General features: G+C 42.3%; 3 protein-coding genes across 7 annotated transcripts in view; all 3 read left to right on the plus strand.

Annotated features, from left to right (window-relative positions):
- Positions 1-10861, plus strand: part of stard10 (StAR related lipid transfer domain containing 10) — a 17030-nt gene extending 6169 nt beyond the window's left edge. For both annotated transcript variants that reach the window (XM_071516824.1, XM_071516825.1), the window contains 5 exons: positions 4144-4291; positions 4518-4621; positions 7094-7211; positions 8048-8100; positions 9519-10861. In XM_071516824.1, coding sequence (XP_071372925.1) covers positions 4144-4291; positions 4518-4621; positions 7094-7211; positions 8048-8100; positions 9519-9728 — 633 coding nt within the window. In that variant the 3' untranslated portion in view covers positions 9729-10861. The remainder of the gene's footprint in view (positions 1-4143; positions 4292-4517; positions 4622-7093; positions 7212-8047; positions 8101-9518) is intronic.
- Positions 10862-14921: 4060 nt separating this feature from the next.
- LOC139642098 (arf-GAP with Rho-GAP domain, ANK repeat and PH domain-containing protein 1-like) lies at positions 14922-26443 on the plus strand. The gene is made up of 2 exons (XM_071516816.1): positions 14922-14999; positions 25225-26443. The coding sequence occupies exon 2, from the start codon at positions 25286-25288 to the stop codon at positions 26441-26443; it is 1158 nt and encodes a 385-aa protein (XP_071372917.1). The 5' UTR covers positions 14922-14999; positions 25225-25285.
- Positions 26444-27896: 1453 nt separating this feature from the next.
- On the plus strand, positions 27897-71013 carry LOC139642099 (arf-GAP with Rho-GAP domain, ANK repeat and PH domain-containing protein 1). Of its 4 annotated transcripts, none has more exons than XM_071516820.1 (33): positions 27897-27972; positions 31341-31540; positions 34551-34639; positions 34741-34838; positions 36689-36838; positions 38662-38731; positions 38843-38963; positions 39158-39342; positions 39883-39989; positions 41086-41285; positions 41704-41789; positions 42101-42283; positions 50007-50181; positions 50828-50962; positions 51246-51381; positions 51903-52005; positions 52901-53093; positions 53363-53408; positions 54134-54297; positions 55859-56071; positions 57222-57327; positions 57459-57606; positions 58408-58491; positions 58900-58974; positions 59272-59389; positions 60722-60835; positions 60942-61087; positions 61359-61441; positions 62327-62386; positions 65414-65477; positions 66611-66772; positions 68603-68640; positions 69203-71013. In XM_071516820.1, the coding sequence occupies exons 2-32, from the start codon at positions 31396-31398 to the stop codon at positions 68621-68623; spliced, it is 3780 nt and encodes a 1259-aa protein (XP_071372921.1). In that variant the 5' UTR covers positions 27897-27972; positions 31341-31395; the 3' UTR covers positions 68624-68640; positions 69203-71013. The 4 variants fall into 4 exon arrangements, with proteins under 4 accessions (XP_071372921.1, XP_071372920.1, XP_071372919.1 ...); XM_071516819.1 differs by lacking the exon at positions 27897-27972 and adding an exon at positions 30768-30964; XM_071516818.1 differs by lacking the exon at positions 27897-27972 and having other exon boundaries at positions 30987-31540; positions 66611-66689.
- Positions 71014-125000: the final 53987 nt, after the last annotated feature.

A 125000-nucleotide genomic window follows, 5' to 3' on the forward strand; every position in this document is an offset into this window, starting at 1 on the left:
CTCACCCGTCGCCTCCCTCTCTCCCTGTACGTCTCCCAGCCTCATCAGCTGAGTTTACTGAGTTAGCTCGTAATAGAATTACACACACACACACACACACACACACACACACAAACACACACACACACACACACACACACACACGTGGACTTGTCTGCATGTCTCTTATCTCATACTGCATATCTTTCTCTCTCTCTCTAGTTTTCTTTCTCTTTCTTTCTCTTTCTTCTTCCTCCCACTCTTGTTTCATTTTGCCTACAGACACAAGAGATCCATTATTCTCCCTGCGCTTTTGTGACCTACAAGTTCTCAGCCGATCTGTTCCCACACACACACACGCACACACACACACACACACACACACACACACACACACACACACACACACACAAATATCAAGCTTAACACCATACTGATATATTGTTGCACCGATATTACTAGCCTATCTTAGCCTTTCGCGGATATAGTGAAAACAGTGTTTACAGTGTCAATAGAAAAAAAATATTCTGACACATTGATTTATTGTAATTGTGTAATTGTTAAGATGTTCACATTTACTGTACACTTGACCTTTGAGAAGAGAGGCCAGTTTTAAACAAAGTCCCATCATAAATGTCTGTTCAGAGTCCTGGTCCAGGAGAAAGGGATTATACTGATGAATTATATTTAGTAGTGGAAGAGTCAGAAATTTGCCTGTTGCTATAATTTCATAATGAACAAGCCTTATCTTCACTACTGTCAGCTGTAGTCATCATGCTTTCTCTCTTTGTCCTTTATTATTTAATTTCCCAGCCACACCCCCTCCCACCCTCTCCTGCCCCATCCTTCACAAACTTTATCTTAAGCACACATCCGTTGCTTGAATTAACACTCACACAAACACCTCCAGGTCGTAACGGGTACTTGTAACGGCATTACATAGTCTAAATACAAGAAATGTAACTATATTCCGCTACATTAACTGAAAAAACAATGTAATTGTGATTACATATACTGGTGAAAAAATAGGAGATTACTTCTGGGTGTGTTTGCATTGTCAAGAAATCAATTTAACTTAAATTTTCAAGCAAATAAAAATATACATTACAAAAATTGTAAGAGATAGGAATGATGTCTTTAGGTGTAACAACAAGTTGGAAAATTGTTTGGTCTGAGTGCCTCCTTGATCTTATCTGTACCGATACCTTTACACCTCAAATATACAGTATAGTGATCTGAAAGTAACTGGAAGTAGTCAGAATGCATTACTGATTACAAATTTTGATGAGGTAACTGTAATGAAATACATTTTTAAAGTAAACTACTCAACTCTGCTCACACTCACCCACTGACTCTTGCAAACACACATGCACACACTAAGCACACAAAGCTCACACAAAGCTCCCCTGTCTCTGCTCATAAAGCCTGCACACGCAGTCATAATCTGTATCTGCTCTTCTGCTGGAGCTAACCCGGACAGACATACAGTACATACACCGGCTCACATGTCATTGCCTGTATTCATTCTTCACCCAATGATGTGAACACACACACATATACATTAAGTGTCCTCAATAAATTTGGTCTACTTGACTTGCTGCCTGTCTCTCTTCAAGCTGTTTTTTACTCCAGTTGCATTCTTGACTGCAGTCCAACTGACCCTGCAAGGCATCTTCCTTATCAGAACAGAGTGTGATAAACCAAAAATGAATAATTATAGTTACATCAGATATCATCAATTTTCTCTCCCAGTTATCTGTATCAGCATCAGATTAAGGGCTTTACAAATAAACTTGACTTGAGTTCTTAAAAGGCTGATTTAGCAAGATGTTAACATAGCTGACACGTATGTACACACACATTTGTGTTCACTTACAATTTGGTTTCACTGGTGAGGAGTAACATTTCTTGAACAAATGGGTCGGGACCCAAAATGGGACACCATATGACAAAAGTAGTAGAAAGTTATAACGATACATATAACCCAGGACAATACTAAATTGATGTAATCTGGGTCATTGGCTGATAAAGTTCAAGGGTTCCTGACTTGGAGTCTTAGTTGTGAGTTCCCTTTCCTCTTCTTTTCGCTCCTTGCTTTTCTCCTTTTTCCTTGTTATACATCATGTGTCATTCCCTCTTTACTGGAACTCCACTGGGGCTTCATTTATGAAAAGTGTTTTGGGTTTTTTTGCACAAGATTTTGTTCTTACCAGAAAAGAAAAAAAAATCTTAAATTTTTCTTGTTCATATCCAAAATTAGTACTTGACCGTGGTCTTTTGAACTGTTGAGCTGGTGTATCAATGACAAAAACTTTGCACTTCTTCATGATGAATGTGTGCATTTAATAGATATCTATCTATCCATTTTATTCTTTCATATGATGAAGGTTGTTTCCAGCGATGGAAATTTCTAATCAGCGATCAGTCCTAGAGTTTGTTGATCATTTGAAGTCCAACTAAATAAATGCAGTCCTTGAACCACTTCACATCTTGCGTTTTTCAAAGGATATTCTGTACTGTTATACCAGAGGTGAGCTTATAATATTTCAGGTGTTGACTTATTGACTGAGAGGAGAAATACAAATGGCTGTACAGCCAAATTTAGAATGAAATTGAACATTTTCCTAAATGAGGCCCTCGGGGAACAAGGGAAAGAAGAGAGTGCAGATTAAATGATGAACCTTCTGGGCTGATTTATAATGAGAAGTAAAATCATCTGGGCCAGACAACCACTCTCTCTCACTTTCTCTCCCCTTCACTCCCTTTCTGTTTTTCTCTGTTTCTCTCAGTCTTTCTTGGCCTCCCCCTCTCACTCGCTCTTTGTGTTTCTCTCTCTGTCCCTCCATCTCTCTGTGACTCTCACTTTCTCTCCCTCCTTGTTATCATTAAGACCATTTCCCCCTGGTAGTGGTAACTGTAGTAACAGCGTTACTCTAGGGCTGCAGACCTCTCTTTGCAGAAGAGTGTGTATGTGCTATGCATATGTGTGTGTGTGTGAGTGTGTTTGTATGTACTATAATGTCGTCTAATGTAAACTTGACACAGGCAAAAGTCTGTCCCCATGGTTTTATTAATAAACTGGGACACACCTACACAGTTGCCATGCAAAACGTGTTCCAATTCAACAAGGAGGGATGGTAAACAGCTGATTCCTCTTACATTTTGCTATGAAATATATTGCTAGCTAAGGGAATCTATGATTTATTTTCTGGTTTCTTTAACTATGTTTCAGGATCCAATATGGGACCTGGGCCTACTTCTGTTGCATCATCACATTTTAAGTGTATTTTAATGAGCGTGGGTTGCAGGGTGAGACAATTGATCTCATATGGGCTCCTGGTTTAAAAGTGTAATTATCCTTCTTGCATTTTGTCCAAACAAAAGGGAACCTATGGCCGTGTAAGCCTCTGCAAATCACCTCTTGCACTCCGACTCCCTCTACTCTCTCAGAGCATTTGACAGTCTGCGTGCGTGTGTGTGTGCGTGCCTGGGTGTGTGTGTGTGTCCTGTACTGAATGTGCTGTTTTCCATTCAAGAGCTCAGGTCTAGTAGTGACTCATCTGTGCCCAGTGGCCTGTCTCTTGATTTTCTCTCTCTCTCTCTCTCTCTCTCTCTCTCTCTCTCTCTCTCTCTCTCTCTGTCCATCTCTGTCTGCGACCATCTGATGCCTAATCATTTACACATCAGTTACTGTATCTGTGTGTGTATGTGTGTGTGTGTGTGTGCAAGTGTGTGTGTGTTTATTCTTTCAGACTACACAGTATCTCTCAACACCTACGTTTGCGTATGTCTTCTGGGTGTCTATTTGTGTGTGCATGTCAAATTCAGTATGTGGATGTTGAAATGTGTCTGTGTGTCTGTGATGTTGTCACTGGGAGCTTGAAAATAAATTTCAAACAATTTTTGTGGAACTTATTTTGGTTTTTGGACCTATTTTAGCATGAGAGGTACTCTTCTCAATAATGGTACAGCAGTGTACGGTGAAACTAACTATTGGATGCAAAATCTGAAAACTAAAGTATTTTCCGATTACTACTTCTTTATACTGACTGACTTAAAATGTCTCTCTCTCCCTCTCTCTCTCTCTCTCTCTCTCTCCTCTCTCTCTCTCTCTCTCTCTCCTGTCTGTCTGTCTGTCTGGTTGTCTGTCTGTCTCTCCCTCAGTGTCGGATGGTGAGTAAGGATGTGTCGGCAGAGACCATGTATGACGTTCTACATGACATCGAGTACAGACGGAAATGGGACACAAACGTCATTGAGACCTTCGATATCGGAAAACTCACTGTCAACGCAGACGTTGGGTACTACTCATGTATGTTACACACACACACACACACACACACACACACACACGTAAATGTATGCTCGCTCCAATACACACAGACAGTAGCCTGCATTCTGTTGTCACTAATATGATTCACATGTGTGAAATGATGCCCACACACACACACACACACACACACACACACATACAAACACTTACACATGCATACACAGTATTGTTGTGTTTACCAGATTTCTCTTCTTCTCTGTAACAGGGAAATGTCCACAACCTCTTCGGAACCGTGATGTCATCACGCTTCGCTCCTGGCTGCCAATGGGAAAAGATTACATCATCATGAACTATTCTGTCAAACATGCCGTGAGTGTATACATACGTACACACAAGCACACACACACACACACACACACACAAACACACACACACACACACAAAACAAACACACACATGCTCAGCTGAGACCCTAATCATTCACCCTACAGTAACTCTGAATGTGTGTGTGTGTGTGCGTGCGTGCTCAAAGTTTCAGTGGAATGCTAATGCAGCGTTGTGAAACAAATGGCCCATTTTGAAATGAGTTTGAACTTAGGGTGAGCCGACTTGAATGTTGATCCAGTTTAGCAAGCTTATGGGTGTAGTGCAGTACGAAAAGTAATCCTCAAATGTTTGACGAAAGGCGGTATCACAAAGCTGTGTGTGTGTGTGTGTGTGTGTGAGAGGGAGAGAGAGGGGGTGAGTGATAATACCTAGGTCATATTACTCAGTTGTGTAAAAATCCTCTTCCCCTATAAAGAACCAAAGCATCCAGGAAGTGAATAGAGTTTGGCACCATTCCAAATTGAAAGAGCACTCACTTTCCTCCTGCCCTTGATATCTTGACCTGAAAAGAACAGAGTTATTGATAGGGAAATTCAACTCAGCTTTTCTCGGGATTAGAGCCATCACCTACTTCAGGTTTAGTTCAGTTTACTTGATTCAGTTCAACATGCTTTTTAGGAACTTGAGGACGTTACAGTGCGAAACGCCAATAAAACAAAATGTACAATTAGCAAAGACTGAGACAAGTTTCAGTTTGGAATCTGGCCCAAAATTTCACCCTTTGCTTTGGCACTATTTCCATGTTTTTTTGCCAACTGGAGGAAGAGGGCAAGAATTATCCTGTGTAAAAGGATACACTCATCACCTCTTTGTGTTTTCCTGGCTGTCTCCCTTTCTCTTTGTCTCTCCCTCTTTTCACATCTCTCCATTGCTCTCTTTCTTTCTGTCTTTCTCTCTTGTCTGTCTCTCACCCATTCTCTCTTTCTCTCTCTGTTTCTCCCTCTCCGTTTCTAATGCAATGTTTACAGAAGGATAAGACTTCTCATGTGACTGCTAGCTGTTGACTTCCGCCTTTGCCTTCCGCATTCCTGCATCAATAAGTGGTTAGGAACAAGTTAGAGTGTGTGTTTCTGTGTGTACACGTGTGCGTGTGTGTGTGTGTGTGTGTGTGTGTGTGATTAGACAAGGTCACTCTTGATAATAAGTAGAATTTGAGAGTCTGAGTCAAAGCTGTAGAGGATACCTAGTGAAGTCAGTGCACTTACTTTACACATTCATCTCCACTCTTGTCCAGAATCAGTGACAACTGTATTTTAAGTGATAAGTTTGCCTCACCAAAATCTGAAAGACACCGGAAATCCAAATAACTACATAGTCAAACTTTGTCAAAGTTTTCAGCAAAGGGCTTTTGAAATCCACCTGCCACAGTCCAGTACTAACTGTAGTTTACTGTACTTTAAACAATATGTATTCACCACTCAAAAGAGTCAAATTCACAGAGAGAGGCCTGTGCCATAATAAATTAAATTAAGTAAATATTTGCGTATCCAAGTTATAAAAGTTTCCTGGCTCCCAAATTGTGGATCGCATCAGTCAGGACTCCAGAGCGGCACCCATTGGTGACTGAAAAATGCATTTGATTATGCTCTAAATTTCCTTTACTTCACCCCAGAAAATACCCCCCTAGCTTTATCTGACCCCTAACATTATAATGCTGTCCCTTGCAGAGTTGCACTTAATTCCCTGGCAGCTTCCAAATATGATGATTCATGAATGCTTTTATTTTACTGTTTATACTTAAGTTTCTCTCGATAAGACTGTCAGCAGAATCCCTGCAATGTAACCTGTAAACGGAGAAGTGCAAGCACCAAAAAGACGAGGCAAATAGCAGGGAAAAGCATAAAGCAGTTATCTGCAGGTCTCCTCTGATCAGGCTTCTTAAGTTGAGTGCTGCTCAGTGTGCTTCTTAAGTGCCCCGCAGTTTCCCTGTCCCAATTAGCACTGGCTAACCAATACTCTTCTTGAAATCATGAATAATTAAAATTACATATATAGTCAAAGCAGTAAGCTTTGGGATAGTGAGCTAAATTTGGCCCTTTATCTGCAGTGTGTGGATTAGTGTGGATTTCACATCAGAGAGATGAGTACGAAGCAGAAAACCAGGCTATACCCGCTCACTTTTGATTGTTAGCTTTGACACCAGCAAAAAACAACTTGATCTCAGAGTCCCAGCACTTACCCTTCGGACTTTATACACATGCACCTGATACAGAACAATGACTTCTGTGTGTCTCTGCATGTCTCTGTACGTGGGTGCATGTATGTTTGCAGGTGAGTGCATATGGTGATAAGGGTTTATTTTAGTAGGAATGAATGCAAGTCATTTACATTGACACATTTATTATCCAGAACAACTTACAATGAGTGAGTTGTTGGTGGACACACATAGAGTAATGATGATGATAACAAGAATGTGTGTGTGTGTGTGTGTGTGTATGTGTGTTCTCCTTGCAGAAATACCCTCCTAAGAAGGACATGGTGCGAGCTGTGTCCATTCAGACTGGCTACATGATCCAGAGCCAGGGACCCAACCACTGTACCCTCACCTACTTGGCCCAGGTAGACCCACGAGGTAACTAATACACACTCACTCACACACACACACACACACACACACACACACACACACACAGACGTCACGCACATGCCCTCATGGTAGGCCCATAATGGCGTGCGTACTCACAGGCACAGGCAGTAATGCAAACACTAACGCACAAGGACATACGCATGAAGTAACATATGAATAAAAGTACACACACACACGCACACACACACACACGCACACACACACACACACACACACACACACACACACACAGGTGGTTAATGTGTGCTGAAAATTAATGATTCATTCTCCTGGCTTTATTTCAAAAGGAGTCGCCATAGTAACTATATGAAGGACAGAGTGTATTTATCTCCCCCTGACTCTCTCTCTGTCCCTCAATCTCTGTTCCTCTTCTTTTGCTCCCCTCTCTTTCTTACTTTTTTCTTCCTTTCTTTTTCTGTCCATTAATCCTTTCCTCTCATTCTCTCTATATCCCCCCCCTCTCTCTCTCACCCCTCTTTACTGTCAATCTCTTGCATGGAAGTGCTGATTTGTGTTAATCTGTTACATCACCCCTTTTGATGTGTGTGCGCGTGCGCGTGTGCACGTACGTATGAGACAGATGTTTGCAAAGAGCAGCAAGTTACAAAGCTTGACTTTGATCCTGGATGACATGACATGCAATAAAGGCGATTCTAAATCCCTCTCTTTTGCATCCTCTTCCTCTTTCTCTTTCTCTTTCTCTCTGTTCCCCCCCCCTCTCTCTCTCTCTCTCTCTCTCTCTCACTCTATCTCACTCTATTTCTGTCATGCTCGTTCCCTCTCTGTCTCGCTCTGCTCTCTCTATCTCTCTCTCTTTGCAGGTTCACTGCCCAAGTGGGTTGTCAACAAGTCTTCCCAATTTCTTGCTCCTAAAGTAAGTCAATTGCAGACTGTTAACACAGACAGTCTGACGGACCCACTTTTGTGAAGAAGTGTTGTGTTAGAGAGTGTGTGTGTGTTAGTTAGTGTTTCATGCATCAAGGTCACAGCCAGCACAGTGCCTGTCAAGATGGGGAATATGCAGAGCTTATACCAATGTATAATGTATGATCTCTCCTACACATTCCAGAAACGTAGATTTGTGTGTGTGTGTGTGTGTGTGTGTGTGTGTGTGTGTGTGTGTGTGTGTGTGTGTGTGTGTGTGTGTGTGTCTGTCTGTCTGTGTGTTGAAATAGGGCAAAAAATCTCTGAGGAGCACCCTGGGATGGAGGAATCCCTTGATGATTGTGTCTAAAAATAGCAGCTTAGAGACACACAAAGACACACAGACACATGCAATAACATTTTGTCTAACACAGAGATGATTTAATTGCACCGTGTCTGTACTTTAATGCCAAGTCTTTCATGCACTTAACTCTCTCCAGATGGCATTAGTAATATCATCAGACATACCACTGATAGTAGTATTTATTATCTGATTGAAAACGACCGTGCCAATGATTTCCCTCAGCTAATAAATCCAGGAAATACTACATCCAAGTTTTTCTGAGATGTTTTATTTCCAGTTGTTCATAATTGAAGCTACACTATACCTTGAGGTATAACAGTTTGATTTAACTTTGTGAATCAGTAATCATATTTTTGAATAAGGGGTTTGTGTAATTATATACACAAATGATTGATGAGTTAATTTAATTGCCCTGGCACCCCTGGTACAGTGAAAACCGTTTGAAGGACCTCTACAATGACAGGCATTGGGAAATTGCTGGCATTTCACTGACAACCCAAGTAAAACTTCTGACATCTGGAGAGGGCTTTAATTTCTCTGTTCACTAGTTTTCACACAGAATTAGTTCACAGTATCTCCCTCTCTACCTCCATCTCTCTCTCTCTCTCTGGCCGTCTCCTGTGTGCCTATCTGTCTCTCTATCTCCGTCTCTCACTCTCTTTCTTTCCCTGTTTCCCTCTTGCTCGTTCCCTCCCGTCTGCTCTTCCATCCTCATCTCTCCTTATCTTGTCTGTATTGCTATTTCCCTCTGACTCCCACCTCGCTCTACATCTATATGCTGTTGTTTCTCTCATTCTATCTTTTTTCTCTCCTTCTCTCTCTCTGTCATTCTTGATTCAGTTCAACTCTGTGTGCTTCATTTGCATGAATGTTTACAAAGAATAAATATTGGCAAAGCATTCAAGTACAAATAATATTATCTTTGACAATCGATCCCATCCCCTCATTTGTGTTAGAGTGACGAAGTTGATTAAGTTAATGAGGATCAATACCGATCTATAAAAATGAATGGATATGTTGTCTTTCTCATTTGTTCTCTCTCCCCTCCCTTTCTCTCTCTCTAGGCGATGAAGAAGATCAACAAAGCGTGTGTGAAGTATTCAGAGTGGAAGCAGAGACACAACCCCGGCTTAAAGCCCTGGCTCTACCCTGAACAGACTACATTACCCAGCATCCCGCTGTCTGATCTCAGCATCCAGCATGCAGAGAGCCTGGAGAATATTGATGAGAGCTGCCTGGCCGAGGCCCAGGAGAGAGAGAGAGACAGTGACTAGCGTTCACACAGACACACACACACACATGCAAACAGTCACGTGTCCATACACACACACATACACATACAGTAATGCAGGGATACATGCATGCCTGATACACATCCATATCCACACATAGGCGTGTACACATACACACATACATACACACACAGAGAGATGCACATACACATGCAGGCACACTAACAGGCACATGTTTCCGTGCACATTCATGCACACAGACAAACTCATACTTGACACGTCCACACAGATGTATTCAGAGATCACAAGGGGCTGCATGACTACTGAATTTTACAACACAATAAAATATTCAAAGTAGTCGATGAAATGTTGACTAGTCACAGGAGCTGTAATGTTTTGTAAATACAGTTTTTCATGTTGATAGATGGAATACAATGTAGTGAAGTTTCATAATGTGGGCCTATGCAGGATTGAATGGTGCCACTGTTTTCATTGTTTCTGTCTTCAAATGAATATCTCAAAATTCAGTTTATTGACTTGATAAGTACAGCATTTTACAGGAGAGAGTTGAATAAACAAATTCCCTGCAAAATATCCTTTCAGTAACTACAGATTTGTTTAAATGTTTACAGGCTAAGGTGATGCTGAAAGTAAAACCTCGGACAGCGCCCATCCCGCTGTCCGAAACTTATGCCAAAATGTGAACGTTGGATCTCAAAATTATACAATAGTCATGTAGCTGAAAGTTATTCGAATTCTGAACAGTGTCGCCAAGTGGTTTAACTAGTGGGAGCATTGACTAGTCAACTTCTCATTGTAACCCCACATACAGTATATGCACAGATACAGATACGTACCTGTGTACACATACAGACACACACGATGCATACAGACATGCATACAAACACACACACACACACACACAGTCTCATTGTGTCTTTCTGCCCCTGTTGTTTCTCTGTCGTTCATTATGTGTCTGGATCACGTTTCCCTTTGTTAGCACATAATAAATATGCAGGTGTGCAGAAGGCAGCTGGAACACACACACACACACACACACACATTTCATACACTCACATTCACACGTACTGTCTGCTCCTCTACTCTAGAGATGTATGAATGTATGTAGAGTTTGAAAATTAAATACAGATTCCTACAAAGGTTTTCAAATTTCACCAGTGATCCGAGTCATTTTTTATTTCTGTGTGTGTTGGTGCCTTTGCGTGTGTGTGTGTGTGTGTGTGTCTGTGACATTTCCTGCAGATCCGTGTGCTTGTGCTGCTGCTGAAAAAGGTTTAACAAATCATTGACCTGATTAACTGGTTGATCTGGTCTCATTCACACATTCTTTCAGTCAAAAACACACACACACACACACACACACACACACACACACACACACACACACACACACACACAACCATAAAATCTAAACCTGCACTACCATGATCAGAGCAGAGACACACCCTTGGGATATAAACTATTGATAAACTATTTTTCAGACACAGGCAAGCGTGTGTGCATGCATATATGCACTCACACGCTTGTGTATATATGTGTGCGCTGTGGCCTAGATCAGAACTAGGATTCCCCCCAATCTGTTGGCATGGCAACTCTAGGATCGACTCAGCACCAAAGAGAGACACAGAGAGATGAGAGCCTGCATGTCACAGAGGAAGTGACTTATTGCAGGGTGTCCGCCCCCATCTTCCCCATGTAGGATTAGATTGTGTGTGCACTGTACATGTGTACATGCACCATATGTACAAGGGCTACAATTTCTGTTGACATGACACCGTGTTGCATGACACAGACACACACACACACACACACACACACACACACACACACACATAACAGAAACAGTAATATGGCATGCTGTGTGGCTGAGGACTTTAAACTTACAGCATGTTGGACACATGAGCTGAAAAAATGTTTCTATTGCCCATGAAGGTATTTTGTAGTATGTGTGTGTAGTTGCATGTGTGTGTGTGTGTGTGTGTGTGTGTGTGGCTAGACACATCTATGCCTGAGTAAATACAAGCAGTACGGGCAACCTCATGGTTTGCGATCTTTCTTGCATGTCATCCCCTCTCTCTGTCCCATCTTTTTACATCATCTGCATCTGCATATGTGCTATCTAATAAAGTATAAATGATATGAATACAATATTAAAGGAAAGAACATGTGTGTGTGAGAGAGATAGAAGAAGACATGAGGTATCCAGCTCCGGTGTCCTCTCCCTTTCTCCCTCCTTCCCTCCAGCCTTATTGACTGTTTATCCCTCTGCCCTTGTATGTAGTCAGCCATCCATCCTCAGCTTCTTAATGAGGCTTCTCGCTCACACACTCGGCCATCATCCTGATGTGTTTGTGTTTGTGTGTGTGTGTGTGTGTGTGTGTGTGTGTGTAAGAGGGAGGGTTGAATGTGCGTAAGTGGGTGTGCTGTGAACTGTGTATCCCGGTGGCATCCCTGCATTGTTTTCCACCCGCCTCCACAGCAGGAGGAGACATAGAAGCAGCGTGACGGCGAGCTTCCCTGTTTGTGCGTGTGTGTGTGCACATGTGTCACACTGCTGCCCCCACAGCAACCCGGCCCACCAGGGCTGATAGACTGGTGATGACTCATCACCACCCCTCCTCCTCTCTTCTCCCTCTCCCTCCATCTCTTGTGTTTCCCCCCCTCCTCTGTTTCTGTCCCATTATCATCTGCTGTCTCCCTCTTCTCTGTTCCCATCCCTTCATCTCCCACTCTCTCTCCTCTCCTCTTTCTCTTTCCCTTTCTCATGTCCTATCCTCCACTCTTCTCGTCTCAATCCTCTCCTCTCCTCCCATTCCCCTCTTCTCTGTCTCTCCTCTCCCTCCGCCACTCTTCTCTGTTCCTCTCCTCCTTGTTTCTGTAATCTCCATCCATTTGTTCTCCTTCGTGGTTTTCCCATCTCATCGCTTCTCCCCCTCCTTGCCCCCCCGTTGTCTCTAGCTTCTCCATCTAATGCTCTTGCTCTCCTTTTCTACTCAATTTCCTCTCTTTCAGTCCTCTCCTCCTCCCCCTCTCCTGCATCTTTCTCCATCTTTTCCTCTCCTCTCCCCACCACTCCCTGCTCCTTTCACCACCTTTCTTCTCCACATTCCTCTCTCTGCCACCTCTCATCTCCTCTCCTTTTTCACTCTCTTCATCCCTCTTCCTTTCCTCCTGCTAATCTTCTTGGTCTGTTCATTCCCCCTATTCTTGCCCCAGGTTAGTCGAACACTGAGTAACACGCTGCAGAGTCACTGAGTTGTCAGTGTGTCAATGTATTGTTCATTCAGGCTCCTGCAGGCTGAAATATTGTGCGTTTGGTCCTTTGGGCCCCTGTGTACATCATGAGGGAACATTACGCACACATACACACACGCACACACCGTGAAAACACACATGCACACAGGCAAAAAATAATGACAGTATTTCCCCTTTGGCCTTCTGAGCACATAGTGAATGAACAACAAAGGGCTGAAAGAGAGCACAGTAATAAAGATGACCTTCTTATCCATGCAAAACAGATGTGTCACATGAGCTGGATATCTTTAGCTCTCAAACGTTTTTGTTACGTTTGGGATCTCCTGGCAGACTGTGGCATGTGCCGTGTGCTTGTGAAGATGTGGGTTTGAATTTGGTGTTGCTCACAACTTTTCATACACGCCAACTTCCTTCTCTCTCACTTGCTCTCATCGTTCCTGCCTCTCTCCACAGCAGCTGAAATGCAATAAAACTGATCTTTTTAAGGTATTTTTAAGGTATTTTTGGATGCAGCACTCCCATGCTACTCTAATGAAGACTTGTGTGTTGCTGTTTTCCCTCCATAATTTCTCCATGCTTTTTTTTTTGCATTGTTGCTCTCTCTCTCTCTCTCTCTCTCTCTCTCTCTCTCTCTTTCTCTCTTGCTTGCTCGCTCCCTCTCTCTTTCTCTCCTTCATACTCCCCCCATAAGGCTCTTCATGGTCATTGGTTGCCCTCTTGTGGTTCCCATGGGACCTTACAGCTGGGTTTTATACCTATTTGCATGCACATCAATACACACATACACATATATATATATATATATATATATATATATACACACACACACATATATATATATATACATATATACATATATATGTATTTGAAATTATTTCTATTCATGGTCACACAGTGCTCGCTATAGATTGTTTCCAAGATTATTATTTATAATTCCAGGTATTAATGGTATAGAGCAGGTTTCCACACTTTTTCATTCTATGGCCGCCCAGATGGGTTCACATTAGGCCACAGACCTCTGTTTGATATGTTTGGATATGAATTAGTACAGACAACTGTACTGTAGGTGGAGAGTTTACAGTGGGGAGAATGAAACCTCTGATCAGAATAGACATGCTTATATCACTGGCCTAACTTCAAATGAATTAAGTACTAGTAAAATTAACCTTTTCCTCCCTGGAAGCCCCGCAAGGACCCCTGATGGTCCCTGGAAACCCACTTTGGGAAGCACTGCCATGTCTGAATTGCTAGCTGGTTTCCCAATAAGCTTATTTGCTTACTAGTTCAGTATAGTAAGATAACGTTTCTGAGTGAGTGATCTGTGTAGTGATTTGACTCTAACGAAAAACTACTTTAGTAGGCATATTCTTATAATATCCATATAGTGACTTATAGTGTGTTTGTGGTACTGAGTTTCTTACTTGTTTATTACTTTTTCTGGTATTTTTTTATTTATTTTTTTTATCTCCTTTTGTAGTACTATAATATTCCTATAATCTTCCTTTAAAGACTTGTAATTGTGATAGTTGTGTAACATCATTTACTAAATTTACTGTAGGATTAGGCTACTAGGCTATAGCCAAATCTCCTTTTGGTAAGAAGTAAGAAATGAGTGAATAGTTAAGTAACTGGTGAGTGATCATGAAACCAGACTGGACTCTTCGCTATTGCAGTGGTCACATGACGGACGGCCGTACGGAAGTTTTTTAGAGGATTTGTGTGTATTTAGCTGCGTCAAGTCATCCTGAGACAGCCAGAGCAAGGCCGGGAATAAGGTGGTTCCAGCCTTCAAAATAAAACGCTGCAACAGATGAACGTCGATTTATTTTGAAAGTTGTGGCAGGAAGTAATATGTTTACTCTGTTTGGCATGACACTGGTTGTTGTGTATATGTAGCCTACCGACTTCTTGCTGCTGCTTTTCAGGCGTGAGAAAAATGTTATCCGCCAGCTCGCGTCGGAGTTGTCAACAGTAATTCCAATTCAAACACAAAACTGCGCTACCCGGTGACTCGGACAGCTGCAAAGAATCGAAAAGGTAAGGAAACTGAAAGATTTTGAAGCTCTTTTCGAGAGAAACCTCATTAAACCTGAGCAACTAATAAGAATGACTAAAAACTAATACCATAACAAACACAGTTTAGTTTAGAGAAATTTAGAGAAAGTTTATAGAAAGTTGTTGCCTAGGTTACATAACGTTAACTTTCATGCAACGACCGTTACTTTGACCTGTTGCGTTGAGAATAAAAAAACTCACCAGCGTTGTTCACAAAATAGGAAATATTTTTCGGAATCAACCGTCGAGTCCGGTTCTGCTTTTAGTAAACTAATGTAGCATAAATGAGGAGGAGGATATCATTATCGGCTTTCAATCGGTTAAATGTTGTGTTTCGTTGTTTTTCTCAGCTGCTACAGGCTGCTCTTTCTTTCTCCGCTGACTAGCTAAAGGAGAATGGAAATGGACTGCCGACGGGGTTGTTTATCCCCACAGGAATTCAGTGTTTTTAATCGGGTGTCACGGATGATTTGACCATTAAATTGTGATTTTTCTGAACTGAATTGATTACTTTACTCGTCCCCGCCTGTCTGAAGAAACCTAAGAGATTATTCTCACATCATGATTTGTGAACTGGCTGTTAGCAGGTGGACTTTTGACAGGTGGTCATTTTTAAGGAGATAATTTTTCGAGATTGCCTACTTCAGGAAGCCTAACAAAGACCATGTCGATCACACAAACCCACAAATTTATAATGAAGGTTGTTGTTTTCACCCACATTACTCTCTCCTTTTGCCCTGACCGTTTAACCAATCCATGGCTATACTTACTGATGGGCTACGTTCATAGAAGGTGATAGGGATGAGTGATGGGTAGTGATCAATAATGAATCCCCTGAATGATGCTGTGTGTGTGTGTGTGTGTGTGTGAGAGAGAGAGAGATCAGCATCAGTGGAAACTGTGATAGTGTGAATGTTTTTTTCTTTTCTGCAGTTGTTTCCTCTTTTAGCAGGCTACTAATGTAACTAGTATGTGTGGAGTAGAGCTGTAGAGTAACATTTTGGGCTTGTAGGTTAGACCCCTAAAAATAGGGTACATTTTGCTTGATTAGTCTGCTCAGCAGACCCTAAAAGTTATTCTGGTAGAAGCAAGATTTAGTCAAGAGTTGCGTCAGTAAACGAGTCAATGGGCTGGCATAGTAGCAGCGCTCAAGAACAATAAAAATAATGTGGCTGGTCTGAGCAAACAGAAATTCTTCAGCTGCACAGCACAGGTCCCACGGTCACAAAAACTCTGTAACGTTGTCAAGGAAACTTGATGGTTTTATCATCATTGTCTTTACCAGAGATCTTGAGCAGGGTGTAGGACTTGGCAGGGCCAAGTGAATGCTTTTAGAGCATGGATCAAAAACCCTGTTTGTTTATTTGAAGAGCTACCAACTCATCACTGCTGGCAGCAAGACAAAAAAGTACCACAGAAATGTTCTGGGTGAAAGGGAGTTACATAAATAGGACTATTAAGGAGTTCGCGCCTACTGGCCCTGTTTTGTGCTGTAGTGGAAACAACTAATGAGTAAGGCCCCGACTGAACCCTTAAGTGGACACTGGGCTGCTACATACTCTTGTGTTACAGGATGCCAGTCATCCTGGCAAGTACTATAGCCTCCTCTCTCTAGTCTTGAAACCACGGTTCTTGTGTCTACCAGTATAATAGACAACCACGCTACCTGTTGAGCCAATTCAGATTCACACTGCTGAGTAAGATTAAGGATGGTATTTCCACCAGGGATGTGAGCTTATCTGACTTCTTCATCCCTGTTGACTCCTTGGACGGACTGACACAGGAGATTTTTGTCAAGTTATAACCAAAGTTCTTTGTCCTTGCTTCAGGCCTTAAACATTATACTGCCTATTGACCTCTCTTTTCTATCCTCTCTCTCTCTCTCTCTCCCTCTCTCTCTCTCTGTCTCCCTCTCTTTTTCTCATACACTCACATGATTACTCGCCACTGAGTCACTCCATAATGAGCTGAGAGGAGGAGGAACTCACTGATTCAGAGGACACATGGAGCAGTCTGGACTGCAGTCATGATAAAGCTTATAAATCACGGAGCCCAATGACGAGCGCAGTTGTGGGAGAAATCCTAACCAGAGGCTGTGACTATATTGACTTATGTTGTAGTCATAAATTCTGCATCAAGATCCTCTAAATTTTCATGAGAGTATGAGAGAGAATGTAGTTTGGTGATGAGTTTGTGCTTCTTGTCAAAATGAGATTGGATTGATGACGAGGACTCAAAGGAAAAAAAAAATCTTTCAGTGGAGTGGGCAGCCCTCCCTCTTCTAGCTTATAGATTAGTCTTTGGCACATTATATTTTTCAACCTTTTCAGCCAAAACAAGTGCATGTAGCATTACCCTGATTCCATGCGTGCACAGATCCACAGGAAAAATGTCAGTGACCCATTTTGGGTCCCGACCCATAGCTTAAGACACATTGGTGCAGAGAGGCAGCAAATGAGAAGGAGACAGAAAACACAGCATGGGCAGGGCCAAACCTATTCTCTTATATGTGGTGTGAACAGTTTGGACGTACAGTAATGACAGCTGACGTTGTCCACCGCCATGTGAAGAAAATATCGTGACCCTGGGAGACCTAAAGAAGTTCCATACCCATCAGTGTCAAAAGATTGTTTTTTGATGTAGGCCTAGGGGTTCACCCATAGGTTCAGCTCTATTTGTAGACTTATTATGGGATGTGTCCTAGGTTAAATGTGATAGTTTGTAGTGGGTTGCCATGGTAAACGTAGAAACATCCTCCTGTGAAATATTGCACCCTGAATGGGGGGATTCGAGTGCACACACACTAGAGGAGATTGTCAGTACACATTTCTTTACTGGCAGGTCTGAGTCACTATTCACTTCTAATTGAAAGTGGGCTGAAAGCAGCAGTGTGTATGGTGGTGGGCGTATGAGTCATGTCCCTCGTGGGTGTGCTGGTGTGTGTGTTTTTTTGTGCAGCTATTCTTATGAAGACAACACCTTGATAGAAATCTGAGGAAAATCCCTCAAAAGCAGGGTGTTTTATAGGTGACTTTGAAAAGGTTAAGGGATTAGGTTGATGATAAGGTAAGGGTATTCTGTAGTTAGGGGTAGCGGCGAGAATGAATGGAAGTCAGTGGAATGTCCTCTGACGGAGAATTTCACTTCTTGCTTATTGTACTGACATTTTGACATGATATGAGAGTTAGGCTAGTCTTCCTGTGCGCACTCTCTCTCTCTGCCTCTTAATGTAAATGCTAACTATAGAAGAATATACTATAGATAGTATAGTAGAATAGAAAATGCAGTAAAAGATGCACAAGAAATTGTAGTAGTGGAGTTATGCTGATGCAAAATTATTATTATTTATTTTTTTAACTCATCATCTCAGGCAGTGCCACACAAAGACGTACTGGGTGGCATTAACTGCTTCACACACCGTCAAGATTCTCAATTTATTCTGTTCATCTAGAAATGAGAAAATCTCTATTGGAAAACTTGTAGTCAAGGAGGAAGTCTAGTTAAGGAGGAAGTCTCTCAGTTTCAGTTTAACCTCTGTGTGAGGTGTGTAAAAGGAAAATTGTAACTTGTTGTAGATGTCTGAGCTTTGCCCAAGACTGCAGAGTATGGAGAATAGAGATCTTTAATATTGAGCATTTGTCACATAGACAGACAAAAAAAACATATGAGAGAGGTTAGTACATACCATTAGGTGCAATAAATAAGGGTAAACTTAGCTTGCAAGGGTCCTTTAATTACAGTAGCTTGTACCATAGCGGCCTTGTAGTGTTACGTACAGCTAGGACACATCAGTATAATCCGCATCATCAAAATCACCATCCTAACAATCATCACAACATCTGCAGGCCAGTAAACCCAGTTAAAGGTCATCATCGTCATTCTCATCACCACCCTGTATTTGACAAATATAAGTTTAACATAAATTAAATAATCCAGGACCCCAAGTTAAAGTCAGAGACTTATTTCCCCTTTCCTTTTTCTTCGTCGTGATGTAAAGATGGCAAGCCTGATTGGCATAGTATGTTCGGTAATGTCAGAAACACTTCACAGTCATGATCGTACAATTCAGACAATTCATGTCTCAATTATCTTAAGGCTTAAGAACCAAACTTGTGCTCATCTACACCTCCTGATATTTTGTACAGTCAGTGTAGTTTATATTATCACGTACACACTCCTGGTCATCCAGCAATATCTGCATTTAGGTGATATATCCTCCACAAGAAAGTAGCTGAAGACTCCTGCAGACAGTAGAATTAGAGTAAAGTTCACAATCATGAATCCCCATGGTAACAAATAACCTAGTAATGAGTAAGGGACAAAAAACAAGGCTAATAACTACAAGGATCAGGGTTTTTCTGGTCCAAAAAAAGTACAAATGTGGTAACAAACACAGTGGCATAACATGGCTGGATAAAGCCACATTATCACATTAGCATGAACTATACTGTTGTCCCTAATGTTATGAATTTTATTTTTCAGACCACGACCTGACAATATAGCTTTATCGTAACTTTTTAGCCTGGTGACTTATATTCTTACGTGATGATCCATATGTTGCTGCATATTCACTAACGGAAGTCTCTCTTTCACACACACACGTAGACATATTCTTTTTGTCATGTATCAGACATGGTGTCATAATGTGTGAGTGTATGCAAGAGGGAGAGCAGGAGGCGAGGCTGGCCATACGTCTCTGGTGTGAATAATGTGCTGAACTGTTGCTTTGGTGTCACAACAATGTGTTACATGTGGTGAGAGACAGAAAGAGAGACTATGCAGTGGTCTTTAGGCATGTGCTGGAAACAAACACATAGTGTTTGATAGTAGCCTAAATATTTCCTGTTGCATTTTGGTACTGTGGTAGTGTTCATCTTAGCAGTCACTGAACTTAATTGGAGAGGTAGGGAGACAGAAAGAGAGAGATGGAGACAGACAGAGAGACAGATGCAGAGAGACAAAGAGAAGAAAGTGAGTGAAAAGACACAGGGTGAGAGAGAAGGGTAATGGTGGACTTTGAGAGTGAGGGCATTGACATTAGGTAGAGTTGAGTCTGACTGCAGCCAGCACTGATCAGTGTAAACAAAATGCAACATCCTGGCTCTGTGTGTGTGTGTGTGTGTGTGTGTGTGTGTATGTGTGTAATTGAAAGGGGATATAAGGCCTGAAATACCTACACCTCTGAGAACAATATCCTTAGGTGAATACTTGTATTAGAGTGTGTGACCAGACTCGAAGAGCTGGCCCCCACCATGCGTTTCCTTCCCTCTTGTCAGTGTGTGTGTGTGTGTGTGTGTGTGTGTGTGTGTGTGTGTGCTCGCCTAGGCAACAGAATGCTCCATTGTTAAGGCAACACAGAGACCCTGTTATTGGCAGCCTTCTGAGAGGAGGGGGGATGGAGGAGGGAGGGAGAGCGAGAGTTAGAGATGGAGAGAGTGGGGAGATAAATGAATCGAAACGACTAGAGAGCAAAATGCTGGTCTGACACTGCAGAAAATGGAAAAAAAGGGCTGGAAAAAAGGGAGTCAGCAGTTGCAGAACGACTACACCGAGCGTATAAAATGTGCGGAACACCTGCTCTCTCCATGAAATAGACTTACAAGGTGAATATCCAGGTGAAAACTACGATTCCTTTGTTGATTTCACCTGTTACATCCAACTTCAGTCACTGGGGAGAGATATAGATGAAAAGGGAGGAAACGAAGATTGCGCAAAAGGGGGTATTAGTGGGGTGTGACATCAGTGTGTTTAATGTTTTGTACACTGAGTGTATTTCAAACGGAACTGTTTTTTTCCATTTGTTACACACTCTTACCCTGTGTCTTTTATGTTCTCCATTACCTTGCCACACTCTTTTAGTTCTCAATGTTTCTCTCTCTTTCCTCCTCTGTCTTATTATCTTTCTGTAGCGCACTTGCACACATATTAAAAGACACTCACAGCAACACACACACACGCACACACACAGAGTCAACTGACAGGCCTCAGCATCTTTGACCAAGAACAAATTTTTACTTCAGCACTTTGGAATAGAAAAAAACCCTTAATCAGCCTTGTGTGTGTGTGTGTGTGTGTGTGTGTGTGTGTGTGTGTGTGTGTGTGTGTGTGTGTGTGTGTGTGTGTGTGTGTGTGTGTGTGTGTGTGTGTGTGTGTGTGTGTGTGTGTGTGTGTGTGTGTGTGTGTGTGTGTGTGTGTGTGTGTGTGTGTGTGTGTATTTTTATCAATTCAGATGTCATTTTTTCCACTCTGTGTGCGTGCAGTCTGCGAGTAACTGTCCAATGATGACTGAACAGCAATCAGACTATATTTCATCTAGTAAAGCGTTTGCTGTTGCTGTATTAAAAAATAGGAACTGCATTTGATCAGAGAGAGAGAGAGAGAGAGAGAGAGATTCAGACTGTCCTTGTGCCCTGTGGTCTCTGACCTGTTAGAGGAAACATTTGACAGGAAATGAATTGCACTTATTTCAACACACACACACACACACACACACGTGCATATTATTTCTTGGGGTATTGTTTCGTGGAATAGAGAGTGGGTGCTCGAACTCCACAACTTCTAATTTCCAGTCCCCTAATGAATCCAGATTAAAGTACGGTTTCTAAAAATACTTTTTTGTTCCTAAGCAGACAACTAATGTGGCAGTGTAGCCTACTATAGATTTAATTGAAAGAAGATTATGAATATGAAGTGAAATAACAGACAGTCTGCTTTTGTTGTTATATTGTAATGAAGTCTTTATTTGCCTGCATGCTAACCATGTTAACACAATGACAATAGTTTCATGAAAACTTTAACTCATTGCAACAGTGCACTTTAAACTGTTTTGTATGACATTTAAAGATCAGACAGTATAGTGGGGGTCTTGATAACCAGATGCTCAAAGTAAGCCAACTAATATCATTGCCAATGCCATTAATAGGATTAGTTAGACTATTTTAACCAGCCTTAAACAGACCAATTACCTTAACTTGAATAGTGGCTGTCAATCTGTCTTTATGAAGAAAAATAACTTAATTCAAGCAAATGACTTAATTTTGTGTCTTGATGTGCCTCTGTTAAATTACAGTTTCCCATTAGTTGAAATTCGGCCCCAATGAAGCAGATCTGTAGAGGGCAATGAGTGTGACATTTAGTGGTTGTGATCATAGTGTAAACTGTGTCAGCAGTTTTCAGGTAAAAGTATCTAGCTGTAGCAGTAGTTTCAAGCAGTGTGGTGAGGAATATTAGTGTAATATATTTGGCTAAATTGTTGCCAAACAAAGTTTTTCATTTAGTCATTTCCCTAGCATCCATAGTTAATAAAATAACCAAGTTGAAGAAATGTGAAGTTTCTTCATGAGTAGATAACTGGTAAAGTAAGTGTGTGTGTGTGTGTTGGGGAAAGACCAAGTATGTGATCAGTGTTGGTGGCACTGTGTTGGAAACCAGCAGCTCTTCCTGTGGCCAAATGTATGAGGCAAATTGAGCAAAGTTAAGAGGGCTGTATTATAGGAATTCAAATTTTCCTTTTTGTATATAGCCTATATGCAGTGAGTATATGACTAATAATTTTTACAGTAATTAGCTCACTTTCAACACTTTCAGATACAAATTTAATGCAAAATTATTAATATATAATATATATATAATATATATATAATATATATATAGAAAATATAATTTTTACAGACATTTTCGTAATAGCTCCAGTTTATGCGTTACAACTGGACTTGTGTCCTTGTTCGGCACGCTTTCCTAAGCTATTGCCTACAATCAGGCAGGTTTGCATCATGTAAATCAGGGGAGCTGGTACTGTCCTATGACTGCTAATCAGAGCCCAATGTGTGACTGTTCAGCATGTGAGAACTTCATTTCACAACACATAGCCTACTGCATTAGAAAACTAATAGCCTACACGTAAAGTGTATAATATGGGACCTTTTTAAATGCTAAGAGATGACTAAAAGTAGGAGATGGGGAAATTGTGAGGGAAGCTGATTTTGAATCCACCCTTACCCCACATTCAAGTGTGTGTGATAATTGAGTCAGTGTGAACAAGCATGTGTGTGCTAATGCTTGTTGTGTCAGTTACACTTCCTTACATAGTTTCGTGACAGTGTTACAGTAGTGAGTGTGTGCTCAATACTCCTGAAGTTATATGTACTACATATGTATTAATAACACTGTGTATATCTGACATGTTTTCATGTTTATTCAGCACTGAGATACTAGTCATATAGAGCTGAAAATCAACATATCTTAGAATAGTAGTGCAGATCTGACTTAAATTATACTGAAATTTAACGTGGTCGTCTGACCTGAGCAGTGATCTTAGCTCAGTATTCTCTATAAGCACCAGTCTTACGTTTGTGAACACAGGTCCAGATTGTTTTTTTGTTCTTGTTGTGTGTGTTCAAGCTGTGTATAAAGCCAAGATGGAGTACAAGCTCTGTTGAAAAGGGCTGTGCTGATCAAAATGACCAAACTGTCAAGAGATCTTGCTGTCAAGTCATTTACAGAACTTCCTCTTTTACAGAGGGGAGAGTCCTCCCTAACAGTGCATCTTATCACACATAATTTACTGTAGGCAGGGAGAAGCAGAGAGATAGACACATAAAGACAGATAAAGCACATGCACCCTGCTGGTGAGAGTCAGTGGGCCAAGTGCATAAAGATGGCCACCACTTGGACTCATACCATTCCAGCAATTGGCTAATGTCACCATCCAACACACAAACAGTAGCCTATTTATTATGGTCTCTAAACCATAAGAATGAATAGAGTAGGTAACTTGCATGGCAAAATACCAATTATTTAACTAGCCTAAATATTTTGATCCCAATTATTAATCCCAATTATTTGTCTCAGGAAAATACCAATACCATTTTTAGGAACTAAAACAATGTTTTCACGTTCAGAGAAGGATTTCCCTCTCCACCTTTGGGCTGATCCATACTTTTCCACTTCGCTCATCGCTCCGTTTTTCCAAAGATTGTCTATGTAAGGTTTCTCTCTTTGTCTCCCACCGGAGCTACCTGGTTCTTCATCTAAACTTTCATTTTGGTCACATGGGTGCATGATGGACATTCAAAGGTTGTGATTGGTTACGCATTATGGAAGTGCTGGATATACCACACTGAAACTTTCAGGGGAATTGAAAACATAACAGACAGTATGGCTGAATTACTTTGGCTGAATTGAAAACATAAAATCGCACTATACGAATATCTATGATTAATTTAGGTGCCATCTTTTAGCATTTGGTCCAGTTACAGTAACAGAAAGACATGGGGTAGACTAGTATGATTGCCAGGGAAAGTAGTCATGTAATGTGACTGCATGGCTTTGAATCCCAGTTTAGGGGCTGAAGGGTGGCATAGTGAGTAGGGAGGACCTGGGTTCACTCCCCACTGTTGGCAAGCATCTGCCCTGCTGAAGTGTCCTTGAGCACGACACTCAGTCCCCACCAGCTCCAGGGGCGCTGCACTGTAGCCGAACCTGCGCTCTGTACTCCCATGGAGGAGGGCAATCGAAAAGAGAATTTTCAATTGGGGATCAATAGAATCGCACACAATTAGGGATACAGTGATTTATAGCTGTAAGCATTTTAGAAGCTTTGACATTGACATTGTGCCTGTCGAACTTCTCATGAGAATGAATCATATTGTTTGTGTGGGGGTTACATTAGCTCACAGAGATGAGACAACATCCCAGCCTTATATCCACCAAAAAGCGCCTTAATTCAGCAATATGTTTTCAATATAGTAGTACATGTTTTCTTTGCAGAACCAAACGATATTTTATGACAATAAAATACAGTAAAAATGTATAGAATTCTCTTTTGATTTTCCCCATCCATAGTTTTGTAAAAATGAAATCACCACATAATAATCTTTATCTTTTTTTTTTTTTATCAAAATCTCACACTGTTGCATCCCTACACACAATCACTGACGTTGTTAGTCTGTCACACAATTTTCTCCTATTTAGCCTACTATATAGCATCACTGAACTATTAAACTATTAAGGTAGTAAATAGCCCATATGTAAAAAAAAAAAAAAAAAATTAAAATCCAGGTCACAAATGCAGAAAGTATCCTAGAATAGGAATTCTAATCTGAGAGAATGAAGTTTAATATGGTAATGATATCTGATCAATAACATCCTTCTCCTTCATTGGTTCCCAGCATTACTTATGTACGTATTCATGTTCTCTCTTCCACAGGTTGTGTGAGCCATGATCTGAAGTCTGAATTCTCTCTGCGCACGTGGACATACACTCACACATGCTGCACTCACACACACAAATCATGTCGCAGTCCGACTTATGTGTATCTGTGTGGGACTGGCTGTGTGTACTTCGTCTAGAACAGTATTCCGAGGCGTTCCGAGATGCCGGGCTGGCCACGTTACGAGAATGTCGGAATCTGACGCCAGATCAGCTGGAGAGGATGGGAATCACCCTGCCAGGACACCGGAGACGCATCCTGGCCAGCCTGCACAAAACGCACCTCGGGCACCCCGACACACACGCCCCGACACAATCCGACGCACACTCTGAGAGAGCAGAGGGAGAGCAAGGAGAGGGAGAGGCGGTCTATTCCAAACCGTTGAAGAGAGAGAGACCTGTGCCTGTCCCAGTGGGAGAGCGACCCATCCCGAAGGAAAGGGAGAAAAGAGAAGCAGACGGAGAGGCAGCGAGACCTACACCCAGAGAGAGGGAAAAACCGGTCCCCAGGGAGAGGATAGTGTCCAGGATGAAGGAGGAAAGGGGAGAAGGAGGAGAGAGGATGCCAGTCCCTAAAGAAAGACCAGCAGCACCCGGAGGGGGAAAAGAGGGAGAGCGGGATGGAGGGATGGATGGAGAGAGGGAGAGGCCGGTGCCTAAAGAGAGGACTAAGTATCGCTCTACTCCCCCTGCTGATTCTCACCCCAACCCCCTCTTCCCTCCCACCTCCGACCCCCCCTTACCCCCGATCCCCCCGCGGAGCACCCCGAACTGCCCCCCGCAGCGCTTCACCTCCGCCCTCAGCCCCTCGTCCCCCATTCGCACTCCTACCTCACCCAAACTGGGCAGCCGTGCGGCTCAGACCCCAGTCGTACAGAGTAGATCCCCGCCCCAGAGCTCCACCCCTACCCACACCCCCACACACACACCTCTCCAGCCTCCCAGTTTCCCCTCCTCCCAAACTCGGCCCGAGACGCTAGCTTTTCAACAGGGGGGTAGTGATGGAGGGAGAAAAACTTCACCCATCTCCCCTACCGCCTCCCTCTCTTCCTCTTCCTCCTTCTCTTCCTCCTCTTCCTCCTCCTCAGCTGAGACCAACGAAGACAGAAGTGCCCCACCTCTGCCCCCAAAAGTAGGGGCGGGACCTAAAGGCCCTCCACCAATCCCACGACGGCTTCCCATACAGCCTGCCAGGACTACAACCTCTCACAGGTAAGATTGGTTATTAAATGGACATTGACACCGCCCCAGTTATTATCTGTAGTTACTAATTAGAGCATTGTTTGTTTGTAGCTTGCTATAGGGTTCTCTTTCAGAATCCACTGTGTAAAGTGTGTTTGTCTGTGTGTGTGTGTGTGTGTCTGTGTATGAGTGTGAACGTGTAGAAAGAGAGTGAGAAGAGTGTGTGAAGAGTGTGTGAAGGGTGTGTCATTGCGAGTTTTATCTCAGAGTAATATGCTGTTTCTCTGAGTGTGATGATATTGCATTGATGGCAAAATGACTCACTGTCAATGATGTTTGTGTGAGAGAGAAACAATTTATTTAATGGAAAGTAGTCAAGAATCTCAACCCTCTGGAATTGTATTATTAGTTTTTAGTGGATAATGCTGCCATCTATTGGACAAAATTGTAAAATGCATCCCCAATCGATTTGACTAGTAGCTGAGATATAAAAAAAGTGTGATTGGTGACTCTTTAAGACTTCCTGGATTTAAAAAGCAGTCCCACAGCTCATTGGCCTGCGGAACACTGCAACACTTGTACAAAACCTGTTGAGCTTACATAGACACATCTGTGACCTAAAATGTACAAGGATTATAATGGCATGCTCCACCCTTTTTCGTCTCTCTGCAAAGGTGCAATCACTTTTGTGGTTGTTCATACCTGGCCACTGGGTGGTGTAGTATGCTGCTGTTTGCAGTTTTTAAATGTTTTGCATCTTCAGGAGAGTATTATTTATGCATGCATTTTTGCATAACCACTTGCACACATTGATGTATTGACAAAAATATGGATGTGTAAAAAATATCTTCCGAGAGGCTACATATTTTCTCGATAACAGCTGACTGTCCTACTTGAACTAGTTTCACTGATGTGTATATTCAAACTGTGGCAATCCTTTATCATATGTGTGCATGTTTGTGTGTGTAGTTCCTTGTGATAGCACACAGCTCTAAAGCACACAGGGTTTCTGTGCTACCCTGTGATAGCACATAGGGTTTCTGTTTCCTCTGAGTATGTATGCTTGCTTGTGTTGTCACTGACGAAGGAAGGGAAACAAGAGCCCCGCGTCAGATTGTGGACTAGGGCCATTATGGTTAAAACATTTACATTCGCTGTCTCTCCGTGGTTTATATGGAGACTAACTGTAGAGAGAGGGAGGAAGTCACAATGGAGAACAATAAAGAGCTGTAAATTTATCACTCCTCATGAGAGAGAGGCAGAGACAGAGAGAGAGAGAGAGAGAGAGGTTATAGACGAAAGTGATTTGTTACCAGGAACTACCTTCAGATATTTTGTGGTATCTGTCAACAAACACATACACACACACACAAACACACATACACACGTGTGTCTCTTACTGCTCTCAGTTTCCTCCTCTGTGCTCTTTGTTGCCTCCTCCCCTCTTCTACTTAGCCGGCCATTTCCTCTTCATTATTTCCCCTCCTCTGCTGTGTGTGTGTGTGTACTGTAACACTGTTGTTCCACAGTGCAAGAGGAGTCCTTTGGAACATGTCAGGACAGGTAAGAGGGATACTGATCATATCCTTACATATCTCACCCACCACTCTTTCTCTCTACCTCTCTTTCTCATGCGCTCTCTCCCTCCTCCCTCATCTTTCTCTGTTGTGAGTTGATGTTTCAAACAAGGAAGACTTTCTTTATAGTTGTGTTCATGTTTTCTTCTGTGTTGTAGCTATGATACACCCATTGTCAATGAATAGAAAATGAGGTACTGTTTATGTGACTTTTACTTTGTGTACTTAACTTGTTTGACTTTAATGTTTGACTATGACAAGAGTAAGATGCATTTTTATGAACCTGGCTCTGAGACTAGATAACCTATCTGGGTCCTGAGGCTGTGAAAGTTTAGGGAACTGCTTTGGTGTTGTGTTACCTGCGTGTCTCTAGAGCGTTGTTAATCAGTTGGATGGGATTTTGTTAAGGGGTGCCTTGTGTCGGTAGCTGTCATTGAAATAAGATATTCTCTACATTAGTGATAAACTCCTCTCCTAGTTTTAATGTCAGCAGTCCCTGTCAGCCATGACAGACTGGCAACTTTTAAGGTAGCAATGATGGGTAATGTGTAATGATGAAGAATAATGAAAAGAAGTACTGGAAAAACTGCTTTTCTACATTGCCTTGAAATGATGTGTGTATGTACGTATCATGTACATTGCTGTGTTTCACTGCAAGGACCTAGATTGCTGCTGGTCCTACGGACAAAAGCACTGCAAAAGAAATGTGCTCACTTACCTTGCCTATCATCAGTGAATACCATATGACTAATAGGTCCATTAGCTATTGTCAGCTGCTCTTACTGTGTGTCTTAGGTTAAAACACAGAAATATGCACACACAGGCACACACACACACACACAGGAGAAAGGAAGAGCGATTGTTTCTTCAGCCTAGTGACGTCTGTGAGCTAGCAGAGAGCAGGTTAAATATAGTGTCTAGCTAGCAGTCCTCTCTCAGCACTCTTCCTCTGAGAAAAAGGAGGAACTGTCAACAGGTCAATTTCCCTTCATTGTGGGACTTTTTTTGGTTTATTGTCAAAGAACTAATGAATAGCTTATATCATATTATCCAAGGACTCATGTTTAATTTAAAGCATGGGTGCTTCAACTTTTTTCAGAAAAAGATTAGTTTCTCATGATGGAACCTAGGCTTGTGAAAAATATCAGAACTTCAGAATCCTGAAGAACCACTTAAATTAAAATTAATACTAGAGTCTATACTACAGTCTGTTTCTGTCCCCTTTCACACATGCAGCCTGTTCCGTAAATGTAACGGCACGCCGTCAAGTGTGAGAAGGAACCGGTGTCGAAATGCCAGTAAATCAGTTCTGACAATTTCACTGCTCAAGATGTTGTAACGTTACTAGTAAAGTTATTCTAAAGCTAATTTCCGGGAATGACAACAGTGGAATTTAACGGTATTGCCAGTATGGTGTGAATGGTGGCATTGTCTTGTGTGAACAAGAGAAACTGCTATCTTTACCGGAAAAATGTAAATGGAGAATCATTTGCTTATAGCATAGGCCTACTCTTCAAATCGTCAGGTATAGCTCATAGCCTACATGACAAAGTTAGGACGTAGTTTTAAGTGAGGTGCACAGCTTAGCATCCCTAACAATGTTCAATATTCTGAATGGTGTAGACCAGGCCTGGGTCAAATAGTATTTGTAAGTAATTCTGAGGGTTTGTTCTTAGATTACCATCTTGGAAAACCAACTAGGTAGAGGTTTACTGCAACATGACAATCCAGATAGGATCGAGCAAGTTGCAGTAACAGAAAAGTACATTTAAATTGCCTTTCAGATACTTTTCTGTGATTGCTTAAGCTTTCTGAAACTTGTCTTATTGCCCTATGTGGCAAGCCCCTTCCATCTGGCACCTAAGTAGGCTAAAACAATCCATTAAAAAGTGTTTGCAAATACTATTTGACCCAGGTCTGGTACAGATAATTAATTATTTATACATTTTTAGAGATATATTGAAGATTTGTTGGTAAGCAAAGTAGCATGTTCCATGGCATATTGTGTACAGTGTGTTAGTCTGTTTTGGATTTCGTCTCAAGCTAAGAGAGCCATGTGGTGCGTATAACATCCCTTAATTCCTGTTGTCCTTGCAAGTATAAATAGCAATCATTGTGGCTGAAAAGAGAAGGAAATTGACAGAAGAGGAGGGAAAAAAAGAGGAACTTTCACAACACTGGAAAGCAGGCTTGTGTTCACTTTAGACTTTCCCACAAACATAATATATATAAATGTATAAGCTTTATAATATTGTATGTATGTGTCGGTTGCACATACATATGCGTGTATATATGTGTGTCTGTCAGATGAGAGATGAAACTTTATTGATCCCTATGGGGAAATTTATGTATGTGTGTGTCTGAGAGCGAAATGGATAGTTGAGTCGATGGACAAATGGTGTGCTACATGTGTGTTTGTTGGGTGGGATAGATGGACAGATGAGGAAGTAAGTGCTGAGTAAATGAGACTTGGATGTGGTAATGGTTTGTGTACCAGTGTGTGTGATTCCCGTCTAATGTCTAGCCCACTGACTGTGTGCGTGCATGCACGTGTGTGTTTGTTAGGGTTGTACAATATGGGGGAAAAAATCATACTGCAATATTTCAGTCGTGTGTGTGGGCTCACTGTGTGTATGTGTGGGTAATGCACTGTGTGTGTGTATGGCTGTGTTTAGAAGGGATCCAGAGGTATGCCGTGTGTTTACATGGTAATGGTATCTCCCAGTGCGAGGCAGGTTTAGACTTGCTGCTGATAAGCAAAGTTAGAGGGAGAAAGAGAGAGGCAGAGGCAGCAGCAGGAGAACAGACGGACTTCAGCTTTGGCGGTTCTAGAATGAATTCTGGAACTGTTCTGGAAGGACTAGGGCTCTAGAACAGAACGGCTGAGCTGTTGGCACACGGGCAGCGATGTGGACCAAGTGAGGTCACCGGAGTTGTAGCCAGCACAGATAGCCACCGCCGTCTCAACATTCTTGAGGGTACAGACTCCTGATTCTATGTACAAAGAATAGAATCTGTTTTTGTTGAGCAAATCCAGATTTTTCTTTTTCTTCATGCAGTTCTTAGGGAGTTCTGCACAGCTTCGACGACTTGACTTTGTCCATCGTAGTAGCTGCCTGGAGTAAAAACCTAAGTTTAGCTTTTTAGTATTTACTATGGAGTGAGAGGAGAAGAGAAGACAGGAGTGAGAAAAGGAGGAGAGGAGAAAGGCATTTGTCCCAAGCAAAGAATGTATAGAATCAGCCGTCTGTTTGGGATTTTCACTCGACCTCTTGTTACCGTGGTGACTGAGGACTCCTCTCCTGCTCTCCATCCTTCCTCTGTTCAGCTGTCCTCTACCCCTCCTTCCCTCAGCCCTCCTTGCAGCAAGACCGTTGATGTAGCAAGACCGGCCGTTGATGAGACACAGATGGAGCGAACTCCGCACGTCCCGCCCCGCATCAGGACGTCCCAAACACTGGAGAACACGCAAGAAAATGCGCAACAGCCAGCACACTCCGACACGCAGCTGGCTCTGCCTGCTAGGAGGGTCCCCCAGCCTCCTGTCGAGATCAGTGAGTACACACTGAGGAATTTACCTCTAAATCATCATAACCTTCCTCTGCTTTCTGTGGTTCAAAGAACTGTGGGTATTTTTCTTTTTTGGAGGGGGGAGTGGATGCGTTAAAGCTTTGTCAAAATATATAGAGGATAGAGAGAGGGGATGACATGTAACATACAGTATGTTATGATGAGTTAGACTTGGACCCATGACATTGTGATCATCAGAATAAATTTTGCTCTGATTTGCCAAGTACAACTGGTGCACACGGAATGGGACCTGATTAATTAGTGCTGACACAAGAAAGTTACACAGTACAGGACTGACACGCTCTGCGCAGGATCAAAACTTAATGGGACCTCACGTATTGTTCAAACAAGCCTGCTGTATAGGCATATGGTGCATGCCCCAGTGTGCTGATCAACTTGTGTACCTGCTCTGTTTAGGAAGGCTAAAAGGGTTATATGGAGGGGGAAACACATTGGGAAGGTTAATGCTGGGACTTCCTATTCGTGCGGTGCTATTTTCCACAGGTACTAGAGAGCAAGGCGTTAATATCTACACCAGGGCAATTCAACTGTGTGCCTTGGAGGCCCGAGTGGATGCAGGTTTTCATTCCAACAAAAGGCTACACCAGTTGATTTCACTGATTGCTGTCGTCTTTGGTTGGAATGAAAACCTGCATACACTCAGCCCTCCATGGCACGTGGTTGAATACTCCTGATCTGCACCATCTCCACCTTCTCTGTGCTAATAAGGAAGTCTTCAGTCCCATCCTTGGATCAGTAAGTTCACACTGATACACTAAATCTTAAAACTAGTCTATCCTGTCTGTTGTATTAATACCTAAAGTAGCACATGGACAAATATATTACAACGTGATTTCATAATCTGTGTCCTGTAAGGTAAATCGAGGTGCCGGGGTGGTTTGACCAGTTGTTGCACATGCCATGGACTTGAGACTGAATTAACTAAAATCCATGCTGATGCTTGACCTAAATTTGTCTGCACATTCAGTCCCTGCTCCCAATAGAGTCTCAATAGCTTAGCCGTGATAGTTTCACCAGGAGAATTTGTTATATAATGCTTTTCAGAAGGAAGCCAAACCAACTGTTTTCCTTCTGGTAGTGTCACTGATGTTTTCCATGCTATCAAGGATGACTGCAGTCACTCAACAGTAGCCTTTGCCCGAATGTGCTTAATAGCATAAAAACAGCCTCTCTACATGTCATGCAAAAGCTGACTATTAAATTAGATGAAACAGAGTCCATCCTCAGCTCTGTTATAATGGGAATGCATTTGATTGTATCATTCTGTTTTTGTCTTTTTGCTCGACTGAACATACAGTAGCCTATCTGTCGGTGTCTGTGGGTGTGAACACGTACACAGTATCTTTCTCTCCCAAACCCAACAGTTTCCACGTAATATTGTTCAACCTGTCCTACATTGCCTGAGGGAATATGGCTCTGACTCTACCTTAGACTTAATACTTGTTATTTAGAGGCACAACCTGAAGGACTAGTTGCTGTGGGAGTCCTACACACTGACACACTAAGTTGTTTTCTCCGGACCATTCTGTTACTATGTTTACATGCACAAAGTAACCTGGCTATTGACCATACTCTGGTTAAGATTTGGCTTAAGCTGTTTACTTGCACCATTGATAACCTGCGATTGAGTAGCCATGTAGCCATGAATAAACCAAACCCACAGAGAGAACAAACCGCCAGCAAACCCTCCCTCTTTGACTGAGCAATAGGTTTCTTCTAATACAAGAGAAAAATGAAAGAAATAAGATGACATAAATATGATGTTTACATACACCGACTTATGTAAAACCAGGTTAATTGACTAACCAAGGTTAAGAGTGGAATTCTCCATGCATGTAAACAAGGCCAATGATTCAAAATCTTTTGTTGTTATAGGAAAGGAATTTCCTACTTGGAGATTGAGAATGTACTACTACTACTGTTGTTCTACATAAAGGAAAATTCCACCCTTAGATACTCTTACACTGTTATATATCATCAATCTGTGATGTTCAATACGTTCCTGGACTTATTTTGTCATGACGTGTTGTAATTTACTTTTGTGTTGTACACTTTTTGTGTTTTGTGTTTCCCTCAACCTGCCTTGTCTACTTCAATTAGTGGTTTTCTAAATTTCCCAGAATGCCTTCCAACAACCCCAGGGAACAGGTGTGCACTTGTTCCATTAGCTGTGGGTTGCATGTGACTGGAGTAAAGTTAGCTTGATATTGAATATTGGCTATTCTGTGGATATATTTTCTCAAATATTGAAGCCAGTGTTTGTAAATTGTTATTCCTCTTCCAGTAATTACAAATATATTCATCAATATGGTTTATTTGTTTACTTTATTTATTGAAGGTGGAATATCCACTGAATATCCAATATTAAGTTAACTCCAGTTTTTGCGTGTAGGTGGAGAGAGCAATAATATAGTGCTAGCTGTTGAAGAAAAAGTGAGAGCAAAACACAACATGTCCTGTGGCTGTGGTGCATTCTGGTCTATTGAGGCTACTGTGGGTGGAGAAATTGGTCTCTCTGCCTCTTCTATGATGGATTTTTCCTGTATGGTTGTTGAACGTCAGTACAAATGAAAGAAGAAAGAAAGAAGCCCCTGCTCTTAGATTCTGAGGGACTTACACCAAAACCTAACGTTAACCATTGAAGGTTTAGAAAATTTTCTCCTAAAATTTCTCCTGTTGAATTCCATTGTAGCTGTGCTGGAAATATCTTGATGTGACATCATGGCATCTACATTTGGCCAGTTATCCACAGAATAAGAAAAATGCATCACCAAACAACAAAATGGACCCAGGATTGCATGGTTCATTGGCAGTGTCTGTTTTTTATAGTGTTAAAGTGTTTCAGGGTGGATTCTTCCTTTAAACCTGGCTTTCTTCTTTCTTTCTCTGTTCTCACCTGCTAACCCTAACCCGTCTCTCTCGCTCTCTCGCTCTCGCTCTCCCTCTCCCTCTCTCTCTCTCTCTGTCTTTCAGGGTCAGACTCAGTCGATGATAATTCTGATGACTATGAGGATCCAGACTTGTTTTGCCCTACTGTCCATCCAGTGAATGCACCAGACAGGGTAAGTGTGTAGAGTGAATGAGTGAATCTTTGTTTAAATGTCTGCTACTTTTTTATTCCTGCCTCCTGCATACAGTGAGTGACAGCTGTCTCATCCAACAGGATATGTTCCTGCCTGTGCCCGGGCAGCCAAAGGGGCGGTACAGCTCTTTATGCAGCGATGATGAGCTGCTGGATGATGATGAGCCAAACGCCAACTAGTGAGTCACACATGACCACACATACCCAGAAACACACTCTTAAGACAAGCTGTAGAATAATGACGAACCAATTAGCAACCATTTAGTCACACTTGACTCTGGTGACCTTCATTATTATTCATTACATTGCTCCAGGGTCAAGCTGTGTTTTTGAGTGTTCACTAGTGATCAGACATCTTTCTTGACCTTAAACCAGAAGAATTGTTTTTTTTTCACATGGAACTAAACATTTTGACACAAAACCCAAGCCCAAGCCTCCTTTTTTCCAGGGCCTTGTGCAAGCTAATATAATGTATAATTATGCTGCATTTAGTATTTTTTTCATGTTAACATACATTACTTATGCTTTAGTAGTCTTTGGCATTTATCTGTAAATAAATCTGTAAATATCTATCTTGCTAGTGTAGGTTTTTCATTGCACTTGTGTATACAGTTGTTTGTATCTCCAGACAAACGTATTTATCATACAATTTCCAGATCTACTTTAATCCAGTCGATGAAACTAGATGGTGAAGTACATCTGGGCTTTCCACATGAGACAGTAGCGGCCCAGCGTCCAGACTCTGGACTTGCAGACTGAGCTCTCATGGACTTTGGCCGATGTCACCGACATGTTCAGCACAGTGCGTGATAACGAGAGGGTGAGCGGGTCTGAAATAGTATCAAAAGGAGAAACGAGACAGGCCTGATGACATCATATGTTGCCTTGGATACAGTGATGCTGCTGTCTCATATGGAAAGCCCAGATGTACTTGACCATCTATTTTCATCGATCAAATGATAACAAATCTGGAAATCTGTATACACACATGCAATAAAACACTACACTAGCAAGATAGATATTTACATTTACAGATAAACATTTTCTTGATAAAGTAAAATTATTAACATGGTTAGAATCTGTTTTTCGGCTTGGTTGGCAGAAAACAATTGTATAAGGTAAATACTGTAGATATGCAGTGCAAACTGGAGTGCACTCCTATAGTGTCTCATGTTACAATTAACATTGTAAGAAAACAGTCTTTTGCAACCATTGTACAATGTCAAATTTGATCCCAGAAGAATCTTGATTTGAATGGGAATGCCCCGTTCTGTATCTGCTCCAGTTCTGTGCTGCTAGTCCATGTTGATTTGAATAGGAATGCCTGTTCTACTGTATTGTGTGCTGAGTTGAATTCCAGAAATTGGCAGAGTGACACATCTTGCTTCTGGCTCTATTTTAATCATTTGTGGGTAAATTGTGAAACTAATCCCATATTATTATCTAGAGGCAACTTCCCCTTATTTTTATAAAGAGGTAACATGTGACCAGCTGATGATGAAGCATTGACTAGAACCTCTAGGCTCAGAATGGCTTATAACAAGACTTTTTATTACGGCAAGTGACTGTCTGACTGAAAAATGACTAATCTGACTGAAACTTCAAAGTGACGGCTGTGTTCGTACCCATGTAGACGGTAAATCCAACACAAATTTCAACTATTTTTGTTACAGCCTTATAGTAAATCTAGTCAACAACTGGCCTCTTGTTTCATATTACTGTCGCTAGATCAACTACCTAAAATTAGATGAAAACTACCACTGAAACAGAAACTCATCGTTGGTGTTGTGCTGAAACCTCGAGTTAATAAATCTGGGATCCATGGAGACACTAAATTTATGCAGCTTGGTTCCTTGGCTATAGTTTGAAATCAATAGCCACAATCTGAAATATATGGCATATTACAATAGTAGATGGGCATCTAGTTTGTTTTAGAAAGACATTATTGTCTTTGTGTGGAGTACTATAGCAAACATTGCTTACTGTGTGTGTGCTTGCGTGCCTTTGTATTTATTTCTGTGTATCCCAGTGAGTCATGGCAGGACTATGGGCTCAGCACGCTGCAGGGCAGTGTCTACCTGCCAGCCACGGGCAGACTGGCTTCGCCCACCAAAGATGAAGACTCCAATCACTCCACTGTCATCAAGATGGGCTGGCTGGACAAGAACCCACCACAGGGGTACGGATGGAAACACACACACACACACACACAGGCTGGGGATAACCATCATTACACATTAAAAGACATCGCACACGTTGTTTCTGTACCTGCACCTGATTTACTGATATCTGTCATGTATATGACATCAGCAATATCTGACGTTTTGACAACACATGGAACATGGCACCAGGTCAAAAACAAAATCTGAAAGTAGACTATTTAATAGAGATGCACCGATTGCAATTTTCTTGGCCGATTCCAATTTCCGATTTTTTAAAAGTCTGACCTGCCGATTCCGATTTTGTCCGATTCCGATTTTCTTTCTAAGAACTATAGCCTAATTGACAGCATACAGAAACATTTTTGTAACTTTTCTTTAATGGAAAATAAAAATTCAATTGTATGTTCATGATAAAACATTGACTATTAATAACTTACGTTTTCTCCAAAACTGCACCAGGTTACTGGACCTTCTCTCAGTCTCACTCAAACAAATCTCAAAATAAAAAAGTGCTCCAGGTTACTGGACAGAGCTTTTTTGTACAAATAAAATCCAAATGAAAATTTGGATCCCAAAAGAAAACTGGTGCAACAGATCTATATAACAACACACCTAATGTCATTTATTTACATCAAAAGGTTATCCATGGAGCCCAGCCCAATGTAATGGAGATTTAAAGAGTCATAGTGCCATCTTGTGGTGAAAAAAAATGACTTTTTGTTTTGACTCCACTGAGATCGGGTGGTAGCTCTTTTCTCCCACACAGTAAGCAGGCTGACCAATATCATGCATGTGATAAACTGAAGCTTGTAAAGTAAAATCGCCGTTTATTTCCATGCATATGCACGAGCTCAGTCCACCTGACAGCCCTCTGTTCTGTCGGCGGAGAGAGAGACACACAGAGTGTGGTGGTTTCGGCGCATCGGCCGACGCTCCCGGCTGCATGTTGCCGGCCAAGGCTGTTAGCTTGGCGCTGATTTGTTCCCGGTGATCCGACCGAGATTTTGGTGGGGGTCACGACGCTGATTGGTCACCGGGTGCCCGGCGAACGGGTTTTTCGGCAGGATCGGGTGGATCAATGCGGCCCGTGAGCGCGGTGGAGAGGACAGTGGCGGAGAAAGCAGATGGGACACGCTGGAACGGAGATCAGTATGGATGTATGGACTATTACAGCGGAGTTTTTACTGTTGTCTCAAATTTGACCGGCACAGAATCGGATATATGAGACTGATATGCCGGTCACCGGTCATGGCCGATCAGCTGAAAACCGGTGCATCTCTACTATTTAATTGCATTCCTAGAGTAACAGTACACCAAGAGCTGTCTCCCCATTTCCCTGTTCATACATTGGTTTATTTTTTTCAAATAATTTTGTCCAGTAGGCCAAGGTATTGTTTGATTGTGTTTGCTTTTTTTACCTGAGAAACAACAAACTATTTCATAAGTTTCATGATTTGGCTGACTCGACTATTTCATGTAATGATATTTTGTTCCAAAAAAAAAAAAAAAAGATGGAACATTCAGTTTCACTGGCTGAAGTGGTAAATATGTGCCTGACTCGCCTGACTTATTTATGCTTTGGAAATAAAAGAAACATTTATTTTCTATCATTGTATTTTCTCACTTCAATTTAGTTTTTTTTCACTAGATAAATTGTGATCTCTATTTGATCAAAATATATATTTGTTTCTATTTCAATGCACATCACAATTGATACTTTTGTATTTATAAGCAGATACTGTCTAGCTCTTATACACTCTTTGACACTACCTCTGTGTGTGTGTGTGTGCTTGTGTGCGTGTGTTTGTGTGTGTGTGTGTGTGTGTGTGTGTGTACACAGGGCTCTCTATTACCAGAGACGATGGGTAAAGCTAGATGTTGACTACCTGAGATACTTTGACAATGACAAGGTAACAACGCACACATAACTAACTAATAACTCACTCCGACAAACACACACTCATTCATCCACATACATTACATATGTATCTGTTTAACTAAGTTGTGTGTGTGTGTTCCAGGAGTTGTACTCTAAGCGGATCATCTCAACAGCCTTCATCACTAATGTGACCAGTGTGGGAGAGCTGAAGTTTGAGGTCGTCACACACAACCGCATCTTTCTCTTCAGGGCTGAGAGTGAAGGTCTATTTTGTGTGTGTGTGTGTGTTTGTGTGTGTGTGTGTGAATGTGAAGCTCATCTGTGTGTGCATAAAAATTTGTACATACATTTGTGTATATAATCATATATGTTGGTACATGCATATATTTTGGATGTGCATGCACGCGCTCATGGCCTGTGTATGCATACATGTGTGTCTCACTGCATATACATCCAGCTGAGAGAAACGACTGGGTGGCGGCGCTGCTGGACTGCACCAGGGGGCGCCAGCGGAGCAGCACACTGACCCCTGGTTCACCTTTGACCCGGGACTATCAGGGCTATTTGGAGCTCAGAGGGTTGCGCTCCAAGCTCTATACTGTTGTCGCGGCAGATAAGGTCCTCCTCTACAAAAACATAGAGGTAGGGGCTGTGTATGTGTGTGTGTGTGTGTGTATTTCCACTAAACATATAAAAAAAACAAAAAAACAATTTGATTGTGCATTTTGTAATTTGTATTTGGCAAAACACTATGTTGAAGAGATTTTGAAGAGACTTTTCATTTCCCTTTTTAAAACTGTACGAAAAGCTATATTCAGTGATGAAAAAGCATTTGCTGATCTTGTGGATACTTTACACTTTTCCAAGCTAAAAGACATTGTGGTTTCTCTCAGTTTTGTCAACCTTATTTATTAAAACTTTGCATAAAGCAATAGATACGATTTGGTTTGCCTGTAAGTATTCAGCTCAGTCAGTGCACCTTGCTGCGTAAATTTACATGTTAATGAGGAAAAACAGATTTTCTTGAAACTACTATATAGTCCTTAATTCTTTAAGATATGGAGTTCATATTAATAACATCCATGTTATGTGAGAAGCCACATAACCAGAATAATTTTAATAATCATGTGACCAAAGTTCAGACACTTTGAATCACTGAGTTAATGGCTGCTGTTTCTCCAGGACTTCCGTATAGGAGTGGGCATCACGTCCATCGAGATGAACGTAGGAAATGTTAAAGACACTGACAGACGCAGCTTCGACCTCACCACACCCTACCGCATATTCAGGTATGCACACACATGTATACATACACACACTCTCTGTCTCTCTTTCATGCACACACACCCACATATACACACTTAAACTCACACTTGTGTTGGTTGTGGAGCCATGTACTGTAAGTGTCCTGCACATACACATGCATTCATATACACACAGTCTGGCACATATTCAAGCTTGATTATGACTTTTCTCTCCTCAGCAATGGGTCCTGTTTTACAAAATAATGTAAGTGCTTGGATAATCATTGTTCCATTGTAATTCAATGGAGGAGTTGATCTTAGTGCTAAGATGCTCATGGGAAACTGGGTCCTGCCGTTTTACAGAGAACTCCATCATCCATCTGACTGAGAGACCTCAGCTGGATACCATTGGAGAATGTGAAAAGGCCATTGTGCGTGTGTGTGTGTGCGCACGCGGGTGAAGAAGAGTGAGAGAGATGTGTGTGCGGGAGTGCGTGTGTTTGTGTGGTGTGTGTGGTCTTTTGGCTGACACTCCACAGCCTGCAGTGAGAGAGCTCAGCTTGACAGGATGGGAAAGTCTGAAAAGACTTGTGTATTTGTATAAGAGTTGGACTGTGTGTGTGTGTGTGTTTCTATGCCTGTATCTGTATTCAGGTTTGTCTCTATGGTGTATCTGCGTCTAGAATTTGAGAAAGGAGGTAAAGAGTTTGTGTGTGTGTGTGTGTGTGTGTGCATGCGTATGTATAGAAGAGTTTGAGGCTGTTATGTGTGTAGAGTCATCTGAGAAGTGTGTGTGTGTGTGTATTTGAAAGAGAGAAAGAGCCCACATGTTGTGTGACGGATTAGAAGAGGAAGGATCTAGACACGAGGGTCTGCGTCAAGCCACAAGTGTGTCTGTCTGTGTGTATGTGTGTGTTCTGTATTTGTGGTTTCCAGTGTGTGACTGTTCCGCTTTTAGCAAAAAGAGAGCAGAGTAAGAGTCATTTCTCAGTGTGTTTATGAGAGCACACACATACACACACATACACACACACACACACACACACTAGCTCCATCTTTCTCAGTTCTGTCACTCTGTAGTTGGCAATGACAGCGTCATGTCGGCGTTAACTCTGGGCCGTGTGTGTGTCTCTGTCCGCAGTTTCATAGCAGAGTCAGAGCAGCTCAAGGAGCAGTGGGTGGAAGCGATGCGCGATGCCATAGGTGAGGCCCTGTCCAATAGTGAGGTGGCAGAGCAGATCTGGGCGGAGCCGAGCAACGGTTGCTGTGCCGACTGCGGGGCTGCCAAGCCGGAATGGGCTACCATCAATTTGTGTGTGGTGGTCTGCAAACGATGTGCAGGTTTGTATCTGTGTGTGTGTGTACTCACATTATGTCTGGGTGTTTGTGGTGTGTGTATCTTTGTGAATGTTTTCTGCTTGAATTTTGACATTCACTGTATTGTCATTAGCACTTTTATGAGTATCAACAATGTCATATGTGATTCTCTGTCGTGTCATGAACGTTCAGCAGCCATGTAAATTTTACTGCTTGCTATGGCTTGGCTGGTAATTAAAAGTCTGGGCTACTGCAAAGTTGCATAGTGAAAGTGAATGAATGGATTTAAATAAACATTGGAAACATCTAGCTGCTAGACCCGCAGGGGCACATTTGTGGGCCACTTAACTATCTCTGGGTGTAGGGATATGTGATTTTAATGATTTGTTGCTTGTGTGTGTGTGGGTGTGTGGGTGGGTATGTGTGTGTATGTGTGTTTCAGGAGAACACAGAGGTCTGGGGCCCAGCATCTCTAAGGTTCGCAGTCTGAAGATGGACAGGAAAGTCTGGACAGAGGAACTCATACAGGTAAACACACACACACACACACAGTTTCCCCTGAATTTTGAAGAGACCTAGGTGGTTATTGCATTGGTGGGGTGTTTTTTATGTAGTGACAGGAATAAACATAAGGCTATTGAAACCCATTCTGCAGCCCAAAGAGAAGATGAGCTACTTTTGGAAATTATTCAGCTGCCTAAAGCCAGGGAAAGATGCACATTTATGTTGACAGAAAAAAACACATAGGTGGACCACCTTAAGAGTTTTATAATACGTGGTATGCACACACAATCCTACCCTCCTTAATATAGAAACATTTCCCTTTACCTGTGATGCAGGTGTTCCTGTTGCTAGGCAACGAACGGGTCAACAGTTTCTGGGCAGCTAACGTTCCGCCCAGCGAGGCTCTGACGCCCTCTAGCTGCAGCGAGGAGAGACGGCGCTTCATCACCAACAAATACCGTCAGGGCAAATACAGGAAGTACCACCCACTCTACGGTAACCAGAGAGAACTCAACAACGTAAGGAGAAACTGCTCTTCTGTTTTATTTATGCTATCCTCAGTTTTGGCTTGGAGCCTTCACATCATGTGTATTTTCTTTAGTTTATTAAAGAAAGGCCTGTCATACACAGGCAGCATGTAGAGGCAGTGGAGATGGGCAGTTTTGCCAACCATTATGAACAAATCATTTTTAATACGTTTTTCCTTTTAGTCGATTGTGTTAACTTCATTCATTTATTTCCCATTTTCTAACACCTATAGCTGCTGAATGTAACATTGCCCATCACCACTGCCACACAATGCAGTTCCCCAAGGATTTTTTCAAGCTGTGGTGCACATGTGTTTTGCAGGGGTTCTCAGGTTTACCTATGACTTCTGCACACACACACACACACACACACACACACACACACACACACACACACACACTTGTATACTAAGACCATGAGTAAGATCCAAAACTTAAAAAACTGGCTACAAATATGTATTTTAGTGTTATCAGTGTCGATTCTTGTACTGACATCCAAAATAAATACATGAATTGCACTTAGGAAGTGAACATTTAATCTTTTGGGGTTTTTGAGCAAGCACTTATACAAGCTCATCTAAAAATGATGAATACATTGTTTCACATTACCCCTATCAATGAAAATGACCTAGCAAGTTACTTCTGCTGTTCTGTAGCAGGCTGTTTCAGGCGAGCTACCTCGTAACTTAACCTCATAGCGGGGCATCCAAGACATTGATTTGTATGTATGATCCCACCGAATTTGCAATGTAAGGTACAAGCTAGTGTATGAACAGCTCAGTACGCTAATCACAATAATAACAACAATTCCATTGTTTGATGTCTTTTTTTTTATATATATATTTATTTTAAAGCTTTTCTTTATACAATGGGAAGAACAAACAGAAACAACCAACGAGCAAAACAGATACACAATGTTTGATTAAACGGCCAAAAAGGTTTCAGTTTTGTCAGCAGGAGTTGATGTTCAAAGCGAAAGTAAATGAATCGGGCAGCATGAACCCAGCTGTTATTCAGTTTCATGTCCTGATATGAACAACGGCTTTCAAAAGAACAATGTTCTGCTGAGTCTAGGGTAGAGGAATTGATCAATTTGGCCTAGCAATTACTGTGGGTTTTTAGTAATGTAGATTTCAAACTTCTGTGAACTAATGGGCCGTTTGCCTCTGAGTAGCTTATGTTTGCAAAACTCATGTCACAGCAGCAGAGCAAGGGATTCGGCTGCAGCCTCTATGTAGGGAAAACGCTGTGTCCAGGCATTACATTTAGACAGAGGCACTCTTAGGGTGGACAACCAGGCCGGCTGTCCTTGGTTCTGGTCCTAGGAGGAGCCCAAAGTTATAGATCACAAGTAGGACCCATGTGGACATTTTTTGGGAATAGCTAGGATTGAAGGTCACACATTGTGTCCTTGCTGTGCTCCAGTGTGCGAGAGGTGAATGTCTCAGTGTTGCAGGGTCTGGTTGTGTCACTCATTAGCTACTTAACCCACTTACTGCAAACAATGCAGGCTGCTCACACACACACTCTCTGTGTGTGTGACTGACTCACAGCTAGCACCTGACTATGAGTGCTATTTTTCCTCCCTCAAGTAGTTAAGCTTGCCAGATGCATGTGTGTATATGGTGAGTGTTAGTCACTGTTTTTGGGATGTGCAGCAAGAAATACAGGAAGTTTTCTTATTGTACACACACACACACATACACACACACACACACACACACACACACAGCATGTTTCGGCCTATAAACAGTCTTTGTTCTGCTACTGGCCTCTCTTCTTTATTCAGTCCTCCTCCACACTGTCCATCTCTTTCCCCCGGTGCACTCTCTCTCCTCTCTCTCTCTTCTATCTCTCCTCACTCTCTCAAACTCTCTCTCAGGAATGTGATCTTTCAGTTTTTTTTTTCATGATTTTGGGTCTATTTGAGCATACGGCTCCTCTTCATGTCAAACAGGAGATTACTGTTGTGCTGCTTTTCCCGCTTTTCTGTGTTCCTGATCAAATCCTCTTAAGCTCTGACTCACTCTCTCTCCACTTGGGTGTACCATAAGACATATAGGCTCTGCTGTGTGTTTGCGTTAACTATGCAGTTATGTAAAGAGGCAAGAAAAATGGCCTAGGAGACTGACAGTGTGGCAGTGTAAGTGTGAGAGGGAGAGAGAAACAGTGAGACAATATGTGCTTATGAGACAAAAGTTTGTCTATAAGCAAAAGAGAGAGGAAAAAAGTGTCTTCGGGGCACATGTAGGTTTGTTTATCTAGTTCTGCCTTTTCTCCCTCTCCTTCTCTGTCTCCCTCTCTCTGCATGTGACATCATTACTCGCTGCTTTGGCTGGAATGTGCTGTAACCCCGCCCCTCCTCCTCTCCCCTCCTCCTCTCCTCCTCCTCTTCTCCTCCTCCTCCTTCTCATTGTTTGGCTGGGACTACCGGAGAAAGTTGCTCTCTCTTTACTTCTGTCTCTTTTCTTTATGTGTGCTGGCATTGCCTTAACTTTCTGTCAGGATCAAAGACTCTCTTCTCTGTACTCGGAACTGTTACTCAGTGTGTGTGTGCATTTGAGTGTATGTGACACAAATTCAAACACGGGAGTGATTGAAGAGAACTGAAAGAGCACAGGTAAGTGTGTGTGTATGTGTGTGTGTGTGTGTGTGTGCGTGAATAGGACTGTGTGTTGGTGTGGGAGCTGTGGGATAGGGTAGTGAAAGTGTGTTGTATCTCTGTATCTGCGAGTTCATGTGTTAATGTGGATAAGCCCTGGAAACAATATGAGTGTATATGTGTGTTTTAATGAGTCAGGGTTAGTGCTTATATAAAAATGTGTGCCAATGAACTTTGGATGTCTAACAGTATTCCATCACAGCTCAGTTGACATATTTGAATGTGTGTGTGTGTGTACGTGTGTGTGTGTGTGTGTCTGTCAGTGGGGCGATTCTTTTGTAGGCAGGGTTGTGGTGTATGTGTACAGTATGTTGTTCACTGGAGTGGAATGGGATATGTGTTAACATGCAATGTGTGTGTGGGCATGTTTGTGCGCCTCTTTTGCATTTTTGCTCTGTATTGCTCTGTGTGTGCGTGTGCATGGCCATGTGTTCTCTGTGTGTTCAGAGTAGATGATAGGCTCACCTCTGTCAATGGACAGCATTGTTTGTCTTTCTCTCTCCCTCTGTCTCTCTCTGTCTCTCGCTCTCTGCCTTGCTGCCTCTCTCTCTCTATCTCTTTCAGTTTGCCTTTCTGGACATTGTGTATCTCTTTTCTCTTTGCCCCCCCTCCTAGTTTTAAATGAACTATGCAAGCCTCCCATGATATTTCTCCTATTAGCATTTAATCACTATGCTTGCATTCCATAGTCTTTCACTCATTTAATGCAGCATCACATTCTCTTCCAACACATCAACATTATTTTAGGAATTAAGAACACCAAATCCCCACATAGGCTACACATAGATCATCCTATTATTTTATCACATATTCCCCTGTGGGACAACTAGTTTTGGTGTCTTGCAGAACCTTTGTCATGTTGAATTGAAAATCAACCTGGTTTTCTCAATTCCGTTTGGAGAATACAAGGTTTCAGCAGGACACATAAGCGTCAGAATCAAATGACAGCCAGAAACCAGATTCACTGTCTTCCTTGAGCGTACCTTATGTTACACTAATATTTGAAACTATGTTCAGAGGCTTTTGATTGACAAGTCAGAATGTCTTGTTATGTGTTTGTTTGCATAATGTGTGTGTGCGTGTGTGTGTGTGTGTGAGAGAGAGAGAGAGAGAGAAGAGAGTGAGACATAGAAGGTTGGCTTGAGCAAAAAAGAGGTGGGACGGAGAGATAGATGGCAATGAGTGATAGTGTTGAGTGGCATTTGGCATGCTGCTGGTTCTGTGTGTGTGTGTGTGTGTGTGTGTGTGTGTGTGTGTGTGTGTGTGTATGTGTGTGTTTCGAGTGTGACTTAGGGACAATTATCATGGCACTGTCCTGGTAAATGCTATTATCATGTACATTTTGTTGAATTTGTTGAAAATATGCCATCCTTGGTAAAAGATTGTAAAATTAATTCACTGTTATGAATGCATTAAGTTTTTTTTTCTTGTCACATGCAGCATGAAATTACATGTCACATTATATTATAAGTATAAAAGTATCTCCCCACCTGGTCAACCATGTTGCCCGCCACTATCAAGCACAAATCCAACTTTGGCCTGTTTGGTGCTCTATCTTTTTGGGCCTGTGTTTGTTTGTGTGCATGTTGAATGTGCTGGTGACCGTCAGCATGTTATTGGTGGTTATTACAGCATGCTGGCGTAGCTGAGAGGCAGCAGTAAAAAAGCTTTATGGGCCTGTTTTTGTACATTTATAGTTTTGGAAAATGGCTTCCATAGAGGAAAGCTCAGTTCCACTGTTTTATACCATCTGTTTTTCTCCTCCCTCGCTCTCGATCTGTCTCTCTCCATTTCCCCCCGTCTCTTCTGTCCCTCCTCTCGTCTTGTCCATTTGTTTGTCTCACCTTTTCTTCCCTGCTCCGTCTGAGTCTTCTCATTCCCTCATTCCCATTGTAGGATTTCAGGATTTTGGGACATATAACTCGCCCCTTCTTTTCTGTTTTTCTGGTCACACTCCACCCTTCCTTTCTCTCTCTCTCTGTGTGTCTGGCTTTCTTTTTTCTTTCCTCCCTGTCATATTCATTCATCTGTCTCCTCTTTTTCTCCCCCTCCTTCATCTGTCTGGATTTTCATCTCAATTGGTCTCTCTCTCCATCTCTCTCTCTCTCTCTCTCTCTCTCTCTCTCTCTCTCTCTCTCTCTCTCTCTCTCTCTCTCTCTCTCTCTCTCTCTCTCTCTCAACTCTTTCTGGTGAGGTAATGGTGGAGCCTATGTGGATAACTGGTCTTTTTCATCTGGATCTGATATAGATGTGTATATACATGTGGGTGTGTCTGTACATTCAGTATACAATAGAATGGACAGAGCAGAGGTGTGTGTGTGTGTGTGAGTGAGAGAGAGAGTCTGTCTGTGTATGTTGAAAGTGTAGCCTACTGTAATCAGTCTCTAATTGCTGTGGCTTACTGGAAGACTTTCATCTCCCCTCTCCCCTATTTTTCTTTCCTCTCTTTCTCTCATTTCTTTCTCCCCCCCACCCCCCATTCTGTTCCATATAACTGCAGAGGCCAGACTGAGGCCTGTGATTCAAGACACACCCAGATTAGATCTCTCTCTCTCTCTCTCTCTCTCTCTCTCTCTCTCTCTCTCTCTCTCTCTCTCTCTCTCTCTCTCTCTCTCTCTCTCTCTGGGGATATTGTGTAAGAATCTTGAATTCCCTTCCCTCGTGTGTGTGTGTGTGTGTGTGTGTGTGTGTGTGTGTGTGCACGTGTGTGTTATTACATTACTCCCTGTTTCATAGGCAGCAGATGTTGGAGGGCGTGAGGTCTCGAAACACTCAAACAACCCATTTCCTTGTCATACTTTGTTCTGATTGGTTCTCCTTTCTTGGTCGGATGGCACATGGTCGGCCATCAGTACATTACAGTACATGACCTACATGCATCACCTTTTATATGCCCATATGGGACAGAGGGCTGGTTTCATACAACTCTACTGGGAACACACGCCCTCACACACACCTTCTTATATACCAGCCCTATCATGGCGATCTTATGATCCATATGATGAGACTGTAGTGTGTGTGTGTGTGTGTGTGTGTGTGTGTATGTGAGAGAAAGAGTGAGAGAGAGCTGCAATTTGTCTCTGTGTGTTTTGGGTGTGTGTTGGGGTGTCTTATGCAATTTTAATCTTTGTTAATTGTTTTGTTTGTATGTGTGTATGTGTGTGTGGTCTCAGTAGTGGTGAAATAGAGGAGGGGTTCTATATATGTGTGTGTGTGTGTGTGTGTGTGACAGAGCACTGTGGAATTTCCCAGTCAGATCCAAATGAGCTTGTTGGTTTAGAGAAACCAGACCGTGTCTGTGTGTGTGTGTGTGTGTATTTGCGTGAGTCTGAGTTGAGTTCCTCAGCTGTAAAAACACTGCGTCCTCCTCCTCTCCATCATACCATCTTTCCTATTTTGTCCCTCCTCCTTTCCCCTCCCGCCTCTTTCTTTTCTGCCTTGTTTAACAGTATTTGAAGTCCCTCAGTCCACTCACCATGTCTCATCTAGCAGCTTGCTCTGTTAAACCTACAGTCTACATGCTCTCATATCTGCTGCTCCCTTCCTCAGATGGGATTTAGCCCCAAAAGGCTGATGTTCAGCCTAAGTGGCTGTGCACTGCAAAATATGTCCATCTTAACAATTTACTTGACTAAATTCTTCCTATGGTGTGAGATAATTTCACTAGTTTTATAGAAACAAATGTCAAGAAAAATATTTTAAGGCTCAATACTACATTAAATAAAATGGATTAAAATTGATATTTTTTGCACTATATTATAAACACTTTCCAAAGTGACACCAATGGTTAACATGGCATTTTCATAAAATATGGTGATTATCATGTTTTCTTGGGTTTTTAATTTTTTCAGCGCAGTATTGCTAGAAGTAGCTGCAGCTACAAAGTCTTGTTTTCCCTCTTCCTGTCTTACTCTTATTGTGATCCTTTATCAAATAGTAAATAATTACTACTTCACTACTTTAGGGTGCAGCTATAACCCTAAGGCAAACTTTGCACAGAAATCTGTATTTGTTTGTTGTCATCTGGTTTAAACGCAAAGTATCTCCAAATGACAGACGGTAATCCACTTTAAGGAACTAAAACAATGTTTTCACATTCAGACTCGGGAGAAGGATTTTCCTCTCTAATGTTTGGCCGATCATTTCCACTTTGCTTGTCTCTGCAAAGATTAGTATGTAAGGATTCTCTCTTTCTTTCCCACCAGAGCTGCCTTTTTCTCTATCTATCTATCAGTACAGTTTACAGCTAACGGTCTTATCGTAATAATCCACAGCCCCCTAAAACCCCAAAGAATTACTTTTCATTGTTTATTGACCATAAGAAAATGTTTCAACTAATTTTCAACAATAATAGATAGGACTAGGTGTTAGGGTTAGACATACTCTCCACATAGAGAAGGCATGACAATGTTGACAGATAGTGGCCCTAGTAAAGCAATCAAAATGCTGATTATGCTTTTTGTGGTGCTGAAATTCCAGTGGTAAGAGTAGGGGTCAGAAGAAGGCCACAGCAGGTTTTGAAGCCTGCCCCCATGCTCACACAGTCATCACTGTTTTGGTTATTTCATTGATTTGAGTTTGTCCTCAGCTGTTTCCTTCAGTGTGAAAAGCTCTGACAAAGCATCACATGATGTGATTAAAGCCAGCTCAGCAGCAACTGGACAATAGCGCAGAAGTCAACAGTTTATTATCGTTTTAAAAGTATCATCCTTTGACTTTTTATTATCTCTCTCCCTCCCTCTCTGTCTGTTTCTCTCTCCATGCCTCCCTCCCTTGTGCCATCCCTCCTTCCTGTGTTCTCTTGTTTCTCTCTCCCTTGCTCCCTTCCCTTTGTGTCCTTTCAGTGTCTCACTTGAATGTGCTACTCTCCCTCTTTTTCTTCTCTTTCTCTCCCTATCTCTCTCTCGCCATATCTCTCTCCCTCATTTGGTGTTGTGTATGTCCCTCCTTCTCTTATCATTGTGCATAAACATGTACTGAAGTGATGTGCGTGAGAGCTTGAATCTGCTTTTTGCTGGTGTTAATTGTCCCTTCTTCTTCGTCTCTCCCCAGGCGTTGTGTATAAATGTGCAGTGCAGTGATGTGCTGGAGACGCTGAGCCTGGTTTTCTGTGGTGCCGATGTGAATTGTTCTACTGGTATGGCCGATTGCCCCTCCCCTCTCTCCCTGGCCAACGCCCACTCTCAACCCCTGCAGGCTGAGTTCATCAGCCACAATCTCAACACAGGTACCACTGGACACACACAAGGACACACACACATCTCTGTTTTTAATGATGTCTGCATGTTATACAGTAGTCTGCACCTGGTCTTTTTTAAGTGCTTTGCAAACTTTTTTGTGATTTTCTGTCTATAATTTACCTGTTTCTCTGATCTTCCTATTACTGCAGTGATCACACACTTGTATGCATGTGACCACACATACACACACACACACACACACACAAAGCACACACGCAGACACAACTCAACAGACATACACAGACACACACATACGTACATGCTGATATTCATCAGTCTGTTGTGCGTGGAAATCTGTGTATATTCCGTATGTGTGTATATCAGATGTGCCATTATCATACCAGTGAGAATGTCTATTTCCCAGCATGGTAACACACACACACACACACACACGCACACATCTCAAACACACATGCCTTGTAAGTATGCTCAACAACACACAGAAGAATGTACTTCCTTGTCTTTTTTCCTTGAAAATCCTGCCACACAGGAATGTTTTGAGCCTTGACTATTTCCCAGCACTGTTTGCCATGCACTTCTTCTTTTATTTTAGACTTCCAGTAGATAGTAACATAGCCAGTGTGATTGGTTTTACACAGTAAGTATTTATTTGACTGTGTGTTTTTCCTGCAGAGCTGCCACGGTCAGAGGTGGGCGGGGCGATGGAGGCGGTGCACTACTCCGCTCCGCCCTCTGTCTCCTACAATGGCTTCCTGTTCAAGACTGCATCCATGGCTCGGGCTATCACAGAGCGCAAGGCCCGAGAGGGTAGGCTGATTACACACATCCATACAATGCACCTTCCAATAATGAACAGCAGTAATAATAACTATATTTGTATAGCCATTTCTAAACAAAGTTACATAGTACTTTTCAAAAAAACATAATCAAGACCCATCAGCTACAGTATAAGTAAGGGACAAATTTCACTGCTGGCTTCATTATGTGCAACATACAGTATGCATACAAAATACAATCCCTATAGTTCCCAATCCATTTGTATTCTCATTATTTTTAAGCTGAGTAAATCTTTATCTGTTCTTCTATTCAGAATTCAGCCGTCGCTGGTGTACGCTGAACGACGGCTGCTTCAGCTACTATGAGAGTGACAAGAACTCGAACCCTAATGGAGCGCTGAAGGCTGCTGAGATAGTCTGTTTGGCTGTCAACACACCTGAGAAACATGGGTACACACTAGATAATTAATCCTCGCTCAGTGAAGTGAATTAGTGAATGAATTTACATCTGAATGACAAAGGCATCACATGTTATTGACATCAATGACATGGCTATGCTTTTGTGCAGGGTCAGCAACACTACTACGATACAATGAAGAAATTAGTTAATGAATATACAGTTATATTTATAGTTTTCATCTCACCCTCTTTTTTACTGATTGCATTATCCTAGTTAAATAAAGTGAACAAAGAAATAAATGAATGAATTAACATGTAGATACAAAATGTAAATACTCGTTATGTCATTATTCAAAGTGGGCTGTCCAAGTGATGCAAACCAAATGAGTGTTGTGAGTGTAAGTGGATTATCTTGGATTGAATGAATGAATTAATACACAGCTGCATCACTCAGGTCTATTGCTCATAGCTGTATCTCACAAAACTGCTTTCTTTCTCTCTTTGTCTCCTGTCCTCTTTGTCTGTTTCTCTTCCTCCCCACTTCTACCCTCCCGTCTCTTTCTCACCCCCAGGTATGACAATACCTTCGAACTGTACTCAGACTCAGAGCGTCTCTATTTGTTTGGCACTGATGACCCAGACAGCCACAAGGAATGGGTCAAGTCCATCGCCAAGGTAAGCACCAACATGTGTAATGTGGTTGATGCAGCAGCAGGCAGCCCCTTGGTCTAGAAACTCTTCTGAACAGAAATTCCCCCACTTCACCACTCCAGATGGACACTTCCTGAGGGCAGATTTGATAAGTTAATTCAATTTCTGTAGTCAACTTTTGGAGTGCTGATGAGTGGAAAGTTTGTGATTCAAGCTACACTCAGGGCAGAGTGCTTTGTTTTTATGTCACTCAATTTCCCTCAGAACAATATTCTTGTTCATCCTTACAACTGAGATATCAGATATCAGCTGGCTAATAGTTTCAGATTAACTAATAGTGCTTTTGGCCTTGTGCTAGCAACTGCTGAATGCTAGTTCATGCTTTATGTGGATGTGACGGAGTGTGTGTTGTCAAAATCATGCAATTGTGACCAAAACGACTTTGTGCGTTGGAGTCGCTCTTAAGGTCGTGCACCACTGCAAATTTGAAACAATGTGGAAGATGCCACAGCCCTTCTGTCCAGGATTGGTTGAACAAAGAGAGACTGGGACCACTGGCCAGGGTTCTTTTTTGGTTGTTGAATGGGCAGAGCTGCATTTTCCTGCAGTACTGGAGTTTAGAGGCGTGCTGTCACCACGAGAAATGTGAGAAGCATGAAGGCCAAAGTATGCGGATGACAGGTTTGTGGCTTCCACACGTCTAACCACACAGGAAGTATGAACTGAGCATGAGGTGAATTGGTTGCACACTCACTGATTCCGCCTCTCAGTTAGTCCATTTTCAGCTGCCTGTGTTCCTGCTATGTGTCAAGTGTTTCCCCTACCGCTGAACTACTAAATGCAGTTTGAGAGGCTTCATCAAACTATTGATTAACACTGAATGTATCACAGAGCCTCAATGCACCCCATTTCTTTGCAGACCTTCATCCCGGCCAATGCGGAGCCTTTACTGAGGCTGGGTTTTGAGCGGATTGGGCGGCTGAAGTATAAAGATGGCTTGAACCTACAAACGCCCAAGGTTGGCTGGTTTGCTTTGGTGGGCTCCACACTTCATGCCTACCTGGAGGACAGCCAAGGAGAGGAGATTCACCTCCGCAAACTGCTGGAGCTCTGTGAGTTAGAGACATGTAGATGAACATACATACATGCATACACAAACATGAAAGACACACACACAACTGATACATGTGTGCTGCAAACATGCTGTACACATGCAGTGATAGCGTACTCACAGTAATGATTCAGAGAATAATCATTTGGAAATCACAGTTCCAAAAATAAACTGTTTCGAAGCAGTTTGAAACCGAGTCATACTGTGAACCTTTTTTGAAGAGTGTGCTTCTCTGGAATAATATGATTACCATGTATTTTTGTGCCACAGCGATCCAACAAGACAACGAGGTTCTGGTTCTGGTAGAGAGAGGCAGGTAAGACGAGGGAAGATTGCTTGGTATATTTGTGACATTAAAGGGAAGAAGGGGTGTCTGCCTCTTGGTTTGACTTGATAACCTTTCCCACAGTTCAAAGCTAGTTCACACTTCCTCTCTTGACATTGGAAATGCTGGTTGTATCTGAAAGTTCATAGTGCATGCTACCTGCTTAATAGTTTCTATTTATTTGTATTGTGTATGTACTATCAACTTATTTAATTTAATAATTTTTCTGGTATTTCACTGGTATTAAATAACAAAAAAACATGATGTGCTTTTAGGGCCGCACAATTATGGCTATAATGATAATCCTGATTATTTGTCTACATAATGTAATCCCAATTATGAGTCTCAAGGAACAAAAATATTTTCCAGCATTTGTGCATTGTCAGTATGCTAAAATTACTAATCCTACAGTCCTACCTAAAATACTCAAAATGCCTGACACACACAGGACAGGACATAGGACACTCAAAGTTTAAGTCAAACTGAGTAAATAACATTCTGTAAAACTTTTCTTTTCTTCCCTCCCTTTTTTTCCTCCCTTGCTCCCCCGCTCTCTGCCCTTTTCTTCTTCAATTTTTTACTGTTATGGTCTCTCTCTTCTCTCTCTCTCTCTCTCTCTCTCTCTCTCTATCTCTCTCTCTCTCTCTCTCTCTCTCTCTCTCTCTCTCTCTCTCTCTCTCTCTCTCTCTCTCTCTCTCTCTCTCTCTCTCTCTCAGGACTCTATACATGGAGGGAGAGAGGAAGTTGGATTTTACAGGCTGGTGTGGGGCCATCCAGAGGGCAGCAGGGAGCGGAGGGGACACACTGAGCCAGCAACAGCTCACAGACACAGACATACCGGTCTTAGTGCATAGCTGCATCGACTACATCACACAGTGCGGTGAGAGACACACAGAAACTGACAGAGATGGATAAAGACAGTGGAAAAAAAAGGTCACAGAAACAGCATTCACTGCTGACCGCTGTATTGCCTACACTGGGTTGACACACACACACACACATATATATAAATACAAATAGGCATGCTCTTCTCGCTCGCATACACATACATAAACATTACTGGTGCACTTCAATACTGTCTGCGTTTCTTTATGTGATTTCTGTCTGGGTGTTGCACTGCATACTTACTAGGCATGTGTGTTATAGTGTGAGATAGAGTGTGTGTGTGTGTGTGTGTGAGACCTCATGTGACTGTAATAGCAGGAGTTCTGGCTGTGGGAGAGACCAACGGACCGCAAGACAACAAAACAACTCTGTTCCACCTCCATTCCTCTCCTCCTCTCTCTTTGTCCCTTTTCTTTCCCTCTCCTTTGCCTTCTCACCTCTCCTTCATCTCATACTGCTCTCGCTCTTGTAACCTCACTTCTTTCTCTCCAACCCACCATCTCTCCTTCCTTTTCTTTGATCTTTCTCTCCCTTGTCCTCCTCTCACCCCTAAATCTCCATCCATTTATGCACTTGTGTTTGCATATGTGTGTAAATGTGTGTGTATTTTTGTGTGTGGGCTGCTTTATGCTGATATCCTACAGTTCCCTGTCTGGAATGTTAATCCCTCTGGTCAGTTTTCCTGGAAACCAGGGCAGAACTTTCCTTGTTCTCACCTCCATGTACTGGCAGTGGGCATTTACCATTACACAAGATCTGATGTAATTATCCGTTACACTGTGATCTAGGACAGGGGATTTTAAACCTTTTGACCCTGGGTCCATATGAGAAGAACTGTCACTTGCTCTGGCCTCTTGAAAACACTGCTACAGACCTGCAAGGAGTAGGCCCTTGACCTGGGATTTTTGGCCCCTGCCCACTGTCAGAATCATAGTTTCAAGTCACAAGCAAACAGCATTTTGATGATGTCTTGCTTCTGTAATTCAATATATTTCTGGTCGAATCAGGTTGAAATAATCCAGGGTTCAATAAACGAACAAGAAAAATACCAAATGCCCGAAAACTCACTGAAAACTCCAATCTCAGTTTTTCTTTTTTTCTTCCTTTCTTTTTTAATTCTCTCCCATCACTCGCAAGCTTCCCGGTCATCACCCACTCCCTCTTTTTTCACTCCCACCAATCTCACTACCTCTCGGGCACAGTTTGACTAGCACATGCAGCAGTAGCAGAAAACTAGACAGGCCTATTTTAGGGCTACAGTTGTCTTGCTTGTTTGGCTAGGTGTTTCTTTACTTGCACAAATATCTGGATGCTTTAGAGATGATTCACCCTTGTTACCGTGAAGCCATTGAATGACAAGTCTGCTCCACATACCTCACACTGAAGACCGTACTTCCTTGATGCTTACCCACACTGAGCTTTTGTGTGGTTTTTATTCTTGACTCGATGCTACCAAAAGCAGCTAACAGAGGAAGAGCACAAGTCAGCTTGTATTTGCTACACTATCTGCTCATTTGTGTGCTTGTTAAAGTATGTGTGTGCTTGTGTTTGTCTAGGTCTGACGTCAGAGGGGATCTATCGTAAGAGCGGGGTGAACTCGCGCGTGGCGGCGCTGTGCGAGGCGTTCCGTCGCGATGCTCGGAGCGTTCGTCTGAGGGAGGGAGAGCACCAGGTGGACGACGTCTCCAACACACTCAAGCGCTTCTTCAGGGAGTCAGGAGAGGGTCTGTTCACGTCAGAGGCCTCCAGCACCTGGCTCAGTACTGCTGGTAACATTCACAGGATTATTATTGCACTACACAATACAGTCAGGTGGTTAGCTATTTCTTCATATGTTTTTGACAGGTGTCATCAAAGATGGTAAATTACAGCATCATGATCCATCATCAGTCCATCATGATCAAAGATACAGGGACTGGAATCATATTTGTTTTGACTGCCACTACTCTCAAATTGTCTAATCTTGCAGGATGACAGGTTGTCCAATAAACAAGCTTCTTGTAAGCTATGTGTGAACCTAAACAAACCAAATACACAAATGCAACAAAGTAAACTTTTCAACTATGGTCCAGACTAAAGAAAAAAACCTAGGGAAAACTCATATATTAGCAGATATTGGCCTTTTATTAAATATATGGGCCATGAAGATATGGGTCAGTCCTTGTCGTCCATCTCTGACATGATGGACATGATGCAGTTTGTTTGTTTACATATTTATTGTATAATTGATCAATACTACACTGGTTGTGTATGGGAAGCTCTCAACCTGAATTGATTCTAATTTTGATCAGATTCCACACAAGTATGCATGAATATGATTATAAGGGAAACACCTAACATTTGAAAGATGGTGAATATCCGCAGGCTCAATCCAAAAATGTTGTTATTGGTATCAACCATCAAAAACCCATATTAGTTGAACCCTAGAGACAGCCAGCAGCTCATTGTCCACACTGTTAAGTTTCAATTTCTACTGTTTTATATGTTACACCTGAAATAACACCCTGCACTCACAAATGACTGGGAGTCAGGAGAGGACTTTTTCACATCACAGCCTACAAGTAAATCTGGCCTTTGTTGCAGAGCGCTACAGTAAATCCCTCTGATCTCTCTAACTAGGCTTTAAATCTCACTCTCATCCTCTTATCTATTCCCAATTGCTCTCTCTGTTTTTTCCCCACGTCTCTCTCACTCTTTTTCTTCCTCTCTCTGCCTCTCTCCCTTTCTTTCACTGTCCCTTTCTTCTCCATCCATCTCTCTCTGCCCCTCGCTTTCTCTTCTCCCTCACTCTCTCTTCTGTTCTTTCCTTCTTTCTGTCTCTCACGCTCTCTCTCACTCATTGTGCTCCTGGATTTCTCTTTTTTCTCTCTCTTCATCCTTCTCTCCTCACTCACTCACTCACTCACACTCTCCCTCCAGCCCTCCAGGAGGAAAGTATGAAAATCTCCCAGTACCAGTTGCTGTTGAGCAGACTGCCCCGTGTGAACAAGGCTACACTACGAGCCCTGGTCAACCATCTCTACTGGTGAGACACACACACACACACACACACACACACAGACACAGACACACACAGACTGCCTCTTGTGTTTTTCTTTGTGTTTGCATGCATATGCCCATGTGTGTGTGTCCCTGTGTTTCCATTGTGTGTGTCAGTGTGCAGCGTTTTTCTGAGCTGAACCAGATGAATCTCCATAACCTGGCCATAGTGTTCGGTCCCACACTGTTCCAGACCGATGGGAAGGACTACACAGCTGGCCGCGTCATCGAGGACCTCATACAGCACTACACACACATCTTCGAGGTTAGACTCACTGCTTGACAAGGGGGATGATGGTTGACCCTGTATTCAGCTCAATGTATTTTCTTTCTTTTAGTGTATGTGAAAGGCACCTGTTTTGTTTTGTTTTGTTTTGTTTTGTTTTGTTTTGTTTTGTTTTGTTTTGTTTTGTTTTGTTTTGTTTTGTTTTGTTTTGTTTTGTTTTGTTTTTCAGAAAATTGACAGTAGGGGGCGCCCTGGTGACCTCACCGAGTAGGGCGCGTACCATAAGGCTCAGTCCTTCCTGCAGCGACCCGGGTTCGAATCCGGCCCGTGGTCCTCATACCTTCCTGTCTCTCTCTCACTATATCTCTCAAATAAAGCATAAAATGCCAAAAATAAATCTTAAAAAAAAAAAAAGAAAATTGACAGTAGAGGGACAGGAAAGGACGAGGGAAGAGAGGGAGCTAATGTTAGAGTGAGGATTAGGACAGTTTATCATGAGCTTACAATTGAATCCCTGCAGTCATACCTACTATTTTGTTCTCACGCAAGATAACCAGCCCACTATAGAAAGCTTTATTTTAATTGCATGATTTCATTTTTAGAAGAGATTAAAATGCAGTGACATGCTATGTCATGTGCTCAAACATCGTGTATAGGAAGTCCTAGTTTCCTGTGGCTTAAAAAAATAACAATGAGTTAATTTGGTGGTTAGAAAAAGCAGGTGGAGATTTCAGCTGAAGATCTAAACATTGATATGATGCAGCAATTCATGTATTATGGCAATTGACGATGGATTAATTTTTTGTGTGTGTGTATGCGTGCGTGCATGCTTATTTCCAGGTGGATGAGCAGCAGCTGAAGAGGCAGCTGGATGAGATCACCGTTATCATCCAAGTGCGAGAGAAACTCAACACGAAAGTTCCTGTGAGTCACACACTACTCTCACTATACAATTTTAATAGTTTTATGTAACCCAAAAGGAAGTTGTAATGAACTTAGCTACTGTTCTGTCAACACTTTGCATGAATGTGGCCACTTTCAAAGTGATGCTTTGTATACTATGGCACATATGTTCCTTATGCCTTCGTGACGTGTTTCATTTATGTTCCCCATTTATGTCAGAGTACATGACTTTCAAGTATTCACCATTTAAATCCACATACATACCTATATGAGTCATATATATATGACTTATAATTTACATATTAAGTATTGTACTGTATTTGTAAAACCGGTGTTGCAGTACTTATTGTTTGCTGTTGTGTGGCTCTCTCTACTTTGTGTGTGTGTGTGTGTGTGTGTGTGTGTGTGTGTGTGTGTATGTGTGTGTAGGCCACTGGTTCAGGGCATTTTATCTGCACAGTGTACCTGGAGGAGAAGAAGGACACAGCAGAGCAACATGTCAAGGTGACCTCTGACCCCTGGACTTACAACCATGTGGCCTCACCTTGAGCCCATCTAATGTCACCTAACAGCCTTTACATTTTACAGTTTTGACATTTAGCTGATGCCCTCTTGTGTAGATTAGTGCTACAGCAGAAATATCAGTATATAAATCTCTTAATAGTTAGGTTAGTAGTTGGATTAGGTTAGATTAACTTGGTCACCCCTGAGCTTCACAAAATAAGCATGCAGCCAATCTTAGCCTATCACTGAGGAAAGGATAATAACCCTGTAGCATTAAAGTGTGACTCCTATCCTCAGATCCCCGGATCTATGACAGCGGCAGAGCTGACCTGTGAGATTCTGGACCGCCGCAACATACCGGTTAAAGACAAAGACTACTGGAGCTGCTGGGAGATCAGCGAGAAGGAGGAAATAGGTGAGAGGGGGGGAGAGTGTATGGAGTGTTCAATTTTAATAAAAATATAAAAACATTTACATAGTGTCTACATAATGAATGCTAATTGGCAGAATTTAATCTAAGATTTGAATTCTGCCCTTGGTGGTTCTCAGTTCTGCTGGTTTTCATTTTAGCTGTCTAATCAGGAACTGATTTACACCTGGGAGAACCACAGCAAAGTCACAATTGTGCCCCTAGTGGCTGCATTTGTAAACTTTTGACAACATTCACTTTTGGTCATAGTGTCAAACAGCCAGTAATCCAGCCACTCCTCAGCTGGCTCAATGAATTCATGACTTGCCATTGTCACCAAAGCTTGTGAAATTGAATCAATGTGACTTGTCCAAAAGGACTTCAATGCCTGGACCTCCACAGTGGCTGCTGGTAACTATAATTCATGAGACCAAATACGAAGTGTCAAATGAGCATGCAAGATGAAAAGACCCACAGCAAAACAAAAACAACGAAACAAAGCTTGTAAAATGCTCTGCTCTCAACCTGCAGCCTGAGGATAGTGCACCTACTCAAAGTGGCACACAAACTCCACAGAGGCAAAAAGGTTATTCTGAGCACTGCACATATCTGTCATTGTTTGTTTTGATCCTGGTATGTGGGCCATCTGGCTCCCCACCAGGAAGCCTGAAGGTTGTTTTACCAATGCCAGTCACACTGAACTGACTCTGGCAGGTTTCCTGTCATTGGTCAGAGACCCTACCCGCTGTTTCCAGGCCAGAGGGAGGATGACAGATAGTGAGGAAGGAAGGTAGACAGAGAAAGACTGATGGGAATACTTTGAGAAAATTCTGTCAGTCAGTTGTTTACTGCAGACTGTACTTTTGCACTACAACAACAGCAAAAGTTGCAGACTTAAACAATATTTTTGAGTATGGAATATACACGTAAAATCACAAATTGTTGAAGGATAAAAAGTAATGCTATTGTAATTCAAACCACAGGAAGACTATATTTCATTGTTTGCAAACATAAAAACACCTTTAAAACTTCAAATCTTATCAAGACTGATGTTTTCCCATTGTAAACTATCAGTTCTGGTATCAGGAGCTCAGTCTATTAATTTGAGAATGACAAATCCCATATCTCAGATCCCATGTTTGGTCTTACTTCACTGATACTAAAATACATAATTGCCATGTAAACAAGTGATTTGCCTGCAAGGCTTATTTTAAAATGTTCAAATTGTGTGTGAGGTTACTGAAGGTTTGTTTTTTACCAACCTGTCTTGCCATAAGATAAGATAAGATAGCACTTCATTGATCCCCTTGGGGAAATCCATATCCTTCCCTCCTCCAGAACGTCCGCTGCAACATCAGGAGCGCGTCTTGCCCATCCTTCACTCCCTCGGCACCGACTCTCATCTGCTCATCAAGAAACACCTTGCCATGGAGGCAATGATCGTCTACCTGGGTACACACACACACACAAACATGCAAACAAAACTAATATTCTCTCTCTAAATCAGTGTGTTGTTGTACCTTTACATCATTGTATTCTTGCTGATTCTGTCCTCCAGCCAGTAAAGTGGATATGTCCAAACACGGGATGATGAAATTCCGAGAGGAGCGGAGCATCCTGGGATTGGGACTGTCCTCTGGAAGCTTCCATGATCGATACTTCATCCTCAATGCCACCTCTCTCAGAATGTACAAGGAAGTCAGGGTAAGACGGGCAGAGACACACTACACACACACACACACACACACACCCAGACTCATTCATACAATACACTCTGTCTCTCTCTTTCTCCCTTACACACACATACACGCACAAACTTAATCACATGCTAATTCAGTCGCTCATTCAATCACATGCCACACACAAACCCACACACACAACAGTCTTTCTCTCTCTTTCTCTTTCTGTTTTGCTCTCTCTCTTTCTCTCTGTCACAGAGCCATTTATTCTCTTTCTGTCTCTCTCTGTCTGTCAGAGTAACCGTCCAGAGCGTGACTGGCCAGTGAAGAACCTAAAGGTCTATCTGGGTATCAAGAAGAAACTCCGTCCTCCCACCTGGTGAGCACCTGTAGTCTAGTCAAGAGTATAGAATATATACATGGGATATATCCACATCTTTTCCAAGGGTATAGTGTCTATACACACCTCATTCTCTGGGCAAAAAGAATAATACCAGCTTTTTCCCTGGAGCATACAGTGTATTCCCATCTGTGAATACAGAGAATACTCACCTTTTTCCCTGGAAGAGGATACGCACCTATCAGTCTTATTTAACATTCATAGAAAGGTTGTGCCACACTGTGCCACACTGTTTTTAATCTCACCATAAAAAGATGATTTTGTTATGAGGGGATTTACACTACCTTAGCAAGCTAGGCCTCCTTTATGGTGAGGTCTCGCAGGAAGGATTTAATCCATCATTTCACTCAGTCACATACCTCTGAAGCGTTGAGCTGTGTGATGAATTTTGTTGCTAAATATATTGAATAAAAACATTGGCAAGTGGTGACTAGCTCAGGCATTCCTCAGCCTACTCTACTGCACACCAGTTATATGATCAAATTAATCAAGCATTGGTTAAATAATGCAAATAAATGCTGGACAAAATCCATTTAGCCGGAGAATACATGAATTTTAATGAACTTAATCAAATATTTTTGTTCGACTCTCATGTTCTTTACATTTGAACCAAATCCCTAGGTGCACCTGAGCTTTACTTCACACACTGCACACAGGTTGAGAACCACTCCTTTAAACTAGTGGAACCCACTGATCAATTCACGTTCTATTAAAAATAATTTGAAACAGTAATTTAGGGCTGAAAAAAAATAATCATCATGATCAGTGTGTCCACGAGGGGGCAGACTAAGCCAAATAATGAGCACTACTGCTGTTGTTGATACCATTTTGTTTTTCTGTCTTTCTCTCTCCCTCTGTCTCTAGTTGGGGACTGACAGTGGTGTATGAGAATAAGAAACAAGACAAGCCAGAGAGGCAGCAGTGGTGAGTATCTGTGCAGTGCTGTATGCACAGTGTATGGTCCATTTATATACAACAGCAGCGGTCTAATGCCAGCCCAGAGCAATCCTGTCCATGGTGTCTCCTCAACACAGCTTTCACACAAGCATTCATGGTTTGGTGGACCTTTTGATCCCAGTACATACGTTTTTACATTGGTGGCCCTGTTGGCAATCAAACCCCTAGCCTGGTACCGTGGTCTATTTATTGAGCTTCACAATTACCAGACAGAGACAGTATAGCCTTGTTTATCCAAACCTCTTTTAGAGGAGGCTGTCTGGAAGAATGAAATGTTTGGAGAAATAAAATGCAGACTCTGTCCAGGTCGGGCTGAATTTCTTGTCTTGTAATTAATGTTGGACATAAGTCAGTTTTTGGCTCACAAAAAGCTGTAGTCCTTGTGAAAAGTGTGTGTGTGTGTGTGTGTGTGTGTGAGTGTGTGCTAACTGTAGCATGCAAGATGTACTGAGGCCACACTAGCTACATTTATATGCGCACAATAATGCGACCATTATCAAAACTGTGCGTAAGGTAATAGTTAGACTAATGCATCTTATCATTAAGATTCCATGATTTGACAACTCCCCATAATAATCTAATTTACAGGAGTTCAAGTATCCAGAGAGAATTGTGGGAATCAGAGGTTTGTTTTTTTTTCCTAAAAAAAATAACAGGCAGACAGATTCCTGTCCCACCACTATCAGATTTTACCAAAACAATTACAGCCATGATTCTACACAGCTTTTTAGCTCTGTAGCATGCAGCCTTTAGTGCTTTAGTGGCTTTCCAGTGGATGTGAACGTGTTCAGATGTTCTGGAAAATCAACCAAAAAACCTTACGTTTTTCTGACACTGACAAAGCAACAGAAAGTGTTGACTCCTTCCGTCCGCCATTTTGGTCCAGCCCAGTACAGACTGCGCAGCTTGACCACAGTTCAAGAAATGCGACTAAGTCCTAACTGGTGTCAATTAATGTGAATAAAATCAGAGTACTCCACATATGGAACTGTGATTATCCTCTTAGTTGAAGTAAGCATAAATGGAATCAGAGTATGCTGTGTCCTGACTTTCTCGCATCACTGCCTTAATCACATTATCATCACATTTTTGATGTGCATGTAAACACTGTTGGAGAAAGCTAGCGAGTTCTCCGGAAAACGGGTCAGATCCCTGCATGAGTGTGTAGAGACGGAGGCATATGAAAGGTCAGCTCCACCCAGGAGGGAAACGCACATGAAGTACACCTGTAACGATGCCTTTATTCTAAACTGGGTCTGTTCACCTATACATCCTTCTGGGTGTGTGTGCATCAGTCTATACATGTAGTTGCATATGTATGCATCTGTGTGCATGCATTTTGAGGTCTGTGTGTTTGTATATGTGTGTGAGTGTGTGTGTGTGTGTATGTGTCTTCACGTTACAGTAGGCTCTTCACTGTCAACAGCAGCAGGCTCCGGAGCTGTTGTAATGGGAGTGCTGTTCTCGTCACGCTGTAGGCAGTAACATCTCTCCGTCACGCTCCATCATCACATGTCCCTCACAGCACAAAACACACCTGAGAGGAAGAGATGGAAAGAGGGGGGAGGGAGGGAAGAAGTAGAGAGAGAGTGGAGGAAAGATAAAGCGGAATGAAGGGGAGATGGAGGAAGGGAGAGAGGGAGAGGGAAGGTGTCATGCAGAGAGGGAGATATAAGTGAGGAATTTTGTATTTACGCAAAAGAAAACTTGGAGAGGGCAAGAGTGGATGGAGATGAGGTGAGAAAGAAAGTGGAAAAAGTATGTGTGTGTATGCAGTAGATGGGCCAGTGCCTGTGGGTCATCATTTGCTGATCTTCTCCCAGTCTTCCTTCCCCACCCGCACTTGATTATGTTAATTAGTTTTACCCTGTTGCTGCTACTGTCAGACCTACTACTAAACTCTCTACTGCTACTTTTAGCATATTGGCAGTCTCTGCAGTGTAGCTTAAGGGGATACTGATAAACCTTCTGAAATTATCCAACTTTTGTTCTGTGGCTTCCTAATGCCCTGGAAACCCATAATGATAATAATAAATTAACATTTGCTTATACTTCTGCACATTTTGGATATTGCTCCGGATGAGAGGCCCAGCTAATTGCCTAAAAAAATTAAATGGAATGTAAAAGATTACAGGTGTGTGTGTGTGTGCGCGCGTGCTAGAGTAGGGTGGCAGTCCTCTTGACATAATGATTCCTAACAAGCACTAATGAGCTCTGTTAACCCTGCTAATGATGCAACCCCTACAGTGAGCGGGAGGAACTCTCTGTACGCGATGTGTGTTAGCACGTGTGTTAACTCCCCTGATTGTAGCTACATTTACGCCTGTGTGTGTGCACCTATGTATGCACAGCATGCATTTGCCCATTTATGTGTGTGTGGGTGTGTGCGTGGGTGGATTGGTGTTTGAGTTTGTATACTGTTCTGTTCTAAAGGCTGTATGGGTGTGATTCATATATCAATGTTTTGTTTTTGTTGTGTCTCAGTGGAGAGCAGCACTTGAATAATTGTTTGGTCCAAGCCTGCGCTCATAATAATGACTGCATAAATAAAGGCTCCCTATTCAGCAACACGGCGCGGCTGATGACTCAGAGGGCTATCTGACGGCAAGCTGAGTGGCATAGAAATACACAGACGCACGCGCACAGACAGACATAACACAGACGCACGCACACCCCGCACACACACAGCGCAGCACACACACACGCAGACACATGCTGAGGGTCCTAATCAGTGTTTCTCTTTGTCGGGAGTTTAAATTAGGAATCACACTTGGTGTTTACGCTCTCAGCGCTACCACCAGGCGCTGTGAGAGAGAATATGTCAATTTCAGTTAATCTCTGCTGCTGCTGCTGCTCTCTCTCTCTCTTTTCTGGTTTGTTTCGCAGTTTTTGTTGTTTCTCCCAATGCCTTCCTGCCTCTCTCTCCCTTGCTGCTGCCCTCCCCACACTCTGATTGTCTCACACACTCCGTCACTTCATCCTCTCTCTTTGCAGGTGTCTCTGCTGTGACACTCAGTCAGAGATGAGGGAGTGGTTAGCTACTTTTCTCAGTATCCAGGTGAGATCACACACACACACTCCACTATTCTGACTCTCCTTAAAGGATAAGGCCGGTGTTTTTTAATGCATTGCTTACCGTCAACCAATCCTATGAAAATAACAAAATCAGCAATGATTTTGTTTTGCTAGCAAGTCTCGTCCATGTAGCCGGTGCCCAATGAAGCCATGTCCCAGCAGCCATAGAACTCCATTGTATTAAAAAAACAATTAAAAACACATCAAAGAGCCATGCCGTTGCTCTGGGCAGCATATTTCATCATCACGATGCACCAGGCCAGCTGACTTTTTCTGTAGCACCGAAAATAGTCCCCGGCGTGATGAAGAATTTGTTCCCATTTGAATTTGATTTGGTAATAACTACAATAGCTTGACTTTTCGTGGTAACAGTTAGCGATTTTTAAAATTGAAACTATGTCTTTGTGAGCCGTATTTAAAGGTTTTTAGCTTACAGTTGGAGCCAATGTCTTCCGGGTTGACGGCTAAAAACGATACGTGGGAAGTCAGAAAGTAACGGGAGTAGAGCAAACGCATTGTTGATTTTATTATTTTCATAGGATTTGTTGACGGTAAGCAATGCATTAAAAAACACCGGCCTTATCCTTTAACAGACATAATTGATCATTTGCAACTCCACTATTTGCAAGCATGAAAATTAATGAAGATTAATGATGATTATTGAATACTGACTTTGTTTTTTCCACTGCCCAATAATCCTTTAGGCCAGACTTTGATCAAGTAGTATTGGGATTGTTTTAACTAGCAGGGAGTGCCAGTGGGTGGTGTTTAAAGCAGCAGGGCAATTAAGATGGTGTCACGTAAGTTGTCAATCACAGAAAAGTATACAAAATTTGGTTTCCAATAGTTGTACCTGTGATTGTCTAAACTTGCTGGTACTCATTGTATTTTCATATTTGACAGGCTCCACCCATCTGGTCCTCTAAGCACGTTAAATCAAACACTGTTTAACCCAGGTCTGATACATGCTGTGTATAACAAGATGTGCCCATCAAACACTTTTGGGTGTTGGATTTGATTGAAAATCCATGTCACAGGCTTTTTAGTGCAACATACTGATATAGTATAAACCCACACTTTTATAAACTTTTGTTCTCTTTCTACTCTTCATTACAGTATGATGGTGATGTGTGGCCTGTAGATGGGGTGCAGCAGTCACGCGTAAGCCGTGTGTTGCCGTTGGATACTCGTCACGGTAACGTGTCATTGATACCGCTGCGCGGCAGTGAGAATGAGATGCGGAACAGCGTAGCAGCTTTCAGCCAAGACGCACTTTCTGTGAGTCGATCTACCAATCAGAGGGACTGATCTAGGTTAACTGTGCAGCTCGATCTAAAGCTGCTGGCTAATCAGAGACATTCATGCTGAACAGGCGGTCCAACCCCCAGCCTCACTCCCCCAGTAAAGAGCAGAACAAATTTCCACTCATCTTGTGGCAGTTGTGCAGTTTCTTTTAATAGTTTAGGTCAGGATTTGGGAATGGGGAAACTGATCTCTAATCAGAATTAAGAGTTTTAATTGTGACGCAAGATCAATAAAGGAGAACGTGGGCAATCAGGAATGTTTTACAATGCAAAGCTTCACTGCTGCCGACAGAACAGCGGGGGCGGGGTTGCACCTGGGCAGGATGAATGATCTCTGTCTCATGATTCACCTTTGATTTACTCATCACGACAGGATCTGGATTCTTAAACTATGGGTTGGGACCCAAAATGGGCTGTGGGCCCAAGACTTTCGCAAGACTAAAACACTGTGTTTTTGTGAGCCTGGGTTCCAGGACAAGAGACTTAGCTTACTCATTTGGGTCCTGCTCTGAAAATGTTTAAGAACTCAGACCATAATAGCATGTGAGAAGGAGTAGACAACAGCATCTTCATATCGCAGAAGGTTTGGACTTGGAACCAGCATTGGAACAAGAGTTATTCTGCCAAAGCATGCTTTGTCAAAAGAGAGAATAACACGTTTGAAGAGCTGCATACTAAAATTTGACCAACGTCCACCTTGAAAGCCCTCCTCCAATTCACTTGTCCCCTTAGGCTTGCTGGGGCGTATTTTGAGAAACTAAATCAGTGGGCTGACATTGGATCAGACCCATCCAACAACACCAATATCATCCTCTCCATCTGTTCTGTTCTGTAGTGTTTGTATAGAAAATAGATTGTCTGGACCCAGTCAAAATCATTCTGACCTCAGTGTCGGTGCTGCGGGACCAAATGTCCACGATGATGATGATGATGCAGTTGTCTTATCCTACTGGTTCTAGCCATCCCATACCTCTCCTCACTTTACTGCACATTATAGGAACATTGTAGTCCCCATTATTACTTTCCCAGGCAGTAACATGATTGCACATTTGCCACGTTGTTGCCTTCCAGATACTTTCTATTGATTCTTTTCTTTCAGTCTATTGACTCTATGAAATGTTTGACAGCAGGAGAGGAAGTGTGGTGGCTCTGAGATTGCCTTGGTGTTGGGATAGCAGCAGAAGCTGGGTTGATGGATGTGAGTGTGTGTGTGTGTGGGGGGCTTCTGCTTGGTGTATATGCTGTGTGTGAGCGTGTGTGTGTGAGTGAGAGAGAGATTGACTGCACATGGATATGTTCGATGTTCAACGTAACAACACTGACCTTGTGTGTGTTTGTGTGTGTATGTATGAATGAGACTGGCCGCCTGACTGACCGGTTCTTATGCAAGTTTGACGTGTGTGTGTGTGTGTGTGTGTGTGTGTGTGAGAGAGAGAGACAGACAGATAGACAGAGAGAGAAAGAGAATGACTGCTGCTGTTCTCAATGCAAATGCAGTGACAACGTTTGGCATGACTGTTGACTGTTAATATCACACTCGACAGGTTCACAGGATCACTCCAGTACACCTCTCTTTCTCTTTCACTCTCACACTCAAACACACTTCTTCTGTTACTTCCCTCGCAGTTTGCATGTCATTATCAGTCGGGCTGTTTATCTCTTTTCCCTCAATTTTTCTCTCTTGTCCATGGCTCATCACTCTGTGTATTCATCTCTCTCTCTATTTCTCTCTTTCTGCACTTCCCAGTTTCTCCATCTGTCCATCTCTCTGCCTGTGATAACCCCTCTATTGTTTATCTTTCAGCTCTTTAGAGATGTCCGATAATGAACTCTGAGCAGAAGGTAAGACACACAGATTAGTGGATGACACACACTAGATATACCATTTTATATCTAGTGTGCTTGATGTAAACATGTCAACCTTTTAATGATAACACGAATGCTTACGGATATGCGTAGTTTTGATGGGAATTAATTTCCTCATCAAGCAAAGGTGTTCAAACTGACATGTCAGACATGACCATTGTCTTTCAGTGTGCTGAGTGTGTATTTATCTGTTCTCTCCACCGCTCCTTATTGAGCCCACATCTTGTCAGCAGTCTCTTATCTGGCTGCTGTGACACAGAGATCCTCAGACAGGATGAAAACCTTAAAGCTTGACCTCTCAGGGGACTTTGAACTGCTGTGAGACTGACTTAAGGGTTAGGGATAAAGGCCATACATTAAAGTTTCATAGTTTCAGCATGATCATTAGAGTCAAGTGATTTATGCTACTTCTGATGTTAAAATGGGTTAAAAATACAAACTGTTCTACAAAAGTTGCTGAAAATGGGCTGAAGTTCAGCATGTGAACTTGAATTTTGATGTTGCATCCCTAACCTTCTGTATGTCTGTCCTTCACCAGGGGGGGATGGCCGGCCTCATCAGATGCCCTCTGAACATTCCAGTGACATCATCATTCTGCGACTGTAGGACCAGGACGACAGACAGACACTCAGAAAGCATAGACACTGACATGTGGAGTGTGACCTACACTGCCGTCTGCTCTTATGAATATTAACTGGACACAATACATAGACAACAGGATCGTATTTAAAATGGACCTACACTGGGTTGCTTTGACCTGCATCACTTTTAAGAACAAACAAATTAAATCTGATCCTTACTTGATGTGATGCACAATGGCTGGGAGCTGTGGCATTAAAGGACGGAATGGTAGAGACCAGTTTCACGGACCACAGTCGCCCCTCAAGATGTCCTAAATCGTCCCCAACTCAATGTGCACCAAGTCTGGTCCCCACCCTTAAACAGTCCACTGTTTCCTTTGGTCAATGGCATATGACATCACCACTGTATTGCATGATGGGACAGAAGCATGAAAGACATGCTGAGAGAAACCTCTACTGTATTTTTCCAGAGAAGATGTAGTCAGGTTATCAAGGCACTAGCTTAGTGTGCATAGCAACTGCCCTTTCTAAGTTTCAAGGCTACACATTTTTTATTGTTTTTATAGAAAATAGAAACATTTATTTACATACAGTTGTAGCTGATTCAGATTGACAATTTTTTGACATGCCTGTAGCGCTCTTTCTGCACTGTTGCTCCAAGAAGATTTGTTGGGATAATCCTGCAGCTCAGAATTTTGATAGCTGCCATGCAAAGCTCAAGTCATAGAAGGTTGTAACCTGATTTTGTCCAGAAACCGTTCTACTGGGACCAAGACGGGGACCGAGAAAAAGACTGAGGTAGTGACAGATATTAGATTGGTGTCTATTGCTCTGTAGGCCCTTTAATTTGCCTTCATGCTCCGTACAGTGCATAGACCATAGTCAGGTGGTCAGAATCGCATGTGTGCATGTTTGCATACGTGTCTGTGTGTGTGTGTGTGTGTGTGTGTGTGGGCGAACAGGTGTATGTGTGTGTCTTTTGAGGAGTGGAGGAGAAAGGGGGTGTCCTGAAAAGTGGATATTTGGTTTGAGAAAAGAAGAGTTAGTCACAGACCAGGGCAAAATGGATGTTGAAAATATTTTTGGAATATTTGACAAAATAAGAGAAGCACTTGATTTATTGTTGTCTCTTATGATGTGCCCAGTTTTCAGGATGTTTCTGTGTCAAAATAAATCAAGTGCACCTCAAGTAGTTCACATTTGAAACCATATTCAGTTATTCAAAACCATATTCTGCCATTTTTGCCCTGGCCTGATCAATAACCGTCCAAGGCTATAGACTGACAATCTGTCCCACTGTTCCCTGTTACAGCTCAGTCTCCCCTGTCATTACACATTCCTCAATGTTGTCTCCTGTCTGTAGGTCATTTGCTAAAGCCTGTGATACACACGTAATATTTTGAGGCAATATACATGGGCGGTTTTGCTAATCATTATAACTAGTGGTATTTAAAGAGTTTCAAATTGTGGATGACTCACTTTGGAGTAACCCAATGTCTCTTTTGTTCCTCATGTATAACCCACGTTTATTTTGTCCCAACAAAATGGTATAATCCCAACAATGACACCAATGTAGTTTCCTTATAACCCATTTTGTTTGTTAATTAGAACTCAAAGCGGGGCTCAACAGTCGCATTAAAAAAAATTGTGAGCACAGGAAACCAATTTAGCAGCATAATCTGTGAATATAATTAAGAATTCTTGTTTTTATTTTAAATCTGAATTTAAACATGTTTTGTCAAAAGCAGAACCCCGATCCAAAGTATTTTCCACATTAACTCTGTACCTGTCAACAACTGCCATGCCATCTGCACTGAATATTGTCCATCTTCACTAACTTGTAGTGTTGCCTGTGTGCCACCCAGGTTTTCCGCTGTTGTAAAGTATACTTATTTATTTGGACAGCAGAGGGCGTTAGGTGCTGGGATCGGGATGTGGAACGCGTCTGCTCCACCTCCACTGGGGTGACGACATTATGTTCAGCTCAATGTTAGCCATAGTGTTTAAACACCGTTACACGTGTTTGAAAGTGTGTGTATGTGTGTGTGTGTGTCTAGCTGCCCTCCAGCCGAGACCTCAGCAGGAGTCGAGAAAAGACTCCGCTCTGTGTAGTAATGTAATTATATTTTCTCTCTCTCTCGCTTATGTTTCTCTTCGTTTTACTGATCTGTGCCTCTCTGAAACTCTAATAAACACATTCAGCCAGTTCTCTGAGTGCATTTGTATGTGTGTTGTGCTGTGTGTCACTGACCATGCGTATAACTATGGAGCATAATTCCTTTAACTCTCACAAACTTTATGTGTGTGTGTTTTCCAAAAGGTTGATGTCCTGCAGTGCTGCATTGCCCTCATGGTAACCCACTTATTTTTCAGACTTCATTCCTTCTTTACTTCTAAGAAACTAATGTACAAACGCACACAAGCAAGCTACCCTGCAGGGTAGCTGTGAAAAGATTAGTTGTGCTACATACACACACAAACACACGTCACATATACATAGTGTATGTATATAACACACACACGTACATACATAAATGTGGGCAGAAACTTTTTCTTGGCCTGCGGATTTCATGACAATGTCATGCAACAACCATAAAATGGAAGCCTACAGATGTGCTTCGAGGAAAAATGTCAGGTCTGTGTGTGTGTGGGTGTATGTGTGTGAGTGGGTGGGTGGGGTACAGTGATCATAGGGAGTGCCCCGAGGAGGCGTCCTGTATGTGTGTGTGTGTGTGTGTGTGAGTGAGTCACAGTGGTCCACCAGCTCTCAGTTCATTCTTCTAAGCAGAGCTGACACATCAGGGTCACTCTGAACCTCGAGATACACACCGGAGAGACCCGCAAGGGACGCACACATAGGAGACCTTCACTCTCACACACACACACACACACACACACACACACACACACACACAGGGACAGGAGACCCACCAGGGAACACACATCCGCACAAGGCCATGCTTAAATACACACGAGGCACAGTGGCCTTTACCATATAGGTCATAGCAGCGGTTGTGTAAGGCAGAGGGATGAAGGCAGATGAAACAGAGCAAGAACGGAGGAGAGAGATAAGATGTGTAGTGAAGTTTTTCAGATGTAACTTCATGCTTTGACAGGTCGGACCAGTTCGTTCAGTTCATATGCATCACACTTCTTGTTTGTCTTGTTCCCAGCCAAAACAATTACGACCTCAGCGCTCGGCTCAGACTCCCAAATCTGCTTTGTTGTCAAGGAAACTAATCAAACGAGCACTGATTACATCAAAGGTTATTGAGCTTCATCTTGCAGCATTTTCACAATAACATGCATTACTGTCTGAGGCCTTCTGCTTCTGTATCCTCTGAAATGTTATATTTCAGACCAGTACAGCAGTAGTGACAAGTAGAGTCAGCAGGTTTACACATTTTCCTCGGAGAACGTGCCTTTTCTTTTTTTGGTCTTTGTTATCTCAGTGCTACAGTAGCACACACTGATATAAGTACAGTAGCTGTCATAGAAACGGGAGGAGACGCTCTTAAGGGACAAGGGGAAGCACATGAATCTCCTGCCAAGCTTATTTTTTTGGTCTCTACTTGATCATCACATAACTTGTCATTTAGATTAAGATGATGAGATATGGCAGATTATATAAAAAGTTAGAGCTTCTTCACCCTCTACTCAACAGTTCAGATTTTGGTGCCCCACGCAGAAGTGACCCCCTAGTTCACTAAAAGGTATAATCTTCTCTAAGAGCAGTAATTTAGCAAAATATTTATAGTTATGATTGACATGTTTTTTCCTGATTATATGTTGCTCACTAACTGCAGTGTACAACATGTTATTAAACCCTGCTGTTATCAACCTGCTGTTATTTTTCTGCCTGAATGGTGACTAATGTCTTGTAATGACATGTCAGAGAGCCGCCTATCAGGGGGATTGAGGTGAATAGTCTCTACAGGTGAATTATAGGGTTCTGAGATGAAAAAGGAAAGAAAGAAAGAAAAAAGTTGGGAACCACTTTCATATATCTCCATCGCTGTCAGTACCTAGATTGCTTCTTTAATGGAGGTGAACCACATGTCATATCTTAAGAGGATGATCCTTGTGTCAAGTGGAGGGAGCAGGGAGCAAATGAGCTGGGATAAAAGAAGAGAGGAAGAAGGAAGAGATGAGAGAGATGAAAGGGTTTGAGCCCAAGAGAGACTTTGTAGCCGACCAGCAATATGCAGATGCAGAAATTAGCTAAATAATGTTTACATAAGGCTAACATTAACATTCATTAAGTAGATTATTTTAAATTCCTTCAGCTCAGCAGCCAAATGAAAACATATTGATTTTAACATGCTATGTTTACCCACCAGATGCCGGCCTGCAGCCATGAACTGCATTTGATCAGAAAAACATTTGAAACCAGCAAAATGGAGAATATTAGTGTTGACTATGTCATCCTAGAGTCAGATAATTTTCCTCCAGTTGTATTCTATTCTGCTCACAGTTTGACCTTTATGACTAAATATCTTGCAAATGCAAACAGCAGCATTTGGTTTCCAGTCCAAACCAACCCCCTCATTACTGACTGACTACATAAAATGGCTTCCCGGCTTTTATTAGGACTACGGATAGGAGATAGAAGGAAGATGTGGGGGAAAGTGATTTCAGTAAGAGAGAGACTGCATTCAGATTGTGTATAAATCAGTTTGTTTTACTATTAATTCATATACAACGTCTAATAGTGTCAGTGTCCAAATCTCCAGCCAAATGTTCAGGAATTAAGTTAAGAATTAAAACAGTCTGGTTTTCCTCCTTTACACACTTGACATTCCTAATATATTTTACATAGTTCGGCTTGCATGGTTCATGTTCATGAAAAGCTTTCTACTCATGGAAGACTACTTCCTTTTCTTCGAACCCCTGCATACTCCACACACACCCATCCTGCACTCTGACCCCTCTGGTGAAATGCGTACATGTATGTGTGTCTCAGAGGGCTACGAAAAGAAACAAATTTCTTATCACATAATTGCTTAATTACCTAATGCTCCAAGTTTCTTTGAAAATGTACATCACCATCGAAAGACTTTTGCTAGAGGTTGAGGGAAGTAGAAGGAACAAGGACTTGAAGGAGTTTAGACTTAAATGTGCACTGAATGTACAAAATATTAGGCACAAACTTTTCATGAAGTACACTGATGAGGTGAATCCAGGTAAAAGCCATTATCCCTTATTGATTTCCCTTCAATCTCAATCACAAAGGAGGAGATGGAGATAAAGAGAAGCAGACGAGCTGGAGAAGGATTTTGAAGCTTTGAGACAGCTGAGATGTGGATCGCCAAAAAGGGACTACTGAAAAACAAAACTACTAAAAGGGATATTTTGTACATTCAGGGTGTGCAGCTCAATTAATTCCTGGCTTGGACACCAAAAAAAGTGGATTGGAGAAGTGAATCCCGCCCTATACCCTTGACTGTTGACTTGACTTTGCAGCTCCCAGGTGTAATCCTCGACATCCCGACATCCTGCAGGCTGTGGCTGCAAATGAACATGGGTTTTGGTTGAACTTGATTCTGCGAGGAGAAGAGGTTCGGAGTCTGTAGTGTTGTATGGAGCATCGCTCAGCGGGACACAATTCAGAACAGTTTCCTTTTATAAATTTCATTAACACCTTGTCTTCAGCCACCTCCAGCTGATTGGAACACACACACACACACACACACACACACAAGCAAACTCTGGCACACAACCTCACACATATACACAAAATGTCTCTCTCTCCCACTCTCTTTCTCTCTCTCACACACACACAAACGGACTTCACACACACACACACACACTGCCAGAGTCCTGAAGCACTTCTTCGGTTCTGCAAAACTCGTCGTGCTTCGCTGCGTCTGATTGCCGCCCTCCAGCCCCTCCCTCCAAGTTTATCACCAATTACTGGTCCTTGGAAAAAAAAACGACCCTTCTCCCAGTCCCCATGGCAACCGTTCTCCTCTCCTCTTTTCTGCACAATCAATCAGACAACGACTGTCTGGCTGTCCTGCCCCAGCCTGGCTAAAGGGTAGAGGTGCAGGAACTAAATATCACTTTCAGGGGTTTTGGGAAGAGGCTATTTTTGGTTGTTTTCACCCGCGCTGTCTTGGTCTGTCGTCTCTCTTTTCTTTCTCTCCACTTGTCCCTTAGTCACCTCTAAGTGAGAAAACACATTTTTGAGTGCATGCAACAAAAACAAACACAACAAATAAAATGAAAAAAGTACTTTGACTTAGAAAATCTATCCCTCTCTGTTCTAATGATACATAAATATTCAGCAATACTTGTCTGGGCTCTTAAACTATAATAAGCAATTTCAGCTTATTCTGCTCTTGCACTTAACAAGCAGTTCTGGATAACAGTGATAGCTAAAAGCCCAAAATGTAAATGTCTGTCCCTCTCTCTCTCTGTGTTTCCCTCAGCCTCTGTCTGCCTCTCCTCTCTTTTCTCCCTCTCCCTCTGTCTGTTTGTATCTCTCTTTTCCTTCTTTCTCTCTCTCTTTCTCCCTATCATTCAATCTGCCTGTTTCTCACCAGTGCCAGACAGAGAGAAATTGGAGAACATTTTATGTCTGACACCCGGCTTATCTCTCGGACACAATCACCGCTGAAGGGACCGGGGAGGTGGTGGTGGGGACGGAGGAGAGCTGGAGGAAGAGAGAGGTGGAAGAGGAGAGGATGGAGGAGAAGAAACTACAGGGAGGAAAGAGAGGGGGAGGATGACAAGGAGTGTGGAGTGAGAAAATGAATGTGAGAGGGTAGAGGAGAAAGAAGAGGAGAAGGATGAGGGAAGATGGAGGAGGAGATTTGTAAGGAAAGGAGAGAGAGGAGTAGAAGGAGAAAAGGTAGAAGAAGGCATGAAGAAGGAGGGGAAGAGGAAGAGAAGTAGAACAGTAACAAGGGGGAGGAAGAGGAACTGGTGAAGATGCTGGAGAAGGGGAAAGTGGAAATTGAGATGGAGTGGATGGAGGAGTAAGAGGTCATGAATGGGGGAGTGGAAGGAGGAGGGAAGAGGGATAAAGGAGGAAGAGGAGAAGAGAAGGTAGCGATGGAAAAAGAAGAAGATGAGGAGCGTGAGCGAGGGGGGAGAGAAAGTGAAACTACCAAACATAATGTATTAAGATTCTGATTCTGTTATTTTTTTTACTGATTCATTTCATAATCATCATTGTTAGTTTTTTAAAATGTTGCAATGGCAATGCATGTCAAATGCCATAACTCCCTTAAAGCCCTTTGAGCTGAAATTGATAAAGGAGGAAAAGGAGCAGAGGAAGAAGAAGGAGGAGGGAGTCGAGGATGGAGGGAGAAGGAGGAAGAGGGCTGGGAGACAAGTACTAATAGTAGATTAGTCATTCTAAAGATGCTGTGGGCTAGTCTGTCACTAGTCGCTGTCTGGTGTGTGTGCGTGTGTGTGTGTGTGTGTGTGTGTGTGTGTGAGAATTTCTGAGTGAGGATGAAACGGGATGTGCACAAGCTGACGGAGTGAGGAATATTCCCCTTAATCACTGTACAGTTTAATTAAACCTGATTGACGTGATGAGCACACACACACACACACACACACAGAGCGCTGCAGGGCAGATGATGTCATCGCGCTATATTGTATATGTGAGGCAGTCTTAGCAGTAGAGGCGTAATCTGTCTACTGGCGCACATGCCCTTCTCTCCTGGCATAGTGGCATACATAAAATGAATCTCTTCCAACATTTTGACAGCATTTTCATCTCTTTTCCTCTCTCTTTCTCCTCTCTCTCTCTCTCTCTCTCTCTCTCTGTCTCTAAGGCACACAGAGAATGTATTGCTGTGTTGTATAGGTGCTTGCATGTGTTTGACCCTGACCCTGCCACTACAGGCTTGCGACCCAATGCTTGCATAATGCCTGGGATCATAATTTGCTTTTTGCGTGCTGTATAACTAGAGCCTTAGATAACAATGATAAATGGTTGTTTGTGTGCCTTCTAATGGGCCTGCGTGTGCGTTCAAGTGTGTTCTTTGGGAGAGTTTTGCTATCCATGTACATGTATTGTCTGAGATAAAAAATGTACAATGTGTGTGTCCATTTCTTTTTATAGCAAAGAATAGTAATGGCTTATACCTGTATGTCTGCACATCGACACAGGTCTGCCTAGGGCTGCACACGGGTTTTTCGGTATCTGTAGGTCACAAATTCAATTTGTATTCACACCCTGCAGCTTCCACAAAAACCATATCTAAGAGGCAACACATAGACATGAGTGGTTGTCAGTGGCTGTCTGTCAAACAGGGGGAATATGCGTTCTGCACAAGTGAATACAGAAGTTATGAAGCACATTCCTGCATAGTCTGGTTTCGAAATAAACAAAAGGGCTCACACAGTGTAAATCAAGCCTTCGCCTTATCTGTGTGTACAGTATCTCTCTTTATGTGCACGTTCGTGCACGCCTGTGTGTGCACACTGGCTGTGTGGACTGTATTATTATGGCCAGTGATAATATTGTAACGATGGTTGAGCCACAGTGCTGGAACCTAAGAAGTGAAGATAGACACGGCACAGACAAGCGAGGCCTTCGTGCATCATGTGTCTGCTGTTAGGATCGAGCCCTCTGAGCACAAAGCAGCATGGGTGCTGTTCAGGGAGAGGGAGAGAAAATAGAGAGACTGTGCAGATGATGTAGCCACAGGGCCTTCTCCTGTAGTGCAGGCTGTGTGTGTGTGTGTGTGTGTGTGTGCCTGGGTTATGCTCTCTGACAGTTATATAAGCTGTGTGGGGAAATGGCTAAACTCAGCACACAGTAAAAGGGGGAAAAAAACGCTATCATAGATACAATCTGCTTTTAGCAGGGGTTGGGAATAACAGAGTTTGTAGCCTAAATAACAGACACACACGTACACACACACTTTGCAGTAATCCCACAGTCTATTCCCCTTATGATTTTCCAAACTTCACTGACAGGTTTTTTCTAATGTGCACAGAACTTTCGACATTGTAGTGTAATCCTCTTTTCTCTCCTCGTTTCTCTCTCTTCTGCAGACTCTCTCTCCCAAATTCATTATTCACTCCACTGTGTGTGTCGTTGAGCGGGTGTGTGTGCGCGCTTGTGCTAAGCCGTGGAAAAATATCAGCTATTTCTAACAAATGCCACCATCTGTGTGTGAGTCTGATGCCTGAGTGTTTGTGTTGTGTGCTTACGCATGTCGCTTTGTGCCTGAAGGATAATCCCCACTTTTATTATTTGATATTGATCATGAGAAAAGTTGGAGAACCAAGAGGAGTTAGAATGCTGGAATGGTTTGGTTCTCTGCTAATTGGCATGTAAACAAAACAAATAATCAAAAGTTAGCCACCACTGATGCTAAATGATAGGGACAACGACAACATGTTATTATTTTTGTGTTTTAAACTTAAATCATCTTAACACACGTTACAAGTTAACACTAGAAACATGTCAAAATGTGCCATCAACTGACGGCTGCTCTGGAAAAAAGAGGTAAATATAGTTAGAACTAGGGCTGAGTGACATGATTGAAATCAATATCACAATAATCATAAAGATTTTTTTCACTATCGATATATATCACATGTTAAATAATCAAATTAATGCTCATCCCATTGAACCAAATGGTAACATTAGGGTGAGATGTCAAACAAATAATATTCCTACCATATCTTATTTTGTCAGAGACAATTACCTTGTTATCATCAATTCAGACGGCAGAATTGTGCATCAAGATATCCCAAAAATCACCATTTCATTATGATATGACTCCATTGAAAGATGCTAAATGATAATATTGAATTATCGCCCAGCCCTAGTTAGAGCTGCTATTTCTTTTTGTGATTTTGACAATCCAACAACACTGGTTTATACAGAAAGTGTGTCCACAAAAAGTCCTGGCAGGACAGTGCTGCACATTTTTTAAAAGCTGAGATATTTAAATTCTAACATTCAAAGCAGCTTGGGCTTTCTTGTGTGAATGTAAGTACTTTTGTTCTACACTAAACAAACATGTGGGCACTATACCCCCCATGTTTGCATGTTTTAAGTTGACCCCGTGACATTCATTTGCGTTAGCAGAGAACCAAACCCTGCTTTCCACTGTCACCAGGTTGTTAGAATATTGTTGTGCCAAACAACCATCAAAAACATTACATGGAAAAAAATAATTAACCTTTAAACACAGCTGTCAGTACGCAATGACAAAAGCAACATTCAGGCACTTTGTGTGTGTGTGTGTGTGTGTGTGTGTTTATGTGTGTGTGAATGAGAGAGAGAGAGAGAGAGAGAGAGAGAGAGTGAGAGAAAGAGAGAGTGTGTACATGTCAGGCGCTCTTTCTGAAGTGTATTAATGGAGAGATAAGCACAACTGTCTCATATGATTCCCTTTAATTCCTGCTCCGCAGTCAGCCAGCAGCCATCTGGCTCCCCCTGACACACACACACACACACACACACACACACACACACACAAAAACACAGTCCCTCTCTTTCTCTGGCTTACAAATATGAACACACACACACACACACACACACCCCACTCATTGGGAATGACAATCCGAGGGCATGCAGTCAGAAAGAGGATATTATGACAGGCCAAAGCGACTAAACAACTCCCAACTGAGGGAGCAGTCAGACAAAATCATTGAGTTCATACACACTTCCTCCTTTCTTTCTCTCTCTCTCTCTCTCTCTCTCTCTCTCTCTCTCACACACACACACACACACACACACACATACACACACATCACAGACAAAGGGAAGCACCCAGTCATTTTATTTTTCTGCCTCCTATGCATTTGTGAAATCATCCAGTGGCATTTGAATGGATCTCATAGGCTGTAGGCCCACTAAACTTACTCAGCCCATAAATAATGTAAAGTTATAATTAAAGAAAGAAAAAAACAAGACTAGGTGTCCGTAGTGATGGCTGGGCCGTTGCGACCACACTTCCAGGAATGCACACTTCAATATGTTAAACTGGCAATATGTTAAACCCCAGAGCGATGTATGGTGCTGTGCCTACGGCTCAGCCCAAGCTGTTGAGAGACAGAAGAAATATACAAGAGAATAAAAGGAGGAACCCTTGTGCTGTGAACGCCTACGACAAAAAACTGTGGCAACAATAGGCTCAGTGCATGACTTTACTGTGCTCAGCTGTCTTTGTGCTAACACAGGACTCAAACAGTTCAGGTTTTGTTGAATAATGTTGGCAGTTTACCATGACATAACATCAAAAAAAAAAAAAGCTTCCGGCTGAATTTCAACAAAGTGTGGCTCATGGATAAATTCTTCTTGCATCAGCTTACATGGCCCAGGGTTTCCCCCTAACACCAGTCAGCCAGTCAGTCAACAGTTTACATTTTAGGGACACAGCAGACTCTCTAATCCAGAGTGACTAATCGCCCTAAGCAGGTAGGAGCTTCAGTGTCTTGTTCAGACACGTCGGATGGCTGGATTGAACCTGTGACCTTTCTGTCATAATGTTATAATCACAGTGACTCTAAATGCTATAGGCCTGCCTCCCATCCAGATGATCAGTTTGCATATGATCATGATTTCAACTACATTAATGACTGGAAACATTGCGTAGCATATAGGATGTTGGATTAAATTTAGATGAAATGTGTGGATCTATCTCATTAATGTAATTCTGTGAAGGCTAATATGCAGACTAAATATTCCGAAAAAAATAAATAAATAAATAAACTGTAGTCCCAGTGACCTGCTGTGTGCTTTCATTTAGCGCAGTCTAGATGTTCTGAGGCTTCATTTGCGTTGAAACCTTTTAAGTCCTTCCTGGTAGCCTGGTACGATCAAAAGCAGCTGGGCTGCATGGGAAATAATGAAATACACACACGGAAAGCAGCTCACAGGAGCTGTATAATGTGGCACCGATGTATGATTGTCGGACAGTTATATAAGTTAGCATGCTGCCTAGCCTCACTTCTCGCAGTGTGTTAGTATTCTGGTATAATGTCATTAACTAGATGTTTTCCAGCGTAGGTTCTGGGAGTGCAGAATTAGGAGCACATGGACGGTAATGTCAGCACAGCTAAAGATCATACACAAATATGCAGAAACATGCGCACACACAGTACATATAGTTAACATACATAAGAATACGTGTAAAAAAAAAAAACACTGGACATACTTAAATACAGAATGCTTGGGTCCCTGGAGTTCAATAACTTAACGTCATTATGGATGGTGATGAAATAGCCTTTAACCCAAGACATAATGGAGCCAATTTATCCCTCGACTATCTGGGCTGTTTTACACAGGCACAGTCTCAAGAAGACTGTCTGTGCTTTTAGCCCTGGGCTAGCTAGATCTGCACTGGAGCAAGGTAACCCGACTTTGGAGGTTGAATAGTTTGAGAAGTGGCTTAATTAGTTTTGGGAAAACTCAGCCCAGGGCCGAGGATAACCCCGGACTACGACTTGCTGCGTTAAAACCACTAATGATCAAATGAGGATGGCAGTGCCCATAGGGTTTCAAGATGCTGCGGTGGTTTGATAGCAGTAACAAGAAGCTTATGGGTGGTAGGGAAGGCAGGATGGAGGAATGGAGAGAGGAAGGACAGAAGGGAGGGAGAGAGGGAGGGAGGAAGGGAGGGAGAGAGGAGGAAACAGGGATAGTGGGTTGGAGGGAGGGAAGGAAAGAGATGGAGGGGAAGGAAGGACAGAGGGAAACGGGAAGACAGAGAGAGGAAGGGATTAAGATAAGGAGAGATAGATAGGAGGAGTGAGAAATGTCTGAAAAGCATGTAAGCTCACCAGGAGCTGATTTTCTTTGGTAGCAGCTGATTTATTCTCACAACTTCTCCTCCTCTCTCCACATGTCCTCTCAATCTGTTTCTTTCCCGGACCGCAGGAACCGCTGCTTGTTGCTCCTTGACACCTTGAGAGAGAGAAACAGAGAGAGAGAGAGAGAGAGAGAAGAGGCAGGCTTGTGCTGTTTGGACAGGGTGAGCTAGCTTGCTGGTTAGGTTTGTTTTTGTGCCTAATCAAGCACAAACACTGTCAAGGAGAAAGGGAGGGACCCGGGGATTGTGGTGTGTGCGGTGATGGCGGTGTGTGAGGGTGATGCAAGAGACAAATACACACAGAAAAACATACACACATTTGCCAAAGCATGCCACAGTCAGACCCAAGTGCCGTGATGTGAACCAGCTCCCACTGACTCAGTTAGAGAGCAGCCAAAAATCTTCCAACGTGAAGGACAGGTAAGAGCAGGCTGCATTTTGTGTCTTTTTTTGACAACAATTTTGGTGAAAAATAGTTTTTAATTACCCATATTCCTTTGGTCCTTATACCCCAATATGTTATTTATATTCATTTTGTCGCTTGCCTCCTAAGGCACTGTAGCCCGTTTGTGCCGTCTCAAAATGTTGGCTGTGTATCACAATCTTTTGGATGGCAGTCCTACTGATTACTGACATTATGGGTCAACAGAGAGCTATTTACCAATCAGACCACGGGCACAGAAAGGCTCATGAATAATTAAGCACCTGTTCAGCCGGCACTCTCAGATTCCAGGAAGTAATAACGATTTGGTAGATCTGACTGCGACTGTGAGTGTCAGAAAACACGCCAGGTTGAGGATACAAGGTCTCCTCAAGTTGTGATGTAATCAACTCAAGGGCCTGATATGGGAGCAGCACCCAAGGGAGCTGGTTCGACTGATGTGCGTCACGGTTTCTTTTTACGGCACCGCTCTGATGTTTCAGTCAAAACAAGAGAATTCTTGCTTCACGGTCGCTGTACTTTTGCACTGATGAAGGTGGATTGTTTTTTTTGTTTTTTTCCCTCTTGTTGTCTTGACCTCATTTGATGCACAGACTAGATTAGACCTTGCAGTTGGCCACTGAACAGCACTGAGTCTGCTGGTGATATTGATCCTGCTGAGCCATAAAATCAAGCACACGTGACACTCTCCATTTGAAACTAATTTATTCGCTCTTTTATTGCAAGATTAAAAACATAACGTTTCGGTCCCTCGCTCATTCACCACCATATTTAACGAGGGCTCAGCGGATTGAAATGTAACATATTTTAGTCTTATGTAAAAGATGAGTTTTTTAATGAGGAGAATTCTGTGCCTAATCAAATCTAATGGGTCACTTCAATTTCAATCACATATTAAAAGATGAGTTTTTTAATGAAGGGAGTGTTGTGCCTGGCTGGGTCACGTCTTATTTAAGGCAGCAGCCGCTCTGCTCAGGTTGTTTGAGTACAAACTCTGGAACAAAAGGAATTTCCCTACTCATAAAAATAAGCTTCACTGCTCTTTATTGCAGAGCAGCGGTCAGACGCTGCTGTCTGACTACAACTGCTGCCTCTTGCCAATTGCTCCGCATTGGAAAGCCTGTCATCTTTTCTTATTTTTGTGAATAGTGACATTAATTTTGTTCCCGAGTCTGATGTCCACCAGCCTGCTATAGGTGTACTGAGTTCTGGATTTAAACTTGCCATTCTTTTATTCTTAAAGATTTTACGCTTTTTCTGAGATTTTAGCAACCATAGATGCTTGATTGAGAGTGTTTTTGTGAAACTACATGAGAATTGAATTTTTGTCCGTGTTTATTGACAGGAAAAGTTCCACTACTGATGAAAATTCTTAGTGAAGGATAAATGTGAAACAATTTGCTTGAGATAGGATTAATGCTACAAGATAACTACAAGAGAAATGAAAGAAGACAACTAAATAAATCAACAGTGATCACAAAATTAAAAATCCCTTTAGGGAAATGACAAGGAAAACTAAATTTCCATACATGCAGTGCAAAATCTAATCTTTAACTCTCCATGGTTTAGTATTTTCATTTCTGTCTAATCAAGGAGGAACCAACTAGAATTTGATTTCTGCTGTTAAAATGGCAATGAACAGATTGGATTTGGGCCACAGAGGATAAAAAAAATCTGCTTTTCTGTTCCTCTGTAGAATATGACTGGGGTCATTTTGCTTTCAGTTCAGTTGATTCTAAATTTCGAACAGCAGCTGGGATTAATTTGCTGCTGATAGAGGAGTCATTCAGAGTTATTTGTTAAAACACTGGTATGACTGCGGTCTGCAGCTGGTGATGAGAGTCCAGTGCAGACGTTTCTTTGACCCAAGTCCCAGCGGACGATCTGTCAGCGTCCGTGTTGTCTGATCTGAATCTGGGGCCTCGGGCACAGGCGTCCCCCTGGACACACACACACACACACACACACACACACACACACACACACACACACACAGTCACAGCTGAGTACCATAGATCTGTATGCCAACACACCACGTGACACGTGCATACACACCCATACACACACAGGCACACTTCCCATAGCAATAATAAGGCTAACAGCTACTTGTCTCCCTCATTCTGCTTCACCTCCCCTCCTCTCTTCATCTGTTCTCATCTCTCTCTCTCTTCACCTTATTCTTCATCCTTCTCCCCTATTCTATCTCTTTCTTTTCTCGGCTCCTGCTGTCTCTCACCGTCTCCTCCTGTCCTCCGTCAGGCTCTCTTGTTCTCTATCTTCTCCCCTTCCACGCTTCTCAGCTTCTCCTTTTCTCTGCCTCTCTTTTTTCTCCAGTGATTGGCAGCTCCTGCTGGGTGACCTGCGATGCTTCTATTAAAATTGCAGAGCTTCTCAGAAATACTGCACTGTACTTATGCATCTACTAAATCAGAGTCTCTACAGGCTCAGTGTTTCTCAAAGTTGAGGCCATGTGCCTCCGTCTGGTGGCTCCCTACATGACAAAATGATGAGTACATTTTCAGATCAGCCTGGGTCAATCTAAACTTCCTTATTTCAATTACCTATTCTCAACAGGCTATGTTACTTTTGAGTTGAAATCAGTTTGAATACAAAAAATGGGGAAAATAAGGCCATCTGAATCAGCATCTATGAACATCTATGTATCCAGACAGATAAAGGACTGTGGGAAAGGACAGAGATTATGTAGGATTATTCACACAGACACAGTACATCTGATTTTTTTTAACTTTTGAATAGGATTTTCCCTCTTCACACAGTCATGTTGAGATCAACCACATGCCACCAATTGTTAATAACCAGACTTTCAGTTAGGGCGTAAACGCAGCCCAGGTGACCTCTGAACTTACTGTGATAGCCTATCAGTAGCTGCAGATAAGCGACCTGTGTGCTGTTGTACTGCAGTATGTGGAGTGCAACATGTCGTTTCAGACAATCCATCATTTACATTTTACACACAAAACATTAGTCCAGTGTGTTGTAGCTTGTTTCTGACAAGGGGAAGGGAAGGGGAGACTTTCAAGACTATTTTCATGGCAATTTCAGTCGTTTTCAAACCAATTTCACCCCCCAAATTAAAACAGAAGCAGTATAAATACAGAGTATAGATATAGAGTATACATCTGCTCACTATGCAACCAGAAAAAGAAACATTTTTAAGACACCTGACACCACATTTCACCATATTTAACACCATTTAAGGCCTTGAATTAAGATAATTAAACTGAAAACATTTTAAGACCTTTAAAGGGACTTGGCGTCACCTTGCTTTGCCCCCGCATTGCTCTAGTGAGTCACTGCTGCCTCCTAGCCTTTATTGCAGAGGCCTTATAAGGCAGAAGATCTGTGGTGGACCTTGAGACCTGTGTCCTGTGATATACACACTGGAGTAGAGTGCAACATGTAGTTTATAGGAAACCAGGACGACCCGATAAGATCTCTCTTAGGAACAGAGAGGAAACAAGGAGCCTACAGGCTCTGTCCCATCCCACAGGGTCACTGGTGGCTCTGGAGCAGGCTGCAGCCCTCTCTGAAGACAAGAAGAGGATTGTGAGAGTTGTGTGAAAATTCACAGCTAATGTAAGGTGTGAAGATACAAAGTGAAAGTTAAATTTTCTCAACAACAACATGACTTTTACTTCCTTTGATAAATTAGATCCAGCAACACTTTATTTTGATAGTCCACAGTTGACTCTCTACAACATGTCAGCTGACTGTCGACAACAGACAGGTAGGCGTCTGTATTTATTCCACATTGTTGACTTCAAGTATCAACAAACTTCATCAACTAAGCTATCTGTTGTCTACCAGCTCGGAAAAAACGCATTCCTACAAATTAAACTGTTTGATGAGACAATTACCTTCCTGTCCTATCCGCTTATCAGTTAGTTAACTTTAACTTTAGTTTTTTTTTTGTGTTGCTAAACTTAAAACTAACCCTAACCGAAGTTGTTGAGAGTCTACCAACAGTCTATTGATAGTAATTTGAGCAGGTGTAACCTCCTTGACAATCAACTTATAGCCTAGTTGACATAAATTGGATAAAAATAAATTAAAAATTCACTGGAGCACACGGATAATTTCGTCTTTTACTGAAGGTGCAAAGACTAACATTTCGATGCTACTGCATCTTCACCAGAGTCACTGGAGTGTGCTCCAGTGAATCTTATCGTTATTTTTTCTGTTATGTCCTGTTCCTGAGATGCACCAGATTGCCTGTTTTTCTTCCAAAGGGGCTGGAATCCGCTTGCAGTTATGAATTACAGAGAGTTTGTTGAACATTTGTTGAGAGTCAACTGAAAACCCCTGGCTGACAGTCTGCTGAAACAATTCCTGACAGTCAGCTAGTAGCCTACACACTGTCGAGTCTACCGCTGCATGGTTGAGAGTCAACAGTGGACTTTCAAAACAAAGTGATACTGAGAACCAGCGTGAGTTGTACAACATGGTTATGCGGCTCACAGGTGGGAGGAGTGCAGCGCTGATTGACGCCACTTTGCCTCCTGATGCCGCGGCCGGCTGAACTCTCTCTCTCTCTCTTCACTCTGCCTGCCAACGTCTCCGTTCAGCCGTTATATCCTCGCTCACCGCAGCTCGAGTATCAGTTACCGGATCCCGACCAATCCCCGCGCGCTGGCAGAGCTCGAAAGGAGACAGCGGAGAGCAGAGAGCGAGAGAGAGAGAGAGAGAGAGAGCGAGAGGTGGCGAGGGAGAGCGGAGAGGAGAGGAGAAAAAGCAAGAGGAGCACACACCCATCCATCCGTCTATCCTCCCTTCCCCATCCCAGCCCGACAAACACACACATACACACACACACACACACACACACACAAATACACACACAAACATACACACACACACACACACACACACACCACACACACATACAAACACACATACACACACACGCGGCTTCCTCTCTCCTCACCCGCCAGGTTCCCCTGACTGCAGCTGTTTGGGTTTACCGGCGAGGCGCGAGGCAGGATGCGCGATGGGACAAGCGTGCGGACACGCGCTCCTCTGTCGTAGCCAACCGCCGTCCTCCGAGATGTAAGTGCGCCGCGTGTGTGTGTGTATATATGTGTGTATGTGTGTGTATGTGTGTGTGTTTGTTGGCTACAATCTGTCTGTGTGTGCGCGTGTGTGTATTTTTGTGTTAGATACAGTGCGTGTTTGTGCGCGCGCGTTTGTTGTGTTGGTCTGCGTGTGTGTCATGAAGCTTCTTGCTACTTCTTGACACAGCGCACAAACTGAATGGCTGTAAGATGCACATGGCTCCTAATGTTGAGCCAAATATAGTCGGTCTAGTAGCCTGAGACTGAACTGCTGGGTGGCATTATTCCCCCTGACAGCACAGCTAAAGACCCGCTTTGAACTGGGCACGAGGGTGTCATTACACAGTGGTGGAGAACAACATCTCTCCACCATCCCCATGTACCGAAAATCACTATAATATCCCTATAGGAACGTACAGTGTGTCTATACTATAGTGAGTTTGTAGTGATTATATCATGCTGTTTTTTCTCCCATTGTATCACAATAATATTCCTACACTCGTCCTATAATGTTGCTGTGGGGACATGTAGGCCTAGTTTTGCTGTGATATTAGGCTACTATATTTTTAAAGGTTGAATTTGAACAGATGACACATCAGCCTAACATACTGGTGAAGTGGCTCATGTACATGGTTGTATGTTGTTTGTGTGCAACATTGATGCTTGCTCTCTCAGCCACAGCTCTCTGGAAAAAGACATTTTAAATGTCAGTGGCACTCCCTGCTTCGATAAACATTAAATAATAAAGTAAATCCCTACTGATCTTGAACCAGCTTTGTGTTGTTTGAACTGAACACTTTGCTATGGAAACACCATGCTGGTTCCCTAATGAAGTGAGATTTGTTGTTTGTAGCTGAAGTCGATTGAGTTAAATCATTGTGATCAAAAAGTGTGGACGATCAAACAGCATGCACATTACACAGTAACAGTATACAGTAGATATAAGATGAGATGTGTTGATCGGTAGTCTCTACCGCTGAGCCAGTACTGTGACTTCACTCCCCCTCTCTCACAAACAGTAGCTGCCGAGCGTAATGTGTGGATAATAACATCAAGATCTATGCTACCTTGTGAGCCTCACAGTGTATGTGGGCATTTGTTGGCTTCTGTAGGGGCAATGGACCTATGCTTTGAAGAAATAGAACAATGGAAAAGGAAAAGGATAATGAGTCAAGGTTGACGTCAGTGATTCTGACATCCAGTTACTGTAAAGCTGGACTCACCAGTTGACACACGGTCCTGGGACTCTACTCCCATCCCTCAACTCCCTCTCTGAGGCTGGGGACCCTCCTACTTACAAATTTAGCACAGGGTGAAGATCATAAACTGCAGTGCTGTCTTGGCTTTCCACTGACACGACACTTGAGATTGACTTGGTGGAAGTCATGACCGATATGATTAACGACTGTCAGCATTATGATAAAAATAAAGCTATTTTGGCTGAAAAGCGCCAACAGGGGCATTCACAGCCTTTCATACAATGTATTTCATAATTTAATACAGCGTTGTGTGAAGGAAAATTCTTATTCTCATTCTTATTCTTTTTTATTACTATATTTGTAGTGGTGGTGTTGTGCTGGTTGTTGTTGCTCTTTTTGTCATTGTCAGTGATGTATTTCCAGAAAGTATTGCTTGTCAACATCACAGACTGACTAGACTGACTACAGCACTGGATCCCTGAATTTTATTTTTGAGAGAGAGTTGTTCATGGTCACAAATACTGACCAAACTGCCCAGTATGAGGAATAACATACATGAGTTCTGTCTAAGCTTGGATTTTCCCGTTTACGCACAGTACTAACCAGTCAGGAGTTGAGTGCATCAGAGCACATGCTGTTGATGTTGGTAACGTTTGATGCAGTGTGCCAATATGTTTCTCCCTCTATCTTTCTTTCTGTCTCTCTCTCCCTGTGTGATAAATATGCTTTGAAGAGGATATGTTCATATTTGATGCATTATCATCTCACAGCAATTTAGCAGCCAGCAGGCATCGCCGTTGGACAGTGTGTTTGTGTACGTGTGTTCATGTGCATGCGTTTGTGTGTCTCTAAAGTGACTTCAATCTGAAAAATATTGCACTTTACTGGACTGACGCCAGGAAGTCAGATCCCCCATCCTCCTGACACACACACACACACACACACACACACACACACACACACACACACACGCTCACTCATCGGGAGTCGGGTTACAATTCTGTGCATTTCTGTGTGTGTGTGTGTGTGTGTGTGTGTGTGTGTGTGTGTGTTGGTGAGGATGCTGACGTTGCACTGTGTTATCATCCATAATGGGCTCATCAATACTAAAATATTCAGAGAGAGAGAGAGAGACAGAGAGAAGAAAGAGACCGAGAGGGAAGAGGGAAGCAGAGAGAAAGCAGAGACAATCAATTGTGTGTGTGTTTGCTTGTGTTTGCATGTGTGTGTGTGTGTGTGTGTGTGTGTGTGTCTACACTACAGTATGTGTGTGCTGGAGCAAAACATTTGGCTTATACTGACAAAATGGCTCAAAGCTATCTCCTATTCACACACACACACACACACACATCCGCACATTACCCACTCTGGCTAAAGTGTCATCCTGAGTGACAGACACACACACACCTCTTGCCCAAATGCATACACATTATTTTCACGCACAATTGAGCTTACACAGAAGTACACACATCCACACACACATTTAAAGATGTTCCAACTACCAGGCTGTCAGAGGAAACATACAGTGCAATACATGAATATTTACCTCCGCCAAGGAAGTTATGTTTTCGGTGCCGTTTGTTTGTCTGTTTGTCAGCAGGATTACAGAAAAACTACTGGACCGATTTTCATGAAACTTCATGGAAGAGTGTAGCATGGGCCAAGGAAGAACCCATTACATTTTGGAGTGGATCCGGATCCGACTCACGAACAAACAATAATAGCACGAACCTTGGCGGAGGTCTGCACTCTCCGAGTGCCCTTCTAGTTTATAATCATTTTGCTATTTCCCCAAATTCATACACTAAATGTTAAGGATCTATACAAAGGTATGCAATTTTCTATTTTCCTTATATTTTCATGCATGGAATAAAGATTAAACAACATTTGTGAAGCGGTTGAGAACATGCACTCTCCATAAAATGTAATTGGTATTGTATTGAAGTCAAATGTTAGTTTGACTTCAATACAAGAGTTTCAACAAGAAAAATACCATGGTGATATGTTGGCTGTATTACCAAGCCCCACACACCTCAGTCTGAAGACACACAGACACTTGCAGCCTGTTGCACCAGCTGGACGTGTATTTGATTGTGAGTAAAGCTGAAAAGTCGAAACTAAACGTTACACTGAAACTAGGTAGCTTGATGCCAAAGTTAGTTCTGCACCTCAGGGTCCTGTACCTGCGCCCAGAGGGCAGTACAGTGAAGTGGCGATTGAGTGGGTGTGTGATGTCCTGTGCTATTGTATTTGCAATGCGTGTGATGGCCTTACAGTTGAGCTCAGAGAGGTTGGGAGTGGGGAGACCTATTATCTTGGCAGCAGTGTTGGTTATGCGTGTAAGTTTAACCCGGTTTGTGACAGAGAGCATGTTAAAGACACAGGTGGAGCAGTAGAGCAGGATGGGTTGGACAATACTTTGGTACAGCAGTAGGAGGAGATGGGGGGGCGACATAGAGTCCTTTGAGTTTACGGATGGCTGATAGTCTCTGATGGCTCATTTTTTGAATGTCCTTTGTGTGCTGGTCAAAACTGAGTTTATTGTCCAGTGTAATTCCGAGATATTTGAAGCTGTCAACTATTTCAACGGTTTCGTTGTTGATGAGGATGGGATGCTGGGGTGACGGGGTACCTATTACTATTTCTTTTGTCTTCCTGACATTGAGATGAAGGTAATTACGCTCACACCACTGGGTGAAGTGTGCAACAGCGTTATGATAGTCCAGAACAGAATGATTATCTGTGAGAAAAGCGAGAATGGCAGTGTCGTCAGAGTATTTGAGGTAAGTGGTGGTGCGTGAGGGGCTGGTGCAGTCATTGGTGTACAGCGTGTAGAGGAACGGGCTCAGCACACAACCCTGCGGTGCTCCGGTGTTGGTGGGGAGTGCCGGTGATGTTGTGCCTACCCAAACTGCTTGCTGTCTGTCACTGAGGAAGAAAGCTGTGTCTTTGTGTAGCTGCACCAAGGAGACTCATGGTACATCTTAATTAGCAGAGCATAAAGGGACCATTAATCAAAACATTGTTGCAGACAGTGAGGTTATCACCTTCAGTGGCCATTAACGTGCTTGGCAAAATTCATTTCTCCTGCCCCAATTAATGGCAGCCTCAGTTAACATTTGCTAACTTACACAATAGAGAGAGAAAAAGAGGGTAAATCTAACTTATTTCAGATCACCAAACATAAACAAATAAACCTGTTAATATAAAGAATTATAAAGAATGTGTAGTTTGTCTCCCATACCCACTACAGACATAAATCTCTATATACAACTAGAACTAATACAGGCGACAATAGTGACATCAAGTGGTTTAACCGTTAACTTAAACATGGTGAAAGCTATGTAGTTAGGCCTAATGTAATTCTCCCCATCACTAATGTGGAGAACCATTATGTATTTTATTGTTGACTATAGCTAAAAATGTCTTGTAATAAAATTTTTGGTTCTTCATCAGTTCAGTGATCTAGTGATCTAAGTCATGTTGCTGATGTAAACCAAGTCATCCACCAACTTTTCCCATCGATCAAATTGATGCGCCAAACCAACAGCTATTTTACAGAAGACTTTACACTGAGTAGGGGGTAGGAGTAAGTTTTAAGTTGTTATGTACTATATATTTACATTGGAAATGTTTCGGTTGGTGCGTAAACTTGGATTTAGTGATAATTTATGATCAAACCAGTATATGTTTGAATTTAAGTTTACCTGGTGCAACAGACTACTGAACAGTAAAAATGCAGACAAAGACTTGCCAGTTGCTCAATTGGAGTTAAAACGTCCATGTAATATATAAGGAGGAGGTGCCGACTAGTTGCCCACACAACACACACAAGTGGCACTGTGGTGTGTCCAGCTCTCTACAGGAATATGTTGCGTGTCCTTTGTCCTTTCTGGGTACTTCCAGTGTCTCTTAAAACACCTAATATTATACAGCCAAGTTATTAATTCTTACCAATTTACAGTTTGTTGACAGCAGAGAATAGCCAGGTATGTAAAAGTTGACATGGCTAACACCACATCAGGCTGATAAAAATAGAAAATAAATGGTGAGGTTTGGCTCACTGGCAAATTAAAAATACAGGCTTGGATGGAAATCTATATGTGTGAGTGATGAGTGTGTGCCTATACAGTGTGTATACAGTGGTCAGATGTGTGAGTGTGTGATCTATGTTGTTGCTATTGTGGGTCCACACAAGAATAGAAAACCTTGCAAACTGGTCACTTGTAATGACTGTTTCTCACACCTTATTAGGAAGAGTTATTTTCAGGATGAGGGCTAGAATTACAGTTAGGTTGAGCTTCAGGTTAGGTATGCAGTGGTGAGGTTGTAGTTTAGGCTCAGGGATTAGCAAATGAATGTATGGCAATAGAACGTCTTCACAAGTGTAGCAGCACAGGGATGTGGTTTGGTGTGTGTGTGTGTATGTATTTGTGTGTTTGTGTGTGTGTGCCTGAAGGTGTCACTGGGAAATGAGCCTGACAGCTCCCATGGTTCCCGGCTTTGGCTCCAGCAGCTCGTGTCAGCCTTCTTATCTCTATGGGGCGCTGCCACAGACAGGTGTGTGTGTGTGTGTGTGTGTGTGTGTGTGCGTGTGTGTGTACAGTTGAATGTCTGTGTCAGTGATGTGATGGGTGCCCGCAACTGTGTGTGTGAATAGTTGCGCGAGTGTGTGTGTGTGTGTGTGTGTGTGTGTGTCTGTGCTCCTTTGGGAGATAGAGGTGGGAGGTGAGGCAGCTGTGTTTGGGACACAGAGCCTTGGCTTAATGAGGAAACAGTATCAAGTGCCTCTCTCTGTGTATGGTGAGACCTCATTGGAAGGCAGTGGAGGTGTGTGTGTGTGTGGTGTGTGTATGTGTGTGTGTGTGTGTGTGTGTGTAGATGGGTGGGTGTGGGTGTGGGTGTGTGCACTCTTTACTTAGAGTATATCCTGAACAATAAATGGCCTCAAATACGTAAATCTATGAGGGAAATCTTCCAAAGTGAGGACATTGGGAAAACTAGGTATAACGTTTAGGCTTCAGCATTTACAGTCAGACAGTGGTGAAGTTTAAGTTTATGGCTCGGTGTTTAGCGTACATGTGTGCCTGAATGGAGAGAATGCATTGTACACTTCTGGTCTTTCTACCTTTAAGGTGTGAGGGTGAACAGCTGTGCTTTTTGCAGGCAGCTCATGTGTAATTTTGTCTTTAGACATGTGGAAAGCTACAAGGGTCACAGATGAAGACAGATGATCACAGTATGGAAAGTAGAGAGTTACAGACATAGAGGGATCACAGAATAGAGAGTAGAGAAAGGATCACACACCAGAAATTGCCACAGCCAGGAATCTCAATCCATATTTATAGCAGGGTTTATACATGTGAATGAGTTAGCCACTCTCTGGACTCTTACACTTTTGGCAAACCCAGTAGTGCGACTGAATCCTCCACTGGTATATGTTGAACAGTAGTGATTATTTTATTTTTAGTCATTGAAAAGAACTGGGAGATCAAAATGACAGAAAATGGCTGGAGTAAATTGTTTGAAATGATTTGACTCCCAAATTTTAAAAAAAAATTCACCAATAGACATGTTCACAATGTAGTGAGGAGTGATTATTTATCTTTTTTTGTCTTTTTTATTTGTAAAAAAAAAAAACACATGGTAGTTGTGTTCATTTTGTGCTGCTAAGGTGGCAAATGGCACTGTAGTCAGTCTTGCACCCATGACTCTATTTAGCTGAACTAATCTATTTAGTTTTGTTAGTTTCGCCCAGCGGATGTTTTCAGTTGTTGTTGTCTTTTTCATTCTTAATGCTGATATTGGTCTTATTGTAGTTGCTATTAATGCTCTTGCTGTTGTTGTTGTAGTAGTTGATGCTGTTGTTAATTTTGTTGTTGTTATTGTGTTGTTATTGTAGGTTTAGCTGTTTCTGTCGTTGCTGTTGATTTTGCAGTTGCTGTTTTTTTGTTTGTCATTGTTACACAGATATCATTATAGTACTTCTTATTGTCGCTGTTATTGTCGCCATTGTGCTCGGTCTCTACAGTAGAGTAGCAGAATGTGCTCCAGTGCTTCAGTTCCTCTCGTCCTACCTGCAGGGCTTTTTCTTATTGATCGGCTCTATTGATTGGCTCACATAGCGATCGAGCCACCAACAGCCTGTAAGTGTCGCATTTGGGACAATCTGGGATTTTGTGATGCTTGTAGTATTGAATGAAATAACTAGTTCACGTGAGCACACATAGGAACACACATACAAATGCACATAAATACACACAGACATACACACGACCAGACACACACACACGCACACACACACACACACACGCGCGCGCGCGCACACACACACAAACAAGCACACGCTATGGTAGACATACTCAGTGCTCATATACTGTATTTAATCAATTTCAAAAAGGCTGACTAAGCTTTTAATAACAAGTGTGTGGGAGTCGCTCCATAGCTGTATTTGCTTTCTGCTGTCTCCATACAGTGCTACACACAGACACACATTTTGACATATATTCCATTAGCACTGACTGGTTATGTTTGTGTTGACGGACAGATCGAAACATGGTGATGATTACTGTGATCACATGGACAGATAAACTATTGACTGTGTTCGTGTGAGTCTTTGTCTGTGCCTCTGTGTCTGTCTGTGGCTCTTGTTGTTAAATGTGGTATTGGCGTTTGTGTTTGTTATTCTTTCCGACAGACTAATTCTCCATCCCCTGCATCTCTGTGCTATTGTCCCCATCTCTCCATCTCCCCCCCCCCCCCCCCCCCCCCCCACACACACACACACACACACACATATCCCACCATCTCCTGTGGGAGACGGAGAGAGGGAGAGAGGGGGACAGGTGTGACGGAGAGAGGAAGAGGGTGATGAGATGGCTAGATAGATGAAGGGCAGGTGTTTTATCAAAAGAGTGGTCCAGGTTGCTTGGCAACTAATGGTGTCACAGGTTACCCTATATATAGGGGTATTATATTCTTTCAACACCAGGCATACTGTTTTCCTCTTTTGGTCTGTCTGACTCTCTCTCTCTGTCTTTTACCATCTCGCAAGCATGAATCAACACATTTGTTTATGTGAGCGTGTGTGTGTGTGTGAATGTGTGTCTGTTAAAAGGCTGCATTCATGTGACAGACTGGAGACTTACGCTATCTAAATGTGACAAAGCTGCAAGCACTAAAAAAACCATGTTTTTTTCTCGAAAAACGCTGTGAACCGCTAACAGCTGACTGTTGAGTTGTCAACCAGACGAATCATAAACGACTTCATGGATTGGCATAAGTGGAACTGCACCAATTGTTTCTCTTAAATAACAAGAAAAGAAGAAAATTTGTGTGCTTGCTTTAATTTGAGAGTATTTTGTAATATAAAGCTGTATGGCGCCACCTGTTGAACCCACTGACCTTATTTATGTAGTGATTTATTGTATTAAAGCTATATTTTATTCTGAGATTAATTGCCTTAGCTCTCTATACACTGACTGACAGTACATATTACTTATTTTCCGTCTACAAGTCCTCTAGAACATATGTGAATATACTCAGTATAAGATAATTAGTTAAATAATTAAATTACAATATAAATTCCAATACATTTCAAGATAAATATATCTTGTGGCTGGATGCATGATCAGTCAACACTCAGCAGTCAACATTTGAAATGGCTGCAACAATATGCTTTGATCCTACTTCAAATAGAAATGTCTCTGTCTCTATTAATCATTTATGGAACGTGTCACCATTCACTCACTTCAGGAGCAGTGTGTAAGGCAGTCAGTATCAGGACTGCATTTATCTGATTAAAGTAGTACTCAAGACCAAGTCAGATCTGTCAAAGACAAACCATTACAACCCTAATTTAGACCAATCACAGACCGTACTTGGTGGAGCGCAACTCAAGACCAAGATCAGAGTAAGTCACATCTTAAGTAAGATTTTTACCAAAGCAATGAGTAAAATTTATCACAATTGCTATAAGTGTAAAATAATGCAAGATGACAGGTGAAAGACCAAAGGAAGGCATCGTATTTCATTTAATTATTTGGGATTACTTACGTTACTCTTCAGTAATAATGCAAGCCCCGACAAAATAAATGAAAACAAACAAGAATAAACAAATAGTAAACATGTTGTCCCCCACCAGTGATGTAGTTCCACCCTTGGGTCAGTCAGTGATTGCTGAGTGTACTTAAAATATGATTGAAATTGTATAAGCATTTTCATATGGGACAATGAAAGGACAGATTGACATATATTTCTGTTGCCTACTCTCCTCAGAATTAGGCTTACAAGTTATATCTTGAAATGTAGTAACTGTAATTGTCCTGTTTTTACTCAATACAGTACAAAATATAATAACTACAATACACAACAAATACAATCCGTACATTACACAATGTACACTACAATACAGTTTATAATACAATATACAATATAACATACAACACCAGGAGTGTGAGTGTTATGAATAATATAAATGCTAAATGATAAGTGATATATGGTATTGCACAGTAGGTAAGTGGTAATATGATATAAGTAGTCAACACTGAGGTCCTCAGGACCCAGAGTCCTGCTGGTTTTAATTCTAGACATCTAATCAGGGACTGATTAGCACCTGGGATTCAAGGTGAAGCAATTAACTGCAATTAACTACCTGATAGGATAGAAAACCAGCAGTATTCTGGGTCCTGTCATATATTTTGTAAAACATAGTGGAGCACAAAAGGAAAGATGGGGGTATGTGGGTGGATGAGCTGAATTAAGACCCACAGCGTCGGCACTGATCCTTCCGGATGCCTTGTTGTGCATTTGTTACACAGCGTATTCTGTGTAAAACTACTTTGTAATGGCACTTGAATATTGAATTCTCCTGGAGAAGCGTTTCTGTTTTTGTAACATTGGAGAGGGCCTTGTTTTTTTTGACCTATGGTGTCTCATGGTGTCTCATGTGAATATGCAAGCACGTAACACAGTGGCAAAGAGACCACAAACTGCTCCCAGATACAAACACACTCACTCACACACACACACACACAAAAAGTTGTTTGTCCTTGACCCTTGTTTGCTTTCCAGTAGGAACAGACTCTGCCCTGGGCAACATATTTGCACTAAAGAAGAGGCTACACACACATGTCCTCAGACACAATGCATACACACACACACATACACACACACACACACACACACATACACCTTATTGTTTGGAAGACTTGCAGAAGTGCTGTGAAACAGTCTGGGAGGATGGGGAAGAAGTAATTTGCATTCAGACCATATTTTCTCAATTTGATTGGCTGCTGAAGCAGCAGTCCTGTGTTATGCTAATTACATGCTAAGGAGCCACCCCTCCGACAATTTCCGTCTCTCAAACTCTCATAACCTCTGAGTGATACAGACACTGGTAAACACACGCAGAAGCAGACACACACACACACACACACACACACGCACACACACACACTCTCAGGCGTAGACAGAAGCACACAAACACACGCCGATAAACAAACGCACACACTATTCTGTGGTGTGGAACTTAAGTTCTTAATTAGAGTTTCTGCTCATATTACAGTGCTGCTGTCAAGACAAATAAGAGTCTGTGTGTTTTCTGTGTGTGTGTGCGTACATGTATTTGTGTGTGTGTGTGTGGGGCTGTCTCTCTGTGAGACTCTTTTTCATTCTACATGTATTTGCCTGTATGTCTCTCTCCATCTTCTTCTCTATGTCATCAATGACCCAACCAGTCACCTTTCACACCAGTCCCATCATGCCTCTGGTCTACACACACACACACACACACACACACACACACACATGCAATCATAATTACCCCGAGGCTCTTTCTTGCTTTTCTCTTTATGTTTTTTTTTCCTCTTTCAACTCAACTCAAGCAAAAAAATGAACAATTTTTGCTCCCAGCAGGGGGGCTGGCAGGGCTGTGAGCATGTTGCTTGTTAGTTGCTTGCTAGTTGATATTTGTGTGTGTTTGCATCTGCATGTGTTTACAGTTTGTGTTATTGGGGATGCTGCATGTCTCCAGATGTGCATGTTCCCAAGAGTCTAGTGTGTTTTCATCCACCAGGTGCTTACAAGTGTACGTGTGTGTGTGTGTGCGTGTGTGTGTGTGTGCGTGTGCGTGTGCGTGTGTGTGTGTGTGTGTGTGTGTTATAGTTTGGTCTTAGTCTCCAGGTGCAACTCCTTCTTTAACATCAAAGTCAGGTAGGACAGAGTTAGTCTGTCTTTGATGGCTCTAATATCTGTGTTTTAAGGAGAGGAGATAGAGTTTGTTAAGTCTTTGATGGGCCTATTGCACCTTTTTAAAGTCCCTTGTGGGAGGCTTCCTCACTGTGGAGTGGCTTAGAGGGGGAATACTTAGATGCTTGCTTTTATCTGTTTCCATCTCAATCTCAAAATCTCTGCCTCTCTTTAAACTGTCTATCTGTCTCTTTGTCTCTCTGTCTGCATCTGCATCTGCCTGTTTGCCTCTTCCTCCCTCTCTCCTTGACTGTCTGTCTCTTTCATCCTCCGTTGTTCGCCTGTTGATAAGGATGAGAGGTTGTGTGTCATACCCTTGCCTGTTCTCTTCTTAGTGAGATTGCATCGGGGAAAGAGCTTGTCTGGTCCTAACCAGGCTCTTTTATCAGAGTCTGGGAAGCTACTTTGATCTAGCCAACAATTTGAAGCCGGTAATGAGGAGGTGGATTTAGTTCTGATTGGAGCCCTCCCTTTTTGAATCGAGCTGTTACGCTTCATGTTTGTTGATATTGCTTGGCTTCGGCTCTTTCACTACCCCTGGCGGGTGAACTGGATGCCAGATGATATACTGTTTTGAGTTCTAACTTTCTACCAACCACTTAGTCACACTACCAACTATACACCCCATGTACCGGTAGACTTGGCTGTAAGAAAGGAATAACTTCCTAGGTTGGAGTGGAAGGAGCATACTTGAATGTTAAACAAGACAGTGGTTTTGACTAAAAGCTCTTACTGTCCACTGTTTTGGAAACATTTTGAGAGCAGCTGCATTTAATGAGGTTGAATGGCAATAAAAAGATGAGAAAACGGACCAGCTGCAGAACACACCGTACTTGGCTCCAGCTGTTGATGTTGTATTATGCATTGAGGTAAATGAGTTGATGTATTTTTGTGTGAATGGCTTACTATTCTATACACTGAAGGTGGTATGAGGGGGAGATAATGAGATTTCACCCCTCGTTGTAAGCATGAATTATTAACCACCACCCCCTGCCCCCAGTATCCATGAAGGAATTAGAATTAAAAAATTCATCAGAAATTATGAAGGCAAGCAATCTACAAAGAAGGAAAAGTAATATGTCAGAGTTGTGCGTGTGAGTGTTAATTGGAGACAAACATCAGTGGTTCTCAGTCCCAGGCCTCGGGACCCGGAGTCCTGCTGGTTTTCATTGTAGCCATCTAATCAAAAGATATTGTTGGTGCAATTTCAGAGCATTAATGCTAATTAGTAACAGTAGGCTTACTATGTGATTAGCAAAAACAAGCTGGTTAGATTAACATGGCAGACTTTCTTTCTTTCATTTATTTAAATATTTGCTTGAGGACAGTGTCTATTCCAGTCACATCCAAAAAATATGTTTACCAGTTGACACTCATTGGCGAGGTTGAGCGCGTTTGAAGCTCAGGCCTCAGAAACTAATGGACTTCCCATCTGCTGCAATACAAATTGAGCTGCAGGCTTTAGCGTTTGTCTTCAATTAACGCTCGCACGCATGGATCTGACATATCTGACTTTTCCTTCTTCATAGATTTCTTGTTTGAGGGGAAACAACAATGTACTTGCCCACCGCTCCTGCTGAGCAAATTGCCCACAGTCAGTAGCAGTGCTGTGCAGTCTGAGGTTTGCAGTGAGCAGGCTGTCTGCAGTGGTCGAGCCATTTGGACTGCACCCACTGTTTTCTTGCCATTTAGAATATACCAACCTGTAGCGTTTTTAACTTTGAAATGCATAGGGAGGGGGGTAATATACAGTATACTATGCATACCATTACAACCACCTCTACACCACAAAAGAAGAGATAGATAAAAGAATACCGTTGAATGAGAGACATTTTGAGACAGACAGTGAACCGTCAACAAATCCAGTCAGACTGGAGAGACTGGCAAGGAGACAGATGGAGAGACAGAGAGGGACGAGTGGAATAATGAGGAACGGACTGATTCAGATAATCACTTACAGCCTCTGTGTGTGTGTGTGTCAGTGTGTGTGTGTGTGTCAGTGTGTGTGTGTGTGTCCATGTGCATGTGATCATTATCAACATGACTTTCATTTAATCAAGAGTCAAGAAAACACACACACACCCTGTCATTATTTCTGCCTCTTCCACTCTTCTGTCCTTTCTTCTCTCTCTCCTAGCACTCTTTCTCCCCAACTCCCTCCCGCTTCCGCTCTCCTTTTTCTATTTCTTCTTCTGTTCTTCTCTTCTCCATTCGCTTTTTTGTCTGTCTTTTCCTCCCTGTCCTTTTCAAATCTACTCCTCCCTTCTCTTTGTATTTCTCTCTCATACCATATCCCTCTATCTTCTCATCTCCCTTCTTTTCTCGCTTTGTGCTTGTGTGCGCTTCTGGCAAAGTAGTTTTCTGATACTGATATTGCTGCTGCTTGTGTGTGTGTGTGTGTGTGTGTGTGTGTGTGTGTGTGTGTGTGTGTGTGTGTGTGTTCAGGGGGTGGGAAATGGTGATATTTTAAGGTACCTTAGTTTCTGTTTTGATGTTAGATGTTCGAACATCAGAAGTCAATGTCATCTGCTTTTCTGCTGTTTGTCATTCTCCTCTTCCATCTCTCTCTCTCTCTCTCTCTCTCTCTCTCTCTCTCTCTCTCTCTCTCTCTCTCTTTCCCTCGCTCTTCCTCCTGCCAGCTTGTCTGTTCTCTCTCTTTCCCTAATCCCTGTGCTTGTTTACAGCATGTTATGCCTTCTCTCTCTCGTCACAAGTTTGACAGATGAGCCAAATTTCTACTTTTGTGAATGTGTGTGATGCGAGTAATTCCCCAACTAAGCTTAACTCACTTCATTCTAGCTGTCATAGCCTGCCTAAAACACACACACACACACACACACACACACACACACACACAGAGCATGAGTATACACTACCCCATATGCTTTTTCCTGCTCGTCTGCTCATTCTGATACATAATACATTACAGCTGAGACCAAGTGCGCTCTCTCTCTCTCTCTCTCTTGCTCTCTCCCTCTTCTCCTGCTCCTCCTCATCCCCCTCTTATTCTCCTTCTACCTTTCTACCTCACCTACTCCTTCCCTCGCTCCCCCGCTCTCTTTTTCTCTCTTCCTCTCCTTCAACCCCCTCTCTCGCTGTCTTTCGCTCTCCCTCTTCTTCTGTCTCCCTCTCTTTATATACTGTATTGTTAGGTCCCAGACGTAATTTATTCATAGAGGTAGACTGGCCTTCTCCAGAACGGAGGGATGGGGAGGGAGGTGTGGACAACAGGGATCTGACAGGAAATAAGGGGAAAGATAGAGTGGAGAAAGAAAGGAGAGAGAGAAATAGAGAGAGTGTGACGGCTGACAGGCACTTCAGATTTGATCTTCCAAGGTCTGAGCCATGAGTGCAGAGAGAAGTCGCACTTATTAATGTATGCTTTCTCCTCCAAGCCTCAGAGGAAATGTTTATAAAATAAAATTTTTGTTCACTTCTCAGCAGTCAGGAGGTGCTAGGGATGATCTGCCAGCCAGCTGTGAGAGCGAAGATATTCTGATTCTGTTCCACTGTATATTATTAAAGACTGAATCATCTTGTACCAATCTAAGACCCTTGTACTCTTGACACTTGCATGACTTTTCAGTGATGATCCTTTATTATGTGTTCAATTCTTCTTGCAGTATCTCATATGTGTGATGCGAGCTGAAATAGACAGATGTGTATCTCCTCATTTCCTTTAATATCTTTGTAATATCTTGTGCTCATTGTGTCTTGTAATGACATCGCAGCTCCAAGTCTCGTCTTTTCTGCTCTCTAGCTTTGGGAGAGACTTGATCATGCACATAAATCTTTACTGTCCTTCAGTATGCAGTATCATGAGCGTAATGCTAATTCTGTTTTAGTGTAGATTTTGGCTTTATAACTAATAGTAAATGGCAGTCTGGTCTCAGGTTAGTATTCGCCCAACTTACTTTTCATGGGTCTCGACCCAAAATCATGCATCTGGTCTTCCACATGAAATGTGAATGAAATGTTTTAAGCTTGTATACTGTAAAAAAAAAATGAAATAACATGCTAATATAGAGATACATAATATATTCTGACCCTGTTTTGATCCAGTGTTTATTTTGGCAGCAATTTTAGATTTAATTTTAGTCTTTTGACTCAACTGTAGTTTTAGTCAAATTTGTGGTAAAGTATTAATTATAGTCACATTTGATTCATTTTTTTAGTTTTTGTTTAGTTGTCAGCAAAAGACAATTCAACGTCAATTTCAATACATTTTCACCCTCTTTCTCTTTTGGAGCAATTGTATTGCTTGCAATAGACCCACTATTATTATTATTATTATTATTATTATTATTATTATTATTATTATTATTATTATTATCATTATTATTATTGTTAACATTAAACCTTTATTTAGCCAGGTAATCTCATTGAGACACGGGGTCTCATTCTCAAGAGAGACCTGGTCGGGCAACAGCAGCAGCACAACACAAAGTTACAGACAGACAGGACATTCAATAGACAAGATAGATCACAAATCATAAAAGTGATAAGTGCAAAAGTGCCAAAGTGGTAACCAGATTTTAAGCACTATGTACAAGAGCAAAACATTTCCAGGCAGGTTTTTTTTTTTTTTAAATATCTCGAGAACACAGGACATGAAAATGTGTGAGGGCGAAGGGAGGCAGGGGGTTTAAGAACATTCATGACCAAATATAATTTATTATAAAACAACTGCTTTCTCTCATATTTAATGCCCTTTAGTCTCATAATAATAATAATAATAATAATAATAATAATAATAATAATAATATAAGAAACAAATAATAATAACAACAATAATAATAATAATAATTGCAATTCTTTTTTACCCCTGGTTAAATCGTTTCTCTCTACACTGCCTACCATTGCTTCTTATGAATGTCCGTATACAATAAACCTGATGTGGAAAAGGGCAGTGTTTGCAGTAGCTGATGGTGGTGTTAGATGGCCATTACATTATATTGTCCTATAACCACCACAGTTTGCCCAGTGACCTGCCAAATTGTTTCCTGTATGTGTGTGTATGCATGGTTTTGTGTGTGTGTGTGTGTGTGTGTGTGTGTGTGTGTGTGTGTGTATGATGACTGTGTTGATCTTGTGAAGCCAGCTGCTAGGTGTGTCTTCCATCAGCTTTCCAACAGGAAGGATACACAGACCCATTAAAGAAGAGGAGAGGAGAGAAACCTCATCACCCGAGTCCAGTACATCACAGCCTAGACTCACACACTGGTTTCCATCCTGCATCACTCATCCGTCCATCCTGCACTGGCGCTGCAGCGATCGCATGGGCTTTGTGCCACCAGAGAGTAGTTATTTGAATCATACGTTCAGAATTTGAACTTTATTAGTGATGTTGAATGTAATTTGAATATGAATTTTTTAAAATTTAATTTTTATTTTCTTCTTTGAAATTCAGTTTTTCACCTGTTTCAATTCAATTCATAAACAGTTTCAAAATTAATGTTATATGTAGTTCAAATTTTGGAAACTGTATTCAACCTTTCGACATTCAACTCTTGAAAAGCTTTCAGATTGTGCCAACATCCAGGTACTTAGGAAAAGCACTATCTAGCGGATATAATCAAGCTACTTTCCAACCAATCAGGAAAGAGAATGCTATGGTCAAATCTGTTGCCAAACTCTCATTGCTTTTCTCAAGCTGGACTGTGTGTCTAGTGGCCAGTTGTTTTCAGCTGTCATCCTGACAGGGTTGACATGTCCTGAGACCAGTCATTGCCTGAGACTCTCCCATTTAAATATCTTCAGATATCCTCTACATGGCACAATCATCTGAGGGAAAAACGTAAGGAGAGACATTAACATGAAGGCAAGCACACTGGTGTAGGCCGGCTTTAGAACTGTACTGTACCAGCCTGTAGAGGGCAGCAGCCTCGTTCTATCACGTTTGTGCTTTGCTAATATCAAAATAGTTGTTTGCCAAATATAGCCTCTTCTGTGCAGTAATGCTACAGTGGCTTGTGTCAATAGTTCAATACATAGACTGATATTAGCACTTCATCATTTCAGCTACTGCAATAGTTATCATGTATGTGCCTTTGCAGATTCAATAGAAGAGAATAAGAGGAATCGTTTGGCCTACTAACTGGTGTGTGTGTGTGTGTGTGTGTGTGTGTGTGTGTGTGTGTGTGTGTGTGTGTGTGTGTGTGTGTGTGTGTGTAGCACGCTACATAATGTTTTATTGTTTTCCTAAAGGAACAGTGAATAGTAGAAACAGTAAATACAAAGACTGCTACAGTTCACAGTGCACATATAGACATAATGCCACTAGAGAAGTACAAACAAACTCTCAAGTAGTCCATGATGTCACTGAGGTAGTTTGTTGAGGGCAAAGCTCTGTAACAACGATCTGTAAGTGGCCAGATGGGAAGAGGGTAAAGCATGGCTTGAGAGTGTCCAGGACTTGTGTTATATTGAGTGTTTTACGTGTGATAGCAATTTAGTTGAGGTCAAAGGGGTCCAATGATGTTATTTGCGGACGGTGTGTGTTATTTTTGATTTCTGAGTTGTTCCTGTTGATGGCTGTTAGCATGGCTCTCACCTTTCTCTCCACTCTCTCACCACTGATGGAGGTGAAGATGTGAGGGTGCAGGGTGTGTCTGGGGAGCCAATGAGCAGTTGTTGTGTGTTGGAAACATTCAGGTGCTGATAAATGGAGTTTGGCATGGGCTTGGTTTTTAAATAACCAATTAGGGTTCGGTTGTGTTTTTTCATGACTCGTAAAAACACAATGTTTTATGTATACCACTTGAGTGTAATGTTTGCACTTCTCTAGTGGCATTATGTCTATATGTGTACTGTGAACTGCTGCAATCTTTACTGTTTCTTGTATTTACTGTACCTTTAGAAAACAATAAAACCTTATCTAGCATGTTGTCTTGATATGCCTCCTTGCCATCTTCATTAGATGTGTTGCCATCTTCTTGGAGAGGAGGAGGAAATTGACTCTATTTACAAGGAACAGCTCATTTCTGTATATGGAATATAGTATATAGTGGAATATATTCTTCTTTTAAATCTGCAAAGCCACTGATTTCAGGATTTCATCAAATGCTTAAGATGTCACTGATTCATGATCCTTGCTTTTCTCTCTCTCTCTCTCTCTCTCTCTCTCTCTCTCTCTCTCCCTCTCTCTCTCTCTCCCTCTCTCTCTCTTTCTCTCCCCCTCCCTCCCTGCCCGCTCTATAATTCCCTCCCTTCCTCCATAATTTCTTGACAGCTATTAATAATGAATGCCTCTGACTGTGTAAAATGCCAGTTCCCTTGCATATCAGTAGAGTGTCCCTTTTACAAAGCCAATGTTGACAAATGACTGAAAGCATAAGCCATTTGAACACACTATTAACCTCCAAAATGTCATTGTGTGTATGTGTGTGAGAGAATGTGTTTGTGTGTGTGAGGGAGAGCATTTGTGTTTGTGTGTGTGTGTGTGTGTGTGTGTGTGTGTGTAATGTTATTAGGAGCTATCTGGGCTGCTATTAACCTTCATTGCCCTTCATTATATTTCGGTCTTGTCATACCAGTCGCTCTTCATTCAAATGCCGTCATCTATCAGTGTGGTAATGTCAGATATGCTCCTACACACACACAGACACACATTCTAATGCTCAATCACACAAACTGACTTTAACACGCTAACACACACACACACACACACACACACACACACAGACATGCACACACACAAGCACACACACATCCAGGCTCACATATGCTGCCGTACAATGAGTCAGCAGAGGAGATAAGAGGAGTAAGCTTCTGCATTCTGTCTTAGGATGAAGGGTCTAATTGGCTGCTTAACCGGAGATTTTATTACACACACACACACACACACACACACACACACACGCACAGACACACACACACGCACAGTGCCCTCAGGCAGGTTTTGTCTTTTGTCATTGTTAATGAATAGTAGGATGTTTAAATGAGATAAAGATAAACTGGACTCATTAAAACGTGTCCGTGTGTGAGAGTGTGTTTTCTGTATGAGTGAGTAAGAGAAAGAGAGTCAGCGAGGCACAGAGAGAGAGAGAGAGAGAGGGAGTGAGAGAGACAGAGTGAGAGAGACAGAGAGAGAGGGAGAGAGATTGAGTGAGAAAAAGAGAGAGATTGAGTGAGAAAGAGAGAGAGGGAGAGGGAGAGAGATTGAGTGTGAAAAGAGAGAGAGAGATTGAGTGAGAAAGAGAGAGAGAGGGAGAGAGAAAGATTGAGAGAGAGAGAGAAAGAGCGAGGGAGAGATTGAGTGAGAAAAAGAGAGAGAGAGAGATTGAGTGAGAAAGAGAGAGAGAGAGGGGGAGAGAGAGAGAGAGATTGAGTGTGAAAAAGAGAGATTGAGTGAGAAAGAGAGAGAGTGAGAAAGAGAGTGGGAGAGTGAGAGAGTCAACAGGTTGCTGAGCTGCTTAATTACCTTGCCATGGAAAATCATGTTAGCACTGTAAGAGGTACCGGATTAAATGTCAGCATATCCAGTGTGTAATCAGCGCTTGCGTGTGTATGTGTGTGTGTGTGCATGTGTGTATGGTATATGCCTGTGTGTACATGCAGGTAAGTGTGTGTGCGTGTGTGTGTGTGCGTGTGTGTGTGCGTGCACTCTGTCACTTCTGCTAGCCCTCATCTCCCTTTTTCTCTCCTCTCTAACTGCCTTTTGGGCCCTTTGGGAGCCCTGCTCACTGCTCCATTTACCCTTCTATGCTGCGTGTGTGTGTGTGTGTGTGAGTGTGTGTGTGTGTGTGTGTGTGTGTGTGTGTGTGCGTGTGTGCGTGAGTGTGTGTGTGTGTGTGAGTTTTGGATCAGTTGGTGGGTGTATCTGCCTCATTTTATCGTTCTGCAGTTGCTGTTGCTCTCATATCAGATCTCATTAAACTTGCTTGTGGCCCTGCCTGCCTCCTCGTTCTGTCTCTCCCTCCCTTTGTATTCTCCCTCTCTCTTCGTCTTATCTGTTCTTTTCTCTCTCTCTCTCTCTCTCTCTCTCTCTCTCTCTGTCTCACTTTCTCTTTCTCTCCCTCCATCTCTTTTTCCAGCTCATTTCTCTTTTCTATTTGGCTCTCCTCTTTCTCTGTCTGGTTTCTTTTTCTTTCTCTTTGTCATCTCTTTCTCATTGCACAATTTTCTCTGTCCCTCTCTCTATTTCGTATTCTCTCTCTCCCTGCGTCCATCTCTCCCTCGTTCCTTGTCCGTCTCTCTGTCTCTATCCGTCTTGTTCCCGCTGTCAAATGAGCAAGGCTTGTATGGTTTCTCTTCATGAAACTGGAGGTCAGTATGCTTGTCATGTCAGGGCCACAGCTGGACTCAAGATATCTGTCAAGATGTCTGATTTTCAGAGGAGCTGAAACACTGGTCTGTCACTGACTGGAAGGTCATGCACCAGGCTATAACCAAGTCCCATAGTCCAAGTCATAATGTACAATATAAATGTCTTATAATAGCCCAGATTGAAGTTGATTCCGTTTTTACAAAGCAAGAAAGACCGTTTTAATTGCCGCACATTCTATGCCAAACAGGCCGAAATGCTGAGGAAATATTAATCTCAAGTCCTCATGTAAGGAATCAAAGCCAAGTCTCGAGTTTTAGGACTTAAGTTCAGCCAGTTTTTGTCTTGGCCAAGTGAAGATTCAAGTTGCGTAGCTACTTCAAGTCTCAAATGTATGACTTTGAGTTTCCAAAGTCGTCTTCTTCTTCAGGCTTCTGATTATCTGACTGAAAATTCTGCACTTCAAGTTGAAATCCCAGTAAAAAGAGCAGATTCCAAAACACATTGTGCATGACTACAGATGTAGATGTTGCATGGAGTGTCAGTGTGTTGGTGAGTTTGTGTCTTCCCCAATTAGCCTGTATGTCTTACATATTCGCTCTCGAGTGAAAACCTCTCCAAAATGGATATCGCATTTTTGAGGTTATCCAGTGGGGTTCGAAGGGTTTGATAAACCTGAAGATGGTAGAATTTTATCAACCCATAGACGCTACAGTACGTCTCTTTTGTTGAATTCCCACCTTTTGCTGCATGATGCACTGCAGAAGGTAACTTTCCCTTCATCTCACACTATTTTTGCAGTCTTTCTCTCCACTCTCTTTCTCTCTCTGTCTTCTGCAGAGTATTATGTGCAGTGTTTTTGTTTCTGCCTCTCTCTCTTTTTCTCCAGGTGTTGGATTTGTGTCCTGAGCTAGCCCGACTCTAAGGTCACTTCCAGTCAGGATACAGCCCACACAATCATTGTTGTGTAAATGTTAGAATGTGAAAATCACGGTATAATACTGTGTGTGTGTGTGTGTGTGTGTGTGTGTGTGTGTGACGTAGCATGCCGGAGACAGGTTTAGGGGTTGTCCTAGTTTTGTGCGTATGTGTTTGTGTGTTTCTGTGGGTGTGTTTACGTATGCGTGTATGCACACAGTGGTTGTTCTCTTATCTCCAGCGTCACACAGGAACTGAACCAACAGCAGACCGGAAGCCTTATCGCCCCAACCGCCACCATACTGTTTACACAGACAAGCAGACACACACACACACACACACACACACACACACACACACACTCACTCACACACACACCTTCACTTTCCTTTCATGTTTCTTCTGGTATATTCGTTCAGTGTAATGAGAGGAAGCGTGCTGTTTACCGCCTGAGCGTGTGTGTGTGTGTGTGTGTGTGTGTGTGTGTGTGTGTGTGTGTGTGTGTTTGTGCCTGCCTGTATTGTCAACAGTATGAGAGCAGGCTGAGTAATAACAGTATGTGTGGGCAGTTCATGCATGTAATTGGTTTAAGGTCAGATTCTGTGTGTAGAGACATAATTGCAGCTTTGAGTAAGATGATATGGGTGGTGCTGTATGTGTTTACATGTATGTAAATATCTGTTGTGTTTCATTTCTGTTTATATAATTTGTGTAAAAATGTGGATACAGGGCAAAGTCAGTGAGCAGAGGAAATGTAAATGCAGGGTGATATTTCCTTCAGCAGGGTGATATAATGAGTAGGGAGACCAAACAAGCTTCAACCAAGCTCAGACATTCAAAAACGCCCCTGAAAGTTCATAAAATGCCTGTGAAATGAAACAGACAAAAGATGCAAAAGATGCCCCTAATAATTAGGAGTGTCCTTTTTTGCATTTCACCCTGTGATGGGAACCTATAACTGGCAAGTTCTTTGCAGTTCTTTCTGGGCAGGTTTTTGATCAGAAAACAACCAAGCACACAGCCTGAAGCAGGAGAAAATGTTGGCACCACACAGCAAACAGTAGAAGAAAATGCCAATCCCACACAAACCACTGCGTCAACAAAAAATAAGACAGCTAATATTGGAGGCTAAAGAACTGTTGGATGAAGATAGACTGGTTAGGGACAGAGAGTCGGGAACAAACAAGCCCATCCTCTTCCGTAAGGTCTGCCACCAGTTTCCAGCAGTGGGAAAGAGGTTTATTTGCCAATATCCAATGCAAATAGCCTGTATTATTAGTTCCATAAAATTGCACGGATCAATAAAGGACATCAGTACACAATTGTTTTGAATAGCAAAGTGGACCATAGAGGAATAAGGGGCATAATCCTAAAAGGTGCTCATTACTAAATTGTCAGTTTTACCAATGCTGAAAACCGTAATTAGGAAGTGGCTGTACATTGAAGGACAGACACTTCCAAGACATGGGGTTGTGCTAATCCAGCCATGCTTTGTATATGGAATTCTGCCTTAATTTAGCTGCGCTGAAGTCAGGGTGTGTACAGGAGCATGTCAAAGCTGTCGCTTGATGTTTGTAGATAGGCTCTCACTTATTCCGCTGTTTGCATTTAATGTAAGTCCCTGTGGATGAGAATGTCAGCTAAAAAACTAAATGGTAAATGTACATACGGGAGTGAGGGGAAGAGGGGAGTGAGGGGATTAAGGAGGGGAGAGGAGTGATAGGAAAGGGGGGAGGGAGAAAAGTGGAGAGGTGGAGAGAGTAGGCAGAAAAGAGAGAAAGACCAAGGGAAATACTGTAGAAAGGCAGGAGAGAGAGAGAGAGAGAGATAAGCTGAGGAAAAGAGAGAAAGTTTGTCTTTGAGGAGGAGTTTAGGAGAGTTCCCTAAACCCCTTTATCTGCCTAAACCCTTTTCACACACACACACACGCACACACACACGCATACATTCTCTCGGAAAACTCATTCCAACTCAGTCCAAGTGCCCCTCCCTTTGCCATATCTCTTCATATCCTCTCTCTCTCTCTCTCTCTCTCTCTCTCTCTCTCTCTCTCTCTCTCTCTCTCTCTCTCTCTCTCCAGTTTCTTTCTCTCTCTCTTTCTTTCTGTCCCTTTCCTTTTCTCTCTCCCCAGTCTTTCTGTTTGTTTTGGTCTCACTTGGCCATTGCCATCTCTCTCTCTCTCTCTCTCTCTCTCTGTCTCTCTCAGTTGTGCTCTGTCCGACCTGAAAATACTTTCACTTGTGAACAGAATAGATGGAGAAAGGGGAAAGGGAGTGTAAAAGAAAGACAGGAAACTGGACAAGAATGAGTGTGAAAGCGATTGAGAGAGATGGAGAACAGAATCAGGGAGAGAGAGAGGGAAAGGTAAGAGATGGATAGAGGAAGAGAGTGAGAGGGCGGGAGAGGAAGAAAGAGAAGGAGAGAGAAATCAGGGAAGTAAAAAGGTTTCTTCTTAGCAGGAGGTAAGGAGGAGAGTGGAGGAGGTTGTTAGGACCACGTTACCATGGTGACAGCAGTTTTCTAGCACTGCTATTCTGATCCCCTTGATCACTGACTGTGATGATGAAGGTGTGTGTGTGTGTGTGTGTGCATTTATTTTTTGTGTGTGTGTGCATTTGTGCATGTGAGAAAGACTTTGAGGGAGAGAGAGAAAAGGTTGCCCTTTGTGGCATATCGATGCGTGCAGTGTATTGATATTGTTTGCATGAATGCTTCCCTGTCTGGTGTAGTATGTGTGTGTGTGTGTGTGTGTGTGTGTGTGTGTGTGTGTGTTACTGTAGTCTAGCTGTCGGTCTAAATATATGTCCATTGGGCTGATAATGGCACTGCTTCCCATGTGGCCAAAACCGGTCAACCATGAGGATTGCACCTGTAGACAGATACACTATACTGTGTACTGTGTACTGAGTACTGAGTGTACTGTATGTGCATGCATGCGTGTTTGTGTGTGTGTTAGTGTACAGTATGTGTGCCTGTGTGTGCTGTGTATGGCTATTGTACACATGCATGTGTAACACAGATAATGTGAGTGTGTGTAAGTGTGCGTGTGTGTGTGTGCGCGCAAGAGAGTTTGCGTGTGTGTGTGTGTGTGTGTCCGCCTGAAAACAGGTGTTAGGATTGACACAGGTTAGGTATTGGAGAGAGGCACAGAAGGCAGGGCGGAGGAGAAACAAATCATTTTCTGGCAATTCTATCAAGGATTGAAAAAGCATCTAAGTGGAAATCATGTTAACAACAGAAAATGGAATCGGCACTAGTTACATCTGAGAGAAAGAAAGAGAGAGAATAAGAGAGAGAGAAGTGGGGGAGATGACAGGTGAGGGATAATTGGAGGGAAAATGATTTCTGATTTTCTCAGCAGTGGCGAGGAGATTGGAGTGACGGCATGGCTGCCCTGAGAGAGCTCTATACACACACACACACACACACACACACACACACACACACACACACACACACACACACAGGCGTGCATGCACACTCTCCCCATCTCTTTCTCCCCATCTCTTTCTGTCAGTACTTTAACGTTGAGTGCTGGAGCATATAGGCTGCAGTAATCGCGTTATAATGCCTCATAGCGGCGTTTTAACAGACATGCGGGGCGATTACGTGATCAAATGTTAATCGTGGGACGGAATCACTTCTCTTATCCTTTAATCTCACTGCTGTGCAGGATTGGGAACGTTACATTCAAAATGTAATCTGTTACAGATTACTGATTACCTGCTAAACCATAAACCACTGGAGTAGTCAAACAGCAGCAGCACACACACACACACACATACACACGTAGACACATGCATTACATATGGCCTTTTATTGCTTGTGTCAGCCCATGAGGATACCCTGCTGGAGCTGGTTCCTGCTGACAGAGTACTCACACATACACACACACACACACACACACATGTATGCATGCATGCACACACACACTACCTTATGCTACTTATGTCATAATCAATCAGAGTCACTCTAGAGAAAATGCCACTTAGGCGAACAGACAGCAACATGAACAGAGAAGGGATTAGAGGATTAGAAAGAAAAACAGGAGGATTGAAAGAAGGAAAGAAAGAAAGAAAGAAAGAAAGAAAGAAAGAAAGAGAATCAAAGAAGAAAAAAACCTGTGCACATACAAACATACACACCAATTTACTGTGAATCTGTGGCCTATTTGGCACTGCAGCTTGCCTCGAGATTGATTTGAGTTCCCTTTTTCTTGTCTTGTTCTTTCTTTCTTTCTTCGTCCTGTTTGGTCTGTTTTTGGGGACAGAAATATGATGTGTGATTCTCATCCTCTGCAGGCCCTGCGCCTCCCTTTGAAATGGAAACGATACGCTCATTGGTATTCCTTATAGAGACGTATGTGTGTGTGAGAGAGAGAAAGCACTTGTGAGGCTTTGAAGTTTGTGTTTGAGAGGGGGTGTGATGTTTTAATTGATGCATGGCATTCAGATGAAGTCACTGTACAAGTTTCACTTTTTTTACTGCAAGCTTTGCAGTGAACGGCTGCTGTGTTACTGCTGCAGAAATTGTTTGGAAAAATTCGAATTTGGCTGCCAATTTTTTGGGGGGTCATCATGAAGCCAGAGGAGTAGTTCAGTTCTACTTTACAGTATTCCAAATGAGTATAAGTTTTAGTGGCTGCTGCAACTAATACAAGATAGGTGTGTATTGGGGATTTTCTATGATGACTACCACTGAAGGTATGGCAGAGTGCAGATACACTGCTTCATTCTGCCTGAGTAAATACCGAGTACAGGTTGCATTTGGCTATATCGAGTCACATCTATTTTGTTTTGCATCAGCAGAAACAAAGGGAGGAAAGGGAGAGACTGAACACATAGCTTCTGCATCACAAACACAGTCAAAACAAGTTAAAACTTAAAACTTAAATGCAGCTCTGATCGCTCCAGGATGCTTTAACTTAGAGGTGTGATTTTATTTGCAATTTACAGGCACGGAGGCCCAGTTGCTGTCTGATGTGAAGTGTAGTTTAGGTGTTTGTCCACTGGGGGGCACTCTGAGAGCAGCACTGATTTGTTTGTCATTGCAAACCTGCAGCGAGACCGGAGGAAGAAATGGAATGGAACACATGGGGAGGAGTGGAGGGGAAGAGACGAGAGGAGAGGAGAAGAGAGATGGGGGAGATGATCAGAGGAGAGGAAAGGAGAATAATTTAGGAAAAAGGGGGAGTGGAGAGGAGTGGAGGAAGGAGAGAAGGAGAGAACAGGAGAAAAGAGGCCAGGGATGAGCAAGGTGAAATGTCTGTGTGTGTGTGTGTGTGTGTGTGTGTCTCCATGGAGCGTGTTTATTTAGGTGTGGATGTGAATGTTGATGTGTATTCAGGGCGTGTGCATTTGTCATGCATGTTCATGGCAGGAGTGTGTTGACATGTGTTCAGGTAGTGTCTGTGTGTGTGTGTGTGTGTGTGTGTGTGTGTGTGTGTGTGCGCACATAATTGCCAGTGTGTGTTCTGAGCTAGAGAGTGTGTGTTAGTGTTAACCTATTGAACTTGACTCTCTGTCTGTGTCTGGTTTCACAGCTTCAAAGGACCTGCTCCATTTCTGTCTCATACAAACTAATGAACTGGCCATCTATCCTCTCTCAATACCTCCTCGCATTTTTTCCTTGCTTCTTCCCTCTGGCTCACCCAGCAGTGTAGTTTAGGTTATAATTTATTGAGAGGCAGGGGGGCTAGCGGTTAGAGAGACCGGCCGGCAACCGCAAGGTCTCAGATTTGATCCCGATAACGGCCGATGTTCCCATCAAAAGCCTTGTGTCCTGTTGTAGTGCAGCTGAGCGAGACACTGAGCCCCTACCTGCTCACTCACTGTAAGTCACTCTGGACAGGAGTGGCACATAAAATCTAAAATGTGGGAGCAATCCACAGAATGGCCAACTATGAAGAGAATTCCTTAGCATGTAGTAATATTGGTACTTAAGTTGAATAAGCATATTATGAACAATCATTGACTATTTTCCGTCGCTAATTGACTCTTATGACCTTTATCAAGACAGTTATTGACAAATTTGCATTGATTAAATCTCGAATGAATTTGTAAGGTTGGTGCAATAGGGCAGATGCTGTGATATTGTGGCACATGACATGACATGAATGTTAATTGGTAAATAAATACACCAAATTTCAGCTAAAAGCTCATGTTGTTGTTGTTTTGACAGGTCACTGGGAGTTAGCGCTGGATTTTCTCTAGCATAATAGTTGGGAATTTCAACTGTAATTTCAGTATGCTGATAAGTTATTTTGACCTTTTAGCAAGCTCCACCCCTCAGTGCACCCACCTTTGAGCCTAGTTAGCATAGTTATATAATGTAGGCTGGCACCAAGTCGAACCACATCCTGGTCAAAGTATGGATGCTTCTTTGTGTCCCTTCTGCTGCTCTCTGTGTCTGTATCTCACATCATTCTTTTCCATGCACAAGAGCCCGTAAAGTGAACTCAGTTTTGAACTCGGAATAATTACATTACTATGTAATAAAGGCGAAAATGACAAAAAATAATCTTTAAAAAAAAAAAAATTCTCTCCTTATGCTAGAAAGCAGAGAACTGATCTTCTACTCGATGAAAACATCAAAACAAGACAAATGAAAACCCACTTTGTGGCAATCGAAGGATGTTTGTTTGCGATTTTATGTCTAAACGAGCTTCATTAATTTTTCCATATCCAAGTAATGTGTCCCTTCTGAAAACATCTTCATTCTCTTTCATAACTCTCCTTTTTCTGCTGCTCTATTTAGCGCCTGTTTTTACTTTTGATCCTCCGTCTGTACCAAAGGGTCAAGGTTGCTCTTTGTGAGGGTAAAACTGCTGTGTGTAAGTGTTTCTGTGTGTACATGTGTGTGTGTGTGTGTATGTGTGTGTGTGTGTGTGTGTGTGTGTGTGTGTGTGTGTGTATCTGTGTGTGTGTGGGTGTCTATATGAGTGTGTGAACACAAGGGTCAGTACATTCACTGCTTCATTATAGAGAGGAAATTGTGGGTATAAATTGTTCTGTGATTTTTGCACCTCAGGAAGATGGGGAGCCATAGCAACAAATCGGAGTCAGTGTGGTTATTTCATGCACACACACACCTACACACACCCACACACACACACACACACACACAATCATCGTCATTACCACTTGTAGCATCTATTCAGCCTTGCTCAACATTGGCTCGCAGCAGTTAGTCTCAATGCTGTGTTGTGATTGGTCCAACTGAGGAACCAATTAGATTACAGAAATGAAGAGGGCACAGTGCTAATAGCATAGCCAGACATTCTCTGTCTGATCTAACTGGTTACTCTCTCTCTCACACACACACACACACACACACACACACACACACACACACATATATACACGCACTCCCCCACATGCAAACACGCAAATACAAATACAAAAATGTGCATCTAAATTTATGCAAATGTTCAGAAATATACTGTTTGCATTCCCAAACTCATACACACATAAATACATCGTGTGTTACTATTTGCTCCTGTCACCCACACCAGTTTTGTGGAAAGAAAGAAAGAAAGAGCAGGAGGAAGTTTTTATAGGTTTGCAGCAGTATTCCCCTCTCTCTCTCTCCTTTTCCCTCTCACTGCTGCTGCATGGTTTCTCTCTCCTTCTATTTCCCCAGCTACTGTGCCTGCTGCAGCGTTTCCTTTTCCTCCATCACCTTTCTTGTTCTCTCTCTCTCTCTCTCTCTTTCTCTCAACCTTTCTCTAACTTTCTCTTGATCCATTCTCTGCATTTCCCTTCACAGTGCTGGAGTTTCCCCAATACTCACTCCCTTTCCTTTGTGTGTGTGTGTGTGTGTTTTGTTTTTTCGACACTCCTGCGTGCATGCGTTTATGTAACAATGTGTGTGTAAGTGTGTGTGTCAGCTGCGACATCCTTTAGCTGACGCAGACACAACCAGAGGGGAGTAGCTACAGTGAGGATGACTGACAGGGTCAGGCTCCTCCCACTCGACCTTTCACCTCTTATTAGCACATCGGCCGCCTTCCTTCCATCTCTCCGTCTACTTCTCCACCTCCCTCTGTCTCTCATTTCCTCTGGGTTTTTATCAGCAACTTTACTAACTGTTCTCACCTCTGACAACAGCAATAACCAAATACTAAGGGAAGGAAATGAGTGTGTGTGTGTGTGTGTGTGTGTGTGTGTGTGTGTATGTGTGTGCTTCCTTCACACACACACACACACACACACACACACACACACACACACACACACACATTAACAGACAGTAGGACTCTAGTGTGCATTGTATTGCTCAGTAATAGAGATTTCTAAACAGCGGTAGTTCTCTCCTTTCCTTTCCTTTCCTTTCCTTTCCTTTCCTTTCCTTTCCTTTCCTGTCCTTTCCTTTCCTTTCCTCTCCTTTACTCTCCTCTCCTTCCTCCTTGTTCCTTTCCTTTCCTTTCCTTTCCTTTCCTTTCCTCTCCCATCATATCCTTCATTCCTCAGTTTTTCTATCCTCCCATCTTCCTCTTCTCTGCTCTCGATGCTGCTGAGATGAACTATGTTTAGGAGACTGTGTGTGTTGGTATGGAAACTGGCTTATGGACTTTGTTCAGGTTGCCAACGTCCTAACTAGCTCGCATAGCAACCACCAACCAACCTCTCAAAATTTTGAAGGGTAACAGCTTTGTGATTCCTCATGAATACCAAAAGCAGTTGAGTTGATTATTTTGGTCTTTGATGCTATGGCAGTCATTTCAACCTCTGTGCAACAACAGCACTTCGAGGTGAAATTAAAATTTCAACAGCCATAAGACAATGTATAGATGTTCTGTTGCAGTGGGGGACAAGAGTAAATTCAATTATGGGACCCAGATTGATTCACAGTATTGTTAGATTTAGTACCTGGTGTGGACCCATATAAAAATCATTTTTATTTTGACACTTACGATATATACAGGATTTACTTTGTGCTTGTTTTGTGATAAGGACAGATACATTTTTACAGGAGTAGTTTGATTTCAAAATGAATCCACCATTTGAATAGAATGACACCTACTCACCTACCCTGAAAATTACTGGCATGGAAGTAAAGCACATTCTGTATTGCTGCAAAAGTTATGAGTCATCTCAAGACCTTTGCTTACAAAAGAGCTTTGCTTTTCAGGGTAGAATCATATGATCAACTATTGAATTTCAGAATACAAAATGGATACCTACCATTTAGAATAAAACCCTTAAAATGTGTCTCACAGTGGGAGCAAATTTGTATCAGTGGGGCCCACCGCTGGTAAATAAATGTAGTGGAAACATTGGTGTTAGTATGGAAAAAGGCTTAGAGCAGAGCTGCAGTTTACTGCAGATAGAAGGATTATCAAACTCAGTTTTTTCTACCAGGTTACAAATGACATTTTCAGCTCTGATGAACATAGTTTGGGACAACATATCCTCTCCATGCAATTTGTGATAGCAACATACAAGTTGTCAATATGCTGCACTAACTGTGTGACGTGTGTGTAAGTGACACATGCACTTTGAAAGGGCATTTGTGTTGCATTTGTCATGTAACTGATGTTTGTTGCATTGAATAGTTTCAAAGTACTGTGCCTTTGTTGAGCAGAATTAGGTTAACCATCTTGTTCTGATGTTGAAATAGGTTATCAATACAAACAGTACAGTTCCCTTGCACGCGCGTGTGTGTGTGTGTGTGTGTGACTTTGCTAAGTAGGGTGTGTCTGTCGCTTTCCTGCTGTTGTTTTACTGCTCGTGTTGTTTAAGGAAATTAGTTATAAGGAACAGTAAGATGAGGTAAGATTATTCACAAACACACACACACACACATACACACACACACACACACACACACACTTTCCTTCGAGCCATTTGGTGGACGCTTTTATCCAAAGCACCTTACAGTATTAATGCATACTATACATTTTCAGCACTGATGGCTCCAGCAGGAATCAAACGAGAAAAGAGTATCAACACTATAGTAATAGTACAGTAGAGCCTGTTTCATGTGACTCTCAGACTTCCACACTGCACTCTACCAATCAGCCACAATGAGAAAAAATATGCCACTGCTAAACTGTATTCTTTTGATTGTGCATTAACTGTTGGAATTGAATTGGTGACACATGCTTCCTAAAAGCATGTAAATTACAAATTAGACTATGTAGATGATTTCAGAATATATTTGAATGCACTTTTCATATTTTGAATAGAATTCAATATAGAATTTCAATATACTTGAAAGTTTTGAACATAATGAATCTAAACCTTCTTTGGCTGGGGGTTCAGAGTGTGCAGTGTTAGTGTTAATTAGTGTCCCTACACTTCCTCCAGATACACATTGCTCATCAAACTGAACATAATATCACTACACCCTAACCCTTTGCTTTTTCAATTTCTGAAGCAGCAACCTCGAGATGGGAACCACTATTGATCCGTACAATAGGATGTTAATGGATTTGCGGTTCCTTTTCAACCTGGGTTGGAGATGCAGTATAGTGAAACAAACACTAATATGAGAGACACTAATATGGAGGGCGCTCACAGTGTTTCATACCATGGGGCCTGGTTTTAGAAAATGTTGCTGTTTATGCTCTTGAATCAGCAGAGAATGTATTAAAATCTGTGGAGGGTTGAAAACAAGAGAAGGGAGTCCATCACCTGGAAAACCTCGCTACAGCAGTCCGTGCCTGAAAAACGTCCCCCTATTTTCTATCTTTTTAGAATGCTTCATGTTCTCGTCTTTTTCACCGGCTCAGTCAGATCAGCAGGAAGAAAACTGCTTCTCTGTGGGGGATGAGAGAGGCTCCTGTTGAATTGATACCCAGGTGTGTGTGTGTGTGTGTGTGTGTGTGTGTGTGTGTGTGTGTGTGTGCGTGCGCATCAGGATGCCATTAATATAGCTCCACCATTATGTAGATTAGCCCTATTCCCCTGAGTGCACCTTCACCATTTAGAGCTTTCAATCACTCTGCTGCTTTATGGGACAGACAGGACAAATACACACACACACACACACACACACATACACACTCACACACACTTTCAATCACTCTGCTATTTTATAGGAGTCAGACACACACATAAAACCACAGAAACACATTATAGACACAGCCATACGTTGACTGACGTACTGTATGCACACATGCACACATGCACACACACACACACACACACACACACACACACACACAGACACACACACACAGCAGCCCAAGGTTATTGGCTGTATCCTCATCAGATTCCGGCTCCATGGCTAGTTAATTATGTTTCTCTGAGCTGTAGTTATTCATGTTGCCTCACTCAGTGTGTGTGTAGGTGTGTGTCTCTGTGATGTGTGTGTACAGAACGTGTGTTTGCATGTGCACGTGTGTGAGTGTGTGAGCGAGTGAGTGAGTGAGTGAGCAATCGAGTGAGTGATCTGGCATGACAGAGTGTGTTTGTGTGTTAATTGCATTTGAGCAGCAGCAAAAGTCCCTGCTGCAATCAGAAACTTGGGATCAATACTCTATTCAATGGCACCAGGAGTGTTTCGGGGAGTGTGTGCATGTGTGTGTGTGTGTGTGTGTGTTTAAAGGCTAATCTAGATCACAGAGTCCACCGCAGATGAAGAGAGACAGTCTTTGAGGAGAATTAGCTTTGAACTAACCTATTTTCAGGTGTGTGTGTGTGTGTGTGTGTGTGTGTGTTTGTTTGTTTACATGAATGGCTGCAGCACATTCCTGTTTATGTTTGTACTTGCCTGCTTGTGTATATTTATGTGTATTTTCCTGCTTGCCTACCTATTTGTATGTATCTGTAACAGACACAGTACATTGATAATGTGAACTGTGTCTGCTGTCGATATGTGGGATCACAGAGCCAGTTAAGACAGGTCAACTCAGCTTTTTATCTCTCTCTAATTTGCCGCCATTAGCCAACGCTCATCAATACATGCTGAGGTTAGAATAAACCGTAGTAACCTTTCACCATGTTTACAAAACAGCCAACCTCTAGACTTACTGTCGGCTATCTGTGCTTTAGGGATATTCCAGGTTGGTACATTATTTTTATATTCAAGCACACTCACCTCCTCATGACTATGAATATTCAACCTCTGACCTTAGCTGCCCCGGTAGGTGTGTTCGCCTGTGGCATTCAGGATGTTTCCCCCCTCTCTCTCTCTGACAAAATCATGAGAAAGTATCTCCTGAAATCCTTAAATCTCATTTGCAAGGCTGTAGTTTGTATTGTGTGTATGATTTTCAGACGAATAGAAACAAAAAAAAAAAAAGAGTCACAAACAAGAGTCAGACAAGAGAGCACATGAACGAGTCCATGCTCTTAAAAGAATGTTAAATGAAGCATTGTTTTTTGTTTATGGTGAGCTTAATTTTTGTAAGTGCTTCATGAAAATCTAAATTTTGTGCAGGAAAAACAAATTAAGTTAAATTATGTTCATGTGCAAATGTTTAAAGCTGCTTTCTTATAGGAATTAAATGTTTTCTCTATTTCTATACATATGTAATCAAAAATGTTTAATGAGGACATTGCTAAAATTTGATGTTGTTTGAGTTATTGCATTTTCAAAATCCCTCTTCTACTGTATTACAGGCAGTTTCAGATTGACTCCGGTCAACACATCACAGCTGGACTTGATTGGCTTGTCTCATTAAAGAATAATTGAAATCCCTCCCATCAGGCCAACAGCATTTGAACTGGAAATTTACCTTGAATAGAGGAGCTGCTTTTGTTGACCAATCAGGGTCCAGTATTGAGCCTGTTCCGCCTGTGACTGACTGAGTCTTCAAATTAATAATAATAATAATAATAATAAAAACCCTTTTAACTAAACTACATGTATTTGCAAAACATCATGGGGAACATTGGTCTTATCCTGAGCTGTAGTATATTTGAAAACTAAATCATGAAAGTGAATAATATGGGACCTTTAAAGCACAACTCATATGAATCATCAATCAGCGCACACAATGGCGCAGCTCTAAGGCACACGCTGAGTGTTGATTTGATTCCACCGCTGTGGAATTATGGACCCAACAATAACAGCCTTTGATGTTTTCCATGTGATATAATATGACATTGTGTGTGTGTGTGTGTGTGTGTGCGTGTGCGCATGTGGCTGCAGGCATGCTTGTGTTTTGTAATGTACGCTGTGGTTTTTGTGTCAGATTAAAAGAGAAGATTAGGCCGTCCTGTTTAACCTGCTCTGCGCTCCGTGCTAAATGGGCTGTCAGTAGCTGTATCACCTCAAAGAAGCGTCTGGCAGGGCCGTGCAGGACGCTTTCTGCAGGAAATAAGATTATATGATGAATCTGTCATGTGTTTAAACATATGCCGTTGTGGCGGAAATCATCTTTTAGATTTTCGATGCATCATAAATATGAATTGTTGTGTTGTGTGGTGTTGTATGTGTGTGTGTATGTGCGTGCATGGTAGGGCTGTGCAAAAAAATCGATACAGCTGAGTATTACAATATTTTTTTCCATGATACTGTATCAATTTTCCAGCCCCTCTTATCGATACATAAAAAAAAATTATTCATGTTTTAAACGGATTTAAAATATCCTTAAATTTCCCTCAAATCCCTTTGAATTAAATAGTTTTGGCTCAATTTGTCCGCTGAGTTATCAATATAATGTGACATACATATTACATATTAGACTACCCAGGTGGTACACAACAAGTTGTATTTTCAGCTCTATTTTAAAATTTTCAGTAAATTATGTAGAGTATTGCAATGTATCGCAATATGTATCGTATTGCAATGTATCGTGATACGTATCGTATCGTGAGGTCCTTGCCAACACCCTGCCTTAGTGCATGGTATAGAGGGCATGTGGGGTGCGAATTGGGGGTTGGGACGTACGAGAAGGACAGTGAGTGTGCAGTTATTAATGTGTGTGTGTATGTGTGTGTGTGTGTGTGTGTATGAGAGAGCGAGAGAGATGGAGAGAGAGACTGACATATCGATGTGTGGAGTGTATATAGAATGCTTGTTTGCATGGGTCCTTATCTGCTGTGTGTGTGTGTGTGTGTGAGAGAGAGAGAGAGAGAGAGAGAGAGAGACAGAGAGAATGTGTATATGTGTCTGTGTGTGTGAGTGTGTGTGTTAATGTAGCTGTTGGTCTAAATATATGTCCACTGGGTTGATAATGGCACCGCTTCCCATGTGGTCAAAGTGAATCGACCATGAGGACTGTGTGTATGTGCGTGTGTGCGCATGTGTGCATGTGTTTGTGTTTGTGTGTGTATTCTGCTGGCATACATAATGATAACAGGAAACAGAAACATGGGTTGGGTAAAGGGAGGCAGTAAGACCCAGAGGAGCAGAGAGAGAGAGAGAGAGAGAGAGAGAGAGAGGTGGGAGGAGAGAAGAGGAGGGACTGTGTTCTCTCTCTCTGCTCCATGCATTGCAGCCAGTGTGCGTCTCAGCCTGCCGGCGCGAGTGTGTACCGGCGCGGTCGCTGTGTGTGTGAGTGTGCGTGTGTGAGACTCCAGCGCTCTCTCTGCGTACGACAGGTGGAGATGACATGACTGCACTCGAGAGGAAGAGAGGGAAGGACCTGTAAGCGCTTCACACACACACACACACACACACACACACACACACACACACACACACGGACAGACACACACACACACACTCAGGCTTTTACCCACATTCCCTTACACACACTTGAATTCCTGCACTCCTCGGTTCAGGCAAATCACAGACAAAGATAAGTGATTAGTACTGTGAATGCGTGTGTGTGCGTGTGTGCATGCATGTGTGTGTGTGTGTGACAATACACACAGGTCTTTGACTGTTGTTTTTGGTGTGTGCAGACGCGGTCAGCAAGTGTTTCTGCGTCCTGAGGAGAGTTCAGCTCCAGCCCCGACCACCAGACTGTCCACTGCCTTTTCTGAACAACTCCAGGTAGGAGCAGAGTCCTTCTTCTCTTGTCTTCTCTTGTCTTCTCTTGTCTTCTCTTCTCTTCTCTTCTCTTCTCTTCTCTTCTCTTCTCTTCTCTTCTCTTCTCTCCTCTTCTCTTCTCTTCTCTTCTCTTCTCGAGTCTATGCTGTCTGAAAAACAGGATGCTATATGCTCCACGCCCCCTGCCCTCTGCTCCTTTTCCTTCTTCCTCTCTAAATTTCTCTCTAATCCTCTTCTGGCCTGTACCTTGGTCTGTAGCAGCTACAGGTAGAACGCTTCACGTTCTCCTCGCTCCTCTCTCCTTTCCTGTTTTTCTCTTTATGAATTCAGTCTCAAAATCCCTCTCAAAGGAGTCTCCTTCATGAGCCGACTCTCTTGTTCTGTTCCCTCGTTCTCCTTCTCCGCTTCAATCTCTCTCTCTCTCTCTCTCTCTCTCTCTCTCTCTCTCTCTCTCTCTCTCTCTCTCTCTCTGTCTCTCTCTCTCTCTCTCTCTCTCACACACACACACACACACACACACACACACACTCCTGTCCTCTTCTCTACCTCTTGTTATTTCCCGTCCTTGTCACTTTTGGAAATGATGAACTTTTCTGTGGTGGAGGTAAGTTTCAACTCCTGTTGCTGCAGCCCTCTGTGTTTCCCTGTTGGTTGAGTCAATGAGATAGTTATTGCTTGCCTGGGGGCTGTGTGTGTGTGTGTGTGTGTGTGTGTGTGTGTGTGTGTGTGTGTGTGTGTACAGCGTGTGTGTGAGGGCTCAGATAAAAGACGGAAAGATAAAACATGAAACAGCCATAAACATGAAAGAGGGGAAATTAAAGACAGTGATATTTTTTGTTTGAATGGCAGACAAGTGCATGTGCACATCTGTCTGTATCTGTGTGTGTGTGTGTGTGTGTGTGTGTGTTAGATGCACGAATGAGCATGGGTG

This window comes from Centroberyx affinis, unplaced genomic scaffold (genome assembly GCF_046629955.1).
Source record: "Centroberyx affinis isolate AG114_WGS23_722 - 3 ecotype Tasmania unplaced genomic scaffold, CSIRO-AGI_Caff_v1 ptg000432l_1, whole genome shotgun sequence".
NCBI lineage: Eukaryota > Metazoa > Chordata > Actinopteri > Beryciformes > Berycidae > Centroberyx > Centroberyx affinis.

Excerpts from the sequence above, each read along its gene's own strand:
- LOC139642098 (XM_071516816.1), top strand. The coding sequence starts at position 25,286 with ATGCTGCACTCACACACACAAATCATGTCGCAGTCCGACTTATGTGTA.
- LOC139642099 (XM_071516817.1), top strand. The coding sequence starts at position 31,216 with ATGTATAGAATCAGCCGTCTGTTTGGGATTTTCACTCGACCTCTTGTT. Across the intron at positions 58,492-58,899 it reads AACTCAACACGAAAGTTCCT|GCCACTGGTTCAGGGCATTT; the intron begins GTGAGTCACACA and ends ATGTGTGTGTAG. Across the intron at positions 65,478-66,610 it reads CTACTTTTCTCAGTATCCAG|TATGATGGTGATGTGTGGCC; the intron begins GTGAGATCACAC and ends TCTTCATTACAG.